This window comes from Pelodiscus sinensis, chromosome 24 (genome assembly GCF_052426305.1).
Source record: "Pelodiscus sinensis isolate ZL-2025 chromosome 24, ASM5242630v1, whole genome shotgun sequence".
NCBI lineage: Eukaryota > Metazoa > Chordata > Testudines > Trionychidae > Pelodiscus > Pelodiscus sinensis.
Window position 1 is genome coordinate 12,943,601 of NC_143075.1, and position 106,388 is coordinate 13,049,988.

The following is a 106,388-nucleotide window of genomic DNA, read 5'->3' on the forward strand; positions in this document are numbered from 1 at the left end:
GGCGGCCACCCAGGAGAGATTCAAATGCTGCCCAGTTGATTAGCAGGGTGCCCACAGCCAGCAGCATGCATTTGTACTGGTAGTGCACATCCACACCTGTCTTGGTGCACCTAACAAAATGTATTCCACACATGGGTGGAAAAAATTAGCAGGAACATTGGTTAGGGATGGGTTGTTTCCTCCACTCTTTGAATAAGTTAGCTGAATTTTTCTAAAATGACTAATGATTTTGAGGTGACCCACTTGATGCATCAAAGAGGCCTGATTGCTCAGTAGCTGGATGTCTAGCTCTTTCTGAAAATTAAGGCCCTTTAAGATATCTTAGGTTGGGCATCCCAAAACTGTAAATAAAATCTCAGGCTTCCCTATATAAAACTCTAACAGAAACTCTGTACGTAATTGTATCTTTGGTTAGTAATCTCTCTGGAATAGATCTATGTTTTTATTATTCACCCTGAAGATCTTTTCATTTATTTCTCAGGGCAATTTTTTTCAAAAGCATCTATTTTAAACTCTTTTTAGTATTTTCATACTTGCCAAATGGAAAATAACAGAGCAGGGATAAATATTTTCACACTTCCAAAGTTTACCAGCAAAAGTTGCAGGGGAAGGGGTATTAAAAAGAGAATGTGAATTTGACACTGTACACCAGGGAATTAGAGCGCCAGTTATATTTCAGGAAAGCTATTATTAGAAACCATTTATATAATTTTTTTTCAATGAATAGTGAGCTGGGAATGGTGTGTAGTCATGTTGTTGAGTGAATATGTGTTTAAAAATCTTTGCAAAAAGAAGTCCATAAAATGACTGTGAAAAGTCACTTAATCATACCACCAATTATTTGTATATTGTCATAACCCTTTTTTTAAAGGAAAAAATATTTCTTTAGTGCATTCATACAAAATGATGTGACCCTTGATATGTTTTTACAAAAAAATCTAACACTGGAAACGAGCCATTTCTTATGAGGTTTAACGTTTATAAATCAAGCTGTAAAGATTTATTTTCCTGTTAATAATGAACCATACAATGTTTGGTAATTAATGGACATTTATTTTTTAAAAAACAAATATATATTTTGAATAATAAAATGTTTTTGGCCAAAAAATTGCCTTTCATTCTACTTTTGTTTATCCACTGTTGGATGGCTACATTTAAATGGATCTGGTTCTCACAAAGACAGTAGGCCTAAATGTACAAATGTGCAAAATAGGGATGTTAAAATGTGTGTAATTAAGTAACTGTGTAGCCACTGAAAATTTCAGTGGTTACGCAATTACACACAGGGTGGCAGTCAGCTCTCCAGGAGCCAGTGCGCACTGGGAGCCAGTTTTAAGCCAGCTCCCTACGTGTACCGGCTCCCACCTGCTTCCCCGCGCTCCTGCCTCTGATACAGCCGGCTCCCCGCACGTACTGCTAACCTACATGTAACTGTCAATGTTAACCGATGAGCCCAGGCTCATCAGTTAACTATGTACACAGTTACACTTTCACATCCCTAGTAGAAAACATCACTATCGTCCATGGTTGCTTAGTAACTAAGGCTTTATTGTGTCTCAAACTCATTCAGGTTCAGCCAGTTAAAATTGTGTAGTTGAATTTTTAAAATGAAATCTGGAGATTGTCTTCTATAGAATATGCTGTCTACTGAAAAAGAGAATTACAGTTCTGGAGCTCTGTGCTCTCTGTTCCTCTGAATTCCTAATGGCCAGAGCCTGGACTCAGCCCTTTCCTTGATGTGGAAAAGTATATAAGGAAAAGTTATTTACTTGTTCCCATAACATAAGAATGAAGGGTCACCAAATGAAATTAACAGGCAGCAGGTTTAAAACAAACAAAAGGAAGTTTTTCTTCATGCAGCGCGTGGTCGGCCTGAGGAACATCTTGCCAGAGAAGGTTGTGAAGACCAGGACTTTAACAGGCTTCAAGAAAGAGCTAGATAGATTCATGGAGGTTAGGTCCATCAATGGCTAGTCACCAGGATGGGTAGGAATGGTGGACCTACCGGTGGTCACCAACCAGTAGATAGGGATCTACTTGTAGATCTTGGAGCCTTTGGCAGGTGATCCTGACTGGTTTGGCCAAGCAGCTATCAAGTGCTGGTACTTCAGCTGCCCCTCCCCCCCATTACTGCTCATTTCCTGCCCTTTGCCTTGGAGCTGCCCTTTCCCCTGGGGAGCCTCCTGCTTTCTGTGCAGGGCAGGGGAGAGAGAGAAGGGCGCTAATGTCAAGGTGTCCCCCTCCCACTCTGTATCCTTTCTCCGTGGAGCACAGGGAGGGAGGGAGCACATGACTTGGGAGGGAGTTTGCTGGCTGTTTTCGGGAGTGGGCCAGGGCCAGGGCAGGGGTGAGCCTGCCTTAGCCCTACTGCACCACAACTCAGGAGACACCTAAGGTAGCTGGCGCCCACAGCCTGAACTCCTACCCCAGTCCTGAACCCCTCTCTTACACCCCAAGCCACAACCACCCCTGCATCCAAATGCCATCCCAGAGTCTGCACCTAGAACCCCTCCTACATCCTAACTGCCTGCCCCAAGAGCAGCTCAGAGCCCCTCTCACACTCCAGAGCCCTTAATCCAAGATCAGAGCCTGCACCCTGACCCTCTGCCCCAGCCTGCTGAAAGTGAGTGAGGATGGGCAAGAGAGGGACGATGGAGTGAGCAGGGGCCAGGCCTCGGAGAAGAGACGGGAGGGGAGGCGGGACAAGGGTGTCTTATATTTGAGGTAGATCTTGGACTGCGTTTAAATTCAGAAAGTGATCTTGTGCTTAAGAAGGTTGGAGACCACTGCCTCAGTCTTGTCAGAGGCTGGGAATGGATGACAGGAGAGGGATCACGTGATGATTTCCTGTTTCTGTTCACTTCCTCTGGGGCATCTGGCATTGGCCACTGTTGCAAGACTGGATACTGGGCTAGATGGACCTTTGCTCTGATCCAGTATGGCCGTTCTTACGTTCTTGGCTAAGTGCCATCACTTTAAATGCCAAATATGATTGAATACATGAGTGAGATTTTTCTGTCCATTAAACAAAAGGAAAAAGTGTCAGACTGGTGGGGTGGCAAAGAGAAGGGAGGAGCAGAAAAAGAAATTGTGCGTTGTTTAGAGATGGGGAGGCAAACCATCTCAGTTTACGCTGTTGCCCCCTTTGGGCCCAACTGTTTGCCAGTGTTAAGGGGTAGATTGTTTTCCTTAGGAGGAGAAACTGATTATATAAGTCAGGTATTTCTTAGGGCAATCCTGCTCATTTTAAAAGAGTGTACATAAAATTCTGTTTCCCTGAACACTGTAGGAACAAAAAGCAGCAGGCTGATTCCTTGCTCATAAATCCAAGTTTGCTTTGCCACCAAGTACTGTGCTCGAAAAGCATCTCTGTCTTTCACCTTCATCCAAACAACACCTACTACTGCTTTGCTGGCTCTGTCACATACAGATACCTACTGCAACCACCCAATTCCCCTATTACCTGCATTTTACAGTCAGCCCCAGGGAAACCCATCAGCCAGTATGACTTCACCCCGGACGTAGCCTAAGGCCCATTGCTTTTGTTGGTGTGGTTGTCTCTTGTTTGCAGCTGTCACTGCACTATAGGTACATTGTCATTGCTCTTTCAGTTTAGTTTGAAAGAATGGTGCACAGAGCAGACCGGTGCTTGTCTACAGATCAAAGCCAGTGATGTCTTCCAGCATAGCGCTATACCCTCTGAAATACAGTTTCTACTAAACTGCAGAATAGTTTCTGAAGGGAAGGAGTTCAGCTTTCTGACTTGACAAAGGGCTGTCTCATCCAGGAGGGTGGGTGACAAATATGGCTTTATGCTGCCAGGATTCTGGGTTGTTACAAGGGCCAAAATGACCCTGGTGTAAAATTAGAATATTATAACAGCCACCTCAGAGCTGCCCGTAGTCTGTATCACAGCTGGAATTTGCTGTAGCACCAATTGCTAGGGATACTTCCCCTTCCAGAATTCCATCTAGCATGCCTCTAGTCTATACCAAGGCATGAGAGGGCGGTATAGGGTCCTGACAGCTGCTTTATGCTGCTTCTGTACTTGGGGAAGTCTCCCCTGGTCTCTTGCAACCCATTTTCTGACTCTAATATGTTGACGGGGCAGTAAGGATGGATCAGAATGGGGTCCAGAAGCAGCCCCACCATATGTGAAAATGTGCAGTAAAGGAACAGCGCTGCGCTGCCCAAGGCAGGTGGGAATGACAGCCCCATCCTAACAGCCCAAGATGGGCAATCATTTTTGCCTGGGGGCCACTTCAAAAATGTTTGAAGTAGCCCTGGGCCACACCAGAAGGGGTGGGGCCTAAACAGGAAGGGGCAGGCTACCAACCCCCAGACCATAATTGGTCTGGGGGCTGAGGAGCTGCTTTACTGCCCCTTCCCACTAGGCACCCATGCTCTGGAAGAGGCTTGGCACTCTCCTCCACATCAGGCCAATCAGGGCCTGGAGGCGGGGAGCGTGTGAAGTCTTCTCCCACCCTGCAAGGCACATGTGGCATTTCGAAGTGCTGCGGGCTCCTCGCAGGGCCAAGGAAGCTTCAAGCAGCTCCCCCGCCCCCCAGTCCTGATTGGTCTGAGGGCAGAGGAGCACTCAAAGCCTCCTCTGCTCTCTTCCCTCCCCCTCCCTTGTGAGCAGCACGCGGTGTTTCAAAGTGCCACATTGCTGCTGGCAGGGTGGGAGGAGGCTTTGTGAGCTCCCCCGCCCCCAGGCCAATTAAGGGCGGGGGCAGAGCTTCAGGAGCTCCCCTGCCCCCAGGCCCTAATTGGCCTGGGGGTGGAGGAGCAGCAGGGCCTCTGTGGGCTGGATCCAACCCAGGGGAGGCCCTTTTGCCCAACCCTGTAATAGCCCCTGGACGGGTGTTGAACCACAACTAGGGCTACACAGGAGCATCTCGTGCACAGGCGCAATGGAGATGACAGCCTATTAGGATTCAACAAAACGTGTAGGTTAATAAATCCAAATAGATTATTGAAAACATATGTAACAGCTTGGCTGCACAGGAGGGACGTCACTTCCCCGTTCAGTCACAAATGCTTTAAATCCTGATTGGGAAGGCAAATCCTGTTCAGCGCGTATCACTAGAGCCCTGTATGGATACACAATTTTGTATCCATACCCACAAAAAGTAACTGTGGATATTGGCGTCCACTGCCGCAGCTGTAAAGCAGATATCTGCAAATTAGCAGAGTTGTAGGTATGTCATTTGTAGCTGCATCCATATCTGCAAAAAGGACCTGTGGAGATGCGCATTCACATCCACGTTTGCGGATGTCAGCGGATTGGCAGGGTTCACCATATCACTAAAGCTGGATGCTTAAAAACACGGTCAGGTTTACCACAGCCATGTGTCTGCCCCTCCCCCACCATTCACAGAGGCAGCACTAATGGGAAGGAGTAAAAGGCCCAGAGGGTAGCATCTTAATCCTTTCAGAAATAAATGCCTCTTTCCCCGCTCATCTTGCTGGAATTCAGGCTCCTCTCTCTTCTTTGTGATAGTTTGATTTTATTTTCAACCCCAATAGTATGATTGAAAATGGCTGTTTCATAAAAAGGGGAGGAGAAAATGCACAACAAAGGAGGGAAAAAAGTGATACATCTCAGGAATCCCTTTGATTCCAAAACAAGTCAGTGGGTGGAAGTGTCGGTGTGTGTTTTAAATGGATACGGTTCACCCCAGCTCTGCAGAGCTGGCCTGTTTTCCTGTAGCAATGCAGCACCAGCCTCTCCTGCTGGTACTGCTGCAGTCTCCGGCAGGCACGTGCCCTTACAGTGCTCCTTCCGTCGGAACGCCCCGGCTCTCCCTGTACAAATTACTCTTTGGAAAGCTTCCTGTGAAAATATGCCCCTGTGGTGCAGCAAAGCAGACATTGCTTCGTTTTTCCCTTCGGCAGGAGGGCTCTCTTTTGTAGGCATCAAGTCGTCCGCCAAGCAAGCTGTGTTGTGTGTGAATGATGCTGGGTCTGAAGGTCATTCAGCAGTGCTGAGTTCCACCCAGGTGCAGAGACCAAGATGAATAAGCACCTTGTGGGCATGCATGTGGGGGAATGGAGCAGGGGATGCCCTTTGTTGTAGAGAGGTGCTGGAACAAAGCTGTGTGCTTGGGAGTGTCACAGAAAGAGCTGGTCCTTTGAGAGGGTTGGGGGCTCAGCTGCCTCGCTTTGAGGGCTCAGCTCACCTTCCCCTGTGAAGGGACTAAGTCCTGGGGTCACAGTAGGAGCTGAATGCCTCTAATCTAAACCAGCTGGCAGAGAGGGCAGGCTGAGGCAGAGAGAGAAGTCTGTAAAGAGGCTTTCCTTTGTCTCCGGGGTGAGGTGTCTGCAGGAGACACTGCCCCTGAGAAAAAGGGCGTGGTTGAGATGTAGACTTAGTGTTAAACTGTTACTTGAGACTGGGAGAAATAAAACTCATGCCCTGAAGTAAAGGAACTAAAATCTTGTTGCAAGTGAGTTGGCCTGTTGGCTACCCAAAGGGGAGAGGCAAAATGGAACCAGGCCTCCCTTACTGATCCCCCTGAGGTGTCCAATTGTTTGGGGGGCTAGAGCAGAGAAATAGGAAGTTGGGACTCCTTGGTTCTGTTTCCAACTCCAAAGAGGGACTATTGTCTAAGGGTGAGAGCAAACTGCCATGATGCTGGCTTCTGCCACGGAGTCTGGGAGGGCAAGTCACCTAACATCTCTGTAGCTTGGTTTCCCACTTTGTAAAAGGTCCCTCATTTATTAAAGGCTTAGTGAAGGTTCGTAAAGTGCTTTAATTGCTGGTGCAGAGCAGCTGGGGCTGGGGTCCCACTGCCACTGTGGGGCAAGGATTCCGCTGGCCAGGTGTGGTGGGAGCTTCTCTAGGCAGGAGTTGCTGCAGCTGGGGTCCCACTGGCCAGCCCACCAAGGGCACAGGGGCCTGCTGTGGGCAGGGGGCTGCTCCAGCCTGGCCCACTGTGGCTGGGGTCCTACCGGCTGGGCTGCTGCGCCACAGGTGGGGGGCAGGTTTGGGCAGGGCTGTTGAAGCAGTTACCAGGTAAGCATGCCGGTAAGCCTAATGCTTACTGGTTAACCAGTTAATTTTTTACATCCCTAGATGTTAGGTAATGGAGAGCTATATTACACAGAGGGGAGGTGTATGTGGGTATGGGTGGGTGGATGTGTAAAGACACATTCACCATAAAATATCCATCAGTCATTCATCATAAAATATCAAAATACTAGAAGGAGAACAGCAGCAAGCAAGGTCTTTTGTGTGCAGCAGTATTTTGACATGATGATCACACGGCCCATTAAACAACCCCTCTCCCCCTGCAGTGTTTTGACTTGCAGAGGGACTTTTCCTAGATGCTTTTCAAAGCTTGATGGAGCTGCAGCCTTTCTCTAGGCACAGCAGTGTCTGGAGGCCAGTGTGTTTTTTAGTCAGGCATCTCACCAGCAGGGGGTGCTCTTGCCTAACCCATAGAGAGCAGAGCACTGAAGGGGTTATTTTCTCAGTCCAGTTCTGCAGCGCGTTGTTCACAGGCGATGGCGGGCAGGGCTGTGTCTGCATCACTGGAAGCAGGATTACTAGCAGTGAACTGCTTTGGGCTAAGCTGGGATGCCATGTTTGCGTTGGCGGCCGCTCTGCTCGGGCAGGTCCTACGCTGCCTATGAGGTCGTCTTTGACTTTCTGTGGATCTCTGTGTCTCCTCCATGGCCGCGTCTAGATTGGCATGATTTTCCGGAAATGTTTTTAACGGAAAAGTTTTCCGTTAAAAGCATTTTCGGAAAAGAGCGTCTAGATTGGCACGGATGCTTTTCCGCAAAAACACTTTTTGCGGAAAAGCGTCCGTGGCCAATCTAGACGCACTTTTGCGCAAAAAAGCCCCGATCGCCATTTTCGCGATCGGGGCTTTTTTGCGGAAAACATATCTGAGCTGTCTACACTGGCCCTTTTGCGCAAAAGTTTTGCGCAAAAGGGACTTTTGCCCGAACGGGAGCAGCATAGGATTTCCGCAAAAAGCACCGATTTCTTACAGTAGGAAGTTGGTTCTTTTGCAGAAATTCAAGTGGCCAGTGTAGACGGCTGGCAAGTTTTTCCGGAAAAGCAGCTGATTTTCCGGAAAAACTGGCCAGTCTAGACACAGCCCATCAGTTTGGGTCAGTAAGACTTGGCATTCTCATAGACCCGTGGTTCTCAAACGTTTTGGCCCACAACCCACCCCGCTCAACGCAAACCTTTCAGTAGACCCCCAGCCCACCACCCATGGTGACAAAATAGGTGCAGGAGGGAGGGTGCAGGAACTGGGTGGAGGGGCCTCAGAGGGGGCATGGGAGGGCACTTACCTGCCTCTGCCTCCCCAACTGCTCCCAGGCACTGCCCCCTGCTTCTCCCATTGGTGCAATTCCGGCCAATGGGAACAGCAGGGAAAGCCTCCAGGCGGGCGGTTTCCTGCACTGCTATTTGCCCAGCCAGCGGGAAGAGGTAGTGACAGCGCGCAAAGCTGCCACCTCCTCCTGTGAGCCGGCTCTGGCCCACAGTAGAAAGCTGGTGCTCCAACCTCATGGAGGGAGAGGGGCAGGGGCTGGAGTGCACAAAATTACTAGGCTCCGGTGTGCGAGGAGCATGTGGGGAGTGTCTCTCCTCATTCAGGGGCTACAGTGAGGGGTTTTTTCCCCCCACGTCTCACTTTTGTGTGGTTCCTGACTGATTTTTCTGTGGGTCAGCTGCCCCCGACTCAGAAAAGGTTCCCCGCCCCTGCATTAAGGGGTTAGCAAAGGGTATTCTGATTGCAGCCTACAAATCCCAAGGTTAACTAGACTCAGTGGCTGGATACCTGGATAAAAGATGCTTTTAATCATCTTTGATGAGCAAAGCAGCCAGTGGGCATATAGTGCCCCAGGCAACCAAGGTGGGCAAAAGGGAAGGGTGGCCCAGACCATCGGTGCAAACGCCAGTGCCAATAGGGAGTGCTATATTGCATTCATGCCCATGCAGAGTAGACAGGGGTTTCATTTAAAGTCTCCTTTAAAGGAGCTTGTGTGGAGCTTTGTTTATTTGCTTGGCTGAAGTTCTGGGTGGACCCTGTTGGGATCTGAACCTGGGATGTGAAGGAGGCCGGCTGACTTAAAAGAGCAGGGATTTTTTTTTCCCCTGCAGGAGTCCCCCTGGGAATCACCATCCCACGCCCTCATTTTTACTTCCTTTTCTATCACAATAACCCATCCTCTAGCCGCTGAGGCCTTGCTGATTGCATTATGAGCAGGCTTGGCAGGAGTTCCACCTCCTGGGGATGCTGTTTTAACAAAGTCTCTTTCCCTCTGTTCAGCAGAGTACTAGGTTACCCTGGCTCCAGCGCTGTACAATACAGACCCTCATTGTTCCCTGTCTGTCGCATTGTCTCCCTAGATTCCCACATGCAGAGTCTACATGCTGCACGTAGATGCTTCCGGGAACTTCTCAGCCTCGCTGCCCCTGGGAACACCCCAGCTGTCCCCAGACAAGGGGGAGTGGTAGGCTAGGAGACATCTGGTGCCCTTACAAAAGCTATGTGGCTGCTGGGTTGCAGACACTCTGCACCAGGAACCAAAAAGCAGCGTGCTGGGATTCATTTTAAATACAGTCTCTCAACCTCCTCCTGAGGAAGTAACTCCGGCAGGGCAAAAGGACCTCTGCAAAGCATGCATCAGGGTTTGGGCCAACACTTCCGAAAGCGAGGACTCAGCAGGGTGGCCCACCAGGCTGGGTTTTGACTTGTTTGGCTTGACTAAGGCCTTGCTGGTTGCCAGTCAGATGTTATGTGCCAGGTTTTTTGCTCCGTGCACATGGAACGATCTTAACTACCAGCTGGGTGCTTTGCAGCTGGGATTACACTGTGGCTGCCTGATAGGCACCTGGGTTGTGTGCCGTGGCGGATGCCAGACAATGGGGAAGGGGCGACCAAGCCTTCTCTCAGATCTCTGAAAATCTCATGTAATTTTCTGAGAGCTGTGCCTCTTCTCATGGTTCCCTGCAGCCCTGTGACCTAGCTCCTCCCACAGACTAGTCCCCCAGGTGGGACCTGATCCCAGAGCCAGTTTTGCTGGGCCTCAGAGATGGACATCCTCTAAGTCATATTGGGCCCCCAAAATCAGTCCCTTCAACGAGGCCTGATTCTCAGAAGGCACTCTGCACTCAGAAGTGCTCCATATTTTTTAAATGTCCTTTTAAGGTGCCTAAAGCCAAACATGGAGGCACCCAAAATCACTGCTAATGTCTTTAAAATCTTTGCTTGGGCTCCTGGTGGGTAGAGCGGGAGAAGTTCTTTGAGCAGATTAGTGTCAGTGAGTGGGTGATGAAATTTATCAATTAACCTCTTCTATTTTTTTTCCTTTCAAAATTGAAATGAGGAGGGATTTAAAGAACAAAACAAACCCCCTCTCTTAGTAGCTGTCTGGATGTGCATGTTAGTAATTCTAGGAAAGATCTCAGTATTTTCATGGTTCTTGAGGATGCAGGAGAGTTGAATGTTGCAAAATTACACTGCATCTGAAACTAGTTCTGTAGAAGCTGGAAACTCATTTCACAAGAAATTCCAAGCCTCCGTCTGTTCCCCAGGGAGATGCCCCCTTTCCAAACAGACTGACCCAAACCCTGTTTAGAGCTCAGCATTTATATCAACACTCCATGCGCAACAATTCTCCAACAATCTGATAATTACACCCAAGTGTATGCAAAAAGAACAGGTCAGATCCCAGGTGCATAGTCAGCATGTACATTAGTATCTGGCTGAGACCCCCTTGAACAGAACACCCTGGGCATACCCAGCTGTTAATCCAGAGATAAGAGTATCTTTCGGTTAGAAACAGCACATGCCAGGAACTTCATCAAAAGAATATCCAAGGTTGTAAGACAATCCCGCAGAACAAGGAAACTTGCACAACAGGGCACAAGGGGATAGTGATAAAGCCCTCTACAAGGTGTCTTTGACTTAAGAGCTGAAGACACAAGACCTGGTTTTCCTCTCGCTACAAGTTGAACCTCTCTAGTCCGGCACCCTCTGGATCTGACCGGTGCCAAACCAGAGAATTTGCTGAACCATGGGAGGTCAATATTGTCTAGCAGCATTAGCGACACTTCCACTGCTTGCTGGGCTCTTAGAGGACATTTGGGGATAGTTGTGCCGGTAGTCCCCGGTCACCCCAGGAGCGCCCCTCAGATTTACACCCGCATCATCAGCGGGAGATGTTCGGATCTTCCCGTGTACGCTCACCGACCCCAGTGCTCTTTCTCTCTACCACCACCCTCCAATGTCTACCCCAGTCTCAGGGCCTCACTATTTAAGTTTTGAGTCTGCTATGCCGGATCACAATCCTATGGATCCTCCGAAACAACCAAACACGCCGGCAGAGGGTAAGGGGGACCTGGGCCCAGCCTCAGTCCAGGTCCCAACCCAGGACCCTAAGGGCAGAGAGGCAGCTTCCCTGCCTCGCTGGTGGGGGGGCGTGCCTTGTAACTCACCAACTCACGGGCAGCTGTTGACTTCTCTACCCTGTCCTAGGCCTCTTCCTTCCCTCCATTACAGTCTCCTTTTTGTCTCAGCATTCCTGTGGTCTTCTCTTCCGGCTGACTCCATCCCTCCTCGGTCTGGAGCTCCCGATTTGCCTCCCCTCTACATGGCGCGGCCCTTTTTTGTGTTCCCTGCGCCAGGCCATGCCGTGTCTGATGTCGTTAGGCCCCAACCCCACCACTTCCGGATGTCCAGTATCGGCTCGCATCTCCCCTCTGACTCCAGGGGTGGCATTGGAGCACGCCGGGAGGATGCGCTTTCACCAGCGAGCGCGTCCTCCGGCTGCCAGTGAGTGTGGGCTCAGGAGGTGCCGTGTCCCGCACCCCGCCACAGGGATAAACTGGAGTTAAATAATAGCACAGAACACTGAGAGCCAGGACTGGTGGCTGTAAACAAACTTTATGGGACCGCAGGAAACTTGGCCACACCCATAATAAGCAGACATCTGACTAAATAGAGTCATGCCAGATCACGGATGTTGCTGGACCAGAGAGTGCTGGATTAGAGAGGTTCAACCTGTAGCAGCATGTGGCTAGTCCACCTGGCTGAAAATAAAGCCTACACCTGACATGTAAGGTCAAACTCAACCCCCTTGGAGGGACCTGACTCTATTTGGGAATCAAGGAGCATAGGGGACCTTGTTTCTCTGACTACAGGGCTGCCCCCATCTTGTATCATTGAAGTGAACATGCTGCACCTGCTCTTGTGAGTCAACTGTATGTATCCTGCTGCTTTGAGTGGACGGCTGAGCCCTGCTTAGAGGGTGAGTCAATGGAGCTCTGCATCCCTACAGGAGTGGGCAAGAGAGTTGGTTAATTGCACCATCTTGATCACAGTGTGGTTGCAGAAGTGTAAATCAGAGGAACAAGCCCATGTCTACAGAGCCAATTGCCTCATCTGGCTGATGTCTTCTCTTGCATTTTGTCCAGGATCAGAGGCCGAATATGAAGAACAAGAATATTCTTGAAAGAAAGCATTAAGTACGTGCTAATAAAGTGGAGTTTACAAGAGGCAGCCTGGAGGCAGCATGGCGCATTCTCATGCAAAAGACATCTAAGTTCTTCGTCAGAGCAGGGGCTCATTTTCAGCATGTTGGATCAGACAGCCATTATGGAATTGTGTCCTGTTTCACACATGAACTGGTGCCGCCTTCCTCCTTCCAGACTGGTGCCAACTGCTTTACCTTTGGTCTTTCTAGGCAATTATCCTTTCAAACTGGGGAAGAGGGGATGGTTTTGTGGTTATTTAAAAGCCAGACTGGGCCTCAATTTTCCAGTCGGATGCAGGCTGTATAGTACCTTGGATGTGTCATTTATTCTGTCAGATTTAAAATAATACTTCTTTACTTACCAGGGATAAAATGTGCTCTCTACAGGGTAAGGGAGGGGGCATATAATGCACCAGTTTACATTTTGGAATGGGTTTAAGGGTTTGCCCCATGTAGAGTGTATTGTAACAATATAATCTTAGTGGCCCAGATCCTTAAAGATATCCAGGTGCCTAACTCCCATGGGCAGAGTCCCTGTATGGATACAAATTTGTAGCTGCATCCAATCTGTGATCGATCACACTGGTTCACAAGGCAGCATGGGAACATGTTAGGGCAGAGATGGGCAATAATTTTTGATGGGGGGGGGGGTCGCTCCAAGATTTTGGTAAGTGGTCAAGTGCCGCACTTTTCTATGGAGGGGGTGCAGGAGCTGGACTGGAGGTTAGGTGCAGAAGGGAACTCGGGGCAGGGGACTGGGGTGGAGGAGAGGGTGTGGGGTCTGAGATGGAGTTTAGGTAAAGGAGTTTGTGATCTGGGGCAGGGGTTTGGGGGAGGGGTATAAAAGGGGGTACAGGGTCTGGGAGGGAGATGTGACCTGGGGGAGGAGGGGAGGGAGGGAAGGTGAAGAGGGTTTGGAGTTGGGGCAGGAAGAGCTGGTGATCTGAGAATGGAGGGAGGGAGGGGCTGGGGTGCCACAGGTAGGTTGTGGCTGGGAGGCGCTTACCAAAGCAGCTCTTGGCCAGCAGCCTTGCAGGACCCTGAGGCAGGCTCCCTGCATGGCGCAACCCCAGGCTGCTCAAATAGTTGGCTGCTCCCTGTGGCTCTCTGCTTTGAGTGCTGGGGGGGAGGGCCAGTTTCCACAAAGCCTTCCCCTCCCCTTGGTGCCTGGAGCTGAGTGTCACAGGAAGCAGCCACCTGCTTAAAACAGCCCGGGGCTGCTCTGCAGTGGCTGGCTGTTCTGTGCCTGAGCGCCCTGGTGGGAGATAAGGGAGGGAGCAGGCCTGTGGTCTGGATCCAGCAGCTTGGGTATGACCCATAGCAGACCTATGGGTCTGATGCCCCCTGAGCAAGAGCTTTTCAGTTCATCCAGGAGCCAGGTTCCCCTCTCTTGTGCTGTTGCCACAGCTGTACTTCCCCTGGCGCACAGCACACATGCAGTGAAGGGGGGATTTTCCCAACCCCTAGGGATAAACATCTGTAAATCCAGATGTTTGTAGGCTCTGTGAGTGACAGGGACTTGACACCTCAAGGAATGGGTGGGAGGTCCATGAAGATTTGATTTCTAGCTCAGTGCATCTCAACCCTTTTTTATAAAGTACCCCTTTAAAAAAATGATCAATATCCCCAGTATCTACAGTTTTCAGATGCGCACAATTTTTTTCTACCATTGCAACACATTTGTTTAAACAACCTAATCATAGCCAGGCGGGCGATGAAATTTTTGGATGTAAAAAGGACAAAAACAATAAAGCGCTATAAAACTTAAAACAAAAATTCAGTTTTCTCCAAATTTCAGTTGTATTGACGTATCCCCACTCCCCCCGACTTCTCTCAACTACCCCAGCCTAAGGGTACTCGTACCACTAGTTGAGAAACACTGCTCTAGGTCACCAGTGTGACCCTGGCCCTGGCCAGGAGGTAGTAACAGTTTTAACCACTTGATGGCTGGTGGGTGGCTTGACGAAAGGAGGTGGTAGGCACTTAGCAGATACTGTAGCAGTATCAGCAGAGTCCAATAGAAACCTGCTCAGGGGCACCTGTGGGACCTCTGCATCAGGTTTGCAGGAAAACTTGCACTGCAACTGACCCTGCTGTGCCTATTCCGTGAGCCAACCAAAGACCTCAGTCCTGGTCCAACACCCTTCAGAAAGATGACATTTCAAAAACAAATTAAACAGCACCCAAGGAAGACACAACAACAGCTTTTTGAGTTACAAGGTCATTTCAGCCTATGTTTACCTCCTGTGGGCTATTCATTACACGAAGACCCCTTGACATTGGTCTGAAAAACAGCCCTAAAGTTGGCATAATATGTAATTTAGTGGCATCTACACAGCCAGACTGGTGTACAGAAGCCTCAGGGTAAATGAAAACTAGAGTGGTCTTGATCAGTGCTCCTCATCAGCTGTGTGCTTGGGTGGTCACCCAGGAGAGATACAAATGGCGCCCAGCTGACTAGCAGAGTGCACGTAGCTGCCCACAGCTGGCAGCATGTGTGTCTATCGGTGGTACACATTAACACATGCCTCAATGCACATAAAATTTATTTTACACGCAGATGGGAAAAAATTGAAGCGATCATTGGTCTTGGTGTTTCTAAGCACCAAAATAAAGATAGCCACAGCCCTGTCACAATGTTCTGAGCAGAAATTTCTGCATGGAGTTGTGTTATGCACACGGGGCAGGAAAAGAGACACACGAGACTTTAAGAGCTGCAAAGAATTGATTGACAGACAAAGAAAGATTTGCCCAGTGGGCTGTCACTGCACTCCTGGCTAAACTTAGAGCTATTTACACGGGCAAAATTTTGCACTTCCTACTCATTCCTTTTCCAGGCAAAACTCCCACTGATTTCTGCTGCTTGTGGATATGTGGGGCTTGAGCCGCCACCTGTTCAAATAAAAAGTATAGTGGGGAAAAGTGTGCATGTAGGATTTTCAAAATGGTTCAATGTTGTCATTAAAATGAATGGAAAACTCCTATTGACTTAAATGCCACCCTGGCTATATATTTTTCATATTTGTTTCTCCCTTTTCTTTCCACCAGTATAGTGTGTTAAAGGATTTTTGTGCTTTATTTTTAAATTCCCAGGGGGTACTAGGGAATTTTTAGCTACTAGACAGCTAAAATAACTGTCTTAATGTCATATAAATCCAGGGCTGGCCTTACCATGAGGCGAACTGAGGCTGCTGCCTGACTGAGAGTGGTCACCTCTAGTTCACACTTTTTGAACAAGGCATTTTAAGTTGTTAGGTCTCCTTTGTTGGGGTCAGTAGCAGAGCAGTGCCATGAGAGGAGCAGAACAGGAAGAAGGCAGAATTGAGACCTTTCAAAGTTTTGGCCCAAGCGAGGTGGCATGGGGGCATCATTTGAGCTCCCCGCCTCAGGTGCCATAATGTGGGGCTGGCCCTGTGTAAATCATATGTACTATACAGTAATTCCTCATTTAACACGTGCCCGCTTAACACGTTTTTGCGATAGCATGATTTTTTTTTAGGGAATGTCTTTTGAATTACACAACCGTCCCTGGAATAACATGATTTCCTCAGCCAGCCCATTGCCAGTGGCTGCGCGGAGCTTCCCCTGCCTCCCTACAAAGCGGCAGAGGGTTCTCCACTCGCCGTGCCGTTCCCCGGCAACCGCCAGGCACTGGACGCAGTGCGGGTCCCAGCAGACCCGTCACAGGGGCATACTCCCAACCCAATCCCCCTCTCCTCTACTCCCCTTCCCTTCCCCAGAGCCAAACACCTCCCCTCCCTGCTGTAACCCAGTCTCCTTTCTCCCCCAACCTTATGTCCCGGTCCCAACAGACACCACCACTTGAAACGCAACTCCCACCTTTTCCATTATTTTCAATGGGAAAATTGACCCTGCATAACACGTTTTCACTTAACATGATCATTTTCTGAAACATATCTATAGTGTTAAATGAGGAATTACTGTACTCCTAACCTCACCTAGTTATCATGCAGTAAAAGCTATAGTGGCTTGTCGCCACTAATATTTTATAGTGGTATAGTTAAAGTATGCTAGTTATCCCATGGTGAAAACTCACCTTTTTTGCAGTAAAATGTTGTACATGGAAATGGAAAGGAATCCCCTTACTTGCTTCTGAACTTGAGCCATCACTAAAAAGAGCACAGCAACCAATATTCCCTGTAAGCTGCGTACTTGTGCAGCCACTCAGGAGAAATTCAAATGCTGCCCAGCTGATTAGCAGAGCTCCCACATCTAAGTGTTGTGTTGCTATTGGTAGTGCACATTCGCACATGCCTTGGCGTACATAAAAATTTATTCCGCACACGAATGGAGAAAATCTGCACATGAACGGAAAAGATTAAAGGGAACATTGACAACAATGCTAACAGGAAAGAAAATTTTCTAAGTAAAACTGCATTAAGGTAGACAGAACAAGAACACAATTATGCAACTTGAGTTGTGGAACTCCATTTATCTGACAAAGTGGGTTGTGTCCACAAAAGCTCACGATACCATCTACATTTTTTGTTAGTCTCTAAGGTTCTGTAACACTTTTTGTTGTTTTTTTTAAGTTGTTCCGGTTACAAACTGACACGGCTACCCCTCTGTAACACAACTTGAGTGTGATTCTCAGTTAAATGAAGGATCTGCATAGATGAGAATCAGACCCTTTCAATGTAGAAAGCCATGAGGACTAACAGTTTTTCTTAGGAAAAATATCATGGGATTTTTAATGACTGCAGTGGTCAGGACCTCATTTGACTGTCTCAACTTAAAACTACCACCTTCAGCACCATAATGGGCAATGTTCCCTCTACGAGTTTCCATTTATGTGCAGAATAAATATTGTTATGTACACCAAGGCATGCACAGATGTGCACCACTAATAGAAAATGCATGCTGCAGCTGTGGTCAGCTGTGGGCACTCTGCCAGTCAGCTGGGTGGCACCTGATTTTCTCCTGGGCAGCTGCCCAAGTGCTCAACTTACAGGGAACACTGATGATGAGGCACTAGTTCAATACTGACTCGGATGGTGGAGTGTCACTTGCTGAATCATTTATACATCACCTACATGGCCATTGACTATGTCCTGTTCAATACTGATCAAGTTCAAGTTTGCTTAGCTAATGAGAACTCATACGTTCACAACCCTAAGACTTTTTGCTTGGGAACACTGAAAATGTGCTTCTTAAAATGAGACCATCAAATCAAATTTGGCCCACAATTTACTCTTTTTTTTTTTGCAGATCCTAAAACCAATACAATTGTTTTCTTGACCTATTTCTTAATTAAATAAGTTAAAAAAAAATACATGTTCCACTTAAGTGTTTGCGACAACTAGACAGGGAACAAGCAAAAGTGGAACTTTTTGCGGGTCCACAACTAAAAAGAAAGCATATAAATAGTAGAAAAATGCTTTGAACATTAATAACCCATGGTGTTATTTGTAACAAAGGTACAGAATTAGATGAGTTGATTTTTACCTCACCAATGCTGACAATTCTCCTAATCATATTTGGTATTTTTCTCAAAATCCCAACTCCTGTAATCATGGGCGTAGGTGAAGAGCTTTTTTTAAAAAAAATGCCTTCATGGCTAGATTGAAAAGCTTGAAAACATATCCTGAGTGTACCCTAAAGTGTCAATAATAATAATTTTAATAAACCAATAAAAATAACTGATTGTGTATTAGTTTTAAAATCTTACAATTTGTAAGCCATTTTTCTGATTTTATGGGGCCTGACTCAAGGCGTCTGAATGCTTGGGTGTATGCAATGCATGTAGCTCAACTTCTGCCACTACAAATATCCTAAAGAAATTAGTGGAAGAAGGGCAGCTTTGAACCTAGGACCTCAGGGGCTGTGCAAAGGAACCTCTACAGCTTGAGCTATAAATTCCGGTGGTTTTTAGCTGAGTCAGTGGTATTCACTCATTCTTATCTCTTGCAGCACCTGGTCTAAGTGCCACTACGTGGGACAGTGACCCACACCCACTAGGCAGGTGGGTTACATAAGGGTTCGCAGGATCTAGGGCTTCGGGTTGCAAGCCCTTCAATATCTGTTTTAAGGCACCTACTACAATGGCCTTTGGACACCATCACAAGACAGTAATCATCTGGTCTTCCTTATTCTTACGAGCCTCCTACCCTGTGCGGCTGCTTGCCAGAGATTAAAATGCAGCTTCATCCGGTTGGCTGAGCCCTACAGGTAGGTTTTGTGCTTCTACTAGCAGTGCACATTCCCACACGCCTGCCGGCACATACAAAATTATTCTGCACATGGATGTCAGGGATTGAAGGGAACACTGCTTCCTAGGACTCGCTCCTAACCCCCAATTCATAAAAGCATGGCAACGTAGAGCTGGGGGAAGGGCCCATGCATTGAGGCAGGAGCAAGGAAACCCTCCCAGACCACGCCTGGCAGCTGTGGGTGCAACTCGTGCTTCCAAGCCTCCACTGAAGGGGGATTCCCGCCTTGGCCTCCTCCAGCACTGAACGACCCTTCCTCCGAATCAAAGGGTTCCCCCCCGAAACGCCCCCTTCCCAGCTCAGCCGGGGGCTTTTCTCCCGTCTCCCCAGGGCTGCAGAAGCCGAGAGGAGCCGGGCAGCGGTTTCGCTGGTCCCGCCTCCCGCGAGAGGAGGGGCCGGGAGCGGGGAGGTGCCAAGCGGCAGCTGGGAGCTATTTGAGCCATGTGATCCGGCCGGCCGGAGCTCTTAGCGTCTGGCGCCCGGGAGGAGCCCGGCTCCAGCCGTGAGAGTGTCCGGGGGGGAGCCGCGCGCAGCGGCGGCGGGAGTTGCAGGGGGCCAAGGCGGCGGTGGTTGCTTGCAGCCGGATTGGCGTGCACGGGGTGGGGCTGGTTTCCTCCACCTCGCACCCCGCCGGCGCTTGGCATCCCAGCGGGCCTGCCTGGGGAGGAGACGCGCCCCGAAGAAACCTGCCCTCCCCAGCCCGCAACGCGCGCCCCGGAGGCCCGCGGAGCAGGGAGAGAGCCCGCCCTCGGCCGCAGCCATGGTCCACTGCCGCGTCCCGGAGCGGTAGGGAGCAGCCCCGCTTGCATGGTAAGAAGCGGGGCACTGGAGGGGCAGGATGCGCCCGTCCCCACGTGCAAGGGAGGACGGTGCGGGGCTGGCAGAGACTCCCCCGGGCGCCTTTTCCCCGCAGCACCGAGCGGGCACCGGGCTGTTGTGCAGGGCGCTGGCTGGTTGGCGCGGGAAAGGAGCAGGGGGGGCGAGTGGGTTGTGTGCTCCCCCCGGGTGCTGGGGAGGGGCCTGCCCTGTTGCTGGGGGGTGGGGATAGGGTGTATCCGGAGGGGGAAGGTTGAATAACGTGGGCATCCTTCGGCAATCTCAGAAAGCCATTATCCGCCCGGGAAAGGCCTTTGTCCCGGCGCGCAAGGGGTTAATGGAAAGTTGGCGAGGGACCGGTCCTCTCTTCCCACCTTCTGTGGCTTCGGTTTCCTATGTAGCGGCCCACACTCGGGTAGAGACAAGCACAGCGCTTGTATGCCGGCCCCGTTCTCTTCTGCTCTCTTCCCCCCCAAACATCCAGCTTTCCTGGAGCTCCCACCTGATGGAGACTCTCCTGAGAGGCGGAATTCATTCGCCAGCTCCATCCTCTCCTATCGCCGACAGTAAATTCTTTTCTCCACCTCCCCACTCCTCCAACCCGAGCTGGATCTGTTGTGCAAACGCTGGCTGGTGAAAACTGAGTTATGAAGAGGATTTCTCTCTCCTCCCCGCCCTCCAAGTTCAGAACGAAGATATTTTTTCCCCTCCTTCTGGTAATTTGACCTAGTTCATGCACAATTAAAAAATCACCACAAAAATAATAAAACAAATAAAACTCAGATTATTCTCAACTTTATTCCCTTGTTTGTGCCATTTTAAAGGAGCTATTATAGCTGAACTGCTCTGTTGTAGCATCTTCCCCTCAGGGTAACAGTAAATGGTAGGGGCCTTTTCATATGAAAATGAGTTAAGATTATTGGCCACTGCCAATTGTCACGGAGCTGTCAGCTGGGGGCCTGAGCAAGTGCTTTATTTTCTTTATCAGAAAACGAAGTAATTGGCATGCAAGGAAATGTTTAACGGCCAGAGGTCATCTGTTATTGCTGTGTGTGAGAATTTGAAAAGTAAATCTCTGAACATTATCAGTGTTTGAACTAATTAAGGAAATAGGTTTATTTAACTGTATGCATTATAGTGCTGCTCTGAACGGTCTTTGGAATACACCCTGTAAGTCTCATTAACATGGTTATTTTTACTACATGGTCATCTTAGTGGTAGAACATGACTTCAGCCTGGTCCTAAATAGTTGGTGCCTGCTCTTTCCATGACTGGATACTCAAGTTCACAATATAGTCAATTTCTGACACCAGGTGAGTGAGGTAATATTCGACCAATTTCTATTGCTGAAAGTTCAAGACCGTTTTTGAGCTTCCATAGAGCTTTTTGTTGACGTGTGTGTGAAGGATGTTTTGTAGTTTGTTTGGCATGTGTAGCTTCCAAACTGAGCCAGTGGCTAATCAACAACCTCACATGTTATGAGCGGCCCTAAGCTGGGTGTTCATTGTAAAAGATCTTCTGTCCTGTCCTTTTGGGTCAGACTTGGGGCTAGTTGACACTGGGAACTTGCATTGGCATAGTCGTGTGTCTCAGGGATATGAAAAATCCACACCCCTGAGAGACACAATTATACGGATTTCAGTATTTCCATGGACAAGGATGGGTCCACTCGAGAAGTTTGGGAGTGGGAGAGGTTTTCTATGATTGTTTCTAGTGCATTGTCTACACTTGAAAATAGTGTTTCAAGTGTAGACAAGCTCTATTTGAATTTAAATTGCCCCCCTCAACTTTCCTGAGTGGAAATGGATCTTTCCATTTCTGTCAGCAATGCAGGACAGAAACAGTGAGGGGAAGGGTTGATTTTTTTTTTTTAAATTTGTTTATGCCTTATCCATTGTCAGACTGTGACCTACAGGTTCTGTAAGGAAAAAATACTGCTTAACTTGCAGCATTGCTGTAACCCTGTTGGTCCCAGACTATGAAAGACAAAGAGAGAGATACCACCTTTTTGTTGGCTTAACTTCTGCTGCTGACAGTGCAGCCCTGAAGAGCTCTGTGGAACTTGAAAGCTTGTGTCTTTATCTGTAACCAAGATAAGCTGTTCCAGTAAAGGAGACTGCCTCCCCCCCCCCCTTCTCTCTGTAACTTCTAAAGGCCTGGTCCTAGGAGTAGGGTTGTAAAATCCCAATTAATTAGCCCCTCAGGGCTGGAGCAGCCAGGGGGGCTGTTCCAGCACCCATTGGTTAACTAGTCAGCCTTTCACAACCTTTGAGCAGTCCATGTGCAGAATTCCCATTGCCTACAGTTGGTGTGTGTGTGGGGGGGGGGGGAGAATTGGGGTATGTGGCACTAGAGAATGAGATGGTGAATGACAATTGTTGATGGGAGAGGGGAGAGCCAATTCCTATGAAATGCACTGAGAATTAGATGGAGCCATTCCACTAATAATCTCAAATAAGGCTCTTTAAAGAAGGGATTTAAAAATTTATACATTGAAGACTTCCCTTCTCCCCCCATCTGAATGCCAAATACACTGAACTGCTTCATCAGTCTGCTTTGTCTTGTTTGGCTGTTGCAGCTTTATAAAGAACAAAGATGATTGATATATTAAGCTGTAACTTCCTCCTCCTCCTCCTGACCATTCGTATCTGCTTGTTGTATTGCAGAGGCAGTAGGAGTGATAACTGTTTCACAGCAAAGTATTCCCTGGAGGGGGATTTGTACTGGTGCAGTTTGTCAATGACAGGTTTAGTGTGTTGTCTCTGTTTGTTCAGAGGTCACTGAAGTGCATTATAAAAGTGATCGGGAGTTGGTTGGAGCCCATATGTTGGATGTGTCTAAATAGTGGCTTGGTTGTCCAGGAACTAATTTGCTGTAATGGCATATTATTCTTCTGAGGAGTCAGGTGGCTTCCCATGGATTGTGGACACACGCCGGAGTTGGTTTAACATTCAGGCTCCACCCCGCAGTGCTACACTTTAAAATGGGCTGGTCACGAATCAGTAAAGGCATTTGATTTGTCGTGGAGCCAGCTAGTACACCGGAATTCCTACGCCTACAGACTTGCTCATAAACTGCTGTCTGCTGTGGAGCTAACATTGCATATGCTGATATATTTTCAAGTTCGGGACTTGCATTAAATCCTGTAAGTTTATGTATTTTATTTTCATAGTTAAATGGTATTTAGAGGGCACTTTTATTTGTATTAGTGTGCGATTCATAGTTTGTAGGGGGGTAAAATTGTTTAGCATTTTTCCCCCAGAACTGGTCAGGAGGAAATCATGCATTCAACTTAATGTAACTATGACCAGAGGCCTTTAACTTTAAAGAATTGCAGTTTTGTCTCCATTTCTTCTATGTGGACTCTGGTCTAACACTACAGTGTATTGTACATCTTGTCACACTGTTCCACGGGTTTTTAAAAGTGAAATGAAGCATGGCTGAGAATAGTGTCCCTATTGTCTCGTAGCCGGGACACACATGTGGGTTGCTTGTAAATGTACTGAAGATGTAGCTGATGGTTCAGATGCTGTGATGATGTTCATGCCCTATTGTAGCATTTGCAACAAAGATAATAGCAACAGCTACCAGTAGCTGCTGTTTTTGTGGGTGGTGGCAGGCAGAGGAAGGTAATACCTGCCTGTCGGGTTTCATGCGGTAGCCTGATATGGTGAGCAGGTCAAGTGCTGAGTGCTTACCTATGCTTGTCCTGCACCAGCTGCACTTACTTCAATGGCAAGTGGAATTTAATGAGGCTGGAAGCAGATTCTGACAACTTTAAACTAGGGATGTTTAACGGTTACTTGAATAATCAAGTAACCGCATACATTCTTATCGGTTAGTCGATTGTTCTATAATGCCTGGAGTGGGGCTAGCAACCAGTGCGCTCTGACGTCATGAGGAGCCCCTTGCCACTCCTTGTTTCTTCCTTACCACTGTGTCTCTATAGAGGCAGCAGTGCGGGATGCCAGGTGGGAACTGGTCTGCAAGGGGAGCCAGTTTAAAAACCAGCTCCCCTCGCAGACCAGCTGCCTGTTGCCCTGGGCTACTGCCTCTGATACAGAGGTAACAGTGCAGGGTGGCAGCAGCCCGTGGCGGAGGGGTGGGGAGGGTGTGTCTGAGTTCCCGGATCTGGTGCGAGCCGAAACTGAGCCGGGCTTCCTGCCAGCCTAGCTCCTAATACACTTTAAATGCAGAGCTGCAGCAGGGGTAGGTTCCGGACTGGACTGAGCCAGTTTGCTGGCCAGCCTGCTGAAAAATTTACTGGGGGGGAGGGCTTTAGGCCGGGGGGCTGGACTCGACCTCCTGAGGTCTCTTCCAGCCCTGTGATTCTATGAATAGGTATAGTCTATAGCATTAACCTATAAGCTTTTGCTAATTGGTTAATTGACTACACTGTTACATCCCTACTTTAAACTGGGCTATTCCTCTCCCTTTGAAGCAGGGCTCAACTACTCCAATGTGAGAATGGGACAGATGTGGGGATGAGAAGAGCTCCCAGTCCTCAAGGGCTTGTTAGGTAAAGGAAATCTGTGTCCATGGGAGCACATCAGCGAGGCTTTTTCAGTATTGCTGTGCCAGTCCAAAGCCCTGCGGTAGGTGCTGCACCAGTACAGCTTGCACCTGGTGTTTTTAAGATGTAAGTCACAAGAGTGTAATATCTACAGGAGATGTTTGCGCTGGTATTGTCATAGGGCAATAGCACTACTAGAGCTCACTAACACCATGCAGTGCCATGATTAATTTGCAAAATTCCCGGGGCTCGACATCACTTGTGAAATGGGTACCCTGCTCTTCATGTGAACCAACTAATAATGGGAGAGTTATTTAATCTCTCGCACTAATGGCTCCTGTAGATTGCCAGGGCAGGTATAATTAGACGCCAGTTGCATGATGAACTCCTGAAGAGGTTGTGCAATCCAGGGTAATTCTCGTGGGATATAAAAAGTGAATACGTATCTTGAGAACGGAGGCTTCCAAACAGTGGTCTGTGAAGTTCTTGCTGCTGGTCTTCAGAGTTGGCTCATGTCAAGGTGCTGACTCACTTCCAAGCTACTAAATTGTATTAGATAGCAAACTGCTTCCCTGCTTCTTCCATGTAAGCAAAGATCTTATGCTACTGCACATGATTAAGTGAGGGAATGACACACGCTATTGGGTCTGTCCTGGAGACCATATTTTTATTGACATGCAGTCCAAAGTCTGGAGAAGGTTTGAGAGCCTTTGAACACGACTGCAGTCCAACCCAGGGCAAACTCTCACCAGCTGGTTGTCTTTATCAAGCATACTGGCCTATTCCATTAACTCCACGGGAGCCATTGTTCTATTAAACCATCCCTTTGGCTGAAGAGGCATTCTAGTCTTCCAAAGTAAGTAGCTTTTGTGCTGGGGAGACCTGCCTTACCTGAGCTGAATGGGCTTGCTAGATATCTTGACAGATGTGTCGGGGTGGAAAGACATTTTTATGTGTAGAAGAATGTCTCCAGGGCCAAATCATTGTGGGTCATTGAATTAAATGCAACAGAAAACTGTTAAAAAACAGAATTGGAAGTCTTGAAGCTTGGGGTTGGAAGAAACAAAAATCAAATCCACTGCTGAGGCTGTATGAGAACTTCAGTAGTGGGAGGGATATTTAAGACCACAGACGTGTGTAGTTGTCAAAACAGCAGACGGCCTGGTTCCAGTGCACAATTAGGGGATGGATTCTAACAGCCGGGGACCCTGGGCTCACTTTGAAATGTGCCAGTTTGGTGCTATAGACTTATTCCGTTTGCAAATAGATGTACAAACCACATAAATATGGGCACTCAATACTGTAGCTAAAAGCAGAAACCCTTTTTGTAATGATCAGGGAAGGCATACAGCCAGACTTGGTACAGATGTTAGGTTCCATGCTCAGAATACCGAACTGTCGGAGGCACTGGCTTCCGGTGCTTGACTGCATCAGATTTGCGCTCCTGTCCTTCCCTTTCAAGGCCTGCACAAACTCTGCTGTAACTTCCTCCTGCCAATCTTTCCTCTTAGGCTGGGCTTTCGCTGCAGAAAGCATGAGTCTGGCTTTTTATTTATCAACATTGCAAACAGTGTAAAATCCCAGTGGAGACAAGGCCCAAGTAGTTACCTGTATATGGCAAGTTGACATCCGCTCTACTTAATGTCCCTCTTGCTGCCTTCTGTCAAGCTACCATGAGAACCCTGTTTTGCTGTGAAAGGAGTCTCCGGTTTTGTGGCTTGTTTTCAGCTTTGTCTCTTCCTCTGTTTGGAACTTACTGTCCATTTTTGTAGGGACTAAATCACTGTGCACTCTAAAGTCTGTCTGACGCTCACATAGCTGGATGGCTATTTTAATCCCCCCTTTCCAGTATTTTAACTCACTCATTTCAGTGAGGGGGAGGGAATGCATAAGTAGAGCCTTGCATGTTCCTTTTCAAGTGAAACTACACAAGGCATGCTTCAACAAATCTATGCTAGTAAGGCTGAAAGCAAAACTTGAGTTGCTGTTAGAACTTGCTTCGGTGCCTCTCTCCCTTTGTGCACAGTCTGATTTAACTAGGGATGTAAAATCCTGTTTAATATGTTAACCGGTTAAACTATATATTTAACCGGTTAAGCAGCATGCCGTAGGTGGGGGCTGGTTAACAGGTTACCCTGGGAAGTGTGCCAGTAAGGCAGTGCTTAGTGGGTAACCAGTTCCCCCTTTACATGTCTGATCTTAGTGGCTCTAAAAGCCAGGGTAGACTAAAGCAGCGAGTCCTGCGTATCCACATGGTATCCTAGAAGACTGCTGCAGGTAACGTGCAGTAATGCAAGTTAAGGGGAGTTAAACACTGGGAAGCTTTGTTTGTGATACAAGGAAGCAAATGGGAACATACAACTTTGGCCAGTGTGTACCTAATCTAGGGGCTTGGGGTCACGTTCCCCTGACATGGCTCTATTTGTTACTGCACTACATACTTGGCTGCTATTGTTCAAATCTAAATGAAGGGGTAGCGGAAGGTTAGAGCAAGTGACAAGGCCTCTGAGCTTTGTGCTCACTGCTGGGATAAGTGCCTGTGAGGATCTCCCCTCTCCCCTGTCAAATTGGGTTGTCTCGCTTTGTTCCTATATAACTGCATTGTGAACCCTCATTTCTTGGCTGGAAGGAGGCTGTTTTGTGCCATGTGGTCACAGTAGAAATAATTCTCAGCTGAACGAGGATCAGATAGGCTTCCAGATTCTTCTTCGTCTTGCACGGGAGCCTCCAGACAATAAGTGCTGTCCTTGGTACGTGTGTGTGAATAGCTGTGGAGGTGTAGCTGTGTGTAGCGCTGGGAGATGCTGTGCAGTTGCCCCATGTAAACCATGGTAATGAAAACAGGAATTGAGATGACTGCATCCTGCAAGATCTGGATACAGAACTGGGGGTTTGCTAATGTCGAGACTTGTCACCCCCTTGAAGTGTGAGTTCTGAAGTACTGAAACTGCCCACTGGGATTTTTCCCAGGTGTGTTGGGCATGGTGGCAAGGAAAGACTGTCTCTCTATGATTAAAGCATCCTGTCGGACACGAGCTTTTCTTCCACGGGGATGGGATGGGCAGAAGTTAAGCTCTGGTCAGAAGGCCATTTTCCCACACTAAGGGTTTTGATTTAGTGGTGTGATTTTTTTTTTTTTTTTAATTTGACCAAAATAGTTCACTGTGCAACCCCTACTACACACTAGGGATGTGAAAGATTAACTGGTATGCTTGGCCCTTAAAATGGTGATGCTTACCAAGAGTTAATGAGTAAGAGGTGGAGGATGGAGCAGCTGCCTTACATTGATATAGCTTATTCTGGTACAGGAAGGGGGGAGAACTTGATTGGAATAAGTCACCTTTATATGACTCTAAATGTGCCCATATTGGGGTACTGCTTTAACTCTACTGATGTAGTTAAAGCAGTACCAGAGGAGACAAGACCATGGATACTGCTTGGAATAAGTCACCTTTATATGACTATAAATGTGCCCATATTGGGGTACTGCTTTAACACTACCGATGTAGTTAAAGCAGTACCAGAGGAGACAAGACCATGGATGCTGCTGAGTGACACAGGCTTCCTGGAACTCACTTCCTTACTTAATTTTGATGAATAGTCCTTGTGTTCACTGCATACTGTGATTTAAAAACTGACAATTGCTGCTTCTAAGCACCGGGCCACAAAGTAGTGAGAATAAGTCCATTTGCCTTCTACCAAGATCTTAAAAGATTTAGGGAGTTATTTCCAGCAGAGCTGGTCACGTGTGACTTTCAGACAAGGTTACAGCTGCTTGATTACTTAGCAATTATTTATTTATAAGCTAATGGAAAGAGCCATATTCATTGACCAGTTTCAACTTATCCTGATGGATCGATTATTCCCACTTCCCCCTCCACAAAGCTTCCTCAGCCACGGCCTCTTGCATCCTTTTGGTTTAGGTTTTGCCTAGCTCTTCATTTGAAATACTAGTAGGTGAGGGGCACAAGGGTAGAACCACTGAAAAATTTATAGCTTTGTGCGATGCCAAGCCCCAGCAAAGTGTGCTGGGGAAGGAATGTCCTTGGGGGTGCAGGCTGATCACTGAATAGGGATAATAGCATTTTGCAACCGGAGCGCTCTGGAATCTGAAACTGAATGGAGAGAGAGGGTTGAATTTTGTGTTCGTGTGTGCATGTGTAAAAGTGTAAGCAGGGCTTGAGTGGAGCTTGTTTCTATGAGTGACAGTTTCTTTTGGGTTTTTGTTAACATTTGGGGGGGAGGGGTTGTGTGTCTGGCCTCTCTCCTTAATGGATACTGCTGCCTTCAGCAGCTCACTTAGCACTCATCAACTATAAATAGTCTGGTTAGTGGGAGTTTGCCAGGGTCACCGAGCCATTTCCCAGTGATACGTGTGATCCCTTTTCTCTCTCAATATGTGTCTATTGCTCAACCTTAGCACGGAGATGGTCTTAACAGGAATGCTACTCTGGTTTAACTTATTTTTTTTGGAAATTCTTGTGTAGACAGTCTGTTTGGTTTTGGCTAAGTCAGTCAGGAATCTATTGAAGCTGAAATAAGCTATTCTTAAACTAGGGGTTTGTCCCAGTCTAACAGCCAGTTTAATGTCAACTGAGGACAAGGCCTACATTGCAGTGGGATGTTCTGCTGGCAGCTAGCTTGTTCTTGCTGAACGAAGAACCCCCACCAAAATCCAGTGGGTCTGTATATTATCCAGTTTGCAAGGACTCTTAAGTGTTGGGTGACCTGCTCTGTGCTCTCTGCTGAACCTTGGATGTGGGTGAAGAGCATCAACTTGGGCTGCAAGGTCTATCTCTGTTCTGTTTAGAGCAAGCTTAAAATACAAAGTAGTTACCTGTGCACTGTAGCCATTCTGAGAGGAGGGTAAGAGTACATACTCAGGTGGCTGGCCTCAGAAGTAGGAGTGGTTGGGAAGTTATTTTGCAGATGGGAAACAAAGGCTTAAGAGGCTTGCTTGACTTCTCACAGGAAGTTTGTGGCAGAGCTGGGAACTGAACCCAGATCTCACCAGTCCCATGCTTTAACTCCAAAGCCAGTCTTCCTGTCCTACACACCCCCTCCCACAAAAGGGTAGATAGGCTGCTGTTCAGAGTACTATACTGACTCATGACATGCACATTCTTTCCCACCAGCTCTTACTTAGTCACAGTAATGCTGCTTGTTGATTCCTCAGCTGGAAGACTATAGTAGCAATTTGCTCTTCCAAACACTTCATCATTTTGCTTGAGTCCAGTCAGCTTTAAGCCTGCATTCCCTAGTTTGAGCTTGTCCAATAATCTCCAATAGATGGAGCTGCCTAAATGGCTAAACCTCAAACATAGCTTTCAACTATGGATGCAAAATCCCAGGTAATCGTTTAACCGGTTAACTGATAAAGCAGGATCTGGGCTGAGGACTGCTCCATCCGGCTGGAGCAGCTTCCATCCCTAACCTCACACTGAGACTGTGGCTACCGCTGGCTCCCAGAGAAGCCCCTGTCTGCAGCGGACCCAGGCTCCCTGCAAGATAGTCTGCTCCAGACCCCCAATCAGTCCCTGCCTGTTGGGCATCCAGGATGACTGCAGACAGAGGCTGCTCAGGATGCTGGACCAACCCCTCCATGCAGCAGGCCGACCTGTTAACCGAAACTGGCAAGTATACCCTGAATGGGTCATGCTTATTGGTTAACCTTTCACATCCCTACTTTCAACTAAGCTAAGTTCAGAATTTCTGCCTGTGGGCACCAGTGTTGCTAGTCTGGAAAAATCCTGAGAGATTCACTTGGCAATTTCCATCAATATCATAAACAAACCTTATACTCAATTCAGTAAGTGTCTTGGGGAACACAGTGTATTGAAAAGGCAAATGTCTGTAGTATTGTAGGGTTGAAGTTGTAATGAGCTTCAAAGGACTCTGACACAGTGAACTAGACTGAGCAAAGTGGGATACCTAGGAAAGGGCTTGGGAGGAGGGGAAAGTAACTTATCTCAGGCCATGTCCTTCGGCAGCTGCTCCCTGAGGAGAAATCCACCATCTGCTGATCACCTGCTAAATGAGGACAAGATCAAGGCTAGCCAAGGGGGTTATGTACTTAGGTTTCAGAAGGGCTTGGTTTTTGAAGGACTGTTCACCTCCTGGAGCCCTTCCCAGAGTGTATGAGGGGTGATCTCTACAAAGCTTACAGGTACGATTTTATTGTTAATGTCTTGTGTAAGGCTTATAAAGAATGAATAATAATGCTTCGAAAGGGCTGTGTAGTAACTATGGATAATTACTCTGTTTATAGCTGCTGAGGAAGGAAGGCCAAGCAGGCCTGCTGCACAGCCAGTACTGCTGCTGTGGGAGTCAATGTAGGCAGGGAACTGAGCAGTGTGGGAACAGGCCAGTCAAGAGGGGAGTGAGATGAGAGGTGACAGCTGGGGAGCCTTGCGCCTACAGCAGGTTCCAGTGCTGGACAATAGAGGGGGAAAAGTTGCTCTGAGCTGTGCCACTGCATGTTTGCCTGCGCTCCTTCAGGCCCCTTGTGCTGGCTGACCTGGTGGTTCTGGAAGTAGTGCCACCCTCAGTAGCTGAAGAGACTCTGTTATTTCACAGCTGAACTACTGAGGCAAGAGAGCTCCAGCGCAGTGTTTCTCAACCTTTGTTTTATAAAGTACCCCCTTTAAAAAAAAAAAAAAAAAAAAAAAAAAAGGAAGTACCCTCCAATACTTAGTTTTCAGACACAATTCTTTTTTACCATTGCAACATGTTTGTTTAAACAACTTAATTGTAGCCGGGCGGGTGATGAAATTTTTGGGTGTAAAAAGTACAAAAATAATAAAGCACTGTAAAAACTTAAAACTAAAATTCAGTTTTCTCCAAATTTAAGGTGTTGATGTAACCCCCAGACTTCTCTCGAGTACCCCTAAGAGTACTTGTACCACTGGTTAAGAAACATTGCTCTAGGGTGTCTAGAATAATGACTAGGGTCCAAAGAATGCAGCCTTGCACTACACGTGGCTTTGCATCTGGTATGTAAAGGAGGAAACATACCCACAGAATTACTTAATTTTTTTCAGTGTTATGTATGTATGACTGGGAACCAGGATGTCTGATTGCTTTTCCTGGGAACGTTCCTGCCACAGTGTGTGACCGTGGGAATGTCCCTTCCGTGGTGTGACACCGTGGGAAAGACTTGAATCCTTGTGCCTTGGTTTCCCCATTTTCCACATGTCTAGTGCAGTGGTTGCACAGGACGGGTTGTGACGAATAGTGTTTGTAAACTACTTTGATCCTTGACTGGGAAGGTAAAGCAGAAGCATTTAAAAATTAGCTTGCATGTGTGCATATCCTATATAAATACCTTCACAACTATCCTGCGAGGTAGGCAAATACTTCTGATAATCATAGAACACTAGAACTGGAAGGGACCTCGAGAGGTCAAGTCCAGTCCCCTGCCCTCAGCAAGCACTATCTAGACCAGAGGTTGGCAACTTTTCTGAAGTGGCATGCCAAGATTTAACCCTCTTGCCCTGGGCTGTGCCGCTCACCCGGGAGGGGCACTCTCCACTGTGTACCCTGCTTGGTGTCCTGCTCTGGGTTCTGCTCTGGCTTTTCCTGTGGGGAGGGGAGGAGCAGCAGCATGTGCGTGCTTCCCTGGAAGCTGGATGTGACACGGGGGTGGGTAGGGAAATGGGTGAGGTGGGGATGAACGGATGGGTGACCTTAGGGTGTCCAGCCCTGATGGGGGTAGGGTTCATGGTGCCCTTGCCTTCCTGCTAGGAATCCAGGTGCCTAGAAGCCAACATGGCTTTAGGGGAAGGGACCCCCCCCATGCATTTTCCTCTTCCCTCAGCTGCCCCTGCTGCTGCCCAGCCCTGGAGTCACAGCCCAGATAGCACTCACCCTCACTTGTGCCCCATGGCCGCCTCACTCCAGCCTGTCATTCCCCCATTCCCCGTGTCAGCTAGCTGCCCTAGGAGCAGCCCTGGCCTCCAGAGCATCCCCGCATCACCACGTGGCCCAGCTGGCCATGGGGCAGCCACTGGCCATGCAGCCCTGCCAGCTGGGCTGCATGGCTGCTGTGGAGCAGAAACTGGGGCTCTGGTGAGGCTGCTCTAGCTATGGCACATGGGGCAGCTGCCAGCCACCCAGCCAGGCCACTTGCCACTCAAAATTGACTTGTGTGCCACTTACAGCATGTGTGCCATACACTGCCAATCCTGGTCTAGGCCATACCTGTTAGATGTCTCAATTGCTCTTAAATATCTCCAATGATGGAGATTCCACAACCTCCCCAGGCAACTTAGTCTGGTTTTTAGCCATTTTGACAGGTTCCAGTTTTTCCTAATGTCCAACCTAAACATCCCTTGCTGCAATGTAAGCCCATGGCTTCTTGCCCTATTGTCAGAGGTCAAGGAGAATAATTTTTCCCCCTCTTCCTTGTAACACCTGTTAGGTACCTGAAAATTGCTTTCATGTCCCCTCTGAGTCTTCTCTTGTCTAAACTGAACACCCACAATTCTGTGAATAGATAATGTTAAACTTGTCTGTTTCCAGACTTAACTGGCATGCCTGGAGCATTAATCCTGCCTGTGCCAACAGCCTCCCAGAGTGCCAGGAGATCCTGGCTTCTATTTCTGTGTTTTTGAAGTAGCATGGTCTCATAGACTTGATTCTCCATGCTGAATAGCATGACCATTTTCCCATGGTCTTATTTAATAGGTTTGCACAGCACAGTTCACGTGCAACAAACATTGCTTAGCTAACATGCAATTATGCACTTATATAATGTTATTGAGAGAGGTGATGCAAGGTATGTTTACACTGTGGAGATACTGTAGTGTAGACACAGCCTGCACCACTGCAAGGGATTTTCCAGGCTGTGTAGGAACTAGGGATGTAAAATCTCAGTTCATTAGTTAAATGTTGGGAGCAGTCCCCAGCCCCATCCGTGGTGCACCGGGCTCTCAGCAGACAGAAGCTACTCCACCAGAGCAGCCTCTGCTTGTTCACAGAAGGCTCCCTGAGGGGCTACAGCAGCCCCCTGCCTGTGGCAGGGGGGAAGCTGCTCCAGCCCCCACTGGCTACTAGTTAACAGGTTAATCTTTCACATCCCTAGTAGGAGCACTCCCTCCCTGAGCGATGGTTGCAAAGTCAGCAGAAGCATTCCAGGCCCTGAGGTTTAAGGACTGAGGGTATGTCTACACTACCCTGCTAGTTCGAACTAGCGGGGTAATGTAGGCATACCGCACTTGCAAATGAAGCCCGGGATTTGAATTTCCCGGGCTTCATTTGCATATGCGGGGAGCCGCCATTTTTAAAACCCTGCTGGTTCGAACCCCGTGCAGCGCGGCTACACGGGGCTCGAACTAGGTAGTTCGGACTAGGCTTCCTATTCTGAACTACCGGTACACCCTCGAGGTTCACCCCGCTGCACAGGGTTCGAACCAGCGGGGTTTTAAAAATGGCGGCTCCCCGCTTATGCAAATGAAGCCGGGAAATTCAAATCCTGGGCTTCATTTGCAAGTGCGGTATGCCTACATTATCCTCCTAGTTCGAACTAGGAGGGTAGTGTAGACATACCCTGACTGATCCAATGTTGTCTCAAAATACTTAACTATTCCTGGACTCCTTGAGGGGTATATTTCCTGGCCAATGTTAGGGCAAAAAGTTTGTCTGTCTAGCATAGTGTTTCTCAACCTTTTTTATAAAGTGCCCATTTAAAAAAATTAAGTACCCCCAGTACCTACAGTTTTCAGACACACAATTTTTTTCTACCATTGCAACACATTTGTTTAAACAACTTAATTGTAGCCGGGTGGGTGGTGAAATTTTTGGGTGTAAAAAGTACAAAAACAACAAAGCACTGTAAAACTTAAAACAAAAATTCAATTTTCTCCAAATTTCAGTAGTGTTGACGTACTCCCCAGACTTCCCCCTGGTTGAGAGACACTGATCTAGCATACTGAGTTCACTCCCTGAATCAATTGATCCCAGCTTGCCTTCTGGTTAAGGGGCGAATCTGTCTGTTTCTTGGAGGTGGAGTGGTAGGTGTCAGCAAGACCTGATAGTTGGGCTGGGATTTTCAGTGTCTAGGTTGGACTTTCTGCTCTGCCATGGGCTCCTTGTTTAGTCTTGCCCAAATCTCCTAACTTTGCCTGAACCTCCCTTCCTTCCTGTAAAATGTGAATAACACTGGGGACTGCTAATGAGCTCATTAATTTTAAGGCATTTGGATGTGGTGGGAGTGGGAGCCATCAAAGTGCAGAGAGGTGTTGCAAAAGTTAGAGCCGTTTTTCTAGCTCAGGAAGCTGTTTTTGGTCCAGATCCCATGTAAGCAGCGTGGCTCCCAGGAAGACTTGCTTTTTCCTGCCTGATGTCCTCCCAGTGTTTTCACCACCCCACAAGGCTATGGATGTTTGTCCTCCATAGTAGCAAGGGAGAGTTTCAAGTCTGGGTCCTTATGAAAGGGTTTCTTCACTAATTCATTTCTCCTGGAGATGCAGGTGAAACGGTAACTTGTACTCCTTGGCTCTGCTGCTGGGTATCCTTTAATAAAATGGCACTTGGCACCTTCATTGCCTTGAATTGCTTCTCAGCTCTGCCAGTAACAAGACCTGCCTGCCTTCAAGGCATTGTTCAAGCACCCCAGGGGGCTGTTGGAAGGTTGGCTCTGTGTGGGTGGGTGGGTGGATGGGTGTGTGTGTGTGTGTGTGTGTGTGTGTGTGTGTGTCCCCTGCTGATCACTGACTTGAGGGAGGAATATGCTAAGAGGGCACCAGATGAAGTGTTCAAAAACCCTAGGTTGTGTCCCCACTAGCAGACTTTGGTGTTTTTGCTGCCATGTCACTTAACCCTGGGAGTTATAGCTTCCAGCATTCATAGTCAGCAGTAAATTAATGCTACTGAGCTTGCTGGTATAGCTCAGGCTCCTTTGCCTAGGTGCCCTGCCCTGACTCCTACAATTCCCTTTAGTCTTGCAGCAATTCAATTCTGACTGACTTCTTTTCCGTAACTCTTGGCCAAAGCTTATGCACCTGTGTGGCCAGAGTCAGATAGACGCATGTATGTGCTGGCAGTTCGTTAGCCCATACCTTAAGCATAGCTGTTCACTATCAAGATGATCCTAATAGTGTTGCACCTATTTGTCCAGCTAGGTTGACTGAAATAGAGAAATTGAGATTTGCTTGGGGGAGAGATACAGGGAGTTGACACCCTGAAAATGCTGCAGCTTGGTGCTGTGGTACTTCCAGACGTGGCCAGTTTCTGTTCTCTGCTGGGTCTGGCCTCCCCTCGCGTTAACGGTAAGGCTTTTCCTGGTTCTGATGTAAATGTCTGTTGCAGTTGCTCTGTGTTGTGACAGGTTTACACTGTAGCAGTCTCTTAGTAGTGACACTCTAATTAGTTTCTCCCACTCTAGTGATAGCAGTTCTTCAGTCTTGGAAAAAAACATTTTAGTGCAGCTGTGGTGCAGTCTTGAGGCAAACTCTCCTGGAATTAGCAAATGAGTGGTGTGGAGGCTGATGCCAGCCTGAGTTCTTCTACTAGTGAAGAGATGCAAAGTGTTTAAATGGGTGATTTTTTATTTTAATGCTGCCAAGGGGGTTGGGTGGTTGTTGCAGGTTGAATAGTGCGGAAAATTGCAGCAACACGGGCTTCCTCCCCGCTGACTTGGAAGGATCATTCCTAGGAGTCAAAGGCTAGTTCAATCCTCTTGATTTATCCCCAATAAGGCTGATGGATGTTGGAGGTAAAAAAACAACAAATGGTCTGGTAGCACTTTATAGACTAACAAAACATGTACCGTATCTTCCGGCAAATAAGACGACTTTTTATACTAAAAAATATCCCCCAAAAATCGGGGGTCGTCTTTTACACCGGGTATAAACATACTGTAGCTTCGGCTACATACAGAACGTCTCTATTATTACCTTTTAGCCCGCTGGATGTGCCCTAATACAGTACTGTATCATCTACCGTATTTTCCGGTGTATAAGGCAACTGGGCGTATAAGACGACCCCCTAATTTTCCAGTTAAAACATAGGTTTTGGCCTATACTCTCCGTATAAGACTACCCCCCCTTCCGAGGCAACACCATTTAATAACATCAGTACTGTAGCTTCGGCTACATACAGAACGTCCCTGTGCTGATACTGTATGTACCGCGCTGAGCCAATCACAGCAAGCGGTGTCATCTATTAATGCATACAAAGCCTGCTCGGATTGGCTGAGTCAGAGGCAGGCTATTACAACCTTTGCCAATCCGAAGCTACAGTACTGATGTTATTAAATGGTGTTGCCTCGGAAGGGGGGGTAGTCTTATACGGCGAGTATAGGCCAAAACCTATGTTTTAACTGGAAAATTAGGGGGTCGTCTTATATGCCCAGTCGCCTTATACGCCGGGAAATACGGTAGATGATATCATGAGCTTTCGTGGGCTCAGCCAGGACACCCTCCTCCCCCAACTCACTGAATAGCTACAGTGCAGTAGCAACTCTGTCCCTAAATATCTTGTGTTAAAGTGATGATTTAGAGGTGAAATGCTGCGTAACTCATCAGTCCATTGCACCACCAGGTTGCCTGGAGACTGGGTGCTTGTGTGTGGTTGATTTGGAAGGGGCATGTGTGCTCAAAGAGGGGTTTAGTTGGTGGGACATGTAGTGAGGTCAGGGATACTGCTGAAGGGACACTGGATGCACGGGAGAGATGCTTGCTCAGTCCCTGGTCAACATTGTTTGCAGCATGTTGCCCTGCCTGAGATTGTTCTCATGGTGCTTCTAGTGCAGGTTGCACCTCCCTGAACTGGGAGTCTCTGGACTGGCAACATCTGTGGTCTGGCATGGCCATGAATGTTCCTGGGTGAGCGAGCCCCAGAGCGGGAGGGTTAGCAACAGGGAGCTTGGTGAGTCTGGTAGCGGCAGGGCAGGGACCACAGCAGCCCAGGACGGGAAGCCTGGCCCGAGTGGTGGGACTGCAGTATCTTGGGCAGTGTCGGGGGCCACAGCACAAGATTGGGACTGCCTGCAGTAGGGACAGGGCTGCAGCCCAGAAGGGGAAGCCTGCCTGGAGCTGTGACAGCCTGGCAGAAGCATTCCAGCTGGGGCAAAGTGCTGCCCGGCAGCAGGACTGGGGCTGGCCAGCAGGCAGCCTGGTCATGCAGAAGAAACCAGCAGTGGGGAGGGGCAGCAGGTGGAGGGACTGGTGTTGGGGGCCCTCACCTTGTCTGGCACTATTTGAAAACACCTGCCCACTTCTAAAATCCCCTCCCCCAGCCTTGCAGGAGGGATGACTGGACCTGGGGATCAACTAGTTTTGTGGGACAAATGGTGATAAAACAGGGTCAAGGGGTGCGGGTCTGGCAAATTCACTCTTCTGGGACCAGTCAGGCCCTGGGAGGTTCAACCTGTAGTGTGGCAGCAGTAGCTTGTCCCAAGGAGTGTGGTTTAGTGTACTGTGGACAGGACCAGGAGCCAGAAAGAATTGTAGGCTAGTCCCAGCTGTCCCACTGGCTTGAGCAGGTCCTGTGTTTTCACAGAGGGAGACATCTGCTGAGCCTGGGAGGGCTGAAGTTATTGTGATGCTGATCTGTGCGGTGCTGCCTTCTGCCTGATGCAGGAAGCAGCATGGCTTGGTGTTGGTGGGAGATTTCTTGTGATGTAGAGACTTGTTTTGCTGGGCGGGGGGAATGAATCAGTCCTGTTGACGCCCTGAGAATGCTACAGCTTGGTGCTGTGGCTACAGCATGCTGCCTGGAACAGCTGGTGTGGGCCAGAAGCCTTCACACCCTCATTTCTAGATGCTGGCTCATGGCAAGTCAGAAGCTGGAAGCAATTTTTTTTTTGTGTTCCTGACTTCAGCTCGCAGGTGATAAGCAAGGATACTTGCTGTGGAGACTTTCTTGGATGTCACCTGTCTTCTCACCCTCCCCTTCCCTGTGGATCATGACTCATCAGCATGGTTTGGCGAGTTTCTGTAGCAGCGTCATCGTTAAGCTGCACAATAGCCATCTTGAAGGCTGAAATATGTTTTTCTCTTAATACTCAAAACCTTCTGACTCAGTGCGAGCCTTAACAATAAACTTCCTTTGGAAGGAAATTGGGAATGATGCCTCAAACAAACACACCAATAAACAGAATGCATAAATCCTGGCGTAGCCTTTCATTCCGGGAATCATGGTACTCCTATGTTGTTTGAGTCAGATGCACTGAGTGCGAGCCTCTCTTGCAGAAACACTGCACTGTCAGCCCTGGCTAGCCTGTACTAGGGAGGGAGGACTAAATGGCACCTGGTGTGAGTCTGGCTTCAGGTGTTGGTGAACTTGCTCAGTGTCTGCATGGGTCTAGCAAGCTCTGTTGGACCTGCACTGCCTGGTGTTGAATGCTCATCTTAAGGGAGAAGAGCAGAACTTACATTCCCAGCAATAAGTGGAAGAAAAATCTGAAGTCCTAAACCAAACTGCAAAACTCAGTCTCTGCGGTACGGTTACTCATCTAACCAGAAAGCTTGGAACACTCTGAAATTCCCTTCATCTAAAGAAGGCCCTGACTTGAGAGGGTGGTTGGTTGAGCTAATGTCCTGAAGGCTGGTTCTTCATTTTTTCCCTATTCAGTCATTGTGATTCTGATAGATTGGAAGCTGTGCCTTCTTGTCTTGGCACCCCTTGTCTCTCAACCACTGTTATCCTCTGAAGAAGAGCATCTATGCAAGCTCATATGTAAGATGGATCTATCTTAAAACTTATGGTCTGTGCAGGGTTTAGAAGTGACTCTGATCCCCCCAGTTAATGGGTTTTCTACCTGTGCTAGGATCATAAAATCAAGTGGTATAAATGTTTGCTGTGTAACACAAGGAAGCTTTAAATATGTTGGCTGGAGCATGTTGGCTGGAGCAGCTCTGCCATAGTCAGCTATCTGGAGCGCCAACTGCTTGTAACTTTCACACTGTTAATATGGACACTACCTTGTTCATGGAGGTTTATGTGAAAATGCCAAAAAAGGGTCTGAGACACTTTAGGAATTTGAGCTGCCCTATTTCAAACTGGAATGTATGTGGGAGTCCATGCAGGTGAGTTAAAAATAAGTGAGTGAATAAGATAGGCAAGTGGGTTATGGGCGCACAAGTTCATTTTCTCCATGTTTTAATTAGAGAAATAGTATCCTACACTTACCCTGAATAAAGAACTTTTCTTGTGTTACCCTGCACAAGCCTCCCTGACTGACTTGGTGTAAACATCCAGCCATTATACTGACTTGCACCAAAGCACAGCTCTCCTGCCTAAGCCCAGTATAAAAACAGAGAAGCCATTTTTGGCTTGCTCGGTCTATTCCTGATTTGATTTATGGCTTGTGCATGGCTGGCTGATTTAAAAAAAAAAATCATATAGTGAAAATCCTGCTTGAAAGGAACTCTTCCCCCCCTCAAAGCAAGGAAAAGTTGATGCAATTATAAGTAAATTTGCTACAGGTTCTGAGTGAATCAGCCCTTTGACTATTTTCTTGTAAAGCAACGATTTCATTTGTTGGATGTTAGTGTGGGGGTGTTCTGTGTGTGTTTTTAAGAGGCCTCTGATCTTCCTTAATACCTCCTGGGCATGATTTGCATGTTGTCTCCTGTTCAAACTGGTATATTGGCAACAATTCAGTATGCTTTTCTCAAACCTTACCATAGGCAGCTTATTACCAGTACGTATCATGTTAGAAGAAATTAGCCCCCTCTGTGTGTCTGGAGTAGAGCTTAAACTATGTCCTTTACTGTAAAAACTGAGTTTTAAATGGCTTTGAATCAAGGGCTTTTATTACATAGAAAGCTCTGTTGTGCTGCATGCAGGTGAGGAAAGGGGGCCAACCAAACAGTATAATTTATGGACAACTTTTTTAAGAAAAAATGCAAATTGGGTGACACAAATGTTTCATGAACTGTCATTCCACTGAATTGTTTGGTCAGAAAAAATTCAATAAACATTTCATTTCAAATGCCAGTGATTCAAAACAGTTTCAGTTTAACAAACATTTAAACATAGCTTTGTCAAAAGAATAGTTTGTTTTGGGTTGAACAAAGCATTTAGTTTGCATGTGAAACTACCCCCCCACACCTGATGCAATTTTTTTCACACACAAACTTCCCCCTTTCCTCCCACAATGTTTTGGAATTGCCTGCAAACTGAAAAAAATTTATTTGGACAGCAGGTACTCAATGCAAGTGCTTATACTGTACAGGTTGAACCTTTCTGGTTCGGCAACATCTGTGGTCCAGCATAATTTTAGTTAGCTGGATGTCCACTTACCATGGATGTGGCCAGATTTCATGTGGTCCCAAAAAGTTGTACAGCCACCAGTCCTGGCTCTATTTTGTGCTGTTGTTTAGCTCTAATTTACCCCTAAATGTCTAAGAGCCCAGTAAGCCGTGAAAGTATTGATAGACAATATTAACCTTCTGTGGTCCTGCAAATGCTCTGGTTTGGCACAGGTTCGGTCCTGAGGATGTCAGACGAGAGGTCCCACCTGTATAACTCCTGGTTCAGGAGATGGAAGAAGCAATTCCAGATAAGTTATCTTTATACTGTTAAAACAGCATCAATCTTAGAGCTTTTAGCCGGATAAATATTTGCTTTAAAACAAATCACCTGTAATCAGAATAGTTATTCCAGTAAAACTTGTAAGTATAGATCAGGCCAGGTATTGAGAAAGCTAGCATGTCTGCTGCTTTGTAACTCGTGTCAAGTCCAAGTGCCAGTGCTGAACTGTTTGCAGTCTGGTTCAGAGAAATACAATATGACAAGGCCTGGCAGGATTAGATTTCTATCAGTAAATGTCATTGAACATCAGTCTCACTGTGTGTACATAAACCAATGAAAAAAGTCCATTGATCAAAACTCTCAGGTGTGCAAAGTAAGAAAAACATTGCTTGAGAACTTATTACAATTTTATTTGAAGGTATTTACTTTGTATATTTCTGGGTTTTTTTCAACTGTTAGTTCATAAAATGTTGTTTTTCTCCGTCTTAAATTGTCTGACTCCATAATGTCCTGCAACTGTGAAAACATCTTGATAAAAATAAACATTTTTGATATCCATCAAAATTCTTTAAAAAAAAAAAAAAAATCAAATTCTGCCAAGAGCCAATATTAGTTGAATTACAAAGCCTAAAGCTGAAGGAGTAGGCTAGAAAGGCATCAAGAGCACTGACCAAAGTAGGAGGTTGATGCGATTACTTGCTAGCATTTTGTGAAATGCCTTGCACGTCTCGTAGTATAAGAACGGCCAGACTGGATCAGACAGTCGGTCCATCTGGCCCAATATTCCGTCGTCTGACACTGGCCAATGCCAGAGGGAATAAACAGAAGAGGTAATCAGTCATCAAAAGTGGTTTGTCCCCTGTGACCCATTCACCTCTGGCTACATATTGATTTTAACAATTGACCTCCGTTAAATTTGGATTCCTCCGCTGTGTTAGACCAGTGGTTCCCAAACTTTTTGGCGTCACGTCCCCTTTTTGATTTGAGAAACCTTCATGCCTCCACCTCCCCCTCACCCCCAAAAAAGTAGCAGCAAAACTTTTTTTTCCTCGACGAAAGGGACTGATTGGGGCCTAAACACAAAATAGGAGCAAAACTTGTTTTTTTAAAAAAAAGTGCCCTTTTAAGAGCAGCGTGGGCATTTTGAAGTCTGCCCTGCACCCGAGTGGAAGGACGGACCAGGCTCTTTCTTGGGGGGAATGGGGTGTGTGTGTGTGTGTGTGTGTGTTGGGGGGGGTGTTTTGTGCGCGCTGCTCCTCCCCCCCCCCCCCCGCTCCTGGAATTTCTTCACACACCCCAGTTTGGGAACCCATGTTTTAGACCCTCGAAAGGTGTATCTGGCTGAGGTTTTGTATTACTTTATGTAGAGTATGGATGTGAACGTATAATCATGCAAACAGTTAATTGATCAGCCTGGCCTTACTGGTTAACGTTCGTAGTTACATTCAGGCTCCTGCCCTGTTCGTAGGAAGCTGGCTGTCACCCTGCACTACTGCTTCCTCTGTATCCGAGGCAGCAACATGGGGGCGGCAGCTGGCTCCCTGGGATCAAGGCCGGCAGGCAGGAGCCAGATTATGCCTGGAGCTGGTTTAAAACCTGGCTTCCTGCGCACACTGGCTCCTGGGAAGCCAGCTGCTCCAGTGGGTGCATGCAACCATGAAACAGCTGAGTTTTTCAGCCGTTAACACAGTGGTCCCCGATGTTTTGGGGCTGCTGGGTGCCTGGGGGCGGGGCCAAGCATGTGCTGCACGCCTGAGGTTGGCACCGGCATGTGCCGCGATCCCGGGCAGGGGCTGTCCAGGTTCTGTGCGGCGCCCCTGGGGCTGGGGCCGGGGCCAGGGCTGGCGTGGCGCCCCCAGGGGCAGGGCCAAGGCCAGTGCCAGGGCTGGCAAGGGCACACGTGGCGCACCTGGGGGCGGGGGTCAGGGTCGGAGCCGGCCATGTGCCCGGGGCTGGCACCTGCCGCACGCCGGGGGGCAGGGCCAGCCCAGATTGCTCCGCGGGTGCATGTAAAGGGCCCGGCGGGTGCCATGGTGCCCGTGGGCACCGGGTTGGGGACCACGGGGTTAACACATTTACCAACTTAACATCCCTAATGTAGAGCCTTTCAAAAATAGGGCCAGGCTTCGGTTAGGTTCACTTCATTAAATAAGTCCTATTTGCAAGGGCTTCAAAAGGGCAGAACCAAGGAAAAAGGCTTTGTGAGAGGTCTGTTCTCACCTTTTGGCCATGCTACAGAAAGGGCCCTATTAGGCAGAAGAAGACACACTTGCTTTCTAGAAGTGAATTTTACTAGAAATATTTACCTCACTTTTAAAATAAATGAAAATGAGGCTTTGTCTCTGAACTTGAATGTGCATTCCCCGCCAGGGCTAGCACTGCAAACCCTGAGCTGCTGTAGGTGCTGGTGCATGATAATCTGAAAGTGAAAGTGCTTTCGAAGCTTCTTCATTGTCTAAGCAAGGTAAGACGGAAAATATAAGCCATGTAAGCAATTTAAAAACAGAGGGCTTCTTAATAGAAGATATCAGTAGCGGGCAAAATGGTTCTGGGAAAAATCTTCTCTCCAGCCATTCTCTTGGAGTTCCGTGCATACTAGAGGGAGATACATTTTAAAACCAAAATTATCACATGGACAATGCCTGTCATTTAATCTGGGGTGCCTTAAAAGCTGATGAGCAGTTGCCATGTGGCAGGACCTTAGCCCCAGTGATAGGATTACTGTGAAATGTAATTCTTGACAAAGGAAACGCGGCTTCTCTCCACTGAGTAGGATTGACCTGGTGCTGCATTGTTTTGTTGTGTCCTCTCTTCCCTGGGGCACTGGAACATAGCTTTGAATGGGAGGGGAAGGCATCCCTTAACTCTCCTGTTTCTTCTTTCCTGGATGAAAAGAAATCTTGGTTGCATTTTCTCTCTGGAAATGACCTGGGGATGGTTTTCAGATGCTCTTCTCTACTCACGCTGGAATGTTGAAGCCAGCCTTTGTAGATTGATGCATTGTGACTATTGAAATCTGGTGCATCCCACCCTATTCTCAACTGGGAGCTCTCTGGGGCAGGGAAAATCCTCTTGCATATGATTTTAATGTGTTGATGGCCTCAGCCCTGCTTTGGGGTTTATGGGTTGTACTGTAAAATAAACAAACATCATCAATGGCTATCTTCCCCTTTGCTGATGTAGGAAAAACCATGTGCTGCTGGCTTGAATTCTTCTCCAACTCCCATCCAAAAATTCTTCCCACTGTTTACTCACAACTGCAGGGTCATTCAGAGATCTGTCACATATGAAGCTTACTCTTAGTCTTGGGACTAATTAAATTTTAACATTGAAGAAGCTCTTCAGATTAGGGATGTTAGCGAGTAGTGGACCAGCCAATTACTCAATAAGCCTAAACTCATTCAGTATTCAACTGGAGTATTGACTGCTCACCTTAAAAGCCAGTTCCCCCCAGCACTCTCCGTGGGGCCTGTTGCCTCTATCAGAGGCAGCAGTGGGAGAGGGATGCTGCTGCAAAGCAAGCCCCTATTCCCCGTGACCGGGGGCGGAGCAGCCCCTGTTTGCGGCGGATAGGGGCTGCTGGACTCAGTGCAAGCTGGGGCCAAGCAATCCCGGCTCGCGCTGGTCCAGGACACTGCACCTCTGCGTTTTAAGTATAGTAAGGCTCTTACATTTAAAATGCAGAGCTGGGGAGCAGGTGGCTCTTGGAGCCAGCACAACCTGGGACAATTCAGTCCTGGCTTAAGCCAGCTCCTGGAGCTACCTTCCTGCGGCTCTGCAGAGCGATCCTTATCGACTAATCTTGTAGTCAATACAAATTGGGTTGACTACACGATGAACTAGATAACCACAATTCAACATCTTTATTTTAGGTGAGATGCTTTTCCTAGTCTGCATGCAGAAATTGCCATCTGGGTGCCCATTTTATTGCTTTTACAAGGCTGCAGAGAGCCTGGTAGATTTTAATATACTTTGCATATTATGCTATATACATGTCATACATATAGGTAGAGGTGGGATTTTACTCTCTCCCCCCCTCCCCACGTAAATGTCTGCTTGTAACCTGGGGGGACTGGGACAGAAGTGTTCCAAACAAGGACTTTGTCTCCTAGGCTGGGAGGGGAATTTGGGAAGCTTTTCGTTTTGCGGCAGCTGCATCGATGCCAGAGCCTAGAACTGCTTTCTTTGGACCTCTTGCGTGTTACCATGTCCAGAATTGGTATCACGAGGAGATCCCAGATAGGACCTCAACTGCATTTGTGTATAAAACCAGTCTGTAACTGTAGAATAATTGTGTTTTTTAGAGAGCTCAAGCCACAAACTGCCAACAGCCAACATAAGCCAGGGGAGGATGCAGCCAGGCCGTTCTCTGTGGAAGAAAGTAGCACTGTTTAAAATCTGCCTTTAAAAATACTTAAAACTGCTGCAAACTCCTGTGTGGACTCTTCTCTGAATGGAGTCCTCAGACACCCTAAGCCAGTGACTCAGCCTCATTGTGCCAGGGATGAAAAACTATTGCAGAGAAAAGTAATTTTGGAGATTGACATTCTCCAAACACTCTGCATAGCTCTCTGAATGTGCTATGTCAGTGATGGGCAACTTAGGCTAGTGAGTGGGCTGCATGAGTAGCCTCTTTCATCTCAGTGAGCCGCAACATTGTTGTAACCAAGATGGCTTCCCAGGACAGGGTAGTCTTGCTCCCTGCGCTTGTGTACTTAGGGTTTGCAGGGTGTGCCGACGGAACTGTAGCAGCACTTCGATTGGCTGCTGGGGAATGCATGGTTCTCAGTCAGTGTTGTGTGCAATCAGCCTGCACATCACTTCATATGCCCTTGCTTTAAGCACATGTCACTTTAACATTACTGGTAGGGGAAAAACCTACATGGACAGAAAGCCACAGAATCTGGCAATACTGTGCATGGGCAATGGGAAACACGTAGAACCTAATGGACTGCATGTGGCCAGCAGGCCACGGTGCTAGGTGTTTAGACACACGGTAAGGCAGGTCCCCGTTCACAAAAACATAGCGTAAATGGACTATGTGTAAAGGAAACTCTTATATGAGATGGGGATAGAAAGGAATGCACGGAATATGTTAATGGTAAAATGAATTAGGGAAGGGAGGGGTGTTCATTTGTTCCAGCTGGCTCCTTGGTGAAAGATAGTAAATTATCACTTGTGGGAAGAAGAGATTTCTACCCACTTGTAATTCAAAAGGCGAATCTTGAATGTGACCAACTTTAAGTCCCAGTCATCTGCTCACATGGGGAATAGATACTGCTGGACAGCTGTGAGAACTTTGTCTCGCAAGCTTGCTGAAACCATGTTCCAGAGGAGTAACCCATCAGAACAGCCTTTCCCTGACTTGCATATAGGGTTGCCAGGTGTCCAGTATTGACCTGAACAGTCCAGTATTTTTGCCTCCTGTTGGGTAAAACAATTCAGAAAATACCAGACACCTGGCATTTTCAGCAACCAGGCTCAGCCTCTGTTTCCCCCCTGCCCACACTTACCTGGTTCCGCAGGGGCTTGCCTTGTGGCTGTAACAGGAAAAAACAAAATGACTGCCAGCAAAAAAAAAAAGCCGCCTCTTAAAGGGACCATGATAATTTTGTAAATTTTTTTTTTGGTCAACAACATTGGTGGTCTCCTTTTTTTACTCAACAGCATTTTTTTCCTGTTTTTTTTTTTTTTTTTAAAGGGGAGGGAGGTGTTTGGTATTTTTGGTTAAACCATCTGGCAGCCGTACTTGCAGAGGGCACACTGCAGGAGCATTACCTGCCGGTCTGCTGCTTTGTGAGCATCCTGACTGTCCCAATGTACGGGGATCTCTGTGATCGCTGAAGTACGTCAGAGTAAGGTGGTAGTTGTGAACTTCAGTCTGTGTTCCTTTGCAGGATGGGAGGTGATGGGCATGAGTGGGAAAGCTTCTACATGCTAGTGGTTCAAAACAAAGCTGCTAGATTAACATCTCTGGACTTCCTGTAAGAGGATTCATTAGAAAGCATTTTTCCACCGTCAGGATCAAGCCAGTCACAGCCTAAGCTGGTTAGGGAAGGGCTACTCTTATGTTTGGGACTAGCTTAATCCCCAAATAAAAGTTCATCTAAAGTAGATTTGTGAGATTCCAGGCCAAGAAATAAATGTGGCCCCACAGCCAAGGGATAAGCTGATCTAGGAGACCAGGCAAGGGCTGTCTGGGTTCCAGGAACCTCTAGATATCTGCAAAACAAGCCTGTTCGCATCACTGTGAGCAAAAGCATCCAAGGCACAAGGGATGTGTAAGTCTGCTGAGTTGCAGGAAAACTGCTCATCAGAGCCTGGCTGACAACTGCAAACTAACTGTAATGTTCCATTAGCAGCTAGGTAGCTCCAGGAGGAAGGTCTCTGCTCTTAGCCAGTAGTGCTGTGGAACATAGTCAAATGGTTATTCACCCTTAATGGAAGGGAGGAGGAATTTCCAGTTACGGCAGGTTACCAAACCCTTGTGCATGTTAGACTTGACTCAGCTTAGTGGAGAAAAGTGGGCTTTAAATTTCTCCTTGAAAAAGTGGGTTTCGCCTGATTTGCCATTTGTTCTACCCTCTGGCCAGTTGAGGAGCTGCTGCATGGGGTAGGTACAGTGTGGATTGCCCCTGTTAAATTGGGTAGGCATGAATGTGAAAGGAGTAGGCCTTGGAGAGCTATTTGCTCATCATTGGAATCAATGGGAAAGACACTTGCTAATGGGGCAAACTTTTTTTTTCTAGGCTTCTCAGATGCTACTATGTCCTCTGCAGAGTTTTCACTAGATTTTTTTTTTGGGGGGAGGGGAAGAGGGGAGGGTTGAAGACAGGCTTAACAAGTGGTTTCCACCTCCCCACCAAGAATGGGAGGCATCTGAGGGTAGCTTAAAACTCAGCTGAAATTGTTTGAGGAGGCAGGGGGGATGGGTTTAAAGGGTAGGGTTGCAGATCAGGTGGTCTGGATGCTACTCCTGGGGTTGTCAGTTTGGCTGTAACCATTCAGCAGCAAAGCAAGAGTACTGGCACAGTTTCATAGGTGGTAAGAATGGGGGAAATGCAACAGTGTTGTTTTCCAGGGGTATGATGATGTAGACTTCATGCATTGTTGGTCGTTCTAAATGCAAAGTGCCTGGTGTAGAGACTCCTTCCTTGCCCACAACAACATCCGTATGATTTTCCTTGGGGCCCATATTCAAGAAATATGGATGAGCCAAATTCAGAGCTCAAAATTCCTCCTTATTCTCAACTAGCTTAAAACAAGTGGTTTTTCGGGCAGGCCACAAGTTGAGGGAACGTCCTGTTACAGATGATGAGAAAGAGGTACATTCCATGGGAAAGAGAGGTGGGGTGGGAGGGAGACCAATAGAATTAAGCCATACCAGGGGCAGTTGAAGACTTTCCTAAACTGGGATTTGTGGTGTGAGACACTGGCACATGCTAATGTGCTTGGGGAACCTAGGAGCTGTTGAACAGGGCAATGTATGCTTGTGAAGCTGGCCACATTCGATTTTAAGCTCTCTGGTAGGCTTTAAGATGACCCCCACCCCGCCATGTAGCATGTGTTAAAAGTGATGTCTTGTGTATACACTGAATTCTCAGACATGTTGCTGCCCCCGCTGGCTAACATGCCTGAATCCTAGTCTAGATAAGACCTTCGTTACCTGCTTGGTTGGCTGTTTGGGGTCCTCCCAACCATCTAGCATCAAACAGCAGAAGCCCCTCCACTGTCTTGTGCTAACATAGCATTTGTTTGTGTCCTGTTTTTGTATACTATGGAAACTTGTGGTCTTGGCACAGTTGGGCCACCCATGCAAGTGAAATCCTGTGGGGGTGTTGGTTGAGCTGCTTGCTAACAAAGGTTTTTCATCAGCCCCGAGTGGACAAGACAAATAGCCCAGTAAGTGACCAGCAGTCAACAGTGCAAGAGAAGGCTCTGCAGCCGACTGAAATGGGCCATTTTGGTTGTCAGGCTAATAATAAAAGTTGACCAATCCACCCTCGTGGGCCATCTGCACTGGGATGAAGTTCTTCTGTTTTGATCACTCCGCACGCAGATCCAAAGGCTGCCAATGGGAATGGGGAGGGGTAAGAGTCAGGATTTTTGTGAGAGCTGTACTCCCACAGGGGGAGGGTTTGATGCTGAGACAAAGGGACAGCAGCTCGTTTTTGCAGATTGAAGGCTGTTTGGCAGTCGCTGTGAAATAGGCCCATTTGTGTGTAGCACTTAAATGTGCCTGTCCAAATTAGACCAGTGACAAAGCAAGGAATAGAACCCAGATCTCCTATAACCTAGTCCAGTGCTCCTGTTTACTAACCACACAACCACCCTTTCCTTTCATAGTAAACGCTAATGAGTGGAACCAAACTTTATTCCAGGTCCCTAGGTTCTAGCCTCTGTTTCCTGGCCTGTGACCATACCTGCTCTTGTACTACAATATCAGGGCAATTAAGTCTAATTCAGGACTACTTACACTGGAGGAATGAGGTCTAATATTTTAGTACATTTCCATACATGAAACCGTGCTTTTCTTAAGGACTTCGTAATCTGCCTGTGTCCATGCTGTGAATGGTTTGCCAAAAATCATCATGACATCAAGCTTACCTCCTGTGAATTCCCTTCAGAACAACTGGAATGGCCCTGCTGGATCTGACGAATGGTCCAGCTAGCCTAGAGTCCTGTCTTCTGGCAGCAGCTGATGCCAGATGCCTTGACAGTGGAGCAGGGCCTGTCAGCAATAATGATCATTAACGACACATTCTAGGCACTAGCCTTTTGGGCACGTTCAAAAATCAGAAGTGATCATTCTGTACTTAAAAATACACCTGTTCCTTGTCTGTAATGGTGACGAATTTGGTTGTGGGGCAGGGGTCTAATTCCCGGGCATAGTGGTGTTAGCGAAAGATTTTGTAGCCCCTTGAGTGTGGCTGTTGTAGAGAACATGCCTTGGAGACAGCTGGTTGTGTGTGAAGTGTGGTCTGTCATGACTCCCCCGGGGCTCTTTTTTTCTAGTCTCTTGGTACAATTTGCTTCAGACACTTAAGTGCCTACGAGAGTTCCTCTGGTAAACGGGGTGCTGCACTTGCATGGCTCTCAGCCAGCCCTGCGCTTGCATGGGAAGCAGTGCGTGTGCAGGCCTGGGATGTTCCCTTTCTGCGCTGTTAGCTGCAGAGTATGCTGACAGAGGCTCTTTTCCCCCACCACTATCACTTTGCAGCCATGCACAGGAGGTGAGTCTGGCTTTTAACACGTGGACGTCCTAAAGAACCACAGGCCTGCGGCGTCTGTTACTAGCATGCACCTCTGGGCTCTTGACTGTGGGCGCTTGAACTGGAAGCGCTGGCAGGCACTAACCACAGTCCTAATAGTGACGGTTGGACAAGTGTCTTGAAAGAGCGCTAGTTCCTTGTGGGAATCCGGCTGGAAGGGGTGTGTTGATGTGACCGGTTTCCATCATGTGCTAAGTAGAGCAAATGTGAAAGTGCTGCTAACCTCAAACGTCAGACTGTCACTCTTAGCTTGGCGAAGTGCTTAGAAAGGTTATCTCTCATACTGATGGCTCTTTCCAGTTGAGGTGGGGGGTGAGGCCTCTCCTCAAGTCCCTAAAGTCGGCAGGGAAATGCCCCTGCAGGGAGTTGCTGTGCCCTGGGCAGCTCTGTGCTGGGTCCGGTGGAGAAGGGCCAGGAGGTCTGGCTTCTAGGTGAGGGCCATGGGGCTCTGTGCACTGCCTATGCCCTGTGGGTGAAAGCAGCAGGTGTGGGGCAGCACGGAGCCTCATGTTCCCCCTCTCCACAGGAGCCAGATCTGCTGGTCACTTCTGGGGCTCTGTGTGGTATTCCAGGACAGGCAGGCACCAGGCAGCCTGCCTTAGCTCTGCTGACCAGAAGCCCTCCCATGTAAGCTGGAACCCCAACCTCCCACCCCATCCTCAGGCCTCCAACCCAGAATTGCCCCCTGCAATCCAAACCATTCATCCCTGTTTCTACTGCAAAGCTCACACCCCTAGCCCAGAGCCCATGGCCCCTTCTGTACCCCAACCAAGTCTGAACCCTTTCCCAAACCTGGAGCCCTCTCTCTTGTATTCCAAACCCTTCATCTCTGGGCCCACGCCCGAGCTCGCACTCCATCTCGCACCCCAATCCCTCAACCCACAGGGCCCCTCCTGTATTCTGAATCTTTTGGCCCCACCCCCAAGCCTGGGGCCCTCTTGTACTTCCAGCTCCTCATCCCCAGAGCCTGCACCCCAAGCCTGAGCCCCCTCCCACACTCAAACCCTTTGGCCCTACTTCTGCCCATGAATTTTATGTCCACCAATATGAAGGTGATATGTCACTCATCACCTCCCCATTCGTGCACATAACACTATTCATTCCGCTCAGGGATAGGAAAAATTAGAGGGAACACTGCCTCTGAGGGCTCAGCAGGCTGCTCCTCTGTCCAGTAGCCCCTATTGTAGTGGTGCCTTTTTGAGGGTCTCTGAATTCTGCTGCAAACCTTCTTGAGGGTCTCTGAATTCTGCTGCAAACGAGTTACCACTTGCCTAGGCAAGTGGTAACTTGTTTGAGGTTGAAGGGAACCACTCCCCTTTACTCAGTACTGTGATCTGTTTGGGATGGGATGCCACGCTCCTAAAATTGGAGAGTGTGTTCCAGCGAGTCTTAAAATGACTGACTCTCCCCTTTTTGGTCAAGAGTGGATGCTTCTGCTGCTACCCTAATAGCAACTCGAAAATAGGGAAAGGTTCAGTGTGCTTTAGATGGATGAAACCGCTTGGCTTGCTGAGCCTCTCAGCCAGTCTTGATAAAGACAGACCCTGACCGTAGTAAAGACCTAGTATCTGTCTCGTTTGGGTCATGTGCTGTTTGCATTCACTCCACTCGCATAGGCACTGACAAAGAACGCAAGACGTGGTCTAAATTCTTCACTTCGTCCTAGGAGTCAGTTTAAAAATGACTCTCTGCTTAACAGCAGATCTCTTTTGGGCTGTTTCTATGTCCACAGCTTTCTTTCAAGAGAGCCCAAAATGCCCTTAATGTGCTATAAACTTGGTTTCCTAATTGGAAACTTTCCACTGATGTCATGAGAACTTTCCATAGCCCACTTCAAATGGTGTGTTTCACCAGAAGTAAGTGACTAAATAAACATTTGCATTACCCGTTTATTTAGCGGGTATGTTGATTTATGAGGAATTCAGATGGCTGTAAGAAGACAGCTGGCCTATGCATATTTTTTGCTGTGCCTTTGGACTGTGGGGGGGAAAAAAAGTAGCTCTGAAATGCCATAGGTGCCCCCTCTGACTGTGATTCTTTCTTGTTTTGGCTCCCTTTTTTGACGTGGGCAGACACAGGATTCAGACAGCCATGTTGGAACACTCATGGCATAAAGCAGCATAAAGGAATTCTGTCCTTTTTGAAGAGGGAACCTACAGATTAGTCTGCATAGAAATCTTCCCTTTGATATTTCCATACCCTGTGCTCCTTGTTTCCCGTCCTTCTGCCTTTCTCCCTGTCTTCCCCTATTTATTTTGGGTCTGCACATCCTAAACTCAAAACTCCAGTAATCTGAGAAGAAGTGGGCTGTGCCCACAAAAGCTCATGATCCCATCTACATGTTTTGTTAGTCTATAAAGTGCTACCAGACCATTTGTTTAAGTTTATCCTGTTCAGACTAACTCGGCTACCCCCTGAAGATTCCAAAATGCAGCAACTCTTCTTTTTATTCTAGAGGGCTTGTCAGTGAAGGAGGGGAGGATATATGTGAAATTATGTAGTCAAAGATTTGTCGCTAATTACTGTGTGGCCAATGTGTATTAGCAGCCTTTATTCATTACCAGTGTCCTGGCAAGTAGCTAAACAAAATCTATACCACCACTCAGTATGTTACAAGACTAATTATACTCTGGTCTTAATTTCCCTACCAAGCATGCTTACATTCCAGTACAGGAAATCAGCAAGCATGCCTCATCTGCACTTTGTATTTACAGGGGAAAAAACAAGCTCAAACATTCAGTGTGAGCTAACTCCAGTTCTTAAATCTTTTTGCTCTTCCTGGGAGCGTCGTTAAACCTCACTTCTGTCTGCTCTAGATAGGCTGGAACCACTTTCCTTTTAACTCTAGGCAAGTGTCTAAATATGTCTGATAGTTTTTAATATTACTGCCAAGTATTTTTCCCACTGTAGGTGTCCCCTTCTCTCCCCCCTTCCCCCCAAAAAAGTGTGTAAGGAAAATAAGAGTAAGAATTTGCTTATATGCTTAGCATGCAATTTGTTTTCTACCCAGGTGAAGTAAGATTCTGCATGTGGTTATTCAAAGGAATGTGTACAATGAGTTGTCTGATGTAGTGGGGTAATCATGTTAGTCCTAGGAAGTTAGACACACAAGGTGAGTGAGGATCATATCTTTTATTGGTGGAATACAAGCTTTAAAAGCTTACACCGAGCTCTTCCAGCTTGTCTTTCCCCAACAGAATTGGTGGGTGAGGTGGTCCTTTATTGGACCTTATTGTCATTCTAATCTCCTGGGCGGACATGCCAACAAGTAACACAGTCAAGTTGTACAGGTCATGTTTGTGCCCTAGAGTGGTGCTCCATTATGTAAACGTGGGGAGCCCTAACTTTGTTAGAATGTAAATAATTTCATTGAGCTGCGTGCTGCTGAACTCTTGACTCGGGCTTGGAGAGGCAAGTTACTATGGTGTCTTGCAATCTGTATCTAGAGCTTGTGCTATTGAACTAAGTGGGAGCTGCATCAGGCCCTTAGCTTTTCTCCTTTTACTTAAGGTATGCCTACACTAAAAGTGCGATGGGCAGCACGCTCTACAACAGGAGCGTTTTCCATTGCTCTAGTAAATCCATACCCCTGAGAGCCAATATAAGAATTCTTCTGTTGAGCTAGGAGAGCCTATAGCTGGGCTGAGGTTGGCTTAATGAGATGCTGTCTTCTCTTGGCAGGGGAGGCTCAACCTCCTGCTCCATCCTGCCTCTTCTTGCCCCCCCATCTCACCTCTTCCCATCCCCCGATCCTCCCCCTTCCTCCAAGAGCATCTGGCACACCATGAAACAGCTGATTTGTGGCAGACCAGAAATGCTAGGAGAGCGGGGTTGATTGGCATGGCAGCTGGGAGGTATTGGGGAGGAGGGAGAGCTGTCTGCCATTGGGTGCCAAGCACCTTTTTTTGGGTCTGTGGATGCTCCAGACAGTTGGAGGAATAAAGGCTCTCAGGGCTGCTCTACACTAGAAAATTAAATGGATGCAGCTATATCACTCAGATACATGGAAAATCCACACACCTGCACAGTGCAATTAAGCTGATTTCAATTCCTGTGCAAACAGTGCTTGGCTGATGGAAGAATTCTTGTGTTGGTGTAGCTCCCACCTGTGGGGGAGCAGGATTTCCTACAGAAACAGCAGACCCCTCCCCCCTTCCCAGTGCTGGTCAATGCTGAAGCCCTACAACCCTAGCTGTGTGACAATAGCATTTCTGATATAGACCTGCCCTAAGTTTTTTGTACTTAGGCAACCTTGTGCTTTGCAAATCTGCGCTCTGCTTGTGTCCTGTGATGCAAGCCGCTTTCTGTGAAACGTCTTAAATTGGCAAAGCTAAAAAACACACATACCACACTAGACAAATGGACAAATTTAGCTGTCTTGTCACTGATGTGTGTGGTATCTTAGGCCCTTAGCAATGCTAGGTGATGTAAGAATCCATGCGAGTCACTCCTTTAGCCTCACCCAACTAAAAGCACTTGACAAACTTGATTAAGCTCTGGTAAGCCTCTCGGGGTAGGGTGAAAGGAGTCATGTATTATCTAATGAGGCTGGATGGCAGTGCAGAGACAGAATCTTCACTAAGGTGTGTGCACTGCTTGCCATGTTCCTGTTCAAAAATAATTGGACTGAGGTGTTCCGGTAAACACAGGGCTCCATTGCCTCTTTGATCCTTCATTAGTCGATGAGATCTAGTGAGGTATAAGCCCAGCATGCTTGGCTGAAAGTGTGTGTGTGTGTGTTCCAGCACACAGGTGATGAGAGATGCTTTTGAGTAGTCCGGCGTTCTTTCCGGAATGTCCTCTTACTCAATAGTTGCTGGGCAGCTCCATGTTATGGAGTAGCTTGTCACTTCTGTGTATTTTGGCAGTGGTGTTTGCACCTGTGTGTGATGAGTCATCTAAAGGATGTCGGCGCTTGTCCATGCTGCCCCTGGGTGAAACCTGTTTTGTTCCTGCATGTAACTTTCAGATGCTTTGTAGACTTTGACCGATACTCTGGTCATGAGAGGGGCATGCATGCACCTTTTTAATAGTTGCTGCAGGCAGACTGAGAGTAGGCTGGCCATGTAGTGTTGGACATAAGAATGGTGAGACCAATGATCCAGCCAGCCCAGTATCCTGTTTTCCAATAGTGCATGGTGCTGGATGCTTCAGAGGGAATGAAGGGAACAGGATAACACTGTGATCCATCCTTTGTAATCCAGTTCAAGCTTCTGGCAGTCAGACCTGGGACACAGATGGCATTCTATTGCATCCCTGATCACCTTCACTGACCACTGTCCTTGACTATCCTCCATGAATTTAGTGTTCTTTTTTTAATCTAGTTGTGCTTTTGGCCTTCAGCATCCTCTGGCAAGGAGTTCCACAGGTGGACTATGTTGTCTGAAGAAATACTTCCTTTGTTTGTTTTAAACCTGTAGCCTGTTGCTTTCATTGAGTGATCCTCCGGTTCTTGTGTTGAGAAGGGGTTAATAACATTTCCCTTTTCACTTTCTCTGCATCAGTCATGATTTTACAGATCTCTATCACCTCCCCACCCCATTTGCCTCTTAACTCCTTCTCCTTGTTTCCGATGGCTGGATACTGTGAAGATAAGAACTGAGTTCACGCCAATAGATATAAGCAACTGTTATAGCTGCTTCAGGGATAAGAAGCAATGGTAGTTGGAGGACGAGGTTAATGGTGGTGATTTCCTACTAAAATTTAATTTGTGCTATTAAATTTGTGAGGGAACCCCTGGATGGAAACTTTTGGAGGAGACAGCATGGCCTGATCTCTCAGGTGGCCAGGACGCCACATGGACAGTGGTGGTACAAGGAAGACTTACCTACTTACCCCATTAAAATGGCTTTTGCATCTCAAGTTCTGGTTATTATTCCAGCTTGTTGCTATTCAGATGCCGTATAAAACATGTAATTGTGTAGGAAAAATCAGCAAGCAGAGATTGTGTGCAATCCAGAGCCGTCCTTACCCATACACAGTTGTGTGGGGCACCTGAAAATTTGGGGCACCACTGGAACTTTGTCGACCCACCTGCTTCTTCCTGTCCCTGTTCTGTGGCTCTGCTTCCTCCGAAGAGGATCCAATTAACTTAAAAGTGGGGAAAAAACCTTCCAGAGCTATGGGCAGAAGATTGAATCTGTGAAAGAGCTGTGCAAGTGGTAATGAAGCCTTTCAACAGGCATTTGCGCACCCCAGGTATACTTTGTATGGTCAGTGTACTGTTAGCCTACAGGACCTTAGTTTACAATTGGTTTGAAAAGCATTTCATTAGTGTGTTGCTGAAGATGATAAAATCCCATCTCTTAAAAAAAAAAAAAAAAAAAAGTCATTGTCCCTGGCTGCCATCAGGCATTGGAACGCCAGTTAAATAGGACTGCGTAGGGCCCTATAAATCCTAAGGATGGCCCTGGTGTGATCGTTGTGCGGATGGAGAGAGAATGTTTGACTTTGGAGACAGAAAAATCCTCAAGAGGGCAAGTTTTACCCTCCTTGCCCTGACCACTTGGTTCAGCTCTGCAGGAAATGCCACTTAAGGGTGAGTGTTCGGTCTCGCTAGCCTATTCTCAGCTAACCTCTGCTGAGACTTGACAGCAAGGAGACAGAGACCAATGGAGTGGTGGAGCCTAGTGAGCTGGTGGCTGGATGGAGCCCACCAAATTTTTTCACAAGAGCCTGAAATACGTAAAATCCTTGATTAAGTGGCTTTCTCAGTCTGTCCTATGGTAGCACAAATCCACGTTTCATAAACTCTCTTGTATTATAAACTGGATTAATTTGTAAACTAGGGACACTTTGGGTACATCTATACTACGTTCGTCTGTTAAAAGATATGCAAATTTGGAGGTAATTTGCAGATCTTCCGATCACGTTATCGGAAGAGGTTTTTTCGAAAGTGAAAGCAGTTTAGATGGGGTTTTTTCAGAAGAACCCTGGGCACCTAATTTTTTAAGGAAGAAGGGTTCTTTTGAAAAAATCCCATCCAAACCACTTTCACTGTCGGGGGGGGGAGGGGGAAAACCTCTTCCAATAACGCGATTGGAAGAAGATCCGCAAATGAGCACCAAATTTGCCTGTCTTCTTTCGACAGATGAACGTAGTCTAAATGTACCCTGTGTGCCCAAGGGGGGTCCTGGCAGCTGGAACTCTGCAGGGAAAAGGATGGTGGCCCCTCCGTGGAAGGGGAAGGCTCGGTTATATTACTGTGTATCTGTCTATTCCTACTGCCGTGTTGCACTTGACCATGACGAGACCTCAGCAGTTCCTAAATACTGTATTATGTAATGTCCCAGCAAACCCACGATGATCCTAACATAACTCTCCTCTAAGAACAGTCCGTTCTAGGCAGAGGAAAGATGCCAGCGCTTTTCCTTTCCTTACTGGCATGGTTGCAAACCCTCCATGCCAGAGAGATTCTGGAGGCACCTTGCCATCGTATGAAACTCACTTCCTTTATGCTGCAGGAGATCCCTAGGAAAGTGCTAGTACTTGGAGGGCTTGGACAACCTCTCCTGATTCCAGCACACAGAGGAGCAAGTGGTACCAGAAGGACAGCAAGTTTGGATCAGTCTCCACTTTTTACCTGGCTTGGGTGTTGATGCCATTGGCAAAGAAGAATTGCTTCTTCCGGCTGCATTGCTGAATTTGGAAAGGGTTTTTCCACAGCTCTTGTGATGTTGCTTTCCCAGCTCAAACTTGAAAAGAAAACACCCGGCTGCAGCCAGCTTTCTGTCATGGACACCTTTTATCTTGTGTTCAGCTCTTCCAAGCAGATGCTGTTTTGTTTTGTTTTGTTTTTTAGTTACAAAACTAAATTTAACAGGGCTTGCATGCTGGAGGGAGAAAAGAGGATTTCAAAGCTCCCCTTGCAAATTGCTTTAGTAATAAAAGGAGCTTTTTGCGACAAGGTGAGCTCTGTCCTTCAGTCTCCTTCATGTAAATAAATTGACCCTTCCAAGCTACTTGGACCAACATGTCAGCTCTCCTAGTCTGTTTCCCTTGGCTGTTTCACTGTCAGCTCTGCAGTGTGTTGCCTCTTTGCTGAGGAGCAGATAGAACTTGAGCCAGAAGACTGGAAAATGAATTGAAGGGGAAGAGTTGGCTTGAGGAACATCACATGTCTGAGTGTTCCTGCAACTTGTTCATCTTCCAGTTGATTATATACTGTAGTCAGGCCTGTTGTGGGGCCTGGCATTTCAAAGGGGCCCAGCAGCTGGAACCCCAGACTCTTTAAATGGCCACTAGAGCCCTGTGTGTCACACTGCAAAGTCCTGGGGGGGCGTGATCAGATGGTCTGGCTGGTTCTGGTCCTCCCTCTTCCAACCAGGGCTCCACCCCTTCCAGGAACATGGAGCAGGGCCCCTGGGCAGGGTGTGTGTATCAGCTTGCCTGGTGCAAATATACCAGTGTCATGCCATTGGTGTGGTTCAGATTGGAGCTCTCCTTAGCACAACAGTGATAGGAAGCCAAATGGGCCTCAATCTTCAACTGTGGCAATGAAGTGATCTGTAGCTGATCTATTCAGCTTCTCTGCAGGGGATAAATGAAAGGGTAGGTGCATGGCAACACCTTACTTCCAGTCCCAGCTCTGCAGCTGTAGGCAAGTCACTTCTCATTGTCCCTGGAGATGAAGCTGAAGTGCCATGTGCATGCTGAGGCTTGTTGTTACCATGAGACACGTTTTTCCTTCCATTTTGAGAACCCATGGAGTAACAGAACAGAGCTGGGGATACTGTCTAGCTTGCATATTAATGGGGGACTTTTCCTGGTTCTTACCTCTGCTTCAGAGACCTCCTGCTGTGGTGCACTATTGGATCAAATGCTACTTCTCTCTTTCCTAGTGTTTTCCCCCCCAAACAGCTGATCACTGAGTGAGCCTTACTGATGGCCTACCAGTGGACTAGTATTGTTTGTGAACTAAGGACACAGACAAACAGTGAGGACTGTTGTTCTTCAGCTTGGAGGTCCTGGCTCATGAGCAGAAATAGGTATCCTACCTTTAAAAGTGGCTTGTAAAAGGCTTTTGCTTTTAAAATGGAGCTTGTTCCCCCCCCCCTTTTTTTTAATTTAAAGGTGCTGAAGGGGTATTATCCCCCTGGTCCCTACAAGTGGGACTCGAAATCTCCTAGTTGGCCTAGAAAATTTCACTGTGTACTGCATGAAGATCTTAGCATTTAAAAAAAAACAAACCACACGTGCGCGCACACGTTTTTGTAAGATTAGTAATATCAGGAATATCAAGTATGGTCTCCCCAGGCTTGGAAGGATTTCCTAGGGTGTGAGCTCTTGCGCTTTAATTGCATGTGCAAGGGTGTTGCCTCTTTAACACAACCCCCCCAAGTGCTTATTAAGTATTGGAGTGAACAGAAGGTGTTTTTCAAAATCACTCCCTTGGTTTCTCCAGTCTGTGCCATCTTGTGGGGTTTGTGGTAATGGCACATTCTTCACGGTCCATCGTCTTCAGGGCAAGAAAGAGCTGACCACTTAGTGTAAGCAAACATCCTTTTGTTTCTCTGATTCGTAAGGGACCAAGACACAAGGCTAATCTCTGTCTGTGTGTGTCTCGCGCACACACAAACACATCACCTTGGTCAATAACTTCTTAGAGGGCTACATGGACCTGACAAAAACATGAAGGGGATTCTTAATAGTTAGGGATTGGTGTGACCTTGGCATGAAACATCGCTCAAACACCCATATACATCCCCCTCTCCTTAGATTTCTGCTCTCAGCGCTTTGTATCTGGCCTTAGTGCAATTTGGCCCAAGCAATCTCAGTAACTCATGTATCAGATACAAATGCAATTTATTTTTGTTGTCATTCAGTAGATTGTAAGGGTTGTCTACACGGCAATAAACCCATAGCTGCCCATGCCAGTGGGCTTAGGCTATGAGGATGTTTAATTGCAGCACAGATGTCTGAGTTCAGGGTTTCTGTGCGGTAGAAGGGTCCTATGGCTCTGGTGGCAGCCTGATCCCAAAAGCGTACCCTGCAGTTAAATAGCTCCTTAGCCCAAGCCCTTTGTGCCCAAGTCAGCTGGCATGGGTTAGCCATGGGTTTTCAATTGCAGCATAGACATACCCTAACTGGAGTAGCTCAAAACTAAATCATTCACATGCTGGGAGGTGATTTTGTGCTTTGATTATTCAAATACATCTGTGGAGTGTGGTAACATTTATTTTTAAGGGGAAGCTGCTATGTTTAGCCTGTGAAGCATATGACATTCCGCCCTTGTTTATGTAAATGTTTTTTGAATATGAATATGCATAACTTGAATATGGTTTATGCAAAACAGGGCTAGAACCTCTAATTCCCTGAATGGGTATATTCTATTTGTGAGCATGTATCATTCTTGTATGTGAAGTTAGAAATATGAAATGTAAACATGCTTATTAATTCTAGTTGTTCTAGTGAAAGCCAGTAGTGGTACTTAAGGAACTTAATGGGCCCGGTGGTCAAGACGATCTGTAATTGGTGTGTTTTTCCTGTAAGCCCAAACTCTGATTGGTCCTACAGAGACATGTGACCCATGCCACATAGTGCTGGAATCCATCTTGAATTTGATATTTTCCCACTGGGATGGGGAGGGTGAAACAAAGGATTACCATCCTGGGGAAAATCTTTTAAGGGATGGGAAGCAGTCAATAACGGTCTTCAGCTGACTTTTGAAATGGCCTTCCCACCCTATGCACAAGAAGCTGTTAGAGACAGACCAGACAAAAGATCAGTTCTGACCTTGAATTTTACCTGAAATAAGGTCTTGGGCGAGAAATATTATTTGTAACAGCTTCTCTTAGTGTATTATGCTTAGTTCGCATGTTTCGTCTACTCTCGCTTAGTAATTTACTTTGATCTGTTTTCACTTCCAGTCACTTATCCTATTTTTTATTCTTCATACAACATTTTTTGTTACCAAACCCAGTGTAAATAGTTGTTATCTTAGAGGGGAAGCAACAGCTGTGTGCCCCTCTCTCTCTCTCTCTCTCTCTCTCTCTCTCCTCTCTCTCTCTCTCTCTCTCTCTCTCTCTCTCTCTCTCTCTCTCGTGTTTTTTTTTTTAATAGAGCGAACTCAGTGAGCTTTCTTTGTATAAAACTTTTTATACAGAGAAGTACAGATTTATTTGGGGTTTTGGTCCCTTTTGGTCAGCTCTTGGGTGCTGTGAAGTCTGTTGCTGATAACAGCTCGGGGAGGGCGCAGCCTTTGTGATACTCTGCTGGGGGGCTGTCACCAATGTGTGGGGGTGTGTCTGAGCGCTGAACTCATCTCCCTCCCCCAGTCTGCAGCCAGATGTGACTGTCAGCCGGCAGGTAGAACAGAAGGTTTATTAGTTCACAGGGATACCGTTTAGAACAGACTTGAAGGATAGGAACCAGGAGCAGTCAATGCAATCCATCTTGGCAAGAGGGGGGCCCCCCTCCCTGTATCCTATGCCTGCCGAGAGTAAATCCCACACTCAGCAACTAGTCTCAGCCCTGCAGGCAGACTTGCTGCCTCCACTGTCTAGCTTCCCAAGCAAAAGGCATCACCTGGATGCACCTCCTTCCCAGGCTCACATGACAGAAAACTTGGGCCATTGTAAATGTGCTGGGGCTAGGGAAGCCTCCCTCAATGAGCGTGACAGCCAAAATTCCTATCCCCATCTAAGTATTGGTGCAGTGCCCAGGGAAACTGAGGCACATACAGGGTTACCACAGGACAGCAGAAATTGCATGCATCGTAAGAGTGAACTCAGCAAATACAATCCACAGTTCATCACAGGCTGTTACCCCAACTCTGTGCTTTGTCTGGGGGAGTCCAGAACATCTAACCCAGCAGGACTGGGGTGGGGAGAACCCAGAGGGTGGGCAGGCAGGCTCAGGGGTATGAGCAGCACATTGGGTGACCATGTCAAGGGAGAACTCTGACCCATCTCGTTGCAGAACAGTTAATTGTCCTATGATTCATTTGGCAGCCTCTTGCTATGACCACACTAGGGGCATGTCTTCACTGTTCTTCCTCCCCTCCCACCCCCCCAAAAAATGTTGGCCAACCCAAGTAAAGAACATTCAGGTTAAAATAACAATGGAGATGAGGCTACTGCAGTTCAACACCAGACTTCATATAGATTTTAACTCGAGCTGTTAACGTGTGATAAGCAAATATGTCTCGTCTTCTGTGCTGTCTGCCCCAGGCTTCAGATTACCCCTTTTGTGCAGTGAAGACATACCTTCTATACAGGAAAATTAAAAGCTATAGAAGCAGATTCGGGAGTTGGAGAGAGGAGTTGCAGCAGCTACACAATGTATCAGCAGCAGCATGCCAACAGATCTTGACTTCTGGCTTGCCCAGTCTGTATTCTGGCATATTGGCTACTCATTTCCCAGAAGGAGCTGGCTGGGAAGACCTTTCCTGGGTTCTCCCTCCCACCTCCCCCAAGAGAAAGAGCAGACAGCTTGTCTGGGGGTGGTGACGGAATTTGAAATTTCATCTCTCCAGGCCACTTGTGCAAGGGACTTTCCTCGGTTTTGTCTGGCTTTGGTGTACTTCAGATGTTGGCTGCAAATAAATAAAACTCCTTGTTGATTCATAACGATGGCCTCTAACTAGGCTTGCTAATTCCGGTTGGTAGTGCTGATTGCCTTCCCGTCAGACAGTGGGGTCCTTTCTCTCCTCTCACAACAGGCGAGGGTTGGAAGGATTCGGAGTCTCCTAGACATTTGCACAATGCTTCTCTTCATCTTTCCCACACCTGAGTCCTCCATGCCCTGAAATCAGGAGGTTGTTTCTGCGTGGCTGAACGACGGGGGCTTTAACTGCGAAAGACTTTAATTGCATGCAGAACTTCATGGCTTGGCGGAGGGCGTTTGGGGGAGAACGGTACAGAACCTTTCGCTGACCTTTTGCTAACAAAGATTTTTCTCCCTTTCCGGGAAGACTGCAGCAGAGGGAATAAGCAATAATGTAGAAGCATCTTTATGTGGAAGTAGCATGAGAACTTAATGGTACAGGGAGGTTAGTGAACTAACCTCTGTAAGCAAAATGGGGTTCCAGTGTTTGCCTCACAGTTAGAGGGGAGTGAGGTTTAATTTCACTCCTCCTCCAAAGGCACTTGGACCTATTACTGAACAGCTTCGTGTCTTTCTGTCCAGGGCCGTAGTGGTAGCTGCATTGGTTATGAGAAGCTTAGCTATTAAGTTCTTGCTGTGATCCTTTTTTTAAACACTGTGCTGCTGCAGTCACATGGTGTAAAATAAGGCACCGGGATCACAGATGGATAAAAGACTAATATGATTAGACAGTAGGTTCTTCTAACTCTTCCAGGAATCCCGTCCCTGGAGCTGCTCGTTGTGTTCCTCCAGCAGCACACGCTGCAGTCTCGTGTATCACATGACTCTGTCAGTCCGTATTGCTAGTAAGAAAGAGGCATTTCTTTGTAACAAGAGGAAGCAGTTCTTGGCTTGATACTCATGGTGTTACGTTATGTCCCTGGGAGCTGAAATTAGTGTCAGCCTCCCAGTCTGTCTTGTTTAGAATCAATTCAGATTAAGATCTTTAACCAGGCCCATCCTGGGGTTCTCAGAAGGTATGTCTGCACAGCAGTGAAATGCCCATGGCTGACCTGTGTTGATTGACGACACTGACATGAGCCTGTATTTTCTTGCTGTATGAGGGAAGGCAAATATAGGCACTTCAAGGTGCTTGGGGACCGTACTGCATGTATTAAATCCTCTATCTCCATTTGGATTTGCTATTAATAGCCTACTAACATAGCAGCAAGGGGATTCAACTCTTGGAAGGGCTGTCCAATTGCTGCAGGGAGGGGATTTTGGCCACATTTGGAATGGAATTACTGCCTATCCCCCCAAGCAGTCACACTGGCACAAGCTGGCAGAGTTGGTGGCTTTCCACTGGCTACCCGCTATCCCCCAACAGAGGGGAGAGACTTGCATGTTAAATCTGATGCAGAGGGGGAGGGCAGCGTGCACGTCACCTCAATCGTTAAGCTGCTGCTGAAGTAGCGTAGACAAACCTTCCGTGCATGCTGATGACAAGCGATGCTGTTATGTATGGGGGTCAGGTGCTGCTTGTGTCTGGTCTTCTGGGTTCACTGCAAACTGAATTCAAGGAGGGGATTGTATTGTCACCTTATTCCTTCCTGTCAATATGCTCTCACCTTTACTCTGTCTTGTGCTGTTACATCTCAGACGCTGTTAAAAGGCCACAAAACAATATCTGCTGTACAGCGCTCCTGAAAGGGGTTAAATGTATTCTAGAGTTGATCTGTCCTAAAATTACATTCTTGGTGTCTGACTTAACAGCTTTCCTCAATTCATGCAGCTGCCTGTCGGGTCTAATAAAGCATTCTAAATTTGCCAGTAATTGGGAAATCATTAATTGTTCACTTACAGTTGTTCTTTTCTAGTTCCTGCCTGAAAACTTGATGCTGTTTGTGTACACAATAGGAATGTGAAGGACTAGTCAACTATCCGATAAGCAAATGCTTATTGGATAGTTGACTAGATACCCCCCCCCCCCCCACCTTGCTGCCTCTATCTGATAAAGGCAGCAGGGGAGGAAGAAAAGGGGAGGGGGGTACTTCAAAGCAGCAGTGCTGCTGGAAGGCTGGGGCCGGACCCCAGGCTCCATGCAGCACTACCATTTTGAAAAGCCACGTGCAGCCGGAGGGCCCTGGAGGTTTTTCGCCTTCCTCTGTAGCATTGGGCACAGATCACAGCTGAAGGACTCTCTGCATGTTGGGGCCTTCAAAGTATTTGAAGGCTTCAATATCTGAGACATAGGTGAGAGGATTATTCTAAGAGGGGTGGGCGAGATTCTGTGGCCTGCACTGTGCAGGGGGTCAGACTAGATGATCATAATGGTCCCTTCTGACCTTAAAGTCTATGAGTCTGAGTCTATGAGGGCCAGCTGGGGTGTCCCCAGGCTGCATGCGGTGTTTCAAAGCAGCAGCACTACGTGAAGTCCGGAATCAGTCCTCCAGCTGACTCCGGGCTCCATGCGGCGCTTTCACCGTTGAAGTGTAGCAACAGGGCTATTGCTACACCTCAAAGGCAGAGGCGCCCTATTGATGAATCAAATAGTTGATGCAAAATGTATAGGAGCACTTCAGTCTATACCCTCCTTTCCTCCCCGCTTCTAATAAAACATGGCTTGCCTTGGATGGGTTCAGCCAAAGTTCTACATTCAAACTTGTGCTGTAATAACAAAAGGCATTTAAGACCGATGGGGTTATTCTGGTGCAAATCTGCATGAGCACCTTATTTGCCATAGGTGGAGCTCAGCTGACTTGGCCAAAGGCTTGTAACAAGCCAGTTTTAGCTAAATCATCTTGAGCAAGTTCTTAGAGTGCAGAACCATGTGTGAGAACTAGTGTAACCAAAAGTGTGTTTTTTTTAAACCAGTGCGCTTCCTGTGTTCGCACCTGATGGTGTGAGACAGGAGAAACTAAACAGATGCATATATCACTCAACAATGCTGTGTCCATTTACTGAACATCAGTAGCAAGGCATATGCACCAGAGATGGATGAAGCCAGAAAAACCCAATGCTGGTCTCCAAGGAATTTGAAGTTGGAAAGGCAGGAAAAGAGAAACTAGTGCTCACATAGGGTGTGTCTAGACTACATGCCTCCTTCGACGGAGGCATGTAGATTAGCCAGATCGGAAGAGGGAAATGAAGCCGCGATTAAAATAATCGCGGCTTCATTTAAATTTAAATGGCTGCCCCGATCTGCCGATCAGCTGTTTGTCGGCAGATTGGGGCAGTCTGGACGCGACGCGCCGACAAAGAAGCCTTTCTTCATCGGCACAGGTAAGCCTGGTTTCACGAGGCTTACCTGTGCCGATGAAGAAAGGCTTCTTTGTCGGCGCGTCGCGTCCAGACTGCCCCGATCTGCCGACAAACAGCTGATCGGCAGATCGGGGCAGCCATTTAAATTTAAATGAAGCCGCAATTATTTTAATCGCGGCTTCATTTCCCTCTTCCGATCTGGCTAATCTACATGCCTCCGTCGAAGGAGGCATGTAGTCTAGACACACCCATAGAGAGTGTGGGGTGGAAAGGAGAGACCAAATTAACTATCGTGGTTGTGCTGCGTCTCTGGACTTCAAGAAGTTTAGTGGAAGGGAATTGATTCATCTTCCAACCACAGGCACTTCTATATCTGTCTAGAGACTCCTTTTGCTCTTGTCCGGATGGATCCACTTCCTCCTAGGAAAGAGATGCTGCTTAGGGTTGGGAAGAACTTTGATCAAGGTTCTTCCTATCATGTAATAATGCCTCGCTTTTATACAGTGCTTTGGTCCATAGATCACAAAGGAGGGTTGTATCATTATGCCCATTGGTAGGTGGAGAAAGGACACAAGGGGCCACCAGACTTGCTGAACCTCTGGGGAAGGGCCCAGCTCCGCAGTCCTGGAAAGGGGTGAGGCCTCCGGTGGAAGGAATGGGACTGTGGCAGCCAGCTGTCAGTACTGCCCAGAGCATGCCCTTCCCCTGCCCTCAGAGCCACCTGGAGGACGCTGTGTAGCATTCCAGTGGTGATTTTTAAAAGGCCCACGGCTCTCGGGCCCTTTTGAATTGTGGCGCCTCCAGGCAACAGTACAGGGAGGAAGCTGCGCCTTTCCACTGCCAGCAGTGCAGTAGCAGAGCTGGTATTTGCATCCAGTCTCCTGATCCCACTCTAGCACCCAACTGATTAGGCAACATCACTTCTCTTTACTGCTAGCCGAACATGCTGCTTGTGCCTTCCAGTCCTGAAGAGTGACTGCCTCCATTCAGCCTCAGAAAACGCATCCTTGATGCAGATGGCACAAACACATACTGACCCAGTGTGTGTCTGTTCCGAGCTGGAGGAGGGTGGGTGCAAATTCAGTCTCTGCGGTTCAGTTGCACATTGAGCCTATTGCCACAGACTGCCCATAAATAAAGGGAGCACTTCTATGCACCTCAAAATTTCTCGAGCTCTTCTATGCCAGAGAGCAGGTGAGAACGTTTGGGGATAGTGGTGTGTAGAGGGACACCAGCTAATACAGGGGTGGCCAACCTGCAGCTCATGAACTGCATATGGCTCTTCAGAGGAAAAATTTCAGCTCCCGCACTCGCAGCTCCTCTCACGGTCCCCTGCTCTGACCTTTTTTCCTTGTCTGGGCCACTGTGGCCGATGGAAGCCTGCTTGGGCCATATGCAGCTCTGAAAGGGGGGCAGCCCCCCCCTTTTTTCTCAACTTCTTTTCTTCGGCTCTTTGCACTGTATTCACCATTATTTTGGCTCTTTGTCTGTAACGGGTTGGCCACCCCTGGGCTAATAGATCAAGTGGTATTGGCAAATGTTTTCTGAGCAGCCTTGCCAATGCTATATCTACACTTACGCAATGCAAGTGTGCTGCTAGAGCATGTCACTGTAGGCAATTCATTCCAAGAGGCAGTAGCAAAGGCCATGTCTATATTTACGGCACCAGAGATCTATCTTCTGGTGTTCAATTGAGCTTGTCTAATAAGGACCCGCTAAATCGAACACTGAGGGTACTCCCAGTCAGTGCCACAAGGAGTAATGGATGCCGTCAGCCTCCCAGTATGAAGACTGCACCAAGTTCTGCTTAAGGTATGTTGATTCCAGTTATTTACATAGCTGGGGTTGTGTACCTTAAACCAACCTTCCAGGTTTAGTATAGACCTGGCTTAAGTCCTTCCAGAATTAGGTTGGCTTAACGACATGGCTCAGGGATGTGGCTTTTTCACACTCAGAGATGTAGGTGGGCTGACCTTACCTTTTAGTGCAGACCAGGCCACAGCATCCTTGCCGTAACTTCCCTTTAGGCAGAGACTTGACTGATGTAGAACCATTTACTGTAGCTATGCGTCAGACTCAACAAAGCCTTAGAAGAGAACAGGCTGAGTAATATAGTGCTTGCTCGTGGGGGGATTTCTGCTCTCCAGTTAATAGAGCTTGTGACATGGCTAATGCAGCTTAAGTGAAAAGAGGAAGGAGGAGGTTGCAGTTTGACAGCCTTAGTATTGTTAAAACAGTTTAAACTCGGGGATTTTCCATCCGGAGGAGATGGGGGGTGTGTGTGGCTGTTGTTGGGACTGGCTTGTTGTTTGTCTCGCTTGGAATCTTGCTGAGCTGCTTCCAGCACCGAAACATTTCTCTGCCTCTTCTTGAGTTGGCAAAGGGCTGGAACAGTGGCACTTCCAGCTGTGTACTGGCAAGCAGAAGTACATGTTCACCGTTCTTGTCATGCTGCTTCTTGCAGAGGTCGTAGGACGCCTCCTTTGTCTGCAGACTAAGCATGTGAACGGGCAACTGGTTAACCAGTTACTTGGTATGGATCACCCTCATTATATCCTAGGCTAATGAAGGGTAACCTAGGCTAGTGAGTGGGCCACGTGAGTGGCTGGCTCTTCATCTCAGTGGGCTGCAAGATTGTTGTAACAAAGACGATCTCCCAGGGTAGGGTAGTTTTGCTCACTGCACTTGTGTACCTAGGATTTGCAGGGTGCCAATTTGAATCGTAGCAGCACTTTGGATGCGGAGGGAGCATACGGCTCTCGCAATGTTGTGTACAATCAGCACGCACATCCCTTCGTGTGCTCTCGCTTTGCGTGTGTGTCACTTCTGTAATACCAGGAGTGAAAAAGCTACGTGGTCCAAAACCCCCAGGATCTGGCGACCCTGTGCATGGGGAACAGTAAACAAAATGTATCGTGGGCCACAAGGCCACAGGATGCTCACCACTGTCCTAATGCCTCTTCTCTTCCAATGTCTGGGCCTTTCTCTTGTCTACTCTTCCATTCTCCATACAGTTCACCCTCCAGGTCTTCTGCTCTTGCTCGGATGCAACATTGGCTTGCAGGACGCTACTGAACATGTCCTCCCCAGTCGTCCTCAAGTGGCTCATGCATTCTGCAAACCCCTCCAGAGCACCGCAGTTACAGCCAACACACACAGAGGCCCATTGTCTGAATAGGCACAACAGAAAGTGAAAGTAAAGATTCAGCATTCTTTTCACTTGCTCCCCTTCCTTTTAAACAGCATGTGTTTATTGACACTTCTGAGTGCTTGTGTATGGCTCTTCTCTCAGCTCCAGTATGGCTAGTCAGAGATGGGGGACATGGGGAGGGAATTGCTTCGTGGCATGAACGTATCATTACAGGGCAGTGACACTGGACAGTGGGCCCTGTTCTGCACAGGTGGCAGTGGTTTTAGCAAATCTCACTCTTGAGGCTAACAAAAGCACGAAGTATGGCTGCGGCTCCTGCTGGCATCCCGAAGCTGGCTGTGCCCATATACTGCTAACCTGTAAACTTCGGCGGGCACCGTTGTCATAATCCCCCGACGGGCGTGGGAAAGCATCCTGCTGCAAAGGAAGAAATGAGCCAGCTGAAACCTTTAGGAACGGATTGCAGAGCATCTCTGGGAAGTACCATTGAGCAATCTTAAGGATTCCGTGGACGTCCCTGGGTACAGAAACTGTTCCACATTTGCCCCCTCCTCTCCCCATGTAAAGCAGATAACTCTACTCCTGTTATACCAATACCTCTTCTTGTACAAGTGTGATAATGAGAAGTAGATAGGTGTGTCCTGTTCACTGGGAGGGTCCATCACTATAATGGAAAATAAATTTACAAGTTCATTTCCCTGCATCATGCTCACCTGTGCTCGGAGGACAGGGTTGTGGTTGAGGCTCACACAGCATAATTGGACCCGCCCATTGCATATCCCCCATCCTCTTTCTCACCCTAGCTATGCACCCTTGACTTCCCAGAGATTTCACTGTAGCATGTGGAATGATGATGAGGTTTCTGCCAAGTACAGCCATGCCATCTTTTGTGAAAGCAGCAGGCCTGCAGCTGGGCTCTGGATCAACCGTCTCTCCCTGGCCTTCTGGTATGCTTGCCGCAGATCCTGTTCTTCCTCAAGACTCTGCTGCTGGTCCCCTCTCCTGCATCCCCTAAGTAGCCTGCTGATAGACGTCCACGTTTCTACAGCTGGGCCATTGCTGTGCTTTCATAGGCCCAGGAGATGCAGTATCTCCTTCTCCAAGCTGGAGGCTTGAAACCATTGGTCAGCTGGTCTCCATGCAGCAATGGAGAACAATGAGGTGAGCTCACCAAACTGGGCAATCAGGAAAATACATTTGAAAAATTCATGGGAGTGGGGGCCCAAAGCAGTCGAGTTCCCAATTGTGATCAGAAGGGTTAGTGCTGGGCCCTGTGGGACAGCTGCTGGAGGACTGTTAGCGCTGACTTAGGTATCGCAGGGTCTATACTTGTGCTACAGTGACACTCTCTGAGCTGGTAGGAGCCATAGAGAGCTTACATCGGTGGGATTCCAAGTGTAGACTCCCACATGCGCAGATTAGTCAGCACAGGGTGACTACCATTGACCTATTTTTATAATGTAGATAAAAGCTGATGTTCTCTCCGGATGCTCCAAAAACTGAATCCCCGACATGAATCAGGGCCACAGTTCTGGTGCCTAAAACAGGATGGTGAGGAGACTTGCACAGCACTTTCCCTTCTCTGGACCCTTGCTTGTGGCAGTGTCTTTGCCATTCTGGGTGGAGCCTCCAGGCTAGCAGTTTAGAATGACCTGCATTTTACATGTGTTGAGCTGTTTCTGTGGCTAGGGAGTCATCGCATCCCTGGGATCCTCTGCAAGAGCCCCACATCCTGGTAGTCTCAGGTGCGTGAAAGATTTTAAGCTAGAAAGTAAATTTTCTTCCCTTGCTTTGGATGTTAGATGTCTGCCCAATGCGTTTTTGGATTCTTCAAGGGGGAGGATGATCTCCAGCTAACCAGCTGCTCACAAAGGATGTTAAAGGCCATTGGGTCACAGGGAATGGCTCCCAGCTCCCTGTGCCTCACCCATACACCAAGTGGCATAACTGCTTGTGGTTTAGCACAAAAACATTTTCTTCCAGGTATATGCATGGCCCTGTCCAATCAGCAGCGGGCTGCATGTGTGGCCTGCGAGACATTTTGTTTATTGTTGCCCACAGAAGGGTTAAGAGACGTGAAGGGAGGTGCATGCTGTTTGCACACAACATTGACTGAGAGCTGGGCATTCCCTCCGCATTCAATCAAAGCGCTGCTACAATTCAGTTGACACTGCAAATTGTAGGTACGCAAGCGCAGTGAGTAAAACTACCTTGTCCAGGAGACCATTTTGGTTATGACATCTTGCAGCCATTCACTAGCCTAGGTTGCTCATCCCTGATATATGTGCAGACTTCCTCCTTTCCAGCCTTTGGCATTCTTTTTTCTCCTCTCTCTCTCTTCTCTTCTCCCCCCCCCCCCCCCCCGAGACTACTTAGTACAGATTGTCACTGGGATTGGAGGCCTGTCCTGTGTGAGGCTGCCTTGTTGAATCCCTGACAAACTTACTGTGTTCTCCGAACAAAGGCAAAGCAAGGCATCAACAGTGAAAGGCCTCTTGGCTTTGTTTGGCAGGCCTGTCTTTGAGAGCTGTGCTGGCTCCTGGAATGGAGTGTCATCTAGTGGCTACAGCAGGCAATAGGAAGAGACCAGGGTTCTAGTTTTCACCTTGCTTACCGCTAACCAGAACAGCATAGGAACTGTGCCACCGCACTGTTTGAAAATTGATTGTCGCTGGGGTGCACTGCGCCTTTGCCTGGCTTTTTGTAAGGGAAGAAGGAAATGAATTTCCTGGAATGCTCAGGCATCAGGGGAAACCCATCTCTGATCTGTGCTCATCCTAGTCCTATGTGACCCTGATAACTGGAAGAGTCTTGGGTGTGTTGATTACTAGCCCAGATCCAGCCTGGGCCACTAGCGTCTGGCAGTAGCAGTCTGGCTGCTGAGAGACCTGTGTGAAAATGAGTGAGTGACTTCCGCCTAGTTCTTGTTGCGAAGGACACAGCTACGCTGCAGGACGCTGTGTCTGGCTTATGTCCACAGACGTGGCTTTCATGGCTAAAAATCACTGTGTAGATGCTCAGGCTGGCATCCAGACTCTGAAACCCTGCAAGGGGCATAGGTCTCTACGCCCAAATATCTACGGGGTAAATTTTAGCTCTGCAAGAAGGGAGCAGTGAGGCTCTTCGCATTGTAGTTTAGTGGGGTTTTTTGGGTTTGTGTTGGTGGTGTGGTGTGTTTTGTCACGGTAATGTAGACACACTCTAGGTGTCCACACTGGTGGGTAGGCATGGGAAATATACCAAGGGAGTTCGGTCTTGGCTTACTAGCAAGTCCTGCCATGACAGGGAAGCCGTGCATACTGGAACATGGGAACCTTGAGTTTCATCACTGCCTGTGCTGTAAGTGTGTGTCCAGACTGCTGACAGACAGGGGCGGCCCATGAGCCTAGGCAAACTAGGCAGTTGCTTAGGGCGCCGCTGGTCTGGGCGCCCCGTGATGATGTCATGGCCATTGATGGCTGTGCAGGCGGGGGTGCCAGCTGCCTCAGCCGGCCTCAGGCCGCTCCTGCTGAGACTTCACCAGGCCCTGGGCAAGGTGGGGAAGAGGCAGCTCTGGGCCCCTAAAAGGGGTGGAGCCTCAAGTGCAAGGGGCAGGGCTGGGGCTAGCCTGCTGCAGCTAGCTCTTCAGCACTGCCTGGCGTGCTATCCTGGGCTCCAGCTGCGATTTAAAGGGCCCAGAACTCTAGCTGCTGCTGTTCCCACTGTAGCAGCTAAGACCCTGGACCCTCTTAAATTGCCATGCCGTAGGGCAGCTCCCCCCTTTGTCCTCCCCTGTCCACGGGCCTGCCATGTGGATATACAGCTCTGCAGCAGGGAGCCCTGTCCATCCACGGAGCTGCTTCTACCTCAGAACAATCTAACTCCCAGCAAAATGGCTGCTCCAGTCCGTCTCCTGAGCTTTCAAGCAGTGTCTGCCCCACTGCCGCTTGGACAAGGATGGGGGGAGCTTTGGTGGATGCTGTTGTACAACGTCAGTGTGGATTCCTGCCACCAGCACAGCTGCTGCTATCATGAAACCACAGTGACTCACTACTAACGGGCTTCAAGAGAAGAAGGGTGCTGTTACGAAAACACACGTCCTGGTGGCTTGTTTTGTTGGCCCGTCGTGCCGTCTCAGCAGAAGAGAGCTTCTGATACGGGAAGAGAAACTCTGGATAGTGGTAGAAACTCAAGTTTCTTTCCCTCCCTTCCTCACTGTCTCAAACTGGTGTCGTGGTCCAACTAGTGAAACGGAATTTAAGAAGGTCATCTTGGCAGCTAAATATCCAGGCTGCTGCATGGGCTATAAATAAGTCAAGGGAATGAATTAGTCTCTGGAACTGTTGCTGTGTCTGAGGAGCTTGGTTTGGCTAAGGGTTATGGGTGTTCCTGTAGTACAAACAGCTCCAAAGGTAAACATCTGCTATTTTAAATGGATGGTGGCATAATAGCAGAGGAAATACTTTGTTGAAATGCAGCTTATCCTGCCTTTAGGACTCCTGGGTTCAGAGAAACCTGATAAGGGGAGTGATTCATCAGCTAGACATGTCTATCCTTGAGGGAGGTGAAGAAGGCATCAGCTGTTTAATTCTGTGCCTGATCTTGAGAGCTTCTAAATACACTGGAACCTGGGGCTAACCTGAGAACCTATCTCCTTGCTGCCCAGTGACTATGGCAAAAGGTGTTAATTTTAGAGGCCTCCCCTCTTGACCTATTTTTCTATGGCTATAGGACTGCTTGATTCTTTATTCCACCCAAACTTTTCTCCGCCTCTTGCCTGTTTCACCAATGGGTCCTACAAAAGAGCTGCTCCGAGAGCCATCCCTGATGCTGCACTTTCCAGTTGGATGTGTTCCTGGAGAGCAGTGACAAGAAAAAAGTGACAAACTGCCAGGGCTGAGGGGTCAGTGGTAGGAAACCTACCCACCTGCTGTTAGACGCCCCATGAGTCACAGGCGCATGAAGCTTTCCAAGTTAGAACAGCTGCACTGAGCTAGAACTAGTGATTTCAGTAAATCCAGTAACGTGTCAACTATTTCTTGAGGCCTTAGGTGCACCACCCCAGAAGTAGAAGTGGAAAGTTGGTGTGGCCACAAAGGATCAGTCTTCTACCCACTTAGCTCACCACCTGGGTGTGACTCAGGCCTGTCAGCTGAAGTTTTCTTTTTTTAAGTAAAATAAAACCCCCACCAAAGCCATGATGCAATTGGTATTAATTTAGTGGTGTCTCAGTTCTTTGGCCAGGCCTGGGCTATGGCTGTCAGTTGTTAGGGTTGCGAGGTGTCTGGTTTTGAACTGGTCAGTCCAGTATTTGAGCTTTCTGGTTGGGAAACAAATTGAGAAAATATAAATGTCCGGTATTTGCTAAATAAATGTGATGAAATGTCGTGTGTCTGATATACCCAGCTATGCGCAGGGTATTGCTGGGGGTTGTAGGAGCCCCTTGGAGCTCTAGTCATTGACCAGGGTCCTATCAGGGAAAGGTGCAGTAAAATAAAAAACACAGCCCCTGCCTCCAGTAGCTTCTGGGCTGACTGGAGGACAGGAACCATAGACAGAGAAGCCTGCGAGAGTGCCTTGTGTTTCAAAAAGCTGCACTTTGTCCTGCGTGCTGAGCATGTGTGGGAAGGGGGATGTGAAGGCTAGCTTGTAAAAGCAGGGAGAGGTTGCCTGAGAGACAGGTGAGGAAAGGCAAGGCCCTGTTACATAACCTGGATAACAGCATGGCAGGCACCTCTCACTACTGTCTCCCAACTGCCCAAACCAGTCTTTCCAGCACTGCTAAGCCGTGGCTTTGGGATCTTCGCTAGTGATGATGCAAACCAAGCCTGGCTCATTAAGGGTTGTCTTTGGGGGGGAAGCATATGTAAGCTTTTCAAGTCCTGGCAGGGCTAGAAGCTAACTTCAGGAATAGGGCCGGTATGAGGAGGGTGGAGATGGAAGGAGAGATTCCAAAGAAAAGGTGAAATCCTCCACTGACTTTGTGCCCACACCATACTGTGGTTCTCGAATCCTTCCCCATTACAGGCTCTGGAAGTATTGTTTTATAAGAAACCATAGCGCTGATTCTGCAATGTTGGGCGCTGTGCCCTTGATTTAAACCATTGACTCTTCATCCCCCGAGTCTGATCCTAGACTTAATTGCAAATGGTGTTGACTCTGGTGTGAGGTGCTGCATACCCATCTCTTCGTGTGACTCTGCCCACGAGCCTCGGCTTCAGTAGGCCCTGCTGGTTTGCCACTGTGCGCCTATTGAGCAGACGAGCACCTGCGTCAGCTCCGTAATGTTTATAAATGTCCGCAAATGGCTGAGAAAAGAAACGACTAGTCTGAGGTGCTGAACTAGGAGCGCCTGGCCCCTAGTCCTGACATTAGAGAAACGATGGCAAATGATGCATGCTCAGACCCTCTGAAAGTTTGTTCTCCTGTCTGGGGCAGGCACTTGATCTAGTGCAGTGTTTCCCAAATAGTATTCTGTGGAACCGTGGGGTTCCACGAAGTGAAAATAACGGTTCCACGCGAAAATTCCATTACAACATTTTACGATTTAAAAAATTAATATGTAAGCATTTATGAATTTTATTGAAAACAGTTTTCATTTGTTCGCCCCGACACGTGTCCCTGTGTAATGCCAGCTTAGCCAGAGAGTGGGGACAATGATGTCACTACTAAGCGCTGATATCCATATGTTGTTAGGGGTTCCACACAATTCTTTTGAGTTCAAAAGGGTTCTGTGGCCAATTAAATTGGGAAACACTGATCTAGCAAATCAGCTTTCTGAAATAGTCAGTGTCCCTTTTTCACTGAAGAATGTGGATCAGCTGCCATGCCAGCATATGTTGCAATTGACACTGGCCTACAGCCAAGTCCGTAAAATCTGACTCAGTTTCCTCATTGGTGAAATGCTTACACTGCGGCATGGGAGGGCTGATGACTAATATTTGCAAAGCTCCTTGGAAAGGAATAGCTCTCTGTAATTGCCTAATTACTGTAAGGACACGTTGTTCTCTTGGTACCTCCTAACTTCCCCCTCTGATGTGGGGAAAATTACTGGGCAGGCAAATCCATGCATAATGCAATGTACAGGTGGCTCTCAGTGCTGCCGTATCTGCCAGACCGCAGCTTCGTGTTTCCTCCACAGGAGTCTATCTGGAGTTCAGAGCGATGGTTCTTGCTCTAACTCACCACATATGATCATCATCAACCATGTCTCCGGTACACGCTGTCTGCAACCTTTGCATAAAAACAAGGTATGTCTGCAACCCATCCGCACACTTTGCTCGCTTCATAGAGAGCTGTGGACAGATGGCTGGATTAACTCTCGCTGGCAATGGTTGTCGGGACATCTGACAGTCTGGCTTGTGGAACTGCAGGTGGCTTAGACACCACGAGATGTACCTGGAAACCGAGCTCGTTAGATCAGCTCTCTGATTTGTAAGACTGCTTGGGAATTATTGAGACGCACACAGTACCACTAGCAGCTGATCAAAACAACATTTTGCCAGTGGGCTGCAGCCAAATTCTCTGGCTCAGCAGGATATTGGAGAGGAGCAAAGGGGAGAGTTGTGGGGAAGGTCAGGGCTGCAGCTGCAAACTGGGGACATGGGAAGGGGCTTTGGCTAATTTTCTCAGCGCTTTGGTGGAGATGTTGTTCAGTATCAGTTCAAAAATGTGTTCTCAAACTGTCAGGGCTGTCCCCTGGGGAGGTGGCTGGCAAGTGAACTATTAGACCAAGTTGGATCCTGCCAGTGCTTACAGTGAAAACCTACTCAGTGACCTAGCTATGTCAAAATTCTTGAAATATCCCCATGCGGTGTTCCCTGTAAGCTGAGCACTTGGGCTGCCACCCAGGAGAGATTCAAATGCCGTTCAGCTGATTAACAGAGCACCCAGCATGTGTTTCTATTAGTGGTGCACATCAGCACATGTCTCAGTGCACACAACAAAATTTATTCTGTACACAAATGCAAAATGGAGGGAACACGGTCCCCATGTCCTTATCTCTCTTAAAGGTGCCTTCTAGAATATAGAGCTGCTAAATCTGCTTCCCAGAAGTCATTGGGCAGTGCTGCCTCTCCCTGGGTCTTAGGGTTCAAGGCAACAGGCTGCGAGTCCCTTTGGGATTTGTATTGCTGGCTGTTCTCTCCAGTTCCCCCATCCTCCTTTAAAGGGTTATAATGGTGGTGACTGCAGGAACCTTCACCCTAATAGAAATGGGATTCTTACTGTGCTTGGCATTGGATGCAGGGCTAATGAGCTCACAGGTTTTCAGAAGACGGTGCACTAATCTTTGCAATGCCTTGTTAACGAGGAAGTTCTCTCTCATAACTATTACCCCGCCCACATCAGGTCTGCTTTGGCCCAGAGAGAGAGAGAAAAAAAGATAAAACTGCATTTCTAAAAAACAACCTTGGTTGAGACCCAGATGGGAGGAGAAACGGAGACACAGAGGAGAAGTAACTGCTCTAGGTCCTCAGGTGTGAACATTTTAATTTAAAAAATGTTGCTTCAGTATGGTGATGGAATAATGGTTTGGCTCAGCATAGGGAACAGTGGAGTACGGGCGCTGTGTGTGGACCAGCCTTATTTAAAGAGACAATCCCGTGACTGATGGAGCTACAATTTGTGGCACCGTTTGTTTCTTCCCATCAGGTTGCAAGTAGCTGGGGCTGGTTTGCCTACAAACTGTTAAACGTGGAATCCTGCCTTCCGACATGGCGCCGTTTTGTGCCAGTCCTGCTCCATCAAAGGAGGGGGGAAAAAAGCAAACTAATGTGCTCCCTGTCCATCCTTGCCTAGAAAGCACCAGGGTGTCCTATCGCTGCCAAGGAGACCCTGGTAGCACTTGACAGGGTACAAACCCTTCCACATGTGTCGCTAGATCTGTGGCGCTAATGGTAATGCTTAAGCCCCAAGTGCACGCACGCTGGTGCGGGGGGGGGGGGGTGGAGAGGAATTTCCCCAGGGCCCAGTGATTTATAAAGGGTTCTACTGCAGCAGCCAGAGCCCCTGGCCCTTCAAAATCACTGCCAACGCACCAGGCGACTCTGGGATCTGGCAGGGAGGGGCGCTGTGCCATCCAGGTGGCTGGGGGAGAGGCTAGCTGCCCTAGCCCTGCCCCTCCCACTCTGCCCCCCATTGCCCAGGGGCTTGGTGATCCTGGTGGCTCCCCTGCCCAAGTGGTATTATCCTACATGGGACTGAGTGGGGGGAATGATCCATTGTGAACTTGAAAGCAGTGAAAATGCCAGAGCTGTCTGCAGTGGAACTTCGGGTCTCAACCAAGGTTGTTTTTTAGAAATGCAGTTTTATCTTTTTTTTTTTCCTCTCTCTGGGCCAAAGCAGACCTGATGTGGGCGGGGTAATAGTTATGAGAGAGAACTTCCTCGTTAACAAAGCATTGCAAAGATTAGAGCACCGTCTTCTGAAAATCCTGTCCTTGCCCAGCAGTGAAGACCGGATGCCAGATGATACGGACCCTGCCGGATCAGGCTCCATGTTACACACGCTGCACTGTTTGAAATGTAGCTGCCACTCTTGCATAGATTTTAATTGGTTTGGGAGAGGCTCGAGCAGGCTATTTAAGAGCCTTGAGAAAATGTTGTGTCTGTACCTGCTGCTTGAATTGCAGCTGGAATTGGCAAGGAACCTACAAGCTTCCTTGAGAGCTGCAGACCATCTAATGACATTTGGGGTGCATCCACTCAATGTTGTGATGTGAGATGAGAGCAGACTTCCTCCTTTAAATCGAAGGCAGGACCTGGCCTTTCTGTGACCACTAGCAAATGCCAATCCATGCATTGCATCTGGGAATTAGACTTCACTGGCTCTTGCAGCTGGCCTGTATAATCTAACGGAACATCTCTGACAGGAGCAGGAAACCACCTCCTTCCAGACATGTCTTCCTGGGTACAGATCTTCACCAAAGCAAATGTCTTGATGTCAGCTATTGGCTGCTATGCAGAACTACCATAATGAACACAGAGCTGCAGAATCTATTGATGAGAAGGTCTTTTTCCCGTAAAAGCTGTGCCCTAGGAATTATTTGGGGGAAAGTTCTTTGGTCTGTGTTGAACAGGTCAGATCAGATAGCAGTAATTTCTTCTGGACTTGGAATCTGAGTTGTCTGTGTCCTGCCTGCAGAGGTGCTTCAAGTCCACCTTGTTGCTCTCTGCAAAGTTTCATGGCTGTACTGGGAAGGATGACCGTGGAAACTTAACCAGGAGATTGGATTCCTACAGGCAGCTCCTCAGTTGTGTTTCTTTGTTTTTTTTATGGAGATGTCTGTGGGAGCAAGGGTGGGCCTAGCTAATTTTGGGCGCTGGCTCATTCATGTTGACAGCCCTGCTGTTAGGATGTGTGGTGTTCGCTTGGAGAATTGAACCGTTTGAGGATGAGCCATAGCGCATGAGATGCCTGTGGCGGATTTCACTTGCTACCCAAAAAGCTTCTGATAGGAGAACTTTTGAGGCCATCTCCCGGGCAGGGGTCTTCCACAAATTCCCTGTTGTACAACAGCTGTCTTTTAAACTGCTCCAGGTCCTAGCAGTGCCGTAACGCACACCTAGGCATAGGGCAAAGGAGTATGGGTTCCCAGCATTGCTTTTTGCAGAGCACTGTTCGGTTGGGCTGGGAAGTGGCTTATTCTCCCCATACCATGCAGATCTGCAGAATACAGCTACTTGTCGGGTTTCTGATCTAGAAGAGGATTTTCTTGCTCAATCCGACTGCCAGGACCTGTGCCATCTCTGGTAGCTTGTGAGAACAGGAGGAAAGCAAAGGGAGTTTTGCTTTCTGCAGAGGGACCATAAAGGCTCTTCTAGGAACTGAATCTTTCCACTCCAAGTGCCTCTGTTGGTGGATGGGGTGGGAGGAAGCTGCCCCCTTGGGTGACTTTGTGTTGTGGTCTGTGAAGCAAGTTTGCAGAAGGGCGGCAACCACTGCCAAAAACTAATGCTGGGCAGGGATGATTGTGCCTGCCTGTCTGCTGAAGTTGATTTGCAACACTTCAAAACCAGTGCGAACTGTGTGGCTCATACAGTGGTCCCTGTGTGCTCCTTAGCAGCTACTAGAGCAGCTTGTTCGAGGTCTGGCTCAGTGCTTGGGACACACCAACTAGATCCCAGGCCAGCAGGCAAAGGGCTCTTCTGGCAGGTAAGCGATCTTGCAGTTTCAACTCGCTGGTTAATTGTTAGCACAGGTGCTGGGCCTGGGGAGGCGTTCCGAGTGCAGGGGGAGTAGCAGGATTGTGTGTCCTGGACTTGCCCTCTAATTCACCTTTATGAGTGGACCCGGGTACTGAGCTGTGACGCTTCACAGCATTTCTGCTCATGCCAACATCAACTTGCTGTCCTGGCTCGGAGAGATGAAAGCTTAACGGGTCTGTGGATAACAGTTGTGCTAGTTTCACAGGGGAACTTGAGTGGCGTGTTTTCCCTTGGGGTTAAAGTGGGGCTACTGTTGGTGGTGATTTCAGTTCAGTGTCCCCAAGGTTTTGTATTGGACAGTGCTGAGAGAGAAGGCAGGATTATTATCGCTTTGTATTAGAGTAGCACTTGGATTGCCATGGAGACATGCCCGAACCCAGTGGACACGTGTTGGGAGTGTACATCTACCCGGGGAAGCCCTAGCAGAGATTAAGGATCCCTGTTGTGCTAGGCACTGCACAAACTCAGTCAGTGAGTCCTCACCCAAATCAAAGGGTGCTAGGGGAATTGCAGGCAGAGAGGGGAATTGTTTGCCCCAGGGACAGATTGGAGGTAGAGCAGTGTCGAGAACCAAAACTCCTCATGCCAGTTGGGTTCCCGGCCCATCGGGGGTTCCTGGTCTCTAACAAATAGGAAGAGGGACAGCATTGACTGACTTAGTCATTTAAAAAAAAAAAAAGCTGGGGAGACTTGCCAAATCAAATGCCTTTTACAACGAAGAGTGATCGAAAAGGCCGTGATAGAATGACAACAAGGGCTGTACCAGGCAGTTCACCGAGCTCTTAAAAGGAGATCGATTAAGTGGCTCTGCACAGCATCGCCTTTCCCCTGGCCTCTCATTGTGGTATCTTTGGGTCTGTAGCTCTTTGGCATGGAGGGCAGGACTTTTTTCAGCACTCTGGATGCTCTATAGATACCTGAGCTCTTCCCCATCGAAGCTCTGTACATACTGTGGGAAGAGCATGCACCAGAGTAAACCCTCCCTTGAACGAACAGCCCAAGAGCAAGACTTCCAACAGGAAATGGGGAAGGGAGAAAAGCATGTTGAGGACTCTGTGCCTGAGGACCTAGGAGGGTGTTGTCTGTTGCTTTGCACCTCTGCATGGTCAGAGCAGCTCTATGTGGCTTTGAACTTGTTCTCCAAAACCTTTCATAGCTGGCTGGAGGCACTTTCAGCTCTTGCCTTTCTCCCAGGTTTGGAACTGAACAGAGACTGATCTCCTTTGTCTGCCCTGACACCAGTACAGTTGTGCTGTTAGGTTCCTTATAACGAATCCATCATTGTGGTCCACACTGGAGGTGCTTTCCTGTCTAACATCCCCTCCTGCTGCTTCGTGTTCGGCAACATTGTGCCCAGAGCAAAGGGAAGCAAACCACGTGATGAGGTTCTGCTTTTCTGCTTTTTTCCTTAATGCATCTTTTAATATTTGCTTTAACCCTCTGAAGTGCAGAAAGCTCAGGGCAGGACTTGTTGCAAATTTGACAGTTTGGGCTGGAGTTGAGATAACAGCACTAGCATTTTTCTGGACCCCTCTGTAAAGTGCCCCATACTAGATCCCTGCTTCGTGTAGAGACCCCCCATGTGCTGATGCTCTGCAGACTAGCGCTACCTCCCACTTTGCTTTTAGATGGAGTTTCTGCTGTTGGATTTGACCTTTAAAGCCCATGTGGTTTGGAACATGACTCCTTGAAATGACCTCTCTGTTCAAACGGTGCTGTTGTCTGACTTTAGATGGAGCAGAGAGAACTGGTGGGCTCCATTTTTGGGGTGAGGGCTTCTCTTCCTCCTCCTCCTCGTTCAGACCTCCCAGATTGATTTAATTTGTATGGGTTACCACAGCACTTCAGATGCGAGAGCATCATAGGTTGAGGGATGGGGTGAGTGGGGCTAGTCTATGAATCTGCCAGGTTCCTCCTAGCCTGTCTGGAATGCAGTCGTCAGATTTTGTTCTCAGATCTTGTAATTATTGTGAAATTTCCAGACTCACTTGGGGAAGTGCTTTAAGCAAATGCAAAGAAACTAGAAGCAATGGCGCTGAATCTTAAGTCTTGCCTAGACTACAGAACGTTTCCCTGTTGGGACGAGACCATAAACCGTCAAGTTGGTAGACACCATGCTGACTGCCTGCGAAGTGCTGGGTTTAGATTGTCGTCAGTGCTATCACCAAACTGAGTCAGTTGCTTTCAAAGTCAAATGTTCTGTAGTGTGGAAGAGTCTAGATGTCCAAAGCAGGACAAGGGTTTGGAAGTGGAGAGAGGGCTTGTGGAGAGATGCAGATTAGGCCTTAGCTGGAGTATTGTCCCCCGTTCTGGGCACCACATTTCAGGAAAGTGGAGAGGGAAGAGAAAAGAGCAACAAGTGATTAAAAGTCTAGAAAATGTGACTGATGAGGGAAGACTGAAAGATTTGGGTTTGTTGTTTGGAAAAGAGAAGACGGAGGGGGGATGTGATAGCAGTTTTCAACTACCTAAATGGGTGTTACAGAAGGCAGGACAGAAATTATTCCCCTTGACTTCTGATGATAGGATAAGAAGCAATGGGCTTAAATTGCAACAAGGGAGGTTTAGGCTGGAAATTAGGAAGTACTTCACAACTGTCAAGGTGGTTAAGCACTGTAATAAAGTGCTAAGGGAGGTTGTGGAATCTCCATCATTGGATATACTTAAGAGCATGTTAGATGAACATCGATTAGGTTACGTTTATACCGCAGGCTTCTTAAGAAGCTTTTTTGGAAGAAGGTTTGCATCTAAAAAACCAAAGACTGACTGGGCGCTATCTCTCAAGTAAGCAGTGATTGCTATGGACAGAATGGCCGCCTGAGTACTTGTGCTTTTTCTTCTTCCCTCTTCCTGCACAAAAAAACCCTCTTCCCCGTCCACATATGCCTTTGTGCACAAGAGTTCTTGTGCAAAAAGGCATTCTTCCTCATAGAAAGAGGAATACCAATTGTGTGTAAACCCCCTCTGTTTTGATTCTCTTGCACAAAAATGCGCTTGAGGTGTGGATGCTCCCTGAGTTTTTTGGGGAAAATCGCTGTTTTTCCGCAAAAACTCTGTAGTGTAGACATAGCCTCGGGGATGATCTACATGGTGTTTGGTCCTGCTCTGAGTGCAAAGGAGTGGACTTGAGATATACCATCTCATAGAGCTGGAAGGGACCTTGAGAGGTTGAGTCCAGTCCCCTGCCCTCACAGTAGGACCAAGTACCATCCCTGACAGATTTTTCCCCAGCTCCCTAAATGGCCCCCTCAAGGATTGAACTCATAACCCTGGGTTTAGCAGGCCAATGTGCCAACCACTGAGCTAACCCTCCTCCCTACTGTTGGGGCAGCATTTCTTCATAGGAGAGACAAGGTGTCGCAAAGAGAAGGCTTTCTAGGTGGGACACCTGTTCAACTCCACTTCCATTTGCGCCTTTGCCACGGCAGTTCTTCCATAGCTTTTATAGTCCAAACAGTGTCTCCGCTCCTCTAGGGAGACATGAAAGCCCTTGTTGGTGAAATGCCACATCTCCTATATGATCACTCGCAACATCATTTATTTTAGATCCTGACATGTCTGTGCCATTGGAAATTCCCTGCTAGTTTCTAACAGCTAAACTAACAGAAGAGCCTACCTCTGAAAATACCAGGTTGCTTAATGCTTTTTTTCCCCCCTCTCCAAAGCTCTGAAAGCTAAGAGTAAACCCAGAATAGCATAAGAGCAAAGCGGGGCTTTAAAACTGTGAGGCCAAACGGGGGTAGAGCAATACAGACCTCCAGCAAGCACAGGCTGCATGATTAATGGAGATGTTCCAGTGTGTAGATGCCAAGCTGATAGGTGCAGTTATAGACACCTGAAAATCTTGGTGGTGGAAGGTTTGTGGCTTTAGGTGCTTGGTTTCTCGTGACCCTTTTTCTCTGCGTCTGCCTGCATCTCTCCCGCTGAGCCATCTGTAGGGAGGTTTAATGCATAGTTCTATGATCCCTAATAGGTAAGCCAGCCCTCTAATAGTCTTGAAGTCCAGCCTTGGGGGGACGCAGCTATTTGCAGAGGAGGATTGTATTCTGTTTTGCTTTGCTCTTGTTGAGCACCAGGGCGGCGGCTGTAATTTACTTGGCCAATGCAGAGCTTGCTTTAACAATCTTTGGGATGTAAAGCGCAAATCCTGCCTTACGGTAATGTGATTCCCAGCCAAAGCTGGCTCTCCTCGATTATTGTTACTGGTTATAACTGGATGTCAACTTGCACAGTGTTCAGTCCCTCTAGCAGAGCTGACCGATTCTGCCTTAGCCTGTCAAACTGTGAGGGATCCCTTCTGGGTGTAACGTAGCGGTGCTGGTTGCTGTGGAGCTGCTGTGTTTCTGAAACTGTGTTCCGTGGCACACTGGTGTGCCACGAGGCAGTTGGAGGTGTGCTGCGGAGAACAGAATTAAAAATGGCCACCCTTAAAGGGGCAGGCGACTTTTTTCCTCAATAACTTCGCTCAGACCCTTTTTCCTCCCTAACCTTTTTTTTTCTCTCTCTCTTTGCTCAACAAAAAATCCTTGGTGTACCTCAAAAAAAAAAATTGTTTGGTGTTCCTCGGTCTTAAAAAGTTTAAGAAACACTGCTCTGAAAGCTTGAGAAGCTGTGTGAGTGTGGTGTAGCATGTTATGCAAATAGCCAAAGAACTGCATAACCTCTGGACTGCAGGCACCTAAAATAGCACAGTAGTCTCGGCAGCTTTTTGTTAGCACAAAGCAGGGGAAGCTGATCCCTCTGCCTGTGATAATGCTGACACATTACAGCTTTCCCCCATTGCTTCTTACTGAAACTGCTGCCACTTATGTCCAGTCACCTTTTTTTATAAGATTTGATTCACGCACCATGAATTTTCCATGCCAGATGTGGTCCTGGTCATGAGTAACCGTTGTGACTGTGGCTGGCAGGAGTTCTGGGTGATTGCCTCACTCCAGGAAGTGTTAAAATAACACTTTTTTTCTTAGAAAGCTAGTTCCCTCCCCTCCCATATTTTTATTTTCCTAATAGCTGCCCCTACTCTGGCGGCTCATAAACAGAGGGTTGCTTGTGTAGCGGAGTGAGAACGGATTTGCTTGGGTGGATACCATGCCACAGAACGGTTCATGAAGGTAGCTGGTCTCAAAGCAGATAGGCTCCTCTTGAAGTAAGTCTGTCTCAAGCCTTGGAAGGAAACTGTTGCAAGGAATCCTGCTCCTCTTTCCGGACTCTTAGTCTGTTCTGTTTCCCTGGGAAGAGCAGCTGCCCCAATGATGCAGAGAATTTGAGACGAAACCTACAAGGAGGGTTTTTGTAACTGCTGTCTGGATTCCAGTAACTCAATGGGGAGCTCGGCTGCCAAGCGTTGCTGGAATGTGAGCTTCTGAGGCTGGGCCCAGCCGGTTTGCCTGCTGCTTTTCAGCTCTGCAAAGTCAGGACACTTCCAAGGTATTCCGCGGTATTGAAGGGTTGGAGTAGGCAAGCATTGGGGATTCAGGGGACAGGCCCCTCTCCAGAGCTGTGCCAGTGGAGGGTGCATGCTCTAACTGGACCTCCAGTTCTGCAAAAGGTTTGTAACTATCTGGGGCTTTCCCTTCTTGCCTGGCCTCTCCCTTGTTTGATCACTGAAATAGCTTTATTGCTGTTGGGAAGTAGCCACATTTAAGGCTTTTTCAGGAGCCGCTGTTTCAGTGCTGAGCTGAGGAAGGAAAAACCATTCAGGGCTCTCCCAGAAGCATGAGCCAGCCTCGCCTGTGTGTTGGCATTGTGTAATTTGTTTCCCAGGGGTGCCCAGAGCCCAGAGGGTTGCCTCCCACCCCAACAGCTTTGTCACCAACGGCAGCCAGCCAAGGAAGGCAGGATCCAGCTCCCTCAGCCAGATACAGCTTCTCCAGGGAAATCTGCGCAAGTCGCTTCCTCATCTCACGTGGCCTTACCGGGCCGACAAATGGGATGCGAAGTGCTGAACTGCTGCCTGGTAGTCTACAGCGCCAGCCCTGTAATGTTCCCACAGTCAGGTTCCATCTCAGAGCACGGTGGGTAGGAAATAACTGTGAAGAAGGACCCACTGAAACATAGCCTGTTCCTTTACCCTCCCTCCTATAGTAATATTTCAGCCATCTTTCTTATTGAATGGCAGCTGCCTGTGTCTGGAAGTTGGTTCTGTCTTATCTATTGCAAAACAAGACCTGGGAGGTCAAAATATGGGAGGCTTGTGCAAGAACAAGCTAAATCTTGATCATGCAGTAACCTCTGCACCTTCCCTTTAAGCTTCAATACCCAAGCCCATATAAGTGAGCTCCACTGTCCCATCAGAGCAGTCTCACCCTGCAAGTAAAATGAAAGCGATTCCTTCCAGGCTCTACATGCAACTTCAATCCATCTGAACTTGGGCATGCCTCTGGGAACGGCTTTGCTACAAGGACTGAAATAGCTGCAGTAGTTGCCTGGGGCTGTTTAGGGATTTTTATTTGCAGAGTGTTAAAGGCTTTTGTGTGTGTTGGCTCCCTTCTGGGCAGTGGTAGAGCTTGCTTTGACTGTTGTCCAGTTGGAATGCAATTCCAGGGCCTTTAAGTATCTGGAAAGATACACACAGGTGGAAGGTCCAGGAAGTGGTTGTGGTGTCTCGTGAAGCTCGTGTCCATGAAGGTGTAGGTGGGGGATGAAATCAAGAGACGCTCTGCTTGCTAAAAGCTGTCTCTGCTACAACCAATTGCCTTGTCAGGGCCATCAAACAGAATCTCTGCCTGTATCCGGCTATAACTCTTGTACCAGTGTATGCAGCATACAGTAGAATACTTAGCAGTAGCAATTGGGGATTAAATGCAGGAGGGATATTTATGGGGAGACTGCATGTTGGAGAAGCCCTGTGTCTAAAAGCTGTAATTTGGTCTAGTGACAGTGTGATGGTCCAGTCTGTGTAGCCCAAGGAAAAACCAGTGTTTCAGTGTTTTAAATGGCGTCCACACAATCTTTTTGTAACAAGAGGCGTGAAGGGCTTGAGTCCAGGTTTCAACATGCAGCTTCCATCCCCATATGTAGACTCATGTCCTCCTTGCAACTTGTGGGAGGCTGTATGTGCTTAATAAGGAAGCTAGGAAATGTAAACTTCACCTGCATTGAGTGTTGCTGGGCAAGCTCCCAGCAGGTGTAGGATGTCCACACTGCAGTCAGAGGTGAAACTGCATCCTATGGAGACTGACCTGACCTTTAATCCAGCCAGTGCAAGCACAAATAGTTGTGAAGCTGCAGCAGCAAGGATTCCAGGATGTGCTAACTGCCTAACTACCCTGAGTCCCAGGCAGACTTAAGCCACCATGCTCGTGGCTTTGCTGATGTTGGTACTGACTAGCTAGGTTACAGGTGGCAAACCTATGGCCTGGGAGCTGGATCCAGCCCCCAGCTAGCCTCTGTTTGGCACCTGAGGCCCGCGGCTCCAACCAAGCTTTGGGGAGCTGGTGCTAGAGTCCTGCACCTTCCCTCCCACCCAGACCCCAAGCCTGCATCCCGGTAGCCCCACACACTAAACTCCTTATTTTTGGTCCCAGCCCAGAGTGTAGGGGCCCCACAAAATCTACTACCTTCCCCCCCTCCCCCTCCCCCCAGGCTCTGGTCTGTGCGGGGAATGTGGTTTTCTAACTTTTTTTCTGCTTCTCACTTGCTTCCCTCCCCCCGCCCACTGATTTTTCTGTGGGTCAGCAGCCCCCAGCCCAGATAAGGTTTCCCGCCCCTGAACTAGATTTGTGCTGCAGTCATACCTTGTCCTCTCACATCTGTTGTTCTTTCCAGTCAGGGTGGTCCCTCCCGTTCTGTCTGGGGCCAGTGCTCTTAAATGGGTGACTTGCCTAGCTGCCTTTGTAGTGACCTTTGCTCTGTTTGCCCAGACAGCCAGGTTCTGGAAATCTTGTTTATGGGTTGTGCACTAATGTTTAACTCTCCTTGTTTTTCTTTCCCTCCATTAGGCAATTCTGACCTGTGCGCATCTTGATAAGGTCTCCTAGCAACCTCCACTGGGGCTGAATGACAGCAGGAGGGTAATTGATGAGCTTGCCCTGGGAGTTTGTAAGTAGGTGAAATTGAAACACAAGATGGGTCAGAAAGTCACTGGCGGAATAAAGACTGTGGATATGAGAGACCCTGCCTACAGGCCTCTGAAGCAGGAGCTTCAAGGGCTGGACTACTGCAAGCCCACGCGCCTAGACTTGCTATTGGACATGCCCCCGGTCTCCTACGAAGTCCAGCTGCTGCATTCCTGGAACAATGATGACCGCTCGCTAAACGTCTTTGTGAAAGAGGACGACAAACTAATATTTCACCGGCATCCGGTGGCTCAGAGCACAGATGCCATCCGAGGCAAAGTTGGATATACGAGGGGACTGCATGTGTGGCAGATCACGTGGGCCATGAGGCAGCGGGGCACGCATGCTGTGGTAGGGGTGGCTACGGCAGATGCCCCCTTGCATTCTGTAGGGTACACAACCCTGATAGGAAACAACCATGAATCCTGGGGCTGGGACCTTGGGCGGAACAGACTGTACCATGATGGGAAGAACCAGCCAAGTAAAACCTACCCTGCCTTCTTAGAACCTGATGAGACTTTCATTGTGCCGGACTCTTTCCTGGTGGTCCTGGACATGGACGACGGGACCTTGAGCTTCATTGTAGATGGGCAGTACATGGGTGTTGCTTTTCGAGGACTTAAAGGGAAAAAACTGTATCCAGTTGTAAGCGCAGTGTGGGGGCACTGCGAAATACGGATGCGCTACTTGAACGGGCTTGACCGTGAGTATCACTTCCCACAACTTACGCTGAAAGTGCGACTCTCTGCATGCCTTCCTAGCCCCTCGAATGGGATCAAACCACGTATCCCCACTCTCTTCCCAATAGCTAGTGAGCTTAGGTACCTGAAAGCTTCAGCTTGTGGAAGCTGAAATGACTGTTGGGGCTTGGGGGAAGATGGGGGTTTTTACTCCAGATGAGTGTCTGCTGATGGGCTATGTTGGAAAAGAACAATTATTGTTTCTGACTGTATCTAGTGCAGCTACTGGGCAGCCAGCTTATGTCCCTACAAGGTAAACCCAACAGGTCTGTCTGCCCATCAGCGTAGTGCGCCTGAAATTAGAAAGCAGCTCAGTAGTAAGTGTGTAAAATCCTCAGTTAAATGGGATTTCTCGGGCAGAGGGTCACTCCAGCTTGGCCAGGTTGCAGCAGCTCTCCATCTGCTGCGCAATTGACCCGGCCGGTCTGGAACAGCACTCACAATGATGCAGGTGGGGGGTCTGTTTGGGCCAGGCCCTCCTTACTCCAGGAGGGGGGCAGCTCCAATCCAGCCAGGCTGCTAGTAAACTGCTTACCCAATAAGCATTGCCCTTACTGGGTAATCGGTTAATCCTTTACATCTCCACTCAGTAGTTCTTAGGTGTCTGTATAGAGTGGATTTTGGGTAGCAGTGCAGAGATGAATGCTACTGCTGGGACTCTAGCCATCTGTGTTAAGTGTCTCTCTGGAATGCTAGTGTTCTCCTCCCCTTCCTTACTGCCAGAATCTCCAGTGCCTTACTCTGGATTTAGGCCAATAGACAAGGCAGAAGCCTGTTGCTTCTCTGTATCTCCCTTTTCCAGCAAGGTCACATGTACTCATGATACAGGAGAGCAAGTTCTAAACTCACTCTGCAGGCAGGTGTGTAGAGAGCCGTGCAGTCACTAGACTGGAAGCCCACCTCTTTCAGCAACTAGCTTTCTGTCCTTTCCCTGTCAAGGTGAAGGGACACTGTTACACGGTGTGGGGTTGGGTATTGTAGCCAGGAAAACCCTCATAGTTGTGATGGCTCAGTGTAAGTTCTAGAGGGCAATTCATCACCAGGCTTAGTACAAGCTTCGCAGCTTCAAACTGGTCTTGGGATAATGCCCGTCTGTCTCTTTGTTCCCAATTGTACCGAAGTGACTTAGTTCATTTAGAGGAATGGCTTAATCTGGATTTGTTGCTACTGAAACATGTCAGAACCCCTTAGCCCCACCCCTGCCACATGAATTTTGTTATGTGCACCAATATGAAGGTGATGTGTTGCATGTCACCTCCCCATTGGAGCACATACTCCACTCAGAGGTAACACAGAAAGGGTAGCATGTTCACTCCAAGCTCTAGAGAAGCATCTGTCTTGTATTGTTTCCAGGGTGCTGTAGAATACTTTCTTCCTGTATTGGAGGGTAAACATACCTGTTCTTCACTGAAGCCATGCGAAAGGCACCTGGTACCTGGTACATGGTGGCACCTGGGGTACAATGGTGGCACCCCTTCAGAATTGAGTGTAGTATTGAAATATTTCACTTCAGCAAAACAAAATGCAAATGCCTAATACTGCAGACTTGCCCCTCCTTGCCACAGTAGCAAATGAAGGCAATGCACCCATTGTATTTGTATTCTGGTTCTCCCCTCCCCCGGGAGTCCCAATCACAGAACAGGACTTTGTGGTGTTAGTGGCTGTACACAGACCAAAAAGGACAATTGTTTTGACCAGTGAGATGTTTCACTCGGCACTAAAGCTCTTCCTAGTTTTTGCTACCCGGGTTGGACGGCAGAATGGAAATCTGTGATCTGGCCAAACCTGGCAACCAAGCCACACGCAATAGGGTATTCCTGGCCTGAGACGAAGCTAGTGCTGAGTCACAGGTATTGGAGTGAAACAGTGGAAACTGATCTCCGGTGCATTTGTCTTGCTTGTTTCAGTCTTTGGGCGGGAGGGAGGGGTTCATTTCTCCTAAGTTGACCTGCTACAAAACACCTACTGTTTGGTTTCTTGATTTTTCCGTTTAGTATACAGAGACCCTGAGCAAACCTGGCCAATGGTGCAATTGGTCATGTAGCAAGTTCTAAGCTTTTACATTGGTACCAGGACAGCTGCCTATTGAGTATATCCAAACTCATGTAATTTTACTCTGCACAGGAACTGAGCGGTCTTAATGGCACCCATTACCTACTTTCCGGGTACCTATTGTAGGAAAACATGGGCACAGCTGTGACCCATGCCCCACGCGCACACGGCTCAAAGGAAGACCTTGGCCCTGCTCACTAGCCAGGACCCTTCCCCAAAATCCTCTGCTGTCACTCCTTGCTTCCTTGTGCCATTGGTAGGAGCTTTCCAGCTAAGCCTGATAGCTGCAGCACCTCTTTGGGGATGGTTGGTCTCGTAGGGTAGCTAGGTCCCAAACCATGCAGAAGTAGACAGAGGAAACCGGCATTTGAGATTACATCCAGGCACAGATGGGCAGGGATTGGAGCACCTGTATCATGGATCACTGTCCTCCCAAACTAGTAGAGTAGTGGGTAACCTGTGGCTCAGGGGCTGCATGTGTTCAGTGTTTGGCTCACGAGACATTTTGTTTATCGTTTCCCATGCATAGGGTGGCCAGATTCTGCTGGTTTCAGTCTGTGTAACTTTTTTTTCTTACTAGTGTTACAGAAGTGACATGCACGTAAAGCAAGAGCATGTGAAGCGAGGTGGGTGCTGATTGCACGCAACATTGTGAAAGCTGTGTGCTCCCTCTGCAGGCTATCAAAGCGCTGCTACGGTTACATCAGCACATCCTGCAAATCCTAGGTACACAACCACAATTATCAGCAGGGATGTGAAAGTGTAACCGTGTACACAGTTAACAGCTGAGCCTAGGTAATCTGTTAATGTTCATGGTTACATGCAGGCTCCCAGTATGCCCAGAGAGTTGCCTGCTGCCCCACAGGGGTGGGTAGGCACTAGCTCCCCACATGCACTGGCTTCTGAGGAGCTTCCTCCCTGCTCCCCCCTGTCCCGCTGCTGCCTCTGTGTAAGAGGCAGCATTGTGGGGGTGAGGGGAGGCAGGAACCAACTTCTGTCTTGCATGTAATCGTGTAATTGCTGAAACTTACTAGTTACAGGGTTATTTAATTACACCCATTTTAACATCCCTAGTTAGCAAAACTACCATGTCCCGGGAGACAGTGTTACTCATGACAGTCTTGTGGCCCACTGAGATGGCGGGTCATGCATGCGGCCCCCTCACTAACCTAGGTGGCCCCTTGCTGTCCTAAACAGTAATGGGAGGAGACTGCTCTAATTTTGAGGTGGCCTAAATCAAGCTTTCACTGGAACGCAGATTCTTGTCCGCACTACGGTGTTTGCTGATCACGCTGTCAAGTCTCCTGTGTCTGAAAGGAGCCCGCCAGAGGCAACGGCTGGGAATGCTTTGTATGTCGCTTTACCGGGGATGAGCAAGGGCTAGCTCTGCGGGACCAGGGATAGGGCGAGTGCATGTGTGAAGTAGGGATAAAGGTGGGATGTCTTCTCCCCATGTGTTAGGTGCCTCTTGGGGATGCTGATGTTTAAACTTGAAAATGCACCATGCCAGTGCTGCCTGTATAGACTGCCTTGCCCAACTAAAAACTAGATGGCCCCTCCCAGCCTCCTTGTCCCTAAACAGACTGTCTTGGAGCATGTCCAGAAAGGTGCCCAACAATGTTCCCTCTTATTTTTTTCAACCATGTGCAGAATACATTTTTAAATGCATCAAAACACAGGCGAAAGTGCGCCACCGGTAGAAACTGGTGTGGGCACTCGGCTAAGCAGCTTGGCAGCATTTTAATCTCTCCTGAGCAAACGCACAAGCACTCAGTTTGCCGGGAGCACAGGTGCCTGATCCTGGAGGGCATGGGATCAAGCATTTGAATAGAGAACTCTTGGCAGAAGTGCCCTAGCACTCAGACACAAGGAACTCCCAACTTCTGCTACATAGCATGGCCTAAGGGAGATAGTCGCTCAGTTCTAACCCGTTCAGCTCCACGGGGTGAAGCCAATAGGTAGCAATATAGGTTGGAGTTTTGAGAACTCCGTGTAAAACTGTCTTGTAATGTCTGCTCCATTTGGAGTGGTTCCAGGACTTAATGCACTTGATATGAGGCTACTGGAGCCTAGCTTTGCCCATGAGAAATAGTAATGGTCAGATCTCCGCTCCCAGATGGAACAGCTGCTGGCTGCAGTTGCGCTGGAGTACTTGGTGCACGGAGCTTAGTGCACTCAAACGGCTCCATGCTTGTGAAAGGGGTCCCCGAGCAGTGGCTGGGTTCTCCGGGTCAGCAGTTCAGAATCCAGCATGGTTTGTTCTTCTGGGTGTTCCTTTCACCCGCCAACATAAGCTTGCTCCTGGCCCCTCTTGGTCACTTTTACGGGGCGGTTTTGGGGTTATCTTCGCAAATCAATGTAGGATAAGGTGCAATTTAGCAGGATTAGTCTGCATCGAACGCCACTTTGAAGGCCATTGCATTGGCAAGTTTCTATTGCAGTGATGCCATGGGCCCAGAGGAGGGTCCTAGTTGTTCTGTGGTGCATGCCATATAAACAAAGACTCAGTCCTTGCTTGGAAGAGTTTACAGGCAAAGTGACAAATGAAGGGTGTTGTGTGGGGGGCCTGAAGTGGGGAGTAGAATGAAGCCTCGTCTAAACCATGTAGAAGACGGATGTTGCATTGGTCAATCTTCTGACCTTTGATGTAGCCAGTCTAGCATATACCTGCTTAATTAAACACTGAGGGCACCCCTGTTGATGCCAGAACTCCTACTCCTTGTGAGAAGTAAGGGATTTCAACAAGAGTGTATCTCCTGTTGACCTCCTGCTCTGAGGACGGCACCAAGGCTCGGCTTAAGATATGGCAACTCCTGCTATGTTATTTACATAGCTGGATTTGCGTACCTGAAGCCAACCTTCAGCTGTAGTGTAGACAGACCTGGCCTCAGAGAAACAAGTATGCCTCTTTGCCCTTTAAAATAACTTACTCATGTCTCCCATATGCCTTGCCACGATGCCATTAATTAGCTGACTTTGCTGCTCTGAAGCAGAGCTTCAGGGTTGTGCAGGGAAGTCTTTGTATATGTAGAGGACAGGTCAGACAAAGGGATGGATCCGAGTGGAAAGAGCAGAGAACAATTGGAGGGCAAGGCTGTCATTGTTGGCTAAGCAGAGGGGCCACGTGATGGGTGGGAAAGGGGGAGGGAGAGATGTATAGACCCTAAAGAGTATGGGTTGGAAATGGCATTTAGGATTTGGTTTGACATGCATGGCCTCTGAATTTGGAATCAAGGATGAATGGATGGCTCTCTAAAAACCATGCCCTAGGAGGGACTCTGGGGAAGTTCTCTGGCCTGTGTTACGCAGGAGATTAGACTAGATGTTTGCAAAGATCTCTTCTGGCCTTGGGGCCTATGACAGGATTCCAACTAACCTGCTTGGAGAAAACTGCCATGGTTTTGCTAATGGGAAAACAGGCTGATTGTAACCAGCTGTCTTGTGAATTGGTGTGTAATGAGGATTGGGAGGCCAAAAGGTAGAGGTGTAATGGCTACAATGATCAGAAAATGGTGGGAAGAAACCTGAATGAGTGTGTCAGTGCTTCAGACTGAAGAGGAAGGTTGGATCTGAAAACTCTTATCATAGAATACTAGGACTGGAAGGGACCTTGAGAGGTCATCGAGTCTAGTCCCCTGCCCTCATGGGTAGTACTCAGTAATGTGGGAAGAGTTGGAGAGCTGCAAGAGGGATTTGTTTTTTCTGGAATGATTCTGGAAGCAAGCATGAATGCAATGGCACACATGGTCAGCAAACTGACTGAAGAACATTGTCTCCCAGTAGCAGGAAAATTGACACATGTGGCCAAGATTAGTAAAGTCCCCGTTTTGGAGGTTCGAGCAGCAGCCTGGATATTTTTTTTTAACTGATGCCTCTTAAAGTGGGTAGTGCAAAGCCCAAAGCTGAGGATTTTGAAAAACCTTGCCCCTTATCTACAGCTCAATCCGGATGAGTTTGGAGAACTTAATCTAGTCCAAACTCCAGGAAATTCAGATCCTTTTCTTTGTGTGCAGCTGTAACGTTGGTTCATGCTGTCTGCCCTTTCAGAGCTCAAGAAACCAGTCATTGCTGTGGAGATCAGTGAAATGTTCCTAGTAAATATTCATTGGTATTTAATCTGTTGTGGCAGCTCACTCAGGTTTAACTGCATCTCCTATTTGCTGTTCATGCATCTGAAAGCTGAGGTTCTTCTGTTTGGTCCATAGAATCCCACATTTTTTCTGGGCTCTGAATTTGCTAAGGTAGCAGAACTGTAACCCAAGAGATAGGGAGATGCCAGACTGGAGATTCTCTAAATTATCTCAACCTCCTGGATTCCCTATGCTCACTGTGCTGAGAGCTTGACCTTCATAGATTCCTCCTCCTTCCTGAGTGCTAGAGGCAGTAGCAATGTTCCCTCGATTTTTTTTTCCATTCACGTGCGGAATAAATGTTATGTGCATCACCAGTAGAATCTCATGCTGCTGGCTCTAGCTGCTCCGCTAATCAGCTGGGCAGCACCTGACTCTCTTCTGGGTGGTTGCCCACATGCTCAGCTTACAGGGAACACTGGACAGCAACTCCCTAATGCATTGATGTGTATGGCACCGTATGTGCATATGCAATACTTCAGTATGAAAAACATTCCCCCAACTCTTCACTGCTGGCATGCTGCCATGATGAGTCCAACATAACCTGAAATGTAACTGTGGATCCAGGACAAAGCTGGGCTTTTCACGACTGGCTTTTTTTCATTAGGTGGGTCCTAATCCTGGGTGGGAGCCAGCCACCTCTGAGCTTTCTCCTTACTGTATGATGAAAGCATTTTTGTCATGAACCATACTTGCAAACTTCCTGGTAGAGCATGTTCCGTACCCAGTTCTGGGAGCGCCCACAAGTCTGTGCTGTGGGTTTGCCTCCTTAAATATCGATGTAAAACCTGGTTTGCTGGAGCCCTTATGCACCCCAGCCCCTGAAATCCTGACTTAGGCAAATGAGCTCAACTTGTTCTTTGGGGCTGATTTCATATTAGGTTTTGGATTTTTCTCAGGGTGGCTCCCATCATCCTCTGGTGGAGATTGAGGTCCTCATTAGAAAATGTCCCTGGAAGGGGGAAGTGGTGAATAGAGAGCTGCTGCACTAAGGGTTTTTGGAGAGGGAGGAGGGAAGATGGGCTGGTTGGCTGCAGAAGAAAAATTACCCAGATCAGTGATGCATACTTTAGTGCAAGATTTAGCTTTAGCAATCAGGACACCTGCATGGGAGGGAGGGGCGGGGCGCGACAGAATTGCTGGGCCCTGGGCAAGAGGGGGTGACTCCATACTCCTGGAAGTGGTGGGGGCTAGCTTTCCCCAGCCAGCCCTTCAGCTCTACGGCTCCAACAGCGATTTAAAGGGTCTAGGACTCTGACACCACGATAGCAGTGGTGGTGGCCGGGAGCCCCAGGCCTTTTTGAATCGCTGAGTCCTGGGGGCAGCTGCCCCCTTCTCTCCCCTTGTTGGTGGACCTGCAGCCTTAATAGCATGGTGCTTGCATTTCAGGAAGTGTTCACTGAATAGAAACTCTTTAGCTCCACTGTGGGGGGATGCAGTGCTGGCCCAGGGAACTTACCCAGTCTACCAAGGATATACAGAAAGACATCCCACTACAACTGGCTTTGTGAGCTCCAAATAAAGTGTTATGAAACATGCTGCATGAACAGTGAGCTAATGGGTGTTGTGTCTAGCCCCGGCTGGTGCTGCTAAATCTGAGTTGAGATTCTCTGCTGCAGCTTGTGAAGCTTGATCGAGCTGGGTTCTCTGTATTTTATGGGAGTCAGAAGTAAGCATGTGAAGGCTTCTGGGGTGCCTAGGACTGCGAAGAGCAGTGCATGGCTTTGATGTGCCTATAAGGGGTAAATCATACTGTGAGATGCAGTCCTGTATTTAAACAGCTTTCACAAAGGTTCCTACATTGTGGTGTCTAAAAATGTGGGATCTCCCACCTTCACTGAATGCTGCTACATTTCCTTAATTCCTTATGGGGGATTCCAGGATCTCCTTTCCAATCCTACTGGCATGAAGACCAGGACTTGAACAGGGTTAAAAAAAGAACTAGATAAATTCATGGAGGTTAGGTCCATCAATACTTATTAGCCCAGATGGGTAGGAGTGGAATCACTAGCCTCTGTTGGTTTGTCAGGGGCTGGAAATAGATGATAGGAGAAAGCTTACTTGTTCTGTTCACTCCCTCTGGGGCTCCTGGCATAGACCACTGTCGAAAGACAGGCTACTGAGCCAGATGGACCTCTGGTCTGACCCAGTATGGCCGTTCTTATCTTCAGTAGGTGTTTCTAGGGCATGCACCATCTTCCATGCTTGCTATGGATAGTTCACAGCCTTTGTTGCCTACTGGGACCCCCCACAGAGTAACCTAGAGCTGATGCCTCGCTTGCAAAGGATGTTGGGTAGACTGGCTCCTGAACAGGCCGGAGTCTCAGCTTTTCTTACTCCTCTTGAGTATTGGCTGTTGTAACTAGCAGCACAGCCAAAAGACTCTTAACTTCTGTCCCAAGTTAACATGTGGCTTTTTTGTCTTGCAGCCGAACCATTGCCTCTGATGGACCTGTGCCGGCGTTCTGTGCGGCTGGCTCTGGGCAAGGATCGACTGAGCGAGATCCCCACGCTGCCGTTGCCAGCATCCCTCAAGAGCTACCTGCTCTACCAATGACCTATAGCTAGAAAGGTGCTGTGAGAACTGAAACAGGCAAATGATTTGGCGCTGACCCATTGGACAGTGGTTCTGCCAGCCTTCCCCCATTATTGCTAGTACTGGACACCCTCTGCCCAAGTACCTTCCTCCAATGCCAAAACCAAATATGCCCTGAAAATGGACGTTTTCAAGTATTTTTGTTTCACAACTCAGATGACCTTTGCAGATGAGTCACATCCCCGCACGCTTCCAAAAGAAAAACCAAACCGAAAATCCACCACCCTTGCAGAATCTCTGCACACCCCTTGCTGCTTTCCTACCGGCTCCTAGCAAACACCTGTGGAGCATCCTTTGAATGCCTGCTGTCTAGGAGCAAATTCTGCCCAGTATACCAGATGAAGGAGAGTACATGAAGCTTGGAGGGGGAAGCATTGGGAATGGCAACAGGTCAAATGCCAGGTGCTAAGTGTGGAATGGCATGAGATGGGGGCCTTCTGAAAAGCAAAGAGGTAAAATACTTCCATGGGAAGTGAAGACACCAAAAATCTCCACATGGACACTTTTTTAAAAAGAAAAAAAAGAAACTTGGCTAAGGTGGTTGTGGCTCATGTCAGTGTCACGATACTGTCTCACGCTGTCTTAACTGTTCCTTTATGTAGATTAAATCTCATTTCTTTCACCATCACTCTCCATCCCTCACTCCATTATTTTCCTGTCTTGTCTGTCTTCCTTTTCACTGCCCGTGACACCAGTGGCAGATAAAGCCTGTTGTGGACTGGGAAAACGAAGGGGCTTCGAGAAGCCCCTCGGCATCTTCCCCCTCTTTTCTTGTGGTCTCTTTAGCCTACAGCTTTTAGGTCAGGTGCCTCCTCCTGCCATAAAACATTGGCATGCAACATCCTCCTTGGAGAGCCAGCCACTCCAAACTGACATCGATTGCAGATCCTTAACAGCCACAAACTTCTACTTCGCTGTAAGCTTAAGGTGCCCCCAAAATGGATCTGCCAGGGAATCTTCTGCTTTAAGCTGCTTAGAGCATTTCAGATCAAAGCTCTCCAGCCTCCCATTGTCCATGATAATCTCTCCCTTGCTCTCTGGCACGAGCAACCCTCTGTGTCATCCCTGCGAGTGGATGGAAAGATGACCCAGGAGGAAGGGTGTGAGCAGTGTGCGTTCAGCTTTGCAGTATGTCAGCAGACCAGACGTCTAGAGGGTGATGTGATGGAAAGTAGCTTGACGATGCATTACATGCATGGCAAAGAGAAACCGAGCAAGTTAGTTAAAAAACAAGGGGGAGGAGAACCCTTGAGACCTTAAAGGCTTGGAGGGAGGGAGGGGAATTCTTGCATATCCCAAATAAAGACTCTCACCTCTGCAGCCAAAAAGAGGGCACCCAGTCCATCAACAGGAGCTGCTCTCTCCTGGCCTCTCCAAATAGCAGGCTATTAAGCTGCCTTCTCTGGGGTTATTTTGCACATTTCTTTTTTGTCTTGAAAAACAATGTTTGTGTGTTGCTTCAGTTTTGTACAGGTACAAATGAGTTTATTTGTTGAAAATGTTTAATATATATATTTGTGGTGTTTGTATAATCCTGTTTTAAACAGCTGCTGTAGGTACCTTTTAAAAAATTACTGGCATAGTATATTTTTAAAGCACAGAATTGGTGCCAAGAATGGGTGGGGGTTCAGTGTGCCCCTTAGTTGTTGTTTTTTTAAATGTAACCAGGATGGTTATTTTATGTAAGGTTTTGTACAAGCTTCTGTTACCAGGTCAGACACGTACAAAGTTGCACAAGAGACTTCAGAGTGTATAGAACCTAGCTTTATTGCCTTCAACTCTACCAGCGTCTTCCACCACTCCTGGGAAGTAGCCACGTTGTGCCCTATTATTTTTGTGCTTCTAGCACCCCCTTTGTCTCCACCATCTCTTAGCTGTCCCCCTTTGCATTGCTTTGTACAGTTTTAAACTCTTGCGTTCTCTTGTACAGCAGTAGATAATACTAAGTAACCGAATACAGAAATAAAGTTGATTAAATATCAATCGGGAGTCGTGTTTTATTTGTGCTTGGGAGGGGTGGCCAAAATCAGAGATCAGTTGTGAATCCACAGACTGAGACCGGCCCCGAAGAATGGAGTCTGAGCAGAACAAATGAAGATGAGAGAATGGATTATACCAATTTTACAGAGAGCATTCTGAGGCTACCCAAAAATTCTGTTCCAGAGCTGGGAATTAAATCCTGAGCAGTAGGACTACAACATCCAGACCACGCTTGCTCTTGAGGCCAAAAAGCTTCTTCCTCCCTCCCTTTAGGTTCAGAGCTATCATTACTAGTTGTGCTTGTGCTTTTATGTAGACTCATCTGTGGTGGTCTTGTGGCGGTGCTCTCCTACTAGAGGCACATAGTGGACAACTATAGGCTGAGATGGCTCCAATTTTTTTTAAATAGATTGTAAGGCCAGAAAGGGACCATTAGAGCACTTTGACTTTTTTTGTTTCATGATCCATTCACGTTTTACCCCCGTATCCCTGCATTCAAACTCGTTTGGCTAGAGCAGATTTTCCAGACGAGCACCTGGACTTTGAATTAAGGACTCCCAGAGAGAGAATCTCCCATTTCCTTTGGTCACTTGTGGTGGTTGTGGGAGTGTTGCCACCTGTGACAGCAGGTACCATTTGAGTTCAGGTCTCCGCTAGTGTTCCCTGTAAGCTGAGTGCTTGGGTGACTGTAAATGCTGCCCTGCTGATTAGCAGAGTGCCCACAACCAGTAACGTGTGTTTGTGCTGGTGGTGCACATCGACACATGCCATGGTGCACATAACATTTATTCTTCATGTGGATGAAAAAAGTTAGAGGGAACATTGGTCTCCACCATTTTCTGTCACCTGGGGCCAAGCCTGCAGCCCTATTGTTATGGGGAACTTCCTTCCCAATGAGCGGGAGGAGGGGGACAGGCAGGGTTACCCAGTAATTGTGTGATGTACGAGCACTGCAGCACTTTCGTTCGCTTGAAGCCTTGGTGATCTTCAGCTAAACAGTGTAAGGCCCGAATGGACCGTTATCTAGGCCAGTGATAGGTTGCCCAAGTGGCCCTACATGTCAGTAAGCTGCATGATTGTTGTGACAAAGGGCAGGGCCCAGGCCAGCTGGCTGTCAGCAGTGTAGTATTTCTCCTCCCTTCATCTCCTTCCCCTGCCCCCTAAGTCCTCAGAGCCACACAGCATTTCAGCAACGATTTTAAAGGGCCCATGGCTTCACCTACCACTGCTGTCTTTGAATTTGCTGGGCATCAGGGCAACTTCCCCCTTTACCCTCTTTCCCCCTCTCTCCCCCCCATTGGCTCACCTGGCCCTCATATGGTGTCATCTCTTTACATTTAAAAGAAAGCGGTAATGGAATGATGCTAAGTGAGGTGGCCTGCACACATGGTAGCAATTAATCCCTGCATCTTTCTCATGCTGCAGGTAGCAGGGATTGGAAGAGAAATATTAAAGCTCTGACCATATGTGGACAAAGCTGGCCTCCCTTGCTGCCTGTCCCATCAATGTTCTCTGGAATGCAAGCTCGACTGAGCCATAAACTATGGGGGGGAGGAAGGGCCCAGCAATCAGCTGGAGTTGTGGGGATTGAAGGTGGGGCAGGCGCCAAAGACTGAGAAATTTGTTCATGCTTTGCTCCAGACACCCAAACAGGCTTGTGTTCCAGCTGCTGGGAATATCTGAAATAAATGACCTGCTCGGGGCGTGGAGTTTGCTGTGTTTATGTACATCGCCTTAGCAACCACACAGGAAGTCATGGGATGTGGATGGAATTAACAAAGGATGGCTTGCTGGCCAATATCGCTTGCTTCCCTTCTGTCGCGCTGACTAATCACGGTTAATCTGCATGGAATTTTGCCTTCCTTTTTTACTGCCGTCTTTCCTGCTTTGCCATCTGTGACGTAACGCAAGGTATCTGATGCTCCTCTCTCCCTAGAAGTCCTGTGGTAATCTCTGAAAGAAAATGGAGAATCCAGACAACTTTTCTTCCCTCCCCCACCCCCCAAAAAAACCCCTCTAAATTAACTTAGAAGTGTGAAGGAGAGTTTTGCCTTGGTGGCTAGGGTAAAATAGCTATCTGCACAGGTGCACAGCTATCTGCACAGCTTAAGCAATTTCAAGGTCCAAGATCCTTTGCAAAGGAAGCTTAAGTCTCATTCAAAAGGATGGGAAGAGGGGTTATGGTCATAGTGATTAAGGATGGATGTGAGAATACAGCCCAGGCCTGCATATCTGTCCTTTCTGCTATGCCATGCATCTTCCTCACCCCTCCTCATTGCAGATAGGAACCTGGTTAAATAGGAGCCAGGACACAAATTTCTACTTGCTCCTTCCCCCTGTTTTTAGAGTCTCTTCAAATGTGTTTACAGGCCTGAGTCTTAAAAGTATTTAAGGGTGGGAGGGAGATGGCATGAGCAGCTGACAGGGCCTCAAAGAAGGGGAGGGGAGAGGGAGTAGGGCAAGAGGGTTGGAAAGTTGTCAGCTGTACCTCAGCCCAGGGTCTTGGTTGAAAGGGAGTAGCCCCATTTCCTTGTAGATGGGAGCAGAGGAAGAGTCTCGTGACTTGCACAAGGTCACAGAGGACACCCGCTCAGGCTGAGAAGTGACTGAAGAGCTCCTGGAATCCACACCCCACGTCTGTCTGAACCACAACCAGGCTTCCTTTGCTGCCTGAGGCAGAGAATGTTCCGCTGTGGGTGCAAAAAGATCTTCTCCATTGTGAAGCTGTTTTGAAGCTAGGAGCGGAAAGGGTCCCCTTGTGTGCTCCCCTCAGGCCTCTCAACGGGGGCGGGGTGGGGGGGGAAGGGGACGGATGACAGAGGGCAGTTGCCCAAGGGCCTGGTGATTCAAAGTGTCTCAGGGCTCCCAGCTGCAGCTGCTGCTACTGTGGTGGCCGGAGCCCTGGGCTCTTGAAATTGCTACTGGAGCACTGTACAGCACATTCCAGACTGCTTTAAGGGCCACTGTGGGGCCCAACATAGCCTAGCCCAGCTCCTTCTGGGGGCACAAAGTCAGACCCTCCCCCCCCCCCCCCACACACACACACACTTTGCCCAGTGGCCTGTGGAAGCTGTCGGGCCTCTGAGTCTCCCCATCTGATTGTATGCTAATAATCTTGGTCTCGTGCCAAAGGCTGGCTTGAATTTGATTAGAGGGGGAAATATTTGGAGATTTATTTAATTGGTTTTGTTTTTAAAATTTCCTTGGCCCCGAAAGTGGTGCCAAAGGGAGAAGGGCTTGTTTTAGAGCTGCACAAAGTGCGCCCCCCCCCCCCTTCCCCAGGGCCCTGGCCCTGTCCTCACAAATGTTTTGATTTACGAGTCTCTTGCAGGCTTGTCCGCCCTTCAGACGAAGAACTATTTGAAGCAGCTGCCAGATGTTTTGTCTGACTTGTGTTTTACAACTTGCTTACTGTTTAGCAAGGCTCTCCCGCCAGAGTTCGGGCTGCCCTGGTGCATTCTGTTCTGCTGCCTCAAAATGCTTGTTTCCCAATCCCACCCAATCCACATACGCACATAGCTTTTAGGAGATACCAGCTAGAGCACTTCACACAAGCACGTGGTATTGCACGTTGACTGCCTAACTTGCTGTTCAGGTCCTTGGGACTACTTGGACTCGCCCAGTCAGCCATGTTTCTCCATTCACACAACCATGCAGGATTGACGGGGGGAAAGGTCAGTTGCCTTGCTGGGGCCCAGCAATTCAAAGGGTTCAGCCCTGCTGCTGTTACTGTGCAATTCAAAGGGCCAAAGCTCTGGGCCCCTTTGAATTGCATGCTAGAGCACCACTAGGTCTCTGAGGCGTGTGGGGGGGGAGCACTGTGGTTCAGGCAGAGCTGAGGGCTGTCTGCCCCCGGATTTGCCTCTTCTGAACAAGGTCCTGCCCCTTCGGGGACTTGGAGCTGGGCCCTCACCTTGCTCTTGGGCCCACAATGGCTGTCAGCCCTAATGACTGCATAGATGTTACGGTGGCTTGCAGCCTTTTGTCAAAGGCAACTGTGTTGTGCAGGAACAGCCTGGCCAGGGCCTACTTTTCCTTAAATAGATTTGCACTTAATATTTGGGTTGGTTTGAACCTAGAATCCCCAGTGGACAAGAATTCTGGTACTTGAAAAAAAATAAGTCCTGCATAGGAGCAAAACTGTGATTTCAGACATTCCTGAGCAACAGATGCAACCTGAAATTTCTCAGTTGAAAAATCAAAATGTTTCATTTTGACTTTCTAAAGAAAATTGGTGCAGCTCCTTGAGCTGCCTGGTGCTCTGCCTGCTTGAGGGTGGGGACTACCCAGAAGCTGGGAGATATAAGTTCTGACCAGTCCAAGTTCTGTGGCAGTCTGTCAGGTGGGCAACACAGCAGGAACGCTGTCTGGTTTCCATGGGAGGGTTTGCTGATGATGTGTTCCTGCTGAAAGTTTTGATTGCTATGAAATTGGCCTTGAGAAGCTGCTTTGCTTGATTAGCTGTGAGCTTGGCCTTGGGTCTAAAACTTCTACTATCCTTTGGGAACCCATTTGAAATATGGGGATAATATTACAGGATTGGGGAGGGGGAAACAGTGCAAGTGCCATAGAAAGGCTAATTCTGTTAGTTTGGTTTTCTAAGTGAAAATCCATGAGTGTAACCCACACACCGTCTAGGTTTGGTGCACTGTCCCATCTAGTGGCACTGACACCACTTAGCGTGTGTCTACACAACACCCTAAACTCAGAATAAGATAAGCAATTTGCGCTACTCACATTGCGTATCTTATTTCAATTCAATCTTGAAATAGGCTATTTTGAAATTTGGCATGTCTATATAGTGCCAAATTTTGAAATAATGGGCTATTTCAACACATCCCTTAATCCTTGTGGAATGAGGGTTACCAGGATTCTGAAATAGCACGCCCGTTATTTTGAAAAATATTTCAAAATAACGGGTGCCTTAAGTCTCAGGGTAGCTATTTTGGAATATCTCTGGTATCCTGAAATAGCCATGCAGTGTAGACATTCTCTTACAGAGAATGTGTCTGTTCTACAACCTGTATTAATAGCCAACTGGCTTTTAGCTTGTGGTAGAGGATCATGCACTAAGTTTCAGAAGTCCCAGGTTTTATTCCATCCACAGATGACCGGAGTCTGCCAGCATTACATAAGTACAGATGGGGATCAGGGCAGCAGTCCTTGACTCTGAGCATTCATTGATACTAGGCCAGTGGGACTTAAATCTGTGCCTATAAAAAGAATGTAGATTTGGCACTTCTCCCCAATCACCCATCACTTTGTTTCCGCCACAAAGTACACGTGTGGCTTTTTTTTTTTTTAAGGCATCCTTTCAGCCAAGCTATTTGTGCAACAGAGGGCAATAGCTCAGGAAGGAGCTGGTTGAGGTGTCTAATAGAAGAGAGTATAATCTGGAGTGGAGATGTTGCTGCTGTATAGATTACTAGAACAGGCTCTGCATGTCCTGCAGTGTGTCAAAGGGTTTTGTTAAGGTGCCTATTCATACTGAAATCTCATCTGCTCCTGAACTGTACCCAGCACCGGCCCAAGCTACAGGCTGACTGGACTACCGCCTGGGGCACCCCATTGTAGGGGGCACCGCACGGGGCTGCTGGACTGGGCGGGGGTAGGGTCGCGCATGCGCTGGGCGCCGGGGGCGGGGCCATGCATGCGCCACCCTCCCGGGGTGCCCAGATGGCGCGGGCTGGCCCTGATTGTACCATCTTTTGCCTGGGCAGTAGGTATTTAGCAGAGCCTCACACAACTTCACCCCAGTTCAGGACTCTCACCAGCAAATATGCTCTCCAGTTCAAGTACAGGCTTGCAAAACGGCGTTTGACAAGGACACGCGTGTTACTTTTTCTGCCTCCCACAAAAGCGCAGAAGGTTTCCAAGTACTGTGGCTTTGTCTATGCTTTAACAGCTTAAAGCACAGCCATGGCAGTGCTTTAAATTGAAAGTGTGGCCATGGCTGGCGGACTGGGCAAGAGCTCTTCTAGTGCTCTATGGAAACCATCACTGCGCGAGGAGCTGCTAATAGTTCTGGGAGCTGTAGCCTGGTTCACACTGGCGCTTTACAGCACTGTCACTTGCTGCACTGGGGGCAGATGAGCCGGAAAGTTACACAGCTTTAAAGTACCAGTGTAGACTTGGACTGTGAGGCATCATGGGGCTGGAGCACACAACATCTTCTATGCTGGGCCCTCCTAGGCTCTGGTGTGGGTGGGAAATGTGGGGAGTGTCTTTCTGTTTCTCAGTTGGTGGCCACATCAGTGAGGATTTTGGGTTTTGTTTGTTTTTTTGCTTCTCACTTCTGTGTGACCCCCGACTGATTTTTCTGTGGGTCGGCAACTACCAACCCAAAAAAGGTGCCTCACCCCTGCTCTAAGGTATTTTCCTGGGCAGCCTCAAATGAGAGAATGAAGGGCAGTCCACCTAATTAGTGGAGCTGCACTGGCATGGCTCCACTAATTAGGTGCCTGGACTCTGAAAAATATGTACGTGTAAGGTGAAGTGGTGATCTACTAGGGAATCGAAGGTAGGCGGCGGTGCACAGGGTGAGAAGAGGGGGTGGGAGAAATTTGGGATGTGCAGAGCTGTGGCAACTAGAGAAAGAGACGGTTTTCCCAGCTCCAGGGCAGCAGAGGGAAGAGAGGAGATAGCTCTCCCCAAACGACTGCTGAAGTAGTGAGTTGTGTGTGTTTATTTGTAGAACAAAAATAACACATGACTTTTTTTTGTATAGTGCTTTTATCAAATCACTTTACAATAGTTCAGTGGTCCCCAACCATTTGAAGCTGCCGGGTGCCAGGGGGCGTGGCCGTTCGCCTGCTGGGTGCCAGAGGGCGGGGACACTTGCGCACCTGGGGGTGGAGCTGCGCATACACCACACCCCCATGAGCCTCGTGCCTGGGGCC

General features: G+C 48.0%; 1 protein-coding gene across 7 annotated transcripts; it reads left to right on the forward strand.

The window, feature by feature from the left end:
- The first annotated feature begins 19,153 nt into the window (after positions 1 to 19,153).
- Positions 19,154 to 99,492, forward strand: SPSB1 (splA/ryanodine receptor domain and SOCS box containing 1). Of its 7 annotated transcripts, XM_075906489.2 has the most exons (4): positions 19,154 to 19,541; positions 75,869 to 75,977; positions 87,875 to 88,694; positions 97,343 to 99,492. In XM_075906489.2, exons 3-4 carry the CDS (start codon positions 88,001 to 88,003, stop codon positions 97,468 to 97,470), a joined length of 822 nt encoding a protein of 273 aa, XP_075762604.1. In that variant the 5' UTR covers positions 19,154 to 19,541; positions 75,869 to 75,977; positions 87,875 to 88,000; the 3' UTR covers positions 97,471 to 99,492. The 7 variants fall into 7 exon arrangements, with proteins under 7 accessions (XP_075762604.1, XP_006127150.1, XP_006127152.1 ...); XM_006127088.5 differs by lacking the exon at positions 75,869 to 75,977; XM_006127090.5 differs by lacking the exons at positions 19,154 to 19,541; positions 75,869 to 75,977 and adding an exon at positions 21,878 to 22,692.
- Positions 99,493 to 106,388: the final 6,896 nt, after the last annotated feature.

Coding starts and splice junctions, on each gene's coding strand:
- SPSB1 (XM_075906489.2), top strand. CDS start 88,001: ATGGGTCAGAAAGTCACTGGCGGAATAAAGACTGTGGATATGAGAGAC. Junction 88,695..97,342: donor CTACTTGAACGGGCTTGACC/GTGAGTATCACT, acceptor TTTGTCTTGCAG/CCGAACCATTGCCTCTGATG.